The 138727-nt window shown below is 48.7% G+C and overlaps 1 protein-coding gene across 8 annotated transcripts; it reads right to left on the minus strand.

Annotated features, from left to right (window-relative positions):
• Positions 1–23005: 23005 nt before the first annotated feature.
• Positions 23006–83000, minus strand: SYT6 (synaptotagmin 6). Of its 8 annotated transcripts, none has more exons than XR_011494909.1 (8): positions 82569–83000; positions 71329–71677; positions 69325–69883; positions 36363–36483; positions 31730–31901; positions 30343–30493; positions 27351–27419; positions 24194–25763 (listed from the first exon to the last, which is right to left on the minus strand). XR_011494909.1 is itself a non-coding variant. In XM_070487066.1 (7 exons), exons 2-7 carry the CDS (start codon positions 71583–71585, stop codon positions 25692–25694), a joined length of 1332 nt encoding a protein of 443 aa, XP_070343167.1. In that variant the 5' UTR covers positions 71586–71594; positions 81736–81874; the 3' UTR covers positions 23006–25691. The 8 variants fall into 8 exon arrangements, 5 of the variants coding, with proteins under 5 accessions (XP_070343167.1, XP_070343169.1, XP_070343165.1 ...); XR_011494911.1 differs by lacking the exon at positions 82569–83000 and adding an exon at positions 81736–81874 and having other exon boundaries at positions 71329–71594; XR_011494910.1 differs by having other exon boundaries at positions 24199–25763; positions 30364–30493.
• Between the last annotated feature and the right edge of the window lie 55727 nt (positions 83001–138727).

The raw sequence follows: 138727 nt of genomic DNA on the forward strand, positions 1-138727 counted from the left end.
CACAAGGCTACTTCTGATGCCTTGAGAGGTCCTCAAGCTACTTAGCTGAGAGATATGTTCCGAGATGATGAGAGCTCCTAGGATTGCTAGGAGATTCACTGTTCACCGAGGGACTGTCTGGTCACGTGGCCTCTCAAGTTTCTTCCCTACAGAGAGAAGACGCACGGGTTAGGGGCACTCAAGTCTCCAGCCTGTTTCACAGTTTATTTTGTATGGTAACTAAGTAGATGGGTATCCTATCCTGGTGAGCTTGGGTAATATAAGCTGCCCCGGGGGAATTCCTCTATTCGGTTCTGAAAAAATCAAATTTCTCAACCAACAAGGCTGAGGACCAGACATGGAGAATGGTGAATTAACCAAGACCAATGGCCTCTCATGCGATCCACCTGGGCAGCCAAGCATTCCTAAGGGTCACGCTCTCTGTCTCTATCTGAGTCTGGGTTCCCCAAAAAGAAGAGCCTGAGACCAAGGCTGACATGTGAGATTTTACTGGAGAGTGGGAACCAGAGGGCATGCGTGAGAGTCAGGGAGAGAAACAGTGATGGAGAGAGCTAATTCAAAGATATGTTATCAGTTGAGCTACTTCCTGGTTGCCTGATTGTGTGGGACTGTCTGAGAAGCCATTTGACAGGCACCTCAGAACTGTCTATCTGGAGGAAAGGCAGAGAAAGCATTCATCCATTAGTTCCCATTCCTCTCTCATCAGAGGTCCATCCTTCCACCAACTGGCCAAAAGTTAACTCCTCAGCACTTTCAGGTTCCCCTCCATATAGGCAGAGAAGTCCTGGCTGGGAAGCAAGCAGAGCTGGGTGATGGCTCTCAGGTTTAACAGCATGAAGATGGTCTTAGCCCACTTCCCATGCCGTGGGACTGACTGCTGCATGAGGAGAGAGAGGTACAGCCAAGAGAGTCTGAAGAGGAGTGTATGCAGTACCTGCCTTCTTCAAACTGCCACAACAGCAGTGTGAGCTCAGGCAGGTCGTTTCAGGCCTCGGGGCTTTGGTTTCCTCATCCATAAAGGTGGGGGGAGGGCAGGGAGATGGGACAGTAATCTCAGCCATTAAGGCCCCTTTTGATTCCCACATTCTGCATAGAACAAAACTTCCAAATGTGATCTGAGGGGAAAGGGTGGGTAAGATCCCAGGGAGGAGCAGTCTTCCTGGGGAAGGGGTGCCTTGGGAGTCAAGTGGAAGATGTGCAGCTGAGGTAAAAGATGTAGAAAGGCTCCCGGGATATGGGGTCAAGGAAAACTTGTGTAGAACAGTAGGTGATTTGAGGATTGAGCGGAGATGACAGTCTTTAAAGGTAGAGGCTTTGAAGATGTGTGGTGTGATGGAAAGAGTAGACGGGAGTCCAGGCTTTGATTCCAGTTCTGCCACTGACCAGCTGTGTGACCTTGGGCAAGTCAAGTGCCAGGTCCCAGTTCTTCACCTGTAAAGTGAAGGAGGAATTTCAGGGCTCTTGGAGGCTCAGGTGTTTACTCACAGTAGTATGGGTCAGAGTGGAGGGGCCTGCCTAGGTGAAACTAGGGCTTGGCAGCTGACCCAGCTATGGGGATGGATGTGGCTTTTTTATTTCCTTTGCTGATGTAGCAGGCAGATATTCAGTTCTGAGACCCCTGATGAAATAGCAGGGTTCTTATGGATAGTAGAGAATCCTGAGGGGAAGCTGGACTAAGTAACAGCTGGTACCAGGGAGGCGAGTCTGGGATTTGTTGGGCCCAGATACCTGGTTGGGGTCATTGACTGGACTCCATTCTGCCAGAAGGAGGTCTCATTTATGCAAGTAAGACAGGCTTTAGTCAGTCCTTCCAGGTGGCTGGCTACTGTGACAGCAAAGATACCCGACCACCACAGATTCAAGTGCTCCTTCCACAGTGTAGAGATGTTGTTAGGATGCAGCTATGCAGCCAGACACCATGGTTCTCAGTCCGCTTGTCTCTAGCTGGGCCCACAGGACTAGCTCTGGCCAAAAGAATGTAAGCAGAAATGATGTGTGTCACTTCCGAGCTGAGACAATTGATTATTAGCTGTGCCTTCCCCCGACTCCCTTCACTTCCACAGCAGTCCTGGAGTCTGCATGTTAATGATGGCAGTGTGACAACAGGGAAGGGGCCTGGATCCCTGAGTCACTGCTTGGAGGAGAGCAGCCTAGGAACATTCTCATCAGACTTTTCATGAATAAGAAATAAACTTGTATTGTGTTAATCCAGTCATATTTGGTGGTTGTTGTTATGGCAGTCAGCGTATCCTACCTAGTATAGCTATCCTAGAAACTTCCTTTGTTCTGAGTAGATGCATCTTAATTGCTTTTCTTTTTTAGCCACTAGGAACTCGTCTTCTCTTTCAGTGTCTTGTTGCTGGGATTGCTGCATCCTCTAGAAGCCCCCATTGGGCAGAACTGAAGACAGCCTCTCTCTGATTTTTCTTGCATGGTTCACATTGGTCCATAGGAAATACTCAAGCATCTCTCATCCCAACAGGCTCTGGAAATGCAGACTGAACCCAACACAGCACCCTCTATCCTGTTTTCCTAGGCTAACCACTTAAGTTTTCTCAGGTGAGAGTCAGGCATAAGTCCAAGATCTAACACCCCTTCCCACTCTCACCAACCTAAGAGAAGACAGAGCAAGCTCTCTAAGTGGCCCTCTAAGACCCTCTCTCTCCAGGCTTGAAGGAGGTAGCACTCCCCGTCTTACCCCTTCCCCTTGGGCGGAAGGAGTTGTCTCTCGAAGGACAGCTCCTTCCAAAGAAATCCTCTATAAATCCCTCCTTCTTCATTTTCTTATCTCTTTTTTATGTACTTGATCTGGCTAAGGGGACCAACAATCATGGAGATGTTCTTGACCATTTCCTTTGTAGGTTTTATATGTGGTTATCTAGCTTTGAAACTTCACATCTACTGTCTCTTGGCGTTTTGGTGGAAACTTCTGCCTTAATGTCCTGTTACACAGGGAAACAAACAAATTAAAGAGAAGGTAATTCCAGACAGTAATAAGCTCCATGAAGAAATGAAACGGTGTCATGTGATGGAGAGTGGCCTGGAGAAAGAAGAGCTCATTCAGAAGTTGTGATCTGGGAAGGCCTCTGTCTCTGAGGAGCTCGCAATTTGAGCTGTGACATGAAGGACAAGGAGCCGGTTCTGCCAAAACCTGGGTGTGTGTGCTGGGGGAGGATGCAGCATTTCGGGCAGTGGCTGCAGAATCCCAGGTGGGAACAGGTTTGGCGTGTTCAAGGAAGGCCACTGGGGCTGGACTGAATTGAGCAAGTGATAAGAGAACATGGAGAGGTTGGCAGGGCCTTGGGCCTGGTAAGGGTTTGGACTTATTCTAACCGCAAGGTGAAGCTGTTGGAGGGTTTTGATCACGGAATGACCTGATCTGATTTATATTTTAAAGAGACCAGTCAATAGAGTGGAAAGAAAGGAGGAGGGGGACTATTATAGAATAAAAGAGCCTTAAAGGACGTAAAAAAACACAACCTATAGGCCTAGTTTGGACCCTTAGTCAAACAAACTAATTATGAAAAGAGATTTTTGAGACTACCCAGGAAATCTGAATATAGATTTGATATTAGATGCTACTAAATTATTATTGTTAATTTTGTCGTGTGATAATAGCACGATTCTTAGGTTAAAAGAAAGTCTGTATTAGTTTCAGATGCATAATGCACAAGTGTTTATAGGCGATATGCCATGACGTCTAATATTTGCTTTGACATATTCCACATACACACACACACACACAAACACACACATACACACACACCACACACAAATAACCAGGGATCCAATATGCTATGCTTTCTACTTAGGTTTCTTTTTTAAAATGCATATTAAAAGTTACAAAGAAAAGAATTTGGCTGTTGTGTGGAGAATGGATTGCAGGAGGCAAGAGTGGAAGCGAAGAGAGCGGCGAGGAGGTCTGGGCCGCAATCCGAGTAGAGGATTGGCGGTTTAGCATAGGGCAGTGGGGGTGCAGATGGAAAAGAAGGTAGAGAGATTTTAGAGATAGAGCCCACAGAGCTTGCAGACTGGAGGTAATGGATATGGTAGTAGCCCGGGTAAGACTAACATGAAAGTGACTTTGGGGACAAAGAGGGAGCCCGTTTTTCCACACCAGGGCCTATATTCTCAAATTAATCTCCACCAGATTGGGGTGGGAAAATGGGGAACTAAGCCTCTCAAACTGTTTATTTCTCAGGTCAAATTTATGTTCTTGGATTTGGGGCAGGGCTGAGCCCAAGTTAGCAACACTGTGGAGAGCTAGCAAAGAGGCAGGGGTACTGGAGGGCTGGCTTAGAAGTTTGGAATAGCTGGAATTTCTGTAATTCCATAAGGTGGGCAACTGGAAGAAATCATTTCCCATCAGGAGTTGTAGTTCTTAACTTTTAGGTAACACCCTTGGTTTATCAGCTCCCAGAATAAATTATTTTTCCCACACTAGGCCGTACCACAGTGCATTTTAGCAGTGGATCCCAGAAACACAGATGTTATATTTACTCTTGGTTAGATCAATTATGCAAACAGTGTTTAGCTGCTGGAACCACTATGTCAGCATTTAGGGAGCTTTAATTCAGCCACAAGTACTGGTCCCGGCAAAGGAGCTCCCGACTGCCTGCAATCTGCCCAGAGGCAAAGCTGTTTTTTAGTAGTTATTTGTTTTTGGTGTCACTCTTTTCTTTTCCTTTCTGTACAACTGGTAAGACAAATGGAGATGTGCATCTGTCACTGTGGATCTATCAATGGCTTGGGTTTTCTGGAGGTAATCTTGTTTAATGGAGCCAGATCTTTCTTGCCCGAGTTTTTTTCCCTATGTGTGAAGCACTTTTTCGGTTGCTAAAGTGCTCTGATGTCCTGACACTAAAATATGTTTTAGAAAAACACAAAGTGCTCATATTGATCATCAAGAGCAGAGGCTCTGAATGGTGCTTGGAATACAGCCGGGACGGTGCGATATGAGATGGGCAGACCTCATCCCTCACAGACAGCAGCTGCTTAGTCTGCTCTAGATTCTGCCATTCTCCCTGATCTTTGATTTCCTCCCTCCACTTGGCCTACCTAGTGGCGTTGTTCCCTAGAAAATCAGGTCACCCTGTGCCTAACTCTTCCCTGGCTAATGACTTTTAGCTGCTGATTGAGCTCGTTGTGTTGTATCTGATCCTTGCTCAGCCCAGCCATGTGTGCTTCCACTAGAGAACACCAGAACTCATCACTGAAGGACCATAATATCCACTCTAGTGGTTAGAACACAAAGTCATCCCCTCCCTTGTGTCCAAGTGGCAGTTGCGAGCTTCTGGAATAGATCCCCCATTGTCTTAACAACTTCAGTGTCTCCTGAGTTAGGGTCTCAAATCTCACTACTCATAGCATATTTTTCTTTGGAACTTGCTCATTCATTTGATTTCTCTGCTACCAGTGACCGGCACCTACTCCCCAGCCATCGCTTATGGATTTCCCCAACAGGAGGCAGCCTTAACTGCTTGCCATCAGTCAAGTCACTTCATATAATTGAATCATATTTCCTTTTTAGGCAAAGAAGAGGAACATTCCTCCTGTCCCTCTTTCTTGGCATCGTGCCAGGGCCGGGAAGCCTTTGTGGGGAATTTTCTGAGATGATCCAATGAGATATGATTTGTGAACATCCTTTGCAAAATATAAGACTCTGTACAAAATCTAGCAAACATTGTAATAACAAAGAAGTGTCTATAGGAGGTGGGAGGTATATATACAGCAACAGGTAAGTGTGTCTTTTTTATTCAACATACTTATATTATGTATGTGCCCAGCACAATGATCAATATGACACAGGCACTGACTTTAAGCAACTTAATGTCTTGTAGTGTATACAGATAAGAAGATAGATGTGTACAATACAGAGTGATAAGAACTTTGGTAATGCTAAATCCCTTATGAGAGTGCTCAGAAAACACATCTAATCTCTACTAAGAGAGGTCAGAGAAGGCCTTCTGGAAGAAGTGTTTGGCATGTGCAAAGCTGAGCCAAAAGAGAGACAGGAAAATAGTGGCTTCTGGGAACTGTGAATTTTTCAGTATGGCTCTAAGAGTGAAGTCAAGTGGCAAGGCTGGAGAGGTAGGCAGAAGCTAGATTATGGAGGTTTTGGAATATTGGGGCACTATTGAAAGATTTTAAGAGTAACAAGATCACATTGGTCTGGAAGCCATATGGGGAATTTTTAGAAGGAAGAAGGACTGAATGAGAAAAATCAGAAGGCTATTGGTAAGGGATAAGCTAGTTAAGAGATTATAATAGCATGATCTAACATAGTGCTAGAGAGTTGAAGAGAAGTGGATGGATACAAGAGATATTTGGGAGGTAAAATCAATAAAATTTGATGTTTAATTAGATATGGGGATTGAAATAGAAGAGACAGTGAAGGGTAACACCCCCATGTCTAACTTGGAGAACTTTATGGATGGTGGTGCCATTTGCTGAGATGAGCATCATGGAAGGAGGAGAAAGATTGGGGTATACAAAGATCATAATTTTAGTTTGGGCTGTGCCTCATTTTCAGCAGCTATGGATTCCGTGTAGAACTATACACAGTATTTGTATATTCTGCTATTTATGTTTTATGACACTTGGCTGCTCATAACTCCAGGAAGGGACAGAATTACAGACTATATGGTTCTCATATGACTGCTGATACTGACTAGACATGGATTAGATGTCAGACACAAAGTTGGCGAATTGAGGAGCAGAATGTGACTTCACGTTGTTTCTGGTGGGGAGATGTATGATTTGTAGTTGTAAATGTGATTAAGTTGGATGAGAGCATCTTTGGAAGTCTCTGAACAGGGAAAAGGTGATGTGTGCCAGGCAGCCAAGCAGAAGAATGAAATTGGCAGCCTTTAATATTTGTCCTGTCTGGTGATGCTTACTGGAAGGGGCAGCTCTATATACCACATGATCCCCTCCCTCTCTCGTGCCACAGCTCTTGGACGTGCAATGGCCACCTAAGCCACAGAAGCCAGTCCTATGACTTCTGTTGTCTAGGTTGAATGGAGAGACTCATCCAAGCAGAATTTTTCCCAAAACTTGAACAAGGAGACATGAAGCCTATTGCCATTGGGAGTGGGCTCTGGAGTTGGGTCCTATACACTTAGGGGATGATGAGTGGGCAGAGGAAGGTGGGGGGTCGGGGTGCGGGAGGAGAACAGGGCAGGCCCGGAGAGGGAGAGACAGTTGCTGCTTCTGTTCTTAAAGGATTTCCCCTGGTTTTAATTCCAGATCCTTGCAGATCTGGCAATATTTTATATTCTGCTCTTGGAGTTCATTGGATTTCTGCTTTCTTACAATGAATCCCAAACTGTAGCAGAAATCTAGAGTTCAGGAGAGCGATCTGAGTAGAAATATGGTTTTAGGTCCATCTACATTTCCGTAGAGTCAAGACCCTGGGAGTGGATGAAATCACCCAAGGAAGGTACAGAGGGAAGCAGAAAATGTTGCTCTTCTGATCATTATAAATACTTCACATTACATGCTTTAAGGGTACTAAGCGCTTGTGTATAGTATTTTACTTACCCTTCTAAACAACTCTGCGAGGTAGCTATTATTATTATTTTCCTAATTTTACAAATAAGGAAAAGTGATAAAAAGCCCTAAGTCACTTTCCCTGGGCCAAACAGCCTATAGCAACAGCAGTGATGGGCCCTGTCTTCTGACTGATCCATTTTTAAGCTCCCATTAGGAACAGATAGGGATTCACAGGGTCGAGCTATCTGCTCTGGACTGGAATCTGGAGGAACAGTTCTCCCTTTGAGGTGGGCACCACCGTGTAACTCTAAGAACCGGCATTGCCTGATATTTGCAGAGAGGTTGGCAAGAGATTAGATGAAATGAGGGCTGTTTACCCTCAGAGCCCCTGTTTCCCTCTGTGGGTCTCCTCCTCTCTGGCGCCCATGACCAGCTGCTGCTCTACAGCACCATTAGGGGAGACCGCTAATGCCCCATCATCAGAGCAGGGAGAGGCCTGGGCTCCAAAATTACCCCTCCCTAAGTCAATTCCCACTCCCTCGGGGCTGTATTTAATGTCCCCAAATTTTACTAGTTGGAGGTGGGTCATGGGGCAGGATGGTAAATGGTATTTTGTTGAGAAAGGGTTACACCATCAGATGGTTTGGGAAATGTTGAGTTAAACAGACACAAAGAGATTTCCTCACCGCAGTTCTTCTCAGAGCATTTAATGTGTTAATGTGCATCTCCCCGAGGGGCATATTATGGGAAGAATTTTCCAAACTTGCTTGACCACAGAATGGCTTCGAAAGTGGTAGTGTTTAAAGCAGTAGCCGGGAAGGGGAGAAAGATCTTGTGGAGGTGGGAGGCCGGAGGCTTGCAAGAACGTCTCAAATGCTGCTCAAGGGTTAGCAACCACCTACTCTCTATGTGCGAGCAACTGGCCTTGACTGGATATCTCGATGGATAAGTGGGGGTTTGTGTGTGTGTGTGGTCGGTGTGTGCTTGTGTCCATGCACCCACGCACGTAGGCACAATTCCCAGCTATCAGCTCAAAGGCAGGAACCAGATTGATTTTTATCACTTAGCTCTTAAGGTCTCTCATCCCCTAATATTTGCTCAGGTCTCCTTGGGGTCTCCCTGTTAAATAAGGCATTGCTTGCCCTGCAGGCTGTGGTTGGCTGGAGTGGGGTGGGGCAGGTGGGGGAGCTCATTATCGCTCTCAAAAGTCTGGGAAGGAGAAAAGGCAAGTCCAGAGACTCCTTGCTGCCCTGCCACAGGCCCTGACCCCCTCTGCCTGCCCTACCTACTGAGGCCGTGTTGGAGGAGTCTTTCCAGCTAACTTCACTCAAATTGACATCCTCTGTTTATTTTTGCACCGCTAATTACCCTTTCAACTTGCCTGGTTTATTTTTAGAGTTTCCCATCCACCTCATTAACAGCCCGTAAAAGCTCCCGTCTCATATTTCTACCATTTATACCCTTAATTAAACACAGCGGCCTTTGTTATCTCCCAATACCGGCCTTGTTAGAATTCAAATGGGAAGGCTCGCAGCTATTGCCTAACTGATTTTTAAGCATTCCTTCCCCTCCCTCCAGCCCTTTTGTCTGCCAGGGGGTTGTCTAGAGCGCTGTCTCCCCAAGGCTCTCTCTGTTCCTTCTTGGTTATTCTTTTCATAATCAAGGGCTGAGCATGTAGAAAAAGAATAGAAGAAGAAGGCTTGGCATTCTGGCTGCTCTGTTTTGTTTCGTTGATTTTCCCCGGCACCTTGGCCTCCTTCCTCTACCCCCACCTGGAGTTATGAGGGAAGAGGTTGGTTGGGATTTTTTCAAGCTTTGCCATCCAATGTGTGAACAGAACAGCGATACTTAATTAAATGCACACCAGGACTCAGATCCCTGATCTTACACCTGCTGATCCTCCCACCTCATCAGGAAAGCACTACCTAATTACCTCTTCCTGCCGGCCCAGTTTATTTTCAAACCTTCTTAGTGAGACTGGCCAAAATATTGAAAGCTTCCATCCTAGGAGGCACCCAATCCCAGGTACTGCCTTGCAGAGGGCAGAAGGCTGGCGTGGGGCAGAAGCAGCGCTGTCAGTCGGGTAACACTCAGCAGCATGGGCCCAGGTTTCCAGGGCAGAAAGGAAGATGTTTCCTGGGCAGTGTTTGGGGGCCTGTGGAAGAAGCTGTACTTTCCGCAGGGCAAGCAGCCAGAGGTCTGTCCTTCGTGGCCTGGGCCCAATCTGCCTTGTGGAACTCACAGTCTCCCTGGCAAGAGATAAACCTGTTGTCTGTGCTGATGGCTCAGGGAGAGCCAATGGGGTGCAGGCTGAGGGGCGCCGAGTCCTCCAGAGGCCTGATAGAGCAGTTAGGGTCAGACTCATCTATGTTTGAATCTCAGTTCCTGCTCTTGGCCTTGGGCAAGTCACTTTACTTCTCTTGTTTTCTCATCTATAATGAGACAATACTAACAGTACCTGCCTCATAGGAGTGATGTCAGAACTAATCAGGTAATGCATGTAAAGAAGCTGACATGGTGACTAGCACATCATAATTATTTAACAGATGATAGCTGCTATTATTAATGTTAGTATTATTGGAAGATAGTGGCCATTGTGGTCCTAAGTGGCCACAGTAGATCATGGGGGCAGTGGGAGCACTTAGAGAACCTTCCAACTGTGTGTTCTCTTTAGCCTATTTCTCCCAGAAATGACCCTGTATTCTGTGGAGGGTGTAGGATAATTCTGGGTCACTGTGGTGATGTTGATTTCAGCCTGTAGGAGAAGTCACCAATGCATTCATTCGCATTCCAATTTCTCCAACAAACATTTATCAAGCACCTACTTGATACTTTGCATGTGCCAGGCACTATGCAAAGTACAGAGGGGACATCAGCTCTCAAGCAGCCTCTACTCTGATGGGGAAGACCCAACTATAACGTACATCAGAATGAAATGTGTTCTAGAAAGGAGATACAAACATTGGACTTACAGGCACAGAGAAGAGGGAGCTGTTAATTTTGACCTGGGAGGTGTGGAATCCAGAGAAGATGGAAAAAGGACATTTGAGCAGGAACATGAAGAATGAGAAAGGTTTCAAGGGGCAAAGGAGGGATGGAATAACACTCTAGGGTTGAGGGAACAGTGTTAGCGGAGTCATGGAGAAGTGGAAATGCGTAGGTGTTTAGGAAATGCAGCCTGTGTGAGAGAGGAGGAGAACATGTAAGGCCAAATGGCACTGGCCTTAAATGCCACAGTGAGGAATGTGAAGGAGCGGGGACTGAGGGCCAAAGAGAAGTGACACCAGACCTTTGTTTCAGAGAGAAAGCAAACTGGGACTGTGTGAAGATAGCATGGGTCCCAACCTTTCACTACCAGGAAACCCCGTTCATTAATCTACCCCCAAAGATCTCAGTGTAATTTCAGCCATTTAACAAGCTACATTTATTAATAGTCCATGAGGCTTTATTGAGGTAATTGTACAGTTTCTAGTAATTCTTTTAAATATTGAAGATCTCTAGATAATCTGAAAGTGCCAGGTTGGAAACTGTGGGATGGGGAAAATTTCCCCTCCCTTTTCTTTTTCTTTTAGGAAGATTAGCCCTGAGCTAACTGCGGCCAATCCTCCTGTTTTTGCTGAGGAAGGTTGGCCCTGAGCTAACATCCATGCCCATCTTTCTCTACTTTATATGTGGGATACCTACCACAGCATGGCTTGTCAAGCGGTTCCATGTCTGTACCCGGGATCCGAACCGGTGAACCGCGGGCCACCGAAGCAGAAGGTGCACACTTGACCACTGCGCCACCAGGCTGGCCCTTCCCTTCCCTTTTCTCTTCTGGTTCTTATGGCTAGTCAAATAATTAAAATGACATAAGGCAAATTAACAGGAGAAAAGTCAAACAAAGTTTAACATGTGCACATAGGAATTCACATAAGCATGAAGAGTTCCAAAGACAGTCAGGCAAAATTAGGTACATATGTCTTTATGGAATAAGGAGGAGGAGATAGAGGTCTGAGACTTCAAAGGTGGAGAAGCCAATTTACAGGAAGATGAAAGGTAAACAATTGTTTGCTGGGTCGTCTATAGACAATGGGACCCAGCGAGAGCTTTGATCAAATGGCCTTGCTAGGTTCCTCCCTCTCTACCACACCTTGTTCATATTATACCAGAGTTATCTGTGGTGATAGTTTCTTCCTGGGACAGGCCCTTCTATCTTAAATTCTTCTAGGCAGTTTGGGGGAGGGTCAAAGGTTCTTCCTGAGTCTTCTGAGCCTTGATTTTTTTCAGCTCGAATAATCTGCATCCAAGAGTGGCACATCTTGGCCGCCTGCCCTGAATCCCATCAGAATCAAGGAGGTAGAGAAGACAAAGAACAGAAATCTGCAGACCCCTTAGTAAGTGCCCATAGTTGCCTGGGCCAGAAGTAAAGAGGCCTGAACTAAGGCAGGGGTATGGTTTCTGGAAGGTGGGGACAGGTGTGAGACAGTCTGTGGTTGGAATGGACAGAACTTGTTGAGTGACTGGGGCCAAGGAGAAGGAGGAATAGAAAGAAAATGATTCAGAGGCCCTGGGGCTGAGAATATTAATTGTGCCATAACCAAGAGAGGAGGCACAGGAGGACTGGTGATTGGGAGGGAGGAGAGTGTGGGATGCACTGAGTTTGAGGTCCCTATAGTCATCTACTTGGAGTTCTCCAGCAGGAAGTTGGGAGCTTGGGAGGCATCTCAAGACATTTTCTCATGGGCAGAAAAACTGAGGCTCAGTTCATCTCCCATCTTTGGACACAATGCCTAGGACTTGTGGGTGGGACTAGCACCCTCCTAGGCCTCCACCTTCTCTCTTACCCTCTGCCCCAGTCAGTCCCTGATCTTAGAGAGTCTACTTCCTAAAAGTCTCCTGTATCTGTTGCTTGGGGCCTGGGCAATGCTTTTTGACTATAAGAAGGAGAAGATTGGGTTAGGGAGACGAGTGTGTGGAGGGCCTCTGGGAAAGGTCTGCAGGCCAGGGCAGCACTCTGCCACTGCCTCCTGTCCCTGCCTGTGCCCTGCCTGTGGTCAGCCTGGTTAGAGCAGTTGCTCTCAGTGATGAGCAACCTGCATGCCTCTGCTTTTGCTCTGTGATGGCAGAAGTAAGGGTGTAGGAATGGGAAGCAGATGGCCTTCCGTGCTCTGGTGGGGACTGAATTGCAGTATCAGTGGTGGAGGGTGACCTTCAGGGCACTGGGCAGAGCTTCCAGAATGGGTGCCTTTGCTGCTAACACCCCCTCCTCTTCAGGTCAATAGTGTGCTGCTCATGGGGCTGCTACACACATACCCGGAGGGGACTAACCCCACCCCAAGACTGTCCACAAACACAGCCCTCTGTGGCCGCCTGCCATGTGGAATTCAGAACACAATCACCCTGTAAGCTGGGTCAGGGTCAGGGTCTTCTTGATTAGGAACAACTGTCACACTCCAGATAAAACTCTAATTCTAGGACTAAATGTTCCTCAGTGGGTGGTCCTGGACTTTACTGGCATCAGAATCATCAGCCAGCTTGTTGAAATACAGATTCGTAGGCTCCAACCCAGATCTAGTGCATCAGAATCTCTGTGGTAGCAATTTACATTCTTAACACGGTTTCCAGGTGGTTCAAACGCACAGTAAAGTTTGAGAGCCACTGCTGGAGACTGTCCTCAGTTACCATTATGCTTGGTTTCTAGAAACTGTTTTCTAACCACACACTTGGTACTTCGAATCTGGGTGCTTGACTCTGGTCTTGGCTCTTGTGTCCTCCCCTCCCTGGCCGTAGGTGCTTCCTCTCAGGCAGGCTCAGCACACTGGAGCACCTGGATATGCAGGGGGAAGGAACCAGACAAGAAAAGGCTCCAATCTTGGCCACTGCCAGAGGACAGGAGTGTCTGCATGAAAAGGAATGAATAACGAGACAAGGCAATACCTCCAGCTTCTAATAAGGAAGTGTGCTGTAGCAACTGCTTCGGGAGGTTGGGAGGGAGGGCCATTCTCCCCTCTAGGGATCTAGAAAGGCTTTTCCAGGAGGAGAGGCTTGAGTTAGGCCTTAAAGAATGAGTGGGTTTAGGTTTCCCAGGGGAGGGGAGGGCATCCTGACCATTGGGCATAAGTAAAGCGTGATGAGAAGAGGCATTGCATTTGCCTACGGAAATGGTGGTGGAGACCCAGGAAGCGTCCTGAATGCCAGGTTAATCCATTGCCAGTTTCAAGTAAGGCAAAGTCCTGGATAATTTTTAAAGCTTTATGGAAACGTTAATCATTCCTTTTCTTTCTGTGGACAAAAGGAGAGTCAGTAAAAGTTTTTGAGTAATGGTGGAATGCAGACCAAAGGTATTAGGTGATGAAACTACCAGGGAAGTGGGACCAGGGTTTTAAGGGTTGAGAAGTAGTTGCCCAGGGGCCAAGTCTGATTAGTTTGCCTAGCGTGTTGTTTTATTGTTTTTTTTTTTTTAATTTGAATTTGAAAGTCTTTAGATGGAGCTTGCACCTTTCAGTTCCCATATCCTGCCACTCTCCCTTTTTTTACAGCCTCACACATTTATGCCAGCTGCTTAGCCCTGAGGTCTTGGAGTTTTCAATCCCTGGATCAGCACAGAGAAGGGTGGAAGTAGAAATCCCAGGTAGAGGAGACTACAGCAGTAATCCAGGAGGGAAATAACGAGGGTCTAGAGAAAAGTGGGGCAGTGAGACAACACAGAAGAAGAATAAATAAATATGACTTATTGGCTGATGGAGGGAGAGAAAGGAGTCAAGGATTAAACCAATGGGATGATGCTACTGAAGTTCACAGGCAGCGAGGGAGCCGGCTCAGAGAGAAGTTTGCTTTTGGCAATACTGGGTTTAGGCTGCAGCAGGATGTCCAAGGACCTTGTCTGTGGCAGGTGGCAGTTTGGGCCTGGTGTTCGGGAAAGTCATGGCAGCTGGGGATGTGGATGAGCATCAGCATGGAAGCGGTAGGTGATGTGGAGGTGGTGGTGGGTGAAACTGTCCAGGGAGAGGGTAGACAGTCGTGGAGAGGCCAAGGACTGGGCCTGGGGGCCTTCTCACTTCTAGGGGTGTGTGTATAAGAGTTGGGGTGGCTGTGAAACTGGGTCCCATGATGGAAACCAGAGTGAGTAGAGAATCTCAAGGAAGGAGGGCTGATCATGCTGGAGGCACTCTGGGAGCCACAAAGAGATGGACTGGGAACACTTAACTTTAATAAGCCGTCGGCTTTGTGTACAGGTGAGAAGGCAGTGGGGGCATGTGTGCACGTGGTTGGGCTCTGCTCTAAGTGAGGGTACACTTACATGGTCGAGCTCCCACTGTGCATTTGGCTTCACCTGAGGGGCTGGCATCGCCTCCCTGCATAATTTGGCTATGAATTGGACAGAGCAGTGTGGTCTCTCCTCTGACATGTCACTGTGTACTCCTTGCACAGCTGGGCTTAGCCAAGGCTGAGCTGTTCCCATTTGTCCTGAGCTTGCTTACCCTGCCCTGCTCCCCAGGCAGCCTGGAATACCATAGCCCTTCTCTGCCCCTCAAGCCAGAAGCTGTACTCTGCTAAACAAGCTGGAGTTGCTGGAACTTTTAAGCCTGCCCAGGCCACTTAAACTTCCAGGTTGGTTGAACACCAGCCAGTTTTCTATTTGGGTCTTAGTTGCCCCTCCTCCTTGCACTCTGGGGCCCTGTAAGGTTGGAGAGACTGGCCGCTCAGCTGTGACTGAAAGTGGGGAAGATCACTTTTGGGGGTAGGGATGGAGTTGGGAAAACACTGCAAACTGTTCAGTGCTGCTTGGCTTCACGTTTTTCCCGAAAGTGAAAATTCAGCTAGTTTGCTCCCCCGGTTTGTCACTGAAGCAGTTTCTGGTATGTATTTATAGAGGACTGAACCAAGGGCCAATCAGCTCGGAATGGAAATTCCTGAGCCTGGAGTTCTCTGGAGCAACTGACTCTTGGCTTTCTCTCTCCCTGGCTTTCTCTCTCTTAGTTCAGCTAAGGTTTTCTCTTCAAAACTTTCAAGCTCTGAGAAGTTTGAAGAAACACAAATGGGGGGCTCTACTTGAAAACACACTGTCTTTCTCTTGGTGTGGACACTTGTGTGTTTTTTTATAGTCAATGGCAAGAAAGTGGGTGAAGGGCAAGGAGAACGGATCAGTGGGGGACCCCGAGGAGCAGCTGCAGTGCCTGGCTCTCTGGGGGTGATGGGCATTGTCTCCTGCAGCCTCTGGGACCTCCCGCTTCTGAAATTATGTGCCTGTGCTAACCTACTGGGCAGAAACCAGAACTGGCTATTGTTGTTGTTAGCACAAACCTTCCAGCTGCAAGAAAAGGAATTGTGAGATATCTGACATTTAAAAAGACAGCTGGAATGAGTGAGATATCGACTGACACATTCATTAAATGTCACCACTTTTGTTTCTCTTCAACGTTCGGTGCTTAAGTTATTCTAAATTAATTACACAGCCGCTTGATTTATTCCATGCGTTCCCCCTCCCATCTCCCTCCCACCCTCTTCAGGCTTAATAGCAGCACAGTGGCTTATTCCCTTTGTTCTCAAGTTACCCGGTTGTGAAAGGTGAACGGTCCTTCAAGGAAAGAGGAGATGGTCCAGGCAGCTATGCTGCAGTGTGATCTCAGGGTGCAAATCAGAAGCTGAGCCCGACCACTGCCATCAAAGCAACTACACCCCTGTTTTACAGATGAGGGGAATGATGCTTAGAGAGGTTACGTGACCTGCCCAGGGTAGACCGGGGAAGCTGGAGGACTGGGGACTTAACCCACATCTTCTGGTTCTAAGCTCTTGAGTTTTCCAAATTTATTGGTATAGAAGAGATGAATCCAACCTCACATAGCAAATCTGGAGGAAACAGCATTCCATGTGAAGTAGCCACTGGGATTAAAAGACTGGCGAATACAGTTCTGCTCCCAGCTTCACTGCCAGGACAGAGCGAGCCGGGAGCATCAGGGCAGCTGCAGGTTTGAGACCAGGAAGCACAGGAAGGGCCTCTCTGCATGTTAAGTCAGGCAGATTTGGACCATCTGGGAAAGAAAGTTACTGGTAATTTAAAGAAGACAGTGTCTGAAGCTTGTCTGGTTCTTTGATTTCACAATCTATTTTAACTGTGGTGTGTCATTGTCAGTAATTTCTCCAGGGAGATGAAAGACCGTGGTACAAAGGGCCATAGCCCTTTCAACTGTGATTAGCAAGACCTCTGTCATCTCAGGGACTCACATTTCCAAAACACTTAGAATTTCTAGCCTCGGGTTTTCATTCCTTATTGCCCCAGCCTGAAGGGTCCCCACAAATCTGGCTCAGGCACAGACTGCAAGGCGAAGCCACAGGGAAAAGAAGAAATGCTACATGTCTCAGGAAAGCCTGAGGCACCTGCCCACACCAGTGCTCTGTGTCTCTCTGGGTAATCCCGGATGTGTCACCAAACTTGCCCGATCTGTGTGGAAAAAAGAGTCACCTCAGGGAAAAGAGTCACATAACTCCCCACTCCTTCCCCAGCACTAATTTACTGCAAGTTAGTCGTCCTCAGCCGAGGTCCCTGCAGGAGGAGATTCACCACTCTGGTACTGAAAGGAGAGAGATGCAAGAAGGCAGGAGAGCTGAGCTGGCTTGTGTGAGCATCTGTTTGCAGGGTTCTTCTGAATCCTGTCTGCCCTCTCCGGTGGCCCCTCATCATCGAATTCCCTTTTCATCAAGTCTAATAGCACAGGCTTTGCTTGGAGCTGCCTTTTGCAGAGTGGTGAGCCCACCTGCCTTCTCTGAGCTCCACACTGCTTTCCAGTAGAGCCTCTAAGTTTCAGCAAGGCTTCACTCTTCTTTGAGTTGTCCAACATAGAACATGTTTATGGGCTGACTGGCTGCGGTTGGGAGCGATGAGCAGACTCCACAGCTCTGTAGCTGTTCCTGGAGGAGAAACTAATGTAGGGGATCAAATTAGTATGCATGACCGATGGGTCACAAAGAGGCCGTTGCAGAGCTCTCTGCAGAAAGGGATGAGGCTGGGGTCTCAGATGGTACCTTTAGGGCTGCGTCATGAAAAGTATATACATAGATGGCTGGGTTAGGCAATCCTTCTCCAAGATGCCTTAAATCTCAGGTATATCTCTAGCATTGTCCTTACGACACGATAGGATAATTTGCTGTTTGTACGTATAGCTCCTCCTCTGAATTTTGAACTCCTTGAAGAGTCAAGTTTTGTTAGAAAGCACTATGCTTAGTGTTTAAGCATGTGAGTTCCGGGATTTAATTATCTGGATTCAGTTGTGTGACCTCGGGCAAGTTTCTTAACCCCTTAGGGTTAGACTGAGAATTAAATGAGATAATGGATATAAAGCACTTAGAATAGTGCCCGGCACATAGGAAGTGCTTAGTCTATGTTAGTTATTTTTATTATTAATTTTTGTGCCCTCAGCCCTAGCATGTTACTTGATATACTCTAGGTGCTCAACACATGTTTGTTGAGTGAATGCCTATGCGCATGCAGAAAAAGACATCTGCATTCATGGGAGTAAGTCTAGCTGAAGTTCTTGAGTGTTCTGGGGCCAAGTAGGGCAGGGCAGGAAAGAGAAGTTGGGCTGTAAGGCTGAGTTTGGTCAGCAGGTTGGGAGTTGGGCCAGAACATTTGCAGTTGTGGGAGATGGCTTCCACAGGAAATTGCCAAGAGCTGAGTTTAGTGTAAAAGGTCTGGTTAGCTGGTTTGAGCTCCACGACTGTGCTTGGTTCTGCACCAAGGATCACAACACGTGTTTGTCAGTAAGAACACCAGAGATGAGGAGGGGTTGTGGACAGAATGTCAGCAAATGGCACTTTATGGATGATTATAGTGTCCTCAAGAATTGGATCCCTGGGGCCAGCCCTGTGGCCAAGTGGTTAAGTTCGCGCGCTCTGCTTTGGTGGTCAGAGTTTCGCCAATTCGGATCCTGGGCGCAGACATGGCACCGATCATCAAGCCATAATGAGGCGGCGTCCCACATGCCACAACTAGAAGGACCTACAACTAAAAATACACAACTATGTACTAGGGGGCTTTGGGGAGAAAAAGGAAAAATTTTTTAAATCTAAAAAAAACCAAAACTGACTTGCTCTTAAGAATGAAGTAATAAATGTATATAAAAAAAATAAAGAATTGGATCATTGTCAATACTACCCAAAGCGATCTACAGATTCAGTGCAATCCCTATCAAAATCTCAATGATTTTTTTTGTGTGCAGAAACAGATTCATCCTAATTCATACAGAATCTCAAGGGACCCCAAATAGCCAAAACAATTTTGAAAAAGAAGAAAGTTGGAGGATTCACACTTCCTGATTTCAAAACTTACTACAAATCTACTGTAATCAAAACAGTGTGGTACTGGCATAAAGACAGACATGTAGACAAATGGAACAGACTAGAGAGCCCAGAAATAAACCTTCACATATATGGTCAAATAATTTTCAACAAGGTGCCAAGATCATTCATTGAGGAAAAGACAGTCTTTGCAATAAATGATGTGGGAAAAACTAAATATCCAGATGTAAAAGAATGAAGTTGGACCCTTACCTTACAGTCTATGCAAAAATTAATTCAAAATAGATCAAAGACCTAAGTATAAGAGTTAAAACTATAAAACTCTTACAAGAAAACATAGGGGGAAAGTATCATGGCTTTGGTTTTGACAATGATTTCTTGGATATGACACCAAAAGCACAGGTGACAAAAAAAATAGACAAATTGGACTTAATCAAAATTAAAAACTTATGTACATCAAAGGACATGATCAACAGAGCAAAAAGGCAACCCACAGAATGGGAGATAATATTTGCAGATCATAATTCTGATAATGTATTAATATCTAGAATACATAGAGAACTCCTAAAACTCAACAACAACAGCAACAAAACCAATTCAAAAATGCGCTTGAACTGACATATTTCTAAATAAACTACACAAATGGCAAATAAGCACATGAAAAGATACTCAATTACTAATCATTAGGAAAATGCAAATCAAAACTACAATGAGATACCACTTCACACCCATTAGGATATCTACCATCAAAAAAATTAAAAATAAGTATTGGTGAAGATGTGGAGAAATTGGAACTGTGTACTTCTTGTGGGAATGTAAAATGCTGCAGCTGCTATAGAAAACAGTGTGGCAGTCCCTCAAAATATTAAAAATAGAATTACCGTAGGATCCAGCAATTCCACTTCTGGGTATATACCCAAAAGAATTGAAAGCAGGAACATGAAGAGATACCTCTACGTCCATGTTCACAGCACATTATTTACAACAGCCAAAAGGTGGAAGCAACCCAAATGTCCACTGATGGATGAATGGAAAACAAAATGTAGTATATACATACAATGGAATATCACTCAGCCTTAAAAAGGAAGGAAACTGACACATTATAACAGGGATGAACCTTGAGAACATTATGCTAAGTGAAATAAACCAGACACAAAAGGACAAATATCATATGATTTCGCTCATATGAGGTACCTAGCGTAGTCACATTCATAGCGACAGAAAGTGGAATGATGGTTGCCAGGGGTTGGGAGGAAGAGGGAATGGAGGGCTGCGGTTCAATGGGTATAGAATTTCAGTTTTGCAAGATGAAAAAAGTTCCATGGATGGATGGTGGTGGTGATTGCACAGCAATGTGAATATGTTTAAATCCATTCAACTGTACACTTAAAAATGGTTAAAACAGTAAATTTTATGATATGTATATCTTACCACAGTTTTTTAAAAAGGCAAGAACACAGCTGATTGAGAAAAAAAGAGGTGGGCCCTGCAAACGTGGGTGAAAATAGACTTGTGAATCAAGTTACGTTTAAGCACTTTGGATTAATTTATGAAGAATCATTTTATGAAGCCCTTGATTGATCTGTTTTTGTTCATCAGTGTTTTCATCGATCAGTTTCGCTTGAGCACACCTCCATTATTATTCACATCACTTTCTTTTCCCTTGACCTCTAGATGTTGATGGTTCCAAAGAACCTCTCTTTGAGACTCTCCTTGTCTACTTATACCCGAGTGGCAGTGTCAGCCTCCTGTCTTCACATCTCATTTCGGTGTGTAAGCCTTCTATAAATTAACATCTCACGCCTGACCTCTCTGCCGGGCTGCATCTTGAACTGCAGCTGTCTGCTAGACATCCCTTCAGCATCTCAGACTCAGTTTGGCCCAAACTAGACACATTTTTTTCCTTGTTCGGCTGAGTTTCTGCTTTCTATGGAAGGCACCATCATTTTTCTGGTGCCTCAAGTGTAAAAACATATAACACTTTTCAGTCTCTCTCCTCTCTCCCTGTCGTCCAGATCTGCTCAGCTGTCAGCCCTGTTGCATTTTCTGTCTGTGACAAGCACATCTTGCACAGGCACCCTTGTTTCCCCCTGCACGGCCCATACCTAGCCCAGCCCTTCGTCCCCTCTTGGGTTAACTACTGTGACTGCCTGCTGGTCTCTTCGCCTCCAGTTTCTCCTTGTGGGTTTGCCACAGCCTTACTGGGCTTGTAGCTATGAACTAGCAAGAGGAGAGCCAGGGAGAGGCCAGTCCTTTCCTTGTACCAGGGAGTCAGACATCCCGATAGGGCTCATCTCAAAGAAGAGCGGGACACAGCACAAATCATGAAGTCTCAAGTGGCTCTGGCTGAGAAAAAGCCCAAGAGGGTGGGGCTGGGTAAGCAGATGAAGTGTGGCGGCTAGACTGATTCTCAGAATCAGGCAAGTCTTGCAGTTCCAGGTGATCAGCCCATTTGGGAGCAGAAGCCAAGGTAGCAATGGAGGGAGGAGGAGCAGTGGGTCGAGTTCCCAGGGGAGGCCACTGCAAGGACTAGGCAGGGCCAGGTCTGTAGCCTGGTGGTGTGGGGCTCAGGGCAGGGGAAAGGAGGGCTCTTCAGGCAGAAGTCCAGCACTCTGCCTGTGCCGACCAAACAAGCAGGGTGGCTACTGGGCTCACAGGTTCATTGTCTCCCTGAATTCAGGGTGTTTGGCAGCCCTGGGAATTCCTCTGCTCTGGCCCTTCAGCTGTCTGGACCACTCAGCCTGGAATATGCCTCCTCCTCACAACTTCCATATCCCCAGGTCCTTCCCAACCTTAAAAGGTCTAGCTCAGATGCCCCTTCTTTTTTGAGGCTGTCACTCATTTTGCTGAGCTGGCATATTCTTTCTTGGATTTCTGTAGTCTTTTATTTCACCTCGGTTCCTGCACTTACTACTTTCTACCTTGGACTATAGTTACTTATGCTGCCAACTCACTAGACTAAAAGCTTTTTGTGGGCAAGATTCAAGTCTGAGGCTAGCACAGTTGGATGGCCCCATACATAGTTGTGTGGCTCAATAGATAGTCATTGATTTCATTCAACAATAAGTAGAACACAGTTTCCCCTTATTAGTTTCTCTGAATTAGCCATTCAGTATCTGTCACCCTCCACAGGTCTGCTAAGTTGCTGTGTTCTTCCCAAGTGCTGCTAACCAAGTATTTCCAGTTCTTCTTCCCATGGGCACCTGAACCCCTATGTTTTGGAGGCCACATGAGTAGTTCTGGGCAATGAACTGTGAAAGAAAGTAACATGTATTCCTTTCAGGCCAGAGCACTAGGGCCAGTATGCGACCTTTCTGAGTGCTCTTTTCCCTCGGGCATGGCAAGTGGCAACATTTGAGATATTGGCTGCTCTGCCATCTCGAGTCCCCCTGAATAAGTCCATGAGCAGCTCCCCCTTTCTGACCTGTGATGGACACCTAGCATGAATAAGGAATAAACCTTTGTTGTTTTCAGCCACTGAAATCTGAAGGTTGTTATTGCTGCATACCCCAGCCTAGCCAGCCAGACACATTTACCCCATTGGTTGATCAGCTCGAGATACAATGAGCATATCACCGAATCCTGCTGGCTGATGGGGGACCTAATGGGAAGACAGAAGCAAGCAGAAGCTGCATCTTTAGGCAGCAGAGTGCATTTCTCAGCAGTTCAGCTCCCTCAGTCGTGTCTCACTGTGGAGTCCAGCAATTTAGATGCAGATGTGCAAGAATGGATGCCGCCTTCCACTCTCCTCTCTATGGGCTGCCTTTGAAATTAATTAAACCTGGGGGTGAGCAGAGAGGGTATTCTATTAAGTTAGAATGTTCTTTTTAAGTTTTCGAGTCTGCAATGGGATCTTCTCATCTCTCGGCCAAAATGTGTTTTACAAGAGTTAGCAGGATTCCTCTCCTGGTGGGCGAAAGCATCACACTTTCCAGATCGGAGCATGTGACCTGCTTCCCTAGAGAAGCTTTGGCATCTGGAGGGGCTGCTTGTTGAACACAGCCAAGCCCTGTGCACCAACTGCTCTGTGAGCAAGAAGCCTGACAAAATACAGGTGAGGCGCAGCCTTAGAGGGTATGCAGGTATTCCTTGGGCAGAATAAAAAACCAACAAGTGCCTCTGATTGAAGGGAAGTGGTCATCTATATGAAACAAAGATTACAAATAGAAGCTTTGCAGTGTCCTGTGTGTGTGCTAACTGCGAAACCTCAGGAATATACAACGCCAAAAGAAATGGGCAAGAGACAGAGATTTAATTGAATAAAAACGCCAGTCTGTGACAGGGGGCGGAAGACACGAAGCAGAAATTAACAACATAATTTTTTAAATGACGATGCAATTAATTAACATCCTGAGTATGTGAGAGGTGGGGAGGGGAGAAGCATCTTTCAGAAACACTGCTAAATAAAGGAGAAGGGAATTGCATTAAAAAAAAAAAAAAGAAAATCTATGTGCAAAAGGCCCTGGTTATCGTGACCTCGGCAAAGCTCACAACAGCAACTGAAGAGGTTTCTCATGGCGGGGGAAGCTAACAAATGAATCAACCTTGTATTTCATTTTATTCTGAAACTTGTAATTCCTTTTATTCTCATCTGTAGGGGAGAGATATTGGGCTAGATAATGAAGTTGGCAGACATTTGGGTTTCATTCATGCTTCAGGTTGAGGACTAGTCTCCTCTGAGAATGCTGGGGGTGGGCTCCTGAACCTGCAGAAATTTACCGAGATTGCTGGAGGAGGAGTGATAGCAGTTGTTACGGTGGTGTCGGGTCTGACCATAATCTGCTCAGGAAATGATTTTCCGAAGCTAGTGGGAGGTTCCTATGAGAGATAGGTACTTGGACACAAGAGGAAAGTCTGAGAGCAATAACTTCCATCATTCACACCAATCACATTCCCTTCTCCAAAAGTTTAGAGTGGTCATCCTCCTCTGCCTACAGGTTTAAAGATGACAGCTGGACATGCATTTTGAGCTCACTTCTGGAAGGACCCCCTTACACTAATTTCTGGGCTCCTTATGACCCAGGAAACTCAATTGTCGCCTTCATCGTTGCAGGACCCGCAGTATCTGCCCAAGGAGTGAAATGGCCATCTAGATGGATCAATCTAGAATCAAGAGACAGAATGAAGTTCACAGTCGGCCAGAAGTCTTGTCGTGACCTTGGGATTTTTCTTACTCTAGAGAGAATCCCCAGCTGCAGGACTGCCTGACTTAGAAGGCCTTTCAATCACAAGACACTTGGGGAGAAAACTACATTAGCCCCTAGCCTGAGGCCCAGTATAGGGTAGAGTTTGCGTTTATCTACATTTACTTTTCCAAGATGAAAACTTCTTTTGTCCCAATATCCTGTTACCTCATGCCCCATCTGGTCATTTTTAGGACAAGGAGATACTACCCAAAGTTATATCAGCAGAGAAACCTGATAACTTGGCTTAAAATGAGGGTTACTTTATTGAGTTGCTGCTCCTAAAGCATGTGACATATACAAAGAATAAGACACGAGGTGTGTGAATAGCTTTTATGTTTTTGACCTTCCATTGTTGAAAGAAGGGTTCTTCAGCAGACTTACCTCTCGCAAGTCACACACACAGCTCTGGAAATTGACATTGTGTAAGTCACAAGTTGAAGTGGAAGTTCACCTCCACACATTTACCAGGGCAATACAGACCCATCTGAGCAAATCAACCTAGGTATAGGGGGTTGGTGGGGAGGCCGCTAGTAACTGAACAGAAATGTACTATTACAATACAGAATAGTTTAAACATGTTTTTTTTCCTAAACTGAATTGGGCCTAAGGTAGAGATCTAAAGCAAAAAAACTCTTCACTACCACTGAAACAAACGAACACTACAGTACTTAGTAATTTATAGAACTAAAGTGTAAGATGAATCTTGTCCCAGAGTCAAGGGGGCTGAAATAGGATTAAGCTGACTTGGTTGCAATCAAGAAGATGCTCTTCGTAGAAAGATGGACTCCGACTATTACTTGGATTTGAAAACTCCCCATTCAGAAAAAAAAAATTTATCTAGGCTTTTCTTTGATCTGTTTAGGCATTTTAAACAGCTGCTTGATATTTCATGGAATTATGAAGCTATGTATAATGCAAAAATCATTCTGGAACATATGGGCTTCCTTTTCTTTACAATGAAGATTATTTTCGAGAACAAAGATTCCATTTTCAAACAAATGTGGGCATTAACTGTGGTGTGCCAGAAAACGTGGCCTGTTTAGTTTCAGCAGAATCATTCCTAAAGAAAGTGACTAAGTTCCCATGAGGAATCAAGACATTTTCAATTCATGAAGAAAGCCAGTGAGAAAGGGGAGTGAGGAGCCCCGAACGACCAGCGGAAGTGTCACAGACACTGCAGGGCGCTCGGGATGTCAACACGGGATAGGAAGTCCATCTCAGCGTGTGTCCTATCCGCGAAGAGCTTCAAAGCATCATAATCAGTCTTGTAAAGGCTTTTTGACCAATGTGCACCGTTCCTGTGGGCCGCTGAGGACGCAGCCACGGCTCCATCCCACTTCCTTCTTCTCCAGGGTTATGGAGCTTGGTGGAGACAAAATTTCAGAAACTCAAACCACCTCCCCCCAAAAGACGACTATTTTACACTGTCTTTTATAGAACCAACTCCTGGGCTCTCTACTCTTGTTTTTTTTCCCTACTTTTTTTCCCTTCGTTTCTTGACAGCAGATCCATAAAAAGTGAAAACCACAAAAAACATCACCTTGGGAGACAGACAAGACTAAGACAGATCTGACCACATGACAAGTTGTCTCGGCCTTGCCCTACACAGGAGCAGTTAAGACTCTGGAGTGAGGGACCCGCTGTGGCTGCTACCACACAACACTGAGTTTAGACGGTTGAACAAGTGCAGAAAGAACATTGCTGAGTCCTGTTCGTGCCGCTGGGCCGCGCAGCTCACGGTGTTGGAGGTGGTTTCGGAGACGGGCAGGAGCTCTCGCTGTCGAAGCTGGCAGCTCGGCCCTGCCACTGCGGAGGGGAGAAAAAGCCGGTTATTGATTGCCGAGGGAATTCACTTCCAAAACTTATCTGGCCCATGCACTGAATTCACCTTTCCCGGCTTTTCGTAAGCTTTCTTGAATTTTGCTGTCAGCCATGCAAAAACAGAAGGAAAACAGCTTTACAGCTTCTAGTTTGGAATACCCGATTTTTAAAAAAGACCTATGGCAGAGATAATTAAAGCTTTCTTCACTGTGTGGACTGTGTGTGTATGTCTGTGCGTGCATGTCTGTGTTTTAATGAGGTGCTATGACTGGACCATTTCTGAGCGCTTCAGCCATTTTTCATAGCAGAAATCGGATTATGTTAGCAGCGAAAGAGGCAGTCTGCAGAGTATGCCCTTACTGCCAAGAACCCACAATCGTGAATTATTAGCAATTTGTCTAGGAGCTGTTAGTACAGCTAAAACCTGATATTGCTTTAGCTTTGGGCTCTTTTCTTCAGTCTTAATGCTTCCTATGGGCATTCACACCCGACTGTGAAGAGGTAGGAGGTGCTCGGAGGCAGCCACCACTTCCTTTGGGCACCTCCATCTTCGTTCTCCTCAGCGCTCTCCTCTCACAGGTTGCCTCCTCTCAACCCAGCTCTAACCCCTCTGTGGAGGTGGGTGATGTAATGAGGCACAATGGAGTGAGGAGAGGGCTGAGGATGCATGGACCCACGCTTGAGCCGTTCAACCCTTCTTTAAATTGAACAGCCAGTCATAGCTAGAGCAATGTTTGCTGGGCAAAGATCTGACCCTGTGAATATTCTTGCCCTGGCTGGAGCTGTAGGACTTCAAAGTGAGTCTGGGTCCAACACTCGTTCAATCCTTTTTGTGAGCTGAGGAGACCCAATACTCTCCTAGGTGCCCACAGAACAACACTCCAGAGAGATTTTACAGAGGGGTCAAGATGATCTTTCTGAACCTGAAGTGCAGCCCCTCTGCTTCTCAGGATCTTCAGGGGACTGATGGGGCTGTGGCGTGATGGGGCCGAGGAGAAGCTGCACTATGCATTTGTGCATGTGTGGGGGTGGGATGGGGAAGGACACAGTTCCCCCTCAACACAGCCATTCCTAGGCAGAGCCAAGCCACCTAAGGAACAGACCATTTGCCTATGGAATAAATGGGAAACCAGACCTACTGAACACCTTCATGCTCCTAGTCCAAAGGAAAGCCTCTGACATCCTCCGTCAGGCTCAGTTCTTCATGGCCCCTTAGTACTCCCTGTAAGGCCAACCTGCAGATCTTGACAACTAACCAAAGGCTGGACATTCAGGTATTGATGACCTATTGTGGGACTTAGACCTGAGCAATCTTAGCATGCCAGAGCTGGAGGCAGGCCTGGGAAAACATCCAGTCCAACTCTCTTGTTCTTGCAGATAAGAAAGACACAGAGAAGTTAACACAGTTGGCTAGGGGCACAGCTGGGATCCAAAACCAGGTCTCTTACTCCCAACTCAGTGCTCCTTCCACTCCATCCTGCTGCCATCTTAGTCTCTGGCCACACGAGGGGAAAAAGGAGACACAAATGTAATATGAAACCTAACCTCTTTGGGTCCACACCAGGTACTTACTCCTAACTCCAGGTGGCAGTCTCTCTGCTTGCAGCATCCACGTGAATGAAATCACAACCGAGGGTTTCCCTGGTGAAATATTGTAGATAAATAAATGCCTGGGTGTTGAGCCCATGGTGACTTCTGACTCAAGTGTTTCTTAACCAGAAGGTGACATAAGACGATTAATAACGCTTCCATTTAACAGACTTTTATTTTAGAAGTTCTACTTTTTCTGTTATAACCTTTAATGTTGGTAAAAGGTACATTGTAATTACTGGCTTCTCCCCTGGGTAAGCAAGCCACTTAATCTGATTGATGGGCCTGTTCAGAGGAGAAAAAACAAAATGGCTACACGGAGTACGATTTTTTCTTTATATAATTGCCCAAAGACAAGTCACACAGAGCATAATTGTTTATCCAGGACAAGTGAAGAAGGCACACTGGCTGCTCTGCTAGCCCCTGATTTTTCCTATGAAGACAAACAAAGGGAGGAGACAGGGTTCCTGGACAATGGGAAGGTGAATGATTCCAGGAAGCCTATCCTGGTGGCTCTGAAATAGTAGAGAACTGGTCCCCAGCACACAGGAAGATGATTGTTCCAGGGTGGCTGCGTTCCAGTAAGATCTTTTATTGTTCTGAAATGGGTCACATTCCAACAGAGATCTAAAACCTCTGGCAGATGATCTGAACTTGGCCCTTCAACATAAAACGCCTTGGAGAAGGTGGCTGGTGAACCTGGGCTCTGTGTGTGGCGACAGTGATGACAGGCAGCCCTGGGCGGGAGTGCTGACAGGGAAGGGGGCCGCAGCCACGGCCAGGGAAGGACACTTGCTATGGCTTAATCAATTTTTATTCATGAAAAAATCCCAGCAGGGAAAAATACCTTTTCGGTTAATTTGTTCCCCTCAACTTTATTTTAAAACCTCAAATAAGTGAGCAAGTATGGTGCCCTCTGTTCTCACTAATAAAAAAGAAATGATCACAGCACTTAAAACTCCTCTAAGAAAGGTGCAATATAAATGCAGAGTGCTTCACAGATGCGATGCCATTTATCTTCCCGGGAGCAGGAGAAGGAGATTTCCTTACGTATTGTACACACGGGAGAAGCAAGTTCCAGGAGCAAACGCTTGCTCCATGTCCAAAACAGGACCAGAAAGAAGGCAGGCTGTGAGCTCCAAGGATGACTGAGATGACAACTGTCCAAGCCCAGTGCCTCCCATGAACACAACGAGGGCTTGCTTAATATCAGCCTGGAGGGGTCTCAGAGGCATTTTTATAAAAGTCCTTAAACTGTGGGTGCTAAAAGTGTAGGTACAAATTTTTACAAATTTCTACTGATGAAATCCTAAGTGGCCAAGATGAATGTCATTTTCAGCTTCTTTGTACAAAGAAATGATCCGCTGAGCAGAAAACGGTAGGGTGGCGTGTGGGGGAGGGGACGGTCTCGGGAGCTTGGTGCACGAGGTCAAGAAAAAAGTAAACCCAAAGGATAGGAATCAATTTATTCTCTCTTCGTTTTCCATATACTGTTACTTTCCCTTTAGTGTCTCATCAAATATTCATTTTCAAGGGCTTGATTCTACTTTTTCTTTCTTTCTTTTGTAGTCTGGAGTAGTGAGTTGGAGTTCTCACAGAAATAGGACTTGAAATCAATTATTTGGCTTAATTAGGTTGTATTCATCATGGAGAGGGATTCTGGGGCTGAGTCCCAGCACCTCTGTGCTACTCTGCACCCCACCCCCAACTCCAGCCTAGGCTGGTCTGTTGCTTCCAGTTTTCGAGGACAGACCCAGCCCGGTAACAGCGACGGGCTATTGCAGCTCCAAGATTAGAAAGGTGATACAAGATGCAGGCTCATTGGCCCCATTGTCCATCATTTAGGGTCAGAGTTTCCAGAAAAGCAGACCTGGGAGGAGCCTACCCCCTCATTTTACCAACCAGGAAACTGAAGACCAGAGTGGAGCAGTGAGTTGCCTGAGGCGGCACAGCCCATCAGAAGCCTCTCAGCTCCCCTTCCAAGCCCCTGCCCCTAAACCATTCTGAACATTTTCACTTATATGTTCTATTCTTAAATATCTCCAAAGGATTTAAAAAACAGGAGGGGGCAACGGCACCCGCCCTGGGTTGAATCACCCCTGCATTCAGCGAGGCGCCAGATGTTGTCTTCAGGTCAGCTGCCGTTCTGCTCAGTAGCTGCCTCCTGTGTCGGTAGAGGCTGGTCATACCTCCTTGAAGCCCTGCAGAGAGGGCCTTCTGGAAAAGAGGGGGCAGAGGCTCCCCTGGGGGAGAGGAGCGCAGAGTTAAGGAACTAGCGTCCTTCATAAAAGCTCCACAGCTGTGGTCAAATCAAGGCCACCACGAGACAAACATGAGGTTTCAGATGGGCAGGAACTTTGTGTCTTTGCCTTACTCCTCTGTGCTGGCCTCAAGGACCGCAGGGCAGGGGCTTCACAAAGCACACGCCTGCTTGGGGAGGTATATCCACCAGGTTGGCTCCCCGGAGCCTCTGTCTCCCACAGGATTGCACAAATCCAATCCCCTCAGCTCTCAGTCTCTCTTGAGACCCCTCACACTGCTGGAAACAGGTGGAAACGGGCTTGTCTGCCCTGAGAAGGGAAGGAGCCGGCAGGTCCTCCGGGTTTGCAGCCCACACCTTTTCTGTGTTGCAGAGTGCGGGGAGGGGATTACACTGTTTTTAAGCTGAGGGGCTATGCGGTGTAAAGGTTAAAGCTGTATTTTTTTCATTAGTAGATTTCCCAGTTTTATCCAATTCTCTAGACGTACTGGGCTTGAAGCCTGTTAAGATGAGTGAATCATCACCTGGCTTTCTAGGACATGGATTGGGGTATGAGATACTCAAAATGAGTTACACACTGGAGGAGAAGCACGTGGCCCCCACACCCCCCAGGAAGGACCCACGAAGGCGAGGTCTTGCAGCAGCCGACTGCCATTCTCCAGCCTGAGCTGCCATGCAGCAAACATGCCAAGGGCCAAGCACGACCTCACCCACCTCTTTGAAGGATTTCTTTACCTCCACCAAGGAGTGCCAGTGTGCAATGGGCTTCCGTGGGTACGCCAGCATCTCGTTCCAGTGGTCCCTGCCCAGGCCCTCAGCGCTGATCCCCACACGACAGACTCCAATGATCTCATTGTGGCCCACTCTGAGGGAGAAACAAAGGGCCCGGCAGTGGTGACCAGACATGCTCTCAGAAAGGGAGTCCCCAGGGTCTGAGACTCTGCCTGGCAGGGCTAATGCAGAACGCTGAGCTCTGAAAATAGATGCTTGGCAGGGCCACAGGGCGCCAGCAGCAGTGACACTTTGCGTAGCCTCCTTGGGTGGACATTGGACACAGAATGGATGAGCAAAAAGTTATAAAGTTGTTTGGAACCTCAGGAAAGGGTGGGCAGATGGTGTGACTTTGGGGACTGGGAGAGTTTAAGTCTCTTCCCTTATTTGACTCGGCTAGTGCACCACTCTCTCCCTCGAGACATGAGCATTTGGAAATAAATCAACCTGCTCTGAGTACCACGTCTTCATACCCCCAGCAGATGGGATGTGATTTATTCACTCAGCAAGAACATCAGTAACCACTCAAATATGTTCACCAAGCACCTACTATGACCAAGAACTTGTGCTAAAAATCTTGGATTGAGGCTTTACTGCATGGCTTCTTTCTTCTTCAGCTAAACTGACAACTGGAGAGAGGAGTCATGTAGGTAAGTAGTTGGAAAATATTTTTGAGCCAGCCTTGATGGAGGAGCAGGGTTTGGATAAATGGGAGAGAAGAAATGTATCCAAGGAAGGAAGGAAGAAATGTATCCAAGGAAGGAAAAATCAAGTTGGATGGATACACTGGGTCCAGGTTATGGAAGGGCTTGAGAGTCCAGGGGAAGAGCCTGGACAATAGGAGCCATTGATGGTTCTTGAGAAGGGCAGGTCCACGAAGAAAGTGATCTTTTAGGAAGGTTTGCCTCTAGCATGTTGGCTGGATTGAGGTAGGGAGTGACGGCGGCAGGGGTCAGCTAGGAGGCTGCATAGCCATTCCCGAGCAGAAGTGGCAGCAGCGGCAGAGATGGAGAGGATAGAGAGGCATTTTAAAGGACGGATGATAGGATTCAGAGCCAGACAGAGGAACAGGAATAGTCAGGAGTGAATTCAGGAAGCTGATGGCTGGAGCTGCCCTGATGGAAATGGGGCAGTTGGGAAGCAAAGCTTGAGCTTCTGCTTAGGGGAATCCATGCTCTTCCTCAAACTCCATACTCTTCTTGGGTGGAGCCAGATTTGAGGCCACTGGGTGCCTGAGCCACGAACCACAAGTTCAAGATCAAGGAGCCCTGTGCTACATTGGAGTGGGGGTAGAGGCAGGGAATCACGTCCCTCTGGGACCCACACTTACCTATCATAATCCATAACCGAGATGAGCAAGCTGACTTGATCCATGTTCTCTGGGGGAATGTCAAAGATGATGGCTTCATTGTAGACAGGATTGAGAGTGTTCTTCTTTATGGTTGTTTTCTTCTTCTTTAATCTCCGCCCATCACAAAGTAGGGACACTTTGACATATGGGTCTGCGCCAATGGGGGCGGTGGGAAGGGAAAGGAACATGTTAAACAGATGTCCTCGAACATCATTTGCAGCAGAAGGATGGAAGTCCCAGACCTACTGTTGCTCATCAGATGGTATCAGTGGGTTGTTAAAATAATTAAACCACTTTGTATTTATGTAGCACACCTGTCTCTCAGGGCACTCCAAGCTTAATAAACACAGAGTCTTTAGTGACCTCAGGATTCTTGGGAGAGCACTAATGGACTTTCACTAATGGAGAAGCTGGCCCCAAATCAGCCAAGACACTTGCCCGTGAGTATGCAGTTCACAGCCCTAAATCTCAGTTCCATGATGGCCGGCTGGCTCCAGAGGGTGGTGAGGCTGAACAAAGGCACTCTAATTCTTTCACCTACTTGGAGTCCTTTTCTCTGGGGAGTTGTGACAGCATTATTAACCAAAAGATAAGGGAGGTAAAAATAGAACTCAATGACGCCTCAGGAGTAGCAACATGTCAGAGTAAATGAACAGCCACAATCACAATGCTATTCATGTCCTTCCCACCTGACAAAAGGATTATGGGTCCCATTGTCCCAACAAGCTCATTTGCAGCTGGCATTAAGAAGGGGAGTAGTAGCCCCGCTCCCTGCTTCCCTGGAAGCCATTTCCTGCCCACTTCTGGGAAGTGGAGGAAGAGAGGGAGCTGTGGCGGGGGGAGTGAACGAGGTGGCCTCCTGAGATTCAGGGCAGCAGGCTGGCATTTCATTTCTCAGTGGGATCTTGGATTCTTTCCATCCCACAAGGAGATGTCTTTTTACTGAATCTCCATGTGCCTCGCATCCTTGTCTCTTCTTCAGTTTTCTGAATGGGTATTTCATGGTCATCTTTCTACCCTGAAATTTTCTACTCTTCCAAGTGAAGTGACACCTATTGTATCTCATAGCACAGGTGTCTGGGTCACCATCATAATTGTTATTTATGCTGCACAGCTCAAGAAACAAGAGGGCGACTCATAGGTAATAACAGCTTTTGAGACACTGATGTGCTGAGACATTTTCTTGCCCAGAAGCCAGGGCTCACGTGAATCTGCCAGGAGGTCTGGGCCAAGCAGCTGCTCCTGGTTCCTTGATTCACAGGCCTATGGTTCTATCTCCAGGGCACCCGAGCACCCACTAGGCCCCCCGCTCCCTGGGCATCGGTCGGGGGACAGATGAGGCACACAGCTATAGGGAAGCTAGAAAGAACTGTGACACCTGATCTGAACTCCAAGCCTTAAAGGCATTTCTGTAGAAACCCAAATGGCCACTGACTAACCAATGTGACAGCAGCAGTTGTGCCTTGACCATGGGGACACTTGGCTTTAGGAAGGAACTGGGGACACCATGAGGTGTTTAATCACCCTGCGGTCTCTGACTACCCATTTGAAAGGGCCCTGTCTCAGGGAGATTCTCAACAAAAAGGAAGGAGGGGTTCTGAGAACTGCTATGAGACAGCTTTTTGTTTTCTGCAGGCTCCATTCTTTATGGATATGCTCAGGACAGTGTTCAGGTCCAAGCAGACAGGTGGGAAAGCTAGCTCCAAGACCTGTCAGTGACGTGGCAACTTCTAAACACCTTAAGGGTGTACATTGTTTGGAAAAGTGTCTTCAGGCTTGAGGCTGTTCATGTGCTGCCTCATCCCTAGATGCCCATTTCCACACCCTCCCACAGCAGACCAAATTTCCATGTCACCAGGCTTAGAAAAATATGGCGGAGCCACCTGTGCCAGGTACCACTAGATGAATGCCTTATGACTGACTGGGATTCTCAGCTTCCTTCCCCAGCTCTGTTCACTGCTATGAGGCACATCCAATTTATAAAATTCAGAGGCTGTGTTTCCCTTGAAAGAACCAACAATCTCATCAGCATTGAAGAGGCTAAACAGAGAGATGACTGTTCCCTAGGGCAAAAATTTGTGGCTTGTAGTGGAATCCTGGCTCCAGACGACCTTTGAGATCCTTTCTTCTCTAACAGCCTATGACGTTCCACGCAGCTGAAGAAGGGGGCACAAAGACCAGCAGCGTATTTCAGCTCCTCGTCATAAGAGCCATCGTAATTCAGCATCTGGTATGTGCCAGACACTGTGCTAAGAGATTTATATACATCATGTCATTTAAACTTCACATCAACCGAATAAAATATTTATCATCATCCCCATTTTATAGATAGGGAAATTGAGATTAAGAAACTTGCGTAAGATTTGAACTTAGGTCTGTCTGACTCCAAAGTTCACATTTTTAACCATTAGACTCAAAGCAGTACAGACCAGATATGCCAGAGGTGGGTGAGTTTATTCACTCATCACCCCTTTGTCGCATACTGATCCTTTTTATTATTCTGTATTACTTTTATTGTCATCATTCCAGTAGGTACGCTTAGAGAATTGATTCATGACTGGTTTAGATGAAGGAGAATAGGAAGATCCTTGGTTTTAGAGGTCAATGTCACATAAATCAAGAAGAGGCAATTAATAAGCTCCATTCACTCCCTAGTTTAGTCCAACATCAAAGCAGTCTGGGCAGAAGGCAACCTCAAATTCATCCTCAGAAACAGAAGATCTAGTTTGACAGGCCTCTGGCATGCACGTCCCCACTGCATCACCCTCCGACAAGGTTCCTCATGCTATAAATTCATTCATTCAACACATGTTAATTCAGTTCTTAGTGTGTTCCGTGCACTGTTCCAGACACTGGCTTACATCGGTGAACAAAAGAGACAAATCCCTGACAAAGGGAGGACCCCTGAATTTTTAGAATCAAGCTGAGATTTAATACCAGATTCCAAATCCAGGCAGAACAAAGGAACAATTTTGAGAGGGAGGTTAGGACCTAGCAAGAGAAAAATCTCTCACCCCCAACCCTCTGAAGTGAAATGGCCTGGATGATTACCTCAGTAGCTTCGCCATAAGCTCTCTCTCCAGCACATCAATTTAATTACACCAGAGAAGATAGTGTGGGGACTTGGGCAGCAAAATCCTATTTCCCTCAGCAGCCTTGAGAGTCCTCAGTGAATTTCTGTCCCTGGCATGCACTTATTTTGATATTACAATGAAATCTACATTGGCTATATTTTTGGAGGAAGCCGACTTGCGGCTGCCTGAGAACTTTGCACAGGTCGGAAGAGGTTCTTGAAGCTCTTCACACGTCCCCCTGTGTCGGGGGAGCTGCAGTGGGAGCAGAGGCATTAGGGTGGGCGCTCTCTGGGGGGGCTTTCAGCCTGGAAGTCATGAGCACTGCAGAGACAGCGGAGCCTGGGAGCAGGGGCTCCGAGGGATTCAGAACTGCAACAAACACACGTTACTTCAGCGCTTCCCGACCACCTTCTCCTGAAACCCCATTTTTCAAGGTCTAATACCCCATATTTCAACTGCACCAGGTTGCGCCTGGGTCAGATGTTTTCAGCTGGACCATCACCTCTTTAGAGCAACTGTGATTACACTAAGGAGTTTTCCAGGAAATAATTAATGAATGAAAGGAAAAATCTTCCATATATTCCCCTCCAAGTTCAGAGGTCCCTCTGGAGGGTTTTACACCAGTAATTTGAACCATCGGAAGAGCCTCCTGGGCGGGTGTCTAGAGAAAGAAACCGAGCCTTTTCCCCACGTGCTGCTCTGCGTGTGGCCGGGCGGCCTGTGCACTTGCTCGTTGGGAGGCTTCAGCCCATTTCACTTCTCAGGCTAATCTGAGGCAATGGGGGGGAAGGAGGCTCCAGCTACTCCTCTGTTACATCAAAACTCAAATACCTTCTCTGACAACGACTTGCGGAATCATAGACGAGGACTGAACCTCGGACACCATGTCCAGCCTGCAGCCTCTGCAGCGGCCCCCAAACCAGTGCTTCCTTGTCACTAGAATAGGACTTATTTCCCCTGCTGCACATGCAGCTCTCCCGGGGCTGGGGCTGAGGCGGGGGCCTTGCAAGAAAAACTCCAACACAAACGCACCGCGCTTTTCACGGACTCTGCCCCTTGGCCTCTGTCTGCAGGGCTGCCGCAGGGCCGTGCGGACCTACAAACACACGCTCAAACTCCACAGAACCCTTGGAAGTCCTGGGGCCTCCTAGAAACTGAAAGATTTTCCTTCATTTTTTTCCCTCCTATATATTTACTTCTTAATCTCTCCCTCCTCTAAGAGAAAGAATGACAGTAACAGCTAATATCTACTGAGTGCTTACTATGTGTCTGGCACAATTCTAAGCATTTACATGAATTAACTCATTTATCCTCAAAGCAACATGAGTAAGTCATTGCTTCAGATTAGGAAACCAAAGCGTTATACCGCCAGGAAGTGGCAGAACTGGAAACCGAATCCAGGCAGTTTGCCTCCAGGGCTGGGGCTCCTACTCCAAGAACACTGACAATCCTTCCCCCTTCTCTCTGTACACCTTTCCAAACCCCAGTGTCTGGGCTGCTGGGAGGCCACGTGGCAGGCCGCTTGGGTGGAGAGGTACCTGAATAGCCTGTGATGTCCATGGCCTTGAGGTTCCGACACTTGATCACCGTGAGGGTGAGCCGGCCTGCTGTGGGCAGGTAGCAGAGGGAGAACATGATCTCTCCCAAATCCACACTTTCCTGCAAAGAAGCAGACGAGAGGGCAGATGAGCGGCCTGCGGCTCCCTGTGCAGCGGCTGCAGGGCAGCGCCAGGGCCCAGGAGAATTCTCTTTGAGGCAGAGTGCCTTGTCTTTAAGACCTGATGGTCTGGCCTCCATGCTGGGACTAACTGGATATAAAAGGCAGTGATGACAATATTGCCTCTTCAGCAGAATTTGTCCCCTTCAGCATTCCCTCTCAGCTCCAAGCAGTCTTTGGTCCTGGTCCTGGCCCTCCTGCTGTGGTCTTGACCTGCCTCCGTGAGCCCCTGGGCTGCAGCCCTTTGGGGCCCTGCCCTGCTCTCCTCCAGCTCACCCTTCTCAGTCGCTGGTCCCCTGGGCCTCCCGCCCCACCTGGCCTGTGGTCATGACTGTGTCTTGTACAAGACACACTCTGGCCATCAGGTGTCCCCTCTCACAACAGATCTGCTTCTGGCCTCAGCTCAGTTGTTCTGCATCAGTCTCTCTGCCTCAGCAGCTTCCTTGCCTCTCCCGAAACACACCTAGCAGTCTCACTTCCAGGCCTTGCACGGGAGCAGAAGGCTCCGTGATCCCGCTCAGGACATGCTGCTGACCACGGCGACGCACACTCGCCATCCCATGTTCGTGCCAGGTCTTGGGTCCACTTTGTCCTTTTTCCCTAAGTGTGGTCATCCTTCAAAAATGGGCACAGCACAGAGCACGCTCTCTGCCGCCTCTCCTGCCTCCAGGAGCATCACAGCCAGGGGTCCCAGTCCCTGGAGGTTTCTGAGCCAGAGGGAACAGGAAAGCACCAGGGATGGTAAACACGTCTGTCTGTTGAATTAAACAGCACCTCCCAGACTGCATCCTCATCCTGCTCTCCACCTGAAGGAAGAGGGTGCTGTCACTGTACCACCTCCCCTCAGGCGCTGAGGCTGGCTCGGGGCTTCCCTTAGGGTTCCCAGATGCAGAGTGGAGGAGGAGGAGCTCAGGGGTTAGGGTGGCTCTGATTTCAGAAGGGGCCATTTGTTCATTCATTCAGTCGGTCAGTTAGTTAGTCAACAGATATTAGTTGAGCACCTGCCCTGTGGTAGGTGTTGCTCTGGGTGCTGGAGACACAGGAAAGAACAAAATAGACAAAAAGCCCACCTTCACGGAGCTTACATTTTACTAGGGCAAAGGACAAGGAAAAAAGTATCCAGGAGAACAAAGTAAGGCAGGGGAAGGGGATATGAAATGCTCATTGCGGAGGCCGTAGTGGTTGAAATTTTAGATAGGCTGGCCAGGGAAGACCCTCTGAGGAGGTTACCTCCGAGGAAGAGAGCAGTCAAGGGAGACACCAAGGTTTTTGTTCCTTCTCCTCACAAAGAACCACCCTCGACTGCGACTCCTAGGGAGCCTGATACTTGGCCCCACCTAGAGAATGATCCAAGGCCCCCTCACCCTCCCAGAGCATGTGGTCCCAATGCTCTCCTCTAGGTGGCGCTGACACCCACCCTTTCCCTAGCTCAAGACTCTTTTTTTTACACCCCCAATCAAATCCTGGGAGTAGCAGAAGGTGAATCCTCCCAGCTCCTCAGCAGAGGGTCTGGCTGGGGCTGGCGCTGGATACCCTGTGGAGGCAGCCATCCGCACCAGCACACAGAGCCCTGGGGCTCCACAGAGCCAGCGAGCTGAGACCAAACCCGTGAGGTGTGCTCCACGAAGCTCTTCCTCAAACAGCGGTTCCACCTTCGAGGCTCACAGCCGCTCTGTGAGGCAGCGATTATTGTCATTATTCCCTCCAACTCACAGAGGAAGAACTCGGTGTTTAAACTCAGTTTTAAAAGCCCTGCCCAGGCTTACACATCCGGCACAAGACACAGCTGGACTCCGACTCTTAGGAGAACAGCGTCCTTCCACTCACCTAGGGAGCATCTCAAGGTAACCTGGCTCCTCCAGACCTTAGACCACAACTTCCGTTTGCTGGCCCGTCCATATTTACTGAGCACCTGCTGGAGGCCCCGGGCTTTGTGGAGAGTGTACAGTCCCCCTTCAATTGCACACGGTCTAGTGTGGTGTGACCAGCTACAGGAAGGCACAAGGATCCCCATCTTCCTCAGGTGCATCTCCTGTCTCTCTAGTCCCCTAGTTCAGGGAGGGAGACCCAGGAAACAGCCCTGCGACACAGTGCTGAGGGAGCATGACTGTCCCCTCATGCGACAGCAGTCAGGTCAGCAGTGCGCCTGGCTGAGTGCTCCATCTCTGACAGTGGCTCCGAGATACAAGGAGGCCCCCAGCTCCCTTTATTTCCCATATAACCCCGCAAGGTTGGGTCCTGCCCAAAGTTAGAGAAACCCTGTCAGACTCAATAACAGCAATAAGAACTAACACTGTTGCACACTTACCATGTGCCAAGGCCTTAGCTAAATTATCTCAGCGAGTCTTACCATGGCCCTGCGAGGTAGGTGCTCTTATCATCCCCACTGCAAATGGGAGAAAATGACTGTTTCAGGAAGTCACGTAACTCGCCCAAGGTTGCATGACCAGTGAGCGCTCTAGGGCCAGACCTTCAGAGACCAGTGCTGCTGCTCAAACGCCCTCAGCGGCTCCCCTAGTTCGGCCCATCTTCTAGCTTGCACTCAGGACCCTCAACAGCTGGATCCTGTGTTACCTTTTCACCTGATTATTTCTCTCTGTTCCTCTGTGCCAACCCTCTGCTCCATGTGGCTGGTATATCTTTGGTCCCTTTTGCCAAAATGCCCCTTCCTCTTATCTTTTCTTGGACAATTCCATGTATCTTGTAGGGCCCAGGGCCACGTCCCTCACAGGGATCCTCGCCCAGGGTCCAGCCCACAGAGAGCATCTCTCCCCTATGTCCCTGCAGCCTTCCTGCCCCTGAGCTGCTCACAGGTGTTCCCAAGGCCCCCTTGTTGCCGCTGTGCCTCCCACTACCATCTGGTGACTGGAGGCCCCTTTGGGGCGGGGGCTTGCCTTACACCTACTTGTGCTTTGGACGTGCCCAATAGCGCAAGAGGAGCTACACAAATGCCCATAGAAACGGATGGTGACATTTTAGCCGGAAGAACCCTCAAAGAAGTGGTTCTTAATATCAACGTTATGACCAAGTCAGGGTCCTGGGAAGGAACCTGGAAGATCCTGTGGCCCCTCTGAGAGGGAATGAACAAAGGCTGCTGTCATGGTTTCTCCACCACTGCCACCCTACAGATGCAGAGTGGAGCTTTCAAAGTCTGTCTTGTCTAGGGGAGTCCAAGTTGATTTGTTTATGGCCTTGGGAGACTTGCCTGGGGATGTGGGGCTACCTCAGGGTAAAGAGAATCAGCTGGGACTCTGTGAACTGCTCTCAAGGATGGCTCCCTCCAGGGAGAGCCCTGACGCAGCAGGCCCCTCTGTTTTCTGCAGGGGTGCCCTTTCTTGATAGGACTGTGGCAGCTGGGGAGCATGCAGGGTGCTGAGTCTACAGCATGGTATGGAACCCCCTATTCCCACCCTGATTCTGCACCCAACACTGAACTCCACTTTCCGTCGTTGGGCCCAGACAGGCGAAGGGAGTGGGCCAAGATCCCACCATGGCTTGGAGACAGAGGGGAAACAAGAGCCAGGGAGCCCGAAGCCCGGTCCCAGGACCTTCTGCTGTGGGTGAGTGGGCCTCACTAGGCCTGACAGCAAGTTGGCTGCTTTTGGCTCAATGGATTGAGGGGGATATTGTTCCTCTGCACACAGAGGCAGCAGAGAACTGGGTGATTAGATAAAAGAAAATAAGTAGGTTACTTTTGAGTAAATAGAGAGAGAGGGACTAAGCAAAGAGAGAGTCAGCATCTCCTGGAAGCCACCTCCCTCTCTGGAAAGGCAGACCCCAGCCTGGCCCCATGGGTGGCCTTGCGAGGCCCTCTCTCTGCACCACCCCATTTCTCAAGAGGCTTCAGCCTCAGATCCTCTGTGCCTTGCCAGCCTTTATCCTCAGTGGGATGTTTGAGAGTCTGGCTTTAATAAAACCAGGGGTGACCAGGGGCTGCAGAACAAAACCAGTACATTATTGCTTTCATCTTCACTTGCTGTTGGAGGGGGCACTGCCTTAGGGCCTCTGACTAGTATTGAGCTCCCCGGTGCTGGAGAGGTCACTCCTGTCTAGAAAGCAGCAGAAACCAACCTGGCCCTCTTGACTGCTAACCTAGGGGCTGACAGGGTGGATCCGAGCCCAGTAGCAGCTAGCTAAAAGTCTTAGCTAGTGCTTGGAGGGGGTGGGCCTGCTGCCAGGGAGGGGGAACCAGGATGTTGGCTCCTGGAGAATTCTGTCCTTAAGTGCAACCTGGCTACCTGATGTCACTGCCCATTATAGTAGCACTCTCCCCTGGCTGCGGTGCCTTGGCATCTGGGCAGTAAGATTCCTAAAGGCCCATCCGTTGCACAGCATTGCTCTTGCTGGTTCCCAGCAGCCCATTTGCAACAGCTCATTAAAGCACTTCTCTCTCCTTGATGCACTCACATAGCCCCAGGCACAGAAAAAAATCTTATCTCTGGGCTGTCCAGGAAAGAGCAGTGAACCACAAGTCAGGCGACTTGGGCATTAGTCCTTCTGCCACCAACTAGCTGCGAGACCTCGGGCACATCATTTCACATCTCTGGGCTTCAGTTGGTAAAATGAGGGAGTTGAACTAGATGTTTTGGCCTTAAGGTCCCTGCCAGCCATAAACATCAAGGATCCAAACTGGAAAATCTACCATCAGCCATCACCAGTTGAGATGGCCCAAGGAGGCGTAACTGGCCTCAAGGAATCTACCAACTTTGTCTTGAATCCAAATGCTCTGATTCCTTCCGCTCGCACTGCCTCCAAGTGTTTTGGGCTTCTCTGGGCCTGGCCCTCTTTCTCCTAAACAGGCAATGAGTGGCGTCAATGCCTCTGCGTCTGTCTTGGGAATCCAGGCTGAGCGAAGCAAGAACGATGCTTCCTCATCTCTTAGAGAATACTTCTAGTCTCTTAATCATTAAGTGGCTTGTCTGAATCTCTCATCATCAGCAAAGAAACATCCGCTACACTTTCAAGAAAGCCACAGGAGACCTAAAAGGATCTCTGAAGCACTGGGCAGGAAGTGCTGTTAAGTTACCCTGGGGCAGAGGGGCCTGGAAGAGAGACGGGGTGGAAGCCAATTTGGCTCCAATGGGTAAAGAAGCATTCAGTGAGCAAGCCCTCTGTGCAGGCCTGGGGCTTGAGATTGGGGGCAGAGATGAGTCAGGTGTGGAGGCTGGCCTCCTCTGGCATCTGCCCCCACAGCACCACAGACCTCCTCTTCATAGCCCACGCACCACATTTCATGTTGACTGTGGGGATTATATGATGAATACTGTGTTCTCCCTAGATTACAGCTTTTTAAAGGCAGGGGTGGGGTCTGGTTTTACTCATCATTATTCCTCTCATGTCTAGTCCAGGGCCTGATGCTTAGTAAGTGCTCAGTAAATACTGGCTGATGAATGAATGGTTGAGAATACGCATTTGGGGTCAGGCAGCTCTGGGTCCAAGTGCCAGCTCTGATGTTTATGAGTAGCGCGACTTACTTAACCTTTCATAGTCTTGGTTTCCTAACCCATAAAATGGGGCTAGTAACAGTACCTGCCTCTTAGGGTTGTTGCAAAGATTAAAGGAAGTAATTTGTGCAAAGTGCTTGGCACAGAGTAAGCTCTCAGTAGGTATTATTACTACTATAATGACTACAGTTCTTAGGAGCTCACAGTCTTGGGGCAGGGGCAGCGGAGAGAAAGGCAGAGAAGGACCACCGTTTGGTTTGATGGGAGCTATGAGAGAGGTGTGGACCGACGTGGGAGAGGAGAGGAGGGAACAATAACTCTGCCAGGGACTTCTGGGTAGGCTCCCCAGAGGGGTGCTATGCAGTAGGATCTGGCAAGGTGAGTAAAGGAATTTGCTAGCAGAGGACATTCCAGGCAGAGGGATGCTTGGGCACATAAAGACACAGAGGGAGGGGACATGAGAGGTTCCATGTGGGGGTGGGGGGCCAGAGCACCCAGATGGCACTGGGAACGCTGCAGGGCCTGGCTGTGTCTGCCTCATGGCCCACACCGCGGGTGTGCCGTTGCCTCTGCAGGCCACGGCAGACGTCCTCTACACTGGCTCCTCCTCCCCTATTTCCCTCAGTCCACACTGTCACTTTCCTTCCCCCCAGACCCTCACAGCAGACTATTTCATGTGTGTCATTCATTCGTTACCCACCAACCAAATGTTCAGGAACATGGGAGACAGTCATGATAAGACAGACCAAGTCTCAGCCCTCCGAGCTTGTATTCTAGGAAAGGGAGACAGAAATCAACCAAGCAAGAGCGCATCCGTGGGCGACGAGTGAACCAGTGACAAGACAGAGGGTATAGGAGGGGTGGGCTTTAGACTGAGTGGTCGGGAAGGCCGGTCAGACCTGAAAGAGGGAGAAGGTGGCCAGCCAAGAGGAGAAGAGCACCGGGCAGAGGGACAGCGAGGAGCACGTGGGGCTGGCACACGCCCGGGGGTGGGAGGTGACTGCTGTGCTGGAGCACAGCGGGGAAAGGGGCGGAGGCGGGGGGTGGGATCTCAGGGGGAGGGCCAGACCTCAGGGGCCATGAAAGATGTTTGGATTCTGTTCCCTGTGAAAAGCAGAGCCGTGGGAAGCAGTTTGGAGACCTCGGCAGGCTTGTCCAGAATGGACGGCAGAGGAACAGCAGAAGCCAGAAGTATCCTGGATTCCCTGCGTTCCTGCAGCCTCACACCTAGCCACCTGCCCAGCCACGCAGTTCTGCCTTCTAAGTGTCCCCACGCTGAGCCCTCTCGTCCCCTCCCCTCAGCACTACGGTAGCTCTGACCCACACCCTCCCTCGCCAGGACATCCAAGCTTTCTAACCCCCTTCAACCTCTCCTCCTTGCTGGAACCAGTGGGTGCTTCTCCTGCTCAAAATTCTTCCATGGCTCCCCATTCCACACCTGCTTTGTAGTTGGTAAACCTCTTCTTCAAATGAAGTATTATCCAGAAGCCCAAATATATACAACAGATAAAAAGTGGCTCGAGACAGGGCACCCAGAACTCCTGCCTCCGAGCCCTCAGCCTCCCTCCTTGGAGCTTCCCAGAGTCAGCGTGACGTCACTTGTCCACAGAACCCAATGGCACTTGGGTTTCTTCAGGATGTGGCCTGCCACTCTTGCCAGCCATCCTGCTCCACTGCCCCACATCCTGTGCCCTAATCACCATTAACACTTACTGAGTGTTAACTATGAACCATCCCATCCCAAGTGCTGATGCATATTAAGCCGTATGATCTTCACAAAAGCCTTATCAGATGGGCACTATTATTATCCTCATTTTCTATATGGGGACACTGAAGTACAGAGACATTATGCAATTAGCCCAAGGACACACAGCTACTAAATGGCAGAGCTGGGATGTGAACCCGGACAGCCAGGCTCAAGAGACCACAGTTTTAGCTACTACACCATCTTGCCTCTCTGTGACTCCCCTCCAAACACTCCAGGTTCTTCTGTACCTCCATGCCTTTGCCCTGTTCTTTCCACTGCACGAAATAACCTCTGCTTACTTCTGGCTGTCCTGAACCACACTCATCTTTCCAGGCCTGCTGTCCTTCTCCCTCCTCATGGGTCATCTTCACTCCCCTGCTCTGACTTGGGGGTGTGCTCCCATTGATCCAGGGTCTAAAGGCCTAGGGACAAGTATTACAAATGCCATAAAGCAAAGGCAAGGCATATCTGAGACAAAATCTGCAGGATCTGGTGACCCACTGGATGAGGGGGCTGCCGTGGAGAAGAGCAGAGACTGACACTCTGCCCGCCCTGCGCCCCCACGGCTGGCTCAGCTGTCTGCTGGGAGAGGGGGGCCAAGGGGGTGGGCGCTCCTTCCTGGGGTGCTGAGACTGGGCTCCTGCTGTGAGCACTGGGCCTGGCTGCCGTGGGTTGGTTCCCTGCTCCTCCTAAGGTCTGGGCTTCCAGGCCTCCAGGGAGAAGGCTGGGGGTGGCCGAGGTGGAAGGGCGGATGCTCCTTCCGTGCTCCCTGCTGGGTGCTGGGGCAGGTTCTGTTTGTTCTGAGTTCCATGCCTGCTTTCTCTCTCAAGGACTTTCAGCCCAAGGGCTTTGCAGTGTTATGAATAAAGGATCCAGCAGAACTGAGGTGCCTTAAACAAACACCATACACTCCAACTGCAGCCTGTGGTGTGGGCACTGAGCACTTGAGACCAGCCATGGAGAAGAGAGAGACCCTCTGGCTCCCATGGAGCCAGGAGATGCGAGAGGAAGTGGGCGAGATCCTCAAGACTGGGTTTGGTCCTGGGGGATCTGTTGAGCAACTAAAGCACATCGGTGGGAGGCAAATGTTTCTGCATCTGAGCATCTTCAGGGAAACAGATGGTTTTATTTAGGAAACTTTCTCAGCCTCTCCTCCGTGAACCTGCCCTCGAAAAGAGGTTTGGTGTTTCACACGCACCATTACTTTTTGGGCAAATATCCGCGAGTGAGTCAGAATCACCCTGGGAGGTGCAGATCTCTTGCTAACAACTTTTAGAAAGGTGGGCGGAGAGGGAGAGGGGCTAGGAGGGTGGAAGGAGCTTGAGGCAAGTGGAGTTTGGAGAAGTTCTAGAAGAGATGGAGACAACATCTGGTCAAGCTGAAAATTCTGCACCTTGGGTGCTTGTCCATGAGAGGCCAGGGCCTTGGAGCTCACCTCCCCTCTGGTCCTTCCCCTGGCATCTTCATTAACGACAGAGAAGAAGTGGCGCGTTAATGAAGTTAACGATAAGAATCTGTCTTCATTTCTTGCCTCAAGTTGTCATGCTGTGTGGCTGTCAGACAGCCGTCAGTTTCCCCCAGGAAAGGGTGGGCGAGTCGGTGGTGAGTGATCTGATCTCTGCCCCGAGCAGGGCTGCGGCAGCAGGGGCTCTCAGCAGGAGGGAGGATGCCCTGGTCCCATTGGGGTGGTCTCCTGGGGCAGCTGCAAACAGGTGCCCTGGGGGATGCCAACAGGCGGGGCTTCGGTCTTAGCCAAGTGCACACAACTGAGCTGCCAGTGACAGGGGCTTTAGCTTCAGTGTTTCTTTGCTGACCTGAAGGGTTAGGTCCTTACCCGCCGCCTGCTCCAGACTCTTCAGAATCTCTTGGTCTTGCTGTGGTGAGGCTGCTCTGTGAAGAGCCTCTTTACAGCCCTTCATGGAGTTGACCATCCCGCTCTTGAAACATCTACTTCCTTCGGTTCTCCTCGCACCTCTCCGGCTACTCCTTCCCAGCCTCTGCTGGATCCTCTTCCCGTCCCTGCCTGTGCACAGCAGCACAGTTCTAAACACTCCTTCTCTCCTCGCTCATCCATAATGTTAATGCCCATCTCCATGCTCATGACTCCCAGATTTATGGCCCCTTCACAGACCTCTTTTCTAGACTCCAGACTCATATATCCAACACGACATCTCACTGTGGACGTCTCACAGAAATCTAAAACTTTTCAGATGCTCAAAGGTGAACTTTCATCTTCCATTTACATTCTCCTCTTGTTTTCCCCAACTTGGGAAATGGCCCCTTCATCCACCTAGTTGCTCAAGCCAGAAGCCAGACATCATCACCGATGCCTGCCTTCCTCCCTCCTTTGAATTTAGTTTATCACCAAGCCCTGTCAATCCTATCTCCAAATTCCATCTCGAGTGTACCCACTTCTCTCCAACTCCAGTGCCACCCAGAGGGCAAAATCATCCCTCACCAGCCTGCATGCAACCGCCTCCTCATGGACCCCCCTGCTTCTCTTTGTGCTTCTGCTGCATTTCCACACAGCAGCCAGAGAGCTCCTTCAAAATCGTAAGATGGATCACTCCACTCCTCTATTCAGAACCCTCCAATGGCTTCTCCTTGCAGTAGAATAAAAACTCAAACTCTTACCGAGACCTACAGGCCCTGCATGATTAGGGCCCAACTCCTTACCCTCGCCCCTACCACGGCCCTCCTTACCACACTTCAGACTCGCAGGCTTTCCTTCAGCTCCTCAAGTGTCCCAGGCTCTTCCTGCCCCCAGCACTTTGCACATTCTACTCCCTCTGTTTGATCATTCTTTCCCCAACTCTTCCCTTGGCAAGTGTCCACTGATCCTTCAGGCCACTTCCTCCAGAGTCACAGACGCTGCTCTAGACTGTGTGTTCCCGAAGCACAGGAACTGGAGCTGTTTTCTGAGGGCAAGGACTAAGGTGAAGCAACCAGGTGCCCAGGTGCAAAACGGAAGGATGCCCTCATTCTCAGGCTTGTACCTGCCTCCAAAGGTGGGCGCCTTCTTAAATCTTGCCTTGTTTTCATTACCCTAGTCCCAGCCCTATGTTTTACTCACTGCTGTGTTCTTAGGCCCGAGCACAGTGCCTGGTATATGACACATGCTCAACAAATATTTGTTGAATTAACGAGCAACTCAGCTTTGTGGGGCTTGTCTGATTGAGAAGGTAGTGAAAAGGATTGGTGACAAGAGTGGGCCCTTGCTTAACCTCAGCCCCTGGTCTGTCCAGGGCTGTTCCTGTGGGTGATGAGATGGCTTCAGGGTGGAGCCCCACAAAGTGTTCCTCAGCATGTGGTCTGCAGATCTCCTGCACTGGACTCACTTGGGGAGGGGGGGACTTGATTCCTGAGCTGCGCCCAAGATCTACGGAGTCAGAATCTCCGAAGGTGGTGCCTGGATGTGTGAACAATCAGTGAGCTTCCTGGGTGATTCTTATGTATCCTCAGTTTGTAACATAAGGAGAAGAAGAGGTTCTGAGGCCGCCCTGCATCAGACTCTATCAGAATCTCTGTGACATGGAACATGTCCTCATGAAGCATGACCAAAGTCATTCACCATCAGTGCTGCCAAGTAAAAGTCATGATCATAAAAGGGCCTCTTCTTTGTTAGGTGCAAAGGAGGGTTCCGACGGATCAAAGCCACGTGGGGTCCTCGTGGAGCAGCTTACTCTCACCCTTCACCTTTTCCCTATGCACCACAGGTACACTGGAGACCTAAATTTTTGCAAGAAGGTGACTCACCCAAATTTAGAGGGTTTAAGAAAATTGGATAGTGTTTTAAAGATGTCTGACGCCACTCTGTAAATATTCCTTATTGTAATGGTTCTCGGGTCCCTGATCAGCAGCATCAGCATCACTTGGAAACTACCAGAAACGTACCTTATTGGGTCCCACTGCCACTAGGGGTGGGCAGAGCAATCTGTGTTAACATGCCCTCCAGGGAAGTCTTAGGAACTGAGAACCATTGCCTTATTGAGTGAGAAGAACCAATTGAGCATGCACACTCCAGCCAGGACTTGGAATTTTCTTCCACTTCTTTTAACCTACTTATTTTGGCAAGAAAAGCCAAAGTCAAGAGAGGAGAAGGGGACTAAGAGTTATGGAACATCTATTAGTTTGTGGAGACCATGCTTAACATATATTTAATCCATCTCATTCTTCCAACATTCCTCGGAGGAACCCATAATTATTGCCATATTGAGGTTCATAGAGATCAAGTAACTTGCCTAAGGTCTCAGAGTGATCAACCAAGTCTGAGTTTGGACTCCTGTCTGTTGACTCTGAAGGCCTTGCTCTTCTCCACCATCCCACCCAGCCTCCCCTGGAAATGTGCATGCTCCACCCTCTCCACCCTACCTTCTGCCCCTGATTATTGAGGATCAGGTGGGCTAAGGACCCATGTGGGCTTTGAGGGAAAAATTTCTTGGTGCTCTGGAAGTGAGAAGCACTAGAGAGGAACTCTCTGAGACTTAGAGCATTCATCTCTCTCTGCCTGCCCCAGCCTGCTTCCTCTTGAAAGGAGACAAATGGGTGGTGTCAGCCCGCATTACAGATTGCGAGGGGAACCAACTCCTGCTTACTTAACCCAGCTAGTGCTGGCACCCTGGCCTCAGCCTGTCATTCCTCACAAAAAGAACCTGTATGTCATCATCTCATGAAGTACTCAGTTGCTCCAGTGGACACTGCCTTGTGGGAGAGGTTGGAAGAGGAGGAGGCTGGGCCAGCGGTGGGCAGAATCCCTGGGACAGAAGCTCTCGTCCCTATGCAGCCACTCAGCAGAAGGAACCTGGGCTCTTTCCGTACAGATCTTCCCACCTGAGCTTCTCTGGGGTGCAGCCCCTAGGACTGGGAGGAGGAAACCCATATGGGAAGAAGCTGGGCCAGGCGAAGCATTTCCCTTTGTCTCCTGCAGAGTTGGAGTTATTTTCCTCACTTCTATTTTCTTGCTTCCTTAGGTCGTGAGGGAGGTGAAGGGATGATTTGCAGTCCCTGTGGGCTTCCTGGGAGTTTGCAGGTGTCATATGTCAGGATTCATTCCCTTGGTGTAGGATGTTTGTGGATCAGAGCAAGGTGACGGCAATCACATGTCACCAGGGAGCAAGAGACCACAAGTGATTGGTCCATCATCCAGTCCTAGCTCCCAAGCAGCACCACACTAAAACAAACAACAGAGGCCTCTTTTTAAAACATCTCACTCACACATTTTCCAGCGTTTCATCATCCTGGGACTCAGGAAGTTCTCCCTGATGTCTAACCCCAGGCTTTTCAGGGCACATATGCCCTTCCCTCCTAGTTCCCACCTACTGTTTCAGTCGTCAAAGACTTGAAGACTGTATCAGTTTTTAGTGTCTTCCCTTCTCCAAAGCTGAGAAAGTCAGTTTCCTTGGCCTTCTAAAATGTCCAGGCATTTTGGCCTCATCTAGGCCCATGATAGTCATCAAGAAAGAACTCTCAATTGGGGGTCTGGTGAGAAGCTAGGGTCTTGGATTTTCATCCCACCAGGGGAAAGAGATCATGAATCAGCCACAAGGGAATTAGTACAAACAGCCCCAGTAGGGATGCAGAGGGTTTGGGGCAGGACCCGGGGTTCAAATCCTTGCTCTATTGCTGTCCAGCTGTGTGACTATGAAAGTCATTGAACTTCTCTGAGCCTCTCTGACAATGAGCATCAGCCCCCTTGAGCTCGTTCCCCATTGGGCAGCTGCTCTAAGCCCCTGATTTGGAGGCATGTAAGGAAACCACAAGGAAGACTTTGCCAGCTGTGAGTAGAAAAATCAAGATTCATATGCAGCAAGCATACAATCTGTTTGTAAACCTCTTATTCTCCTGGCATGTTGGGGCAGGTGGTAGCCCTGTACCCACCGGGTGTGCTGTCCAGAGCCCATCTGGTGGGCTGAGTGATCAGGTGTGCCTGTAGACATCTGCGTTAGCTAGAGGAAAAGGAAAGGGCAGCTGCCTTGGGTATGCCCCTGTGTGTTGGGTGGGAATGAGGACTTTATCTTTTAGCCTGGGTTTCAGAGGCCAAGCTCCTGGCTTCAGGGCCCATGGCAAGCTGTGCTGTGGAATTAGGGAGGGCAACTTGTGAGTCTTCTCAGGCTTCAGCTCAGGTGTCCCCAGCAGCAGGATAAACTTAGGGGTAACATCGAACATCGAGCCAAGAGGCCAGGGTTCAAATCCCAGCTCTGCTGCTAACTAGTGAATGATCTAGGGCAAGCCACTGTGCCTCCCTGAGCTGCGGTTTCCTCAGCTGTAAAATGAAAGCCTTGTACCAGACGACCTGCCCTTCTGAGGGGTTACCCGTGAGGATGAATGATGTGTGCATTTAAACAGCTTGTGTGGTGTCCAGTGCAGAGCAGACTTTTCATACATTTCCTCAAATTTTCAGGTCCCTTCCTGCTTTGTCCTGCTGTGGAGCTGCATCTGGTGGCTGACTGGGGGTGGCTTCAGCCATCTCTAAGCTGCATTCTGACAATGCATCACCGGAAGAAGAAGCCAGTGGTGGCAGAGGAGGATAAGGAAGGAGGGAACATGGTTCCACAACCCCTAAAGACGCCTGAGGAAGTGCAGAGCTCTGTGCCGGGAGGCTGTTCTGAACCAGGCCCCAGGCCTCCCTTCCCCTTCTGCTCACCCAGGAGCACGATGATGAAACACCAAATTAGCTTCATTATTGTAACTCCTCCAAAAATTATAGGCCGCATGTTCTGCCAGAGCCAGCTAATGTCTCCTACTGGTGAGCAGGTGACACTAATGGTTATTTCCTCCCTTCCAGGCACCAAGTGCAGAATGGCAGAAACAAAGTGTGAGGCTCAGGCTGGCAGGCAGCGTTGGGGTAGGGAGGAGAGAGACCCATGGAGCCAAAGCTCCTGGCCGCCCCTGTACCAGAGCCACGGCCAGTGGGTGCCTGGGCTCCAGAGCAGGACTTCTTTCAGATCCTCCCCTCCTAAAGAGACTGCCTCATGGTGCTGAATGGGCCTGGAACAGCTCCCAGGAAGAGGCCAGCCTGCTATCAAGGAAAGGCCATTCCCCAGGGCCACACCCCTGGCCCAGCCTCAGCCCCTCTGCCTGGGCATCCACAGGGCTCCTGCTACCGCTGATGTTGCTGCTGCTGAGGAGGGGCCTGCTGCTCCCTGGATCTCCCCGTCTCTCAGGCTCCTTCCCCAAGTCGCTGCCCAGCTTTTCCTGTGCTCCCACGCAGCAGCAGTATTTTCTCTCTCACCTCTGCCTGCCTCCCTCCCCACATCTGCCTCTCCTCTCACACCAGACAGAGCCATCTCCTGTCTGTGTCAGCTGAGGTCACTCTTCCTCAATGGGGTAGGCCCCAAACTGGAGTGGAAACAGCCCATTCTCAGGTAGACCCAGGACCCTTCCTGCCAGGCTGGGCAATGGGAAATCAGATTCCAGGACCTGGGCTGGCTCCTGGAAACCTGTGTTCACTGCCGTCCACACACCCCAGAGCTCTGCCAAGCACCTAGAGACTCTGTTCTAGCCCACCCTCTTTTTAGAGACTAGGGTGGGAACGGGGTCTCTTAAAGAATTCCTAAACTGAGCACTTTCTGCAGTTAGTAGTTTCAGAGTAAAGACGTCTCTGTGATCCTCAGTGTAAGAGCCCAAGAGTCCTTAGATATTACAAAGATCCCTTCCCATATTGACAGATCAGAAAACCAAGGCTTTGAAAGGCTGTGTGGCCCAGTTAGCGGGGTTTTCCAATTCCCAAACCACTTTGGAATCCCTTTCTCTAACTTTCAAATTTCATTCCACATGTATAAACTGAATACCTACTAGATGAAGGCCAGGGTTACGGGCTACAGGGGACAAACAAATAAACAAGACCAACGGGTGGCAGTGGAAAGTCGAGAGCCCTGGATTCCAGGGACTGCCTGCTTCTACCATGGTGAGGATGATGACAAGAAAGAACCTTCAAGATACTGCTCATAGCTGGCATGAATAGAGCACTCGCCGTGTGCGGGGCCCTTGGCTGGGAGCTCTGTGTGTTTACGGAGTAGGCATTATGCCTACTCACATTTTACAGATGAGGAACGAGGCCCAGAGACATTCACAGATATTAACCAGGCCACTTTGCTAAAGGGGAGGGGGTGTGGCTCGAACACACACAGCCAGACCCAGGGGCCACCCTCTGACCACCATGCTGAACCAGCTTGGTCTTCTGAAAGGTTGTCATGGGGAACCATATTCGTTATACTCAGTACCCAGTGTCTTGGTTTCCCCTGAAGCTTCTGCAGCCCTGATTGTGTGTGACAGTGCTTTGCATATGTTACCCGTTTTTATAAATCTTTTTAAAAGAATCTCATTTGTCACAACAAATTTATGAACTAGATCTTATGAGTACCCTTCTTTGTAGATGAAGAAACTGAGGCTCAGTGGTGTTAATAAGGTTTCAGAATTCAAAGACCACGCTCTGAACTGGGTGTTCCTTATTCGCTCCTGTCCTAGGACCAGGAATACCTTTGTTTTTCCTAAGCATCTGGTTTGTGTTTACTTCAGGGACACAGAATAATTGTGTGACCGTTTCTCCTCCTGTGTAGCAGCCAGAATGCGTAAAATCGACTGTGTGCCGCTCCAGGCAGTGTGTGGACGGCAGGGCACGCACCTTGTGCTGTGGCCTCTCTGGACTCCACTTGACTTTCTTTCATTTATGCTTTTGCTATATTTATATGATGTTTTAAGCTTATTTTTAATCATGTTATGGGTCTTGTGAGCTAGCTAAATCCTGTTTGGAGCAACACAAAGTGACAGACAAAAATAAATCAAAGTTTTTATTACATGCTGTGCAAGCTTCAGACAATTCACTTGGTCTGTTTTAGCTTAAATTTTCTCTATCTGTAGAATTAGGATAAGGCCTCTACAAATACTTGCTGAGGATTAAATGAGACAATGTGTGCAAAAAGGCTCTGTAAACTCAAAATGCTATATACAAGGCCAGGTGGACTTGTTATTAATAACAAGATGGGGGTCCCTGCCCCTGGGGTACCTGTACCCTGAGTGGTCTGGACCCAGGGATTGGTGAGCAGGGCCTGGCTGGCTGGGACTCAGTCCCACATATTGGGAAGACAACCAGAGCTGCTGGTGGGTTTCTCAGAGTCACTCAGTGCTGCCCCAGCGCGGGAACAGAGCCGTGCCAGACCTCACACTTCCCATACCTGGAGGCAGGACCTAGATTGAAGCTGTTCCTGTCGCTCTGCCACTGGCGAGCTGACTGGCTGAGGAGGGGCAGGTGATATCCCCAGGGCCACCCCAGACCCAAGGGGAAGGTCAACAGTTCATTGTGAGGTTGTAGGGCTCCCCAAAGAGTCTTCCAGGATGTCTCAACCTCATTGCCTGGGAAGAGGAGACCAGCAGCCCCTCCCACTCCTTATATCTCAGAGAACTCAGGGATTCACAGACAATAGATAAGCTGTGGCCATGGTGTATGGCGAGAAAGCAGGCCTGGGGCCCCCCAGATCCATAAGCCTGTCTTCACTACCCCACCTCTAAGCCTTGGCCTTGCACACCTAACAGCTGCCTTCCTCGTGTTCTCCACACCACATCCTCCCTTTCTTTCCACCATTCTTCCAGAATCACTTAATCCCGAAAGTTCCAGCCCTAACCTAGCCAGTGCATCCCTCTTTCTCTGTCTCCAGCACATCCCTGGCCCTCTCTGCATTCATGTGATTTTTCTAAGCAATAGGAAGACTTCATCAAAATGTTAATGGTGGTTATCTCGGAATAATGGGTTTATGGTGAATTGTATTTTTTTTGTGTGGCTTTCTATATTTTCCAAAATATTTAGAACAAGAATATAACGCTTTGCCTTGAGGCAAAGAAGGGTAAAATATATTAGAGTCATATAGCTTTTAAAGAAAATGATCTCAATTTTGATTCTCTGTTCTATCACTTTAAAACTGACTCTGGGGAATTTCCTCAGTTTGCCTCATCTATAAAATTGAAATACTGATTTCTTACTGCGTTGAGAGGGTTAAATTAGATAATGTGCTTGGAAAGTGGTATTACTGTTGTTAGAATCAGGAGCAATAAACTGTGGCAAGAACCTCTGAAGGCCCTTTCTCACTGACAGTTTATTACATCCTCACTGCAACCTTGTGAGATAAGGGTTATTTTCCACGTTTTACTAAGGAGGAAACAGAGAGTGTTTGTCTGAGGTGTGATTTGTCTGAGGCCACACAGTAGAGGAAGGATTCAAGGCCTGGTCTCCTGCTCCAACTCCTGCTTACCTGTGATTCTTGAGGGCTGGCACCGTGTTGGCCTAATGCCTTGCAGAGGCCTCATGGATGCCGCCTGACAGACCAGAGCTGACCATGTGGTCTGGAACAGTTTGCCCCCTTATCAGTGCCTCAGCTTTGTGTGTGGGTCTGGCCCAGGGAGGCCCAGGCTGGCTCCAGCTGGCCAGACTCGAGGTGGCAGGGAACTCTGGTGGGATTCTCCCTTCCTATCTGATAGAGGAGGAAACAATCACTCAGCCAGGGTTCTCTGGTAAACATGGCCCAGATAGGGTTGGGGGATAGTTTTCCTTAGAGAACACTCACTGCCTAAAGAGAGCTGGGTGTCTGCCCAGTCTTGGATAGGATTTACTAATACAAAAAAAAAAAAAGCCCTGTCAGCAGGAATTGGAATTATAAGGGCACTCGCTGCCTGCCTTTTTCTCTGACCCTGGCCTCTTTTTCTCCCTAACTGTGCCAAGAAAGTCCAGAAGCAAGAAGGAAGTTTGGTCCTCATGTTTCCCCCCTTAAAAGCCACCTCAGGGCCCCAACCCCCGCCTTCAAAATGCCTGTGTAGGGTCTCCCACCCAGGACAGCTTGTCTGCTCCAGAATTCTCCTGAGTTACACTTCCGTCTCCCCACCGCCCTCAGGCCCTCGAGACTTAGCTGTTCTGTGTGTCTTGTTTTCTGCCTTCTTGCTTCCAGCGGACTCTGTTCATCGACACACCGAGCTTGGGGGATGGTGGGGAGGGCTCCTCAGTACCACTCTGGCAGGGCCCTCGGGAGTGACTCAGCTGGAGATGGTTTCTGACAACATGGAGGAGGCATTTTAAATGAGCAGGTGCCTCAAGTCACCAAGCCAGCCTGTCCCCAACTTCTCAAGACGAGAAATGTTTATCATGTTTTCATGACACACCACCAGAGCTGTTTTTCTTTCTGGGAGTTGGACTGTCCCCAGCACATGGTCCAATGTGTCACTACAGAGATGTGTCACGCCGCCCCTGGGGAAGGAGCCCCACACCAGCACTGTTCTGGGGGTGTGGGAACAACCCCTCCCGCCCCTCCCCTCAAAGACGCGGCCCCCTTATTCCAAGACGCTGCCTTCCTGGGGGCAGCAAAGCAGCTCTGGGGAGGGCTCGCTAGGTGGGGAGGGGGCTGAGGCAGTGGCTCCGTCCTGTCCCCCCTGAGTTTCTCCTTTGTTTCTTCTGAGTTTTCTCTTTGGTTCTAGCTGCCCCATCGTGTTCTGCACCTGAACTCTCTTTAAAGCTCCAACCCAAGTGTAGACACAAATCTGGTCTCATGGCTCCCACAGCATCCCTGAAATAGCCTGGCAATGTGAACAAGATCCTTGTGAAGAGATAGCTTGGTATCTCTAAATACCAAGGTAAACAAAAGGAAGTCATCACAGACAATGCCATGGCCCACAGGTGGAATGCCTTCAGAGTCCTCAGTCACTGGGCTCCACCCTGCAGGGCTGGGACAACTTCACAGGCCCCTCCCAGCATTTTTTCCCTGGCAGCTTTCTGCCCATTTCTAGGAGTGGCATCCTCTCTTTTCTCCACATCCATCTGTGGTCTCCTAACAGCCTGCATCCTTCCTGGCTGAGACCCCATCCAATCCTTCTACCAGTCTGGGACTCCCTCTTAGGCCTCATTTTGGTGAGAAGGGCTGTTTCATTCTCAGCCCACTGGCAGAACTGGGAGGGCTGAGATGGAAAGTGGCTTCCCCTTTCCTATCTCCGGTGGCAACTCCACCTATCCCCCCTAAGGAGAGGGTTCTCTCCACACACACAGGGCCAGCCCAACACGCCCCTTTATGGGCTCACAGAAGGCCAATGGCCATAGTAGTTCTTAATTAACAAGAGAAAAGGAACGCTATTTAAAACCACAGTTGCCTTCTACAGAGGGTGGAGCCTGGGAAAGGCAGTATACCACTCCCAGGGTCCCACTGCTCCCAGAGAAGATGGCCCTGTTATTCAATTGAACTTTTTGGGTTCTGAATGTTCAAAGATGTAGCTGGAACTAAGCCTGGGTACAGCGGCTGGAGAGAACTAAATTGCCCAGGGCAATTTAAAGAGGGGCATTGTTTGTTTATTTGCTTGTGTTTTGAGGCCTGGAGCCTTGGGGAAGGTAGAGAGGAGCCAGTAGGATGACAGGAGCCAGCACCCTATGGGAGGCAAGACAGGAGAACCTTTCCGGGCAGGTGCCCACCAGCAGTCTACTGTGCCATGTGAGGCTGTTCACTGGGCGGTGAGGGGATAAATACCCAATTCCTATGACAACAAACCTCCAGTTGAAGCACTGCTACTCACTGTGTGCTGCTTGGGGTGAGGTGGAGCTGGGCTTGTGTCCCATGACTGGATCAATGAAGGAAGAGCCACCAGAGGTGGAGAGGAGGACATTTCAGAAGAGGCAGAAAATTAGAGCCCGAAGCTATCAGGGGAACATCTGCTTTTCCCATCCCAGGAGGAGGCAGGATCTTGGGGAAAGCTGCTCTTAGCCAGCTCTGGGAGGCAGCAGAGAGGAGAGTTAGGCGCACAGACAGCAGAGCCAACTCGCCTGGGTTTGACTCCTGGCTCTGCCTCTCATTGGCTTTGTGACCTTGAGCAGGTTGCCTGAGTTTCTTCTTCTGGAAACTGGGGATAATAACAGTACCCACCCTGCAGGGTGGTGGTAAGGATTAAATGTAAGCTATAGCACTCAGAGCCTGGCACGAGGAGGCAGGGAAGCCCAGCCGACACTCTGGGTACACCTGCAGATGGATTCCGCACATAGACAGTAATCTGAGTCCTGTTCTGTCATCCATTCCCCATCTCACCTCAACTCCCTCCCACCCCATATACACGCAGAAACATGATTTCTGATCATAGTATAAAATAGCTCCTGGGGAAACCAGTCTCATAGTCAAGGATGTTGGTACCCTCCCTGGATTCCAAGCTGTGCCAAGTCCAGATCAGCAGGGTAGAACTCAAAAATGACAGACATGGAAGTCTTCTGATGTAGTCATTGGTGTTTCTCAGGCCATCAAGAGAGCAATGCCAGCCTGCGCTGGCCAGAGAGGAGTGAACGTTTAAACACCTTGCGCCACCCCTCCCATCCCAGGGGCTGTCTCCCTACTCTAATTCCCTCATCCCAAGGCCAAGTGGACTCCATGGAAAACCCTCCATCCCAAGTTTCGTGGCAGCCCTAGAGAGACCCTCAAGGTCTCAGAGACTTTGTCTAGGAAGGAAGGTATTAAGTATTCACGGAGAATGGGTAGGTGTCAATTCAGACAGGAGAGAAAAATGTGGCTACAGGGGACGACTGATGAGGATGAATGAGGGCCAGATGTTGCACAGGGTTGGCGGGGGAGTGGGGTGGGAGGAGGCTGACTGCTGGAGAGGGAACACTTCTCTACATTGTTGCCAACACTGAAACACGATAAAAATATGCTAGCAATTGGACAAGGTTGACCTAAACTCTACAGCTCGCCTTGTCTCCTCCCTCCTCCAAGGCATAAACATTGATGCGCAGTGGGAGGCTTTAAGGTTGGGGGTGAGTTGGTTTAGGGTCCAAGGCACTTTGATAAACGGTCTCTCTTTCCTCTTTGGCTTTCTTGCTGATGTTGCTTATAGGTTTGCCTATTTCTAGTCTCAGGAGAGACTGTAAGTCTCTTGCATGGAAGAGACCAACTGTTGACAGAGAGAACGCCATCTTTGCTCTGCTCCCTCTGACACTGCATGCACGGGCTCCTGGTCTTTCCTTGGCCCTCCTTCCTGCAGGATAGAGAGCTCACAGGCACAGAATGATGACAGTGAGTGGGCAATGGCCTAGGAAGGGAAGGGGGAATAGTGAATTAAAAAAAAAAACAGGGTAAGAGAATTCCCTATAAAAACCTAAAGACAAGGAAGGCAGTGGGCAGAGCATAGGACTGAGTTTCATGAGCCCTGGGTTCTGGGTCTAGATTTGTCTGGACTCACTGAGCCACCCCAGACAAGTTGTATGACTTCTCTGGTCTTAACTTGCTCACCCGTGGCAGGAGGACATTGGGCCAGATCATCTCCAGGGCCCTTTCCTGCTCTGACCTTCCCCAGGTCCATGAGCATATGCAGTCATGACACAATAGTCCACAGGAAATTAGAACACCCTCAGGGGCCGCCCCAATTCTCCCAAGTTGGTTGCTATTCTGGTCATAGTCCCATGCTGTGACCCCAGTCTCTTTGGATTATGGCTGATCTAGGGGACCCACTGCAGTCCCTTCCTCCTGAATGAATCCTGGAGTTCGAGCATCCTTGACAGTGTCTAGAGGGGATGTTTGGCTGTTGTTTTCCTTGTGACCAAATAATCTCTCTGCAGGAGAAAATGTCACTGTGGGTTATCAGGTGATAGAAGCAACAAGACAAGCACATACGCTCTGCGCAGCAAGGTGGGGGGAAGTGCATAAAGGCACCAGTGTTAGAGGAATAGATTTTTGTTGATGCATGAGCTTTTTGCTTAATGATTTCCCATTCATTCTCATGTAAGGGAAAGATTAGATATTTATACCATTGAGATGCACAGCTTACCAATGAGGTGCACGTGGGGCCGGGGCAGGGCAGGGTTGGCTGGCCCAGCCAGCTCGGAGTTGTAGCAGCTGCAAGTGGAGAAGGGAGGCCGAGCAGGGCTGTAGTCTGGTTGCCAGTGGGAGCTGGGTTCTGCAGGAAGCTGGCCAGAGTGGGCAGTGGGGCTGTCTGGATGCTAGGAATTTATCAAGGGTGAGATTAGAACTGTCTCCACTGTTCTAAGCCTCTGGCAGCCTCTTAAGGCCATTTCCTCTGAGTCTGCAGGGAAGGACCTATTGTGAAAGGCTGAGTTTAGAAACAACTTAAACAAGAATACCCAAGGCCAGTCAAACGGCTATTGAGCAGCTCTGCTTACAGGCAGGTCAGAGCCCTGTCTGGACCAATTTTCTTTGTTTTCCAGCACCACATGGGAAACCTTTAACTCGTGTACCCAAGAACTGCTACTGGTCCCAGTCGACCTCAGTGAGAGGGCGGGGAAGTGCCAGTGCACATCCATCACCCTGCTGGAGGGAGGACACGTAGACCAGGAGCTCTCAGCTTGGTGCAGGGCCTGGTGGCTCTCTGGAAGTGTGAGCCCTGTCTCCTGAAAGGACATGCCACCTGTGGGATGGAGCGCAGAGCCCACACCCCGCCTCTCCCCCTTTCTTGATGGCTATTCAGCACTCCTTTTCTATAGGACCTTTGGCCTCCTGGACAGTTCCAGAAAAGCCGTCCTATTGGCTTCAGAACCTGGGACCCGACAGGGTGAGCCACATTCTCAGGCCCTGAGCTTCGAGCATGGAGGGACTCCTTGGTATACCCCCTCCCAGTTTCCTCCCAGTCCTTATAGGATATAGGCTCTGAGGGTAGAGCTGCTGTTCTTGTTACCTGGAGCAGGAAAAGCTGCTCCTGGCTTTGATGTTCCCATCTGACCAAGACATCCTTCCAGAGAGGCTACTGGGCCCCTCCTCTCCTCCCTCTTCAGGAAAGAGAGCAAAAGAAAGATCCCACCCAGCTGCCCTCTGCATTGGCAGGGGCTGGAGGAATAAACTGGGTGGGGGCTTGGTCTGGATATTTCCCCCCATTGGCCTGAGGGCACGGGTGCAGGGGGAGAGCTCAGCAATCCAGCGGATAATGAGGATAATGAGGCCAGGCCCGAGGGGGTGCAGGGGTAAATGAACATTAGCGAAGACAAGCAGGCAGTGAGGCAGCTCCCGCTGAGCAGCAAGTAAACAAGGGAGCCTTGCAGCCCCGCAGCAGCTCAGGCGGCTTCGGGGTCAGGCAGGGTCAGGCAGCCGCTGAGGGCACAGCCAGGGCTCACTGAGGCAGCTCGCAGAGCAGGCAGGGCTGGCCGGTTTCATACATTATTCACAGCAGCCCTGGCTGAGGGCTTGGGGAGCAGTCTTCTTGACTTTGGGCAGCAGCCCAGGCCCAGCCTTGCTCCCTTCACACCTCCTGGGGCTTCCATGTGACCCTGATCTGCCTGCAGGCCTCTTTTGGAAAGCTCTCCCTCTCTGCTTCTATGCTGGCTTGATCCTACCTGCTAAAGTTCAGACACCAGGGAATTTAAGGCAGAATTCTAGAGACACTGAGCCTTGCTGCAGATTCCTGACGGAATGTGTTGTCTTGGTCTGAGTTGCTCTGTGTGGCTGGGGCTGCTCACCCACTCCCCCATCCCCACCTACTCTTTCTCCCAAGGGATGGCCCATCCATGGAACCCGCCTGCCGGCACACTGCAAAACCAGCCTTCCTAGGCCTTGAAATGACTACCCACTCAAGAAAGGTTCCCTAAAATGATACAGTCTGTATCCCAATCTTCCACAAATGATCTCTTTCCCAGTCGGGCTCCACCAAAACAGCTCTTGTTAAGGCCAATGCTGAACAAAATGGTCAAGTCTCAGTCTGCATCGTACGTGACCAATCACAGCATCTGATACAGTTGATCTTTCCCTCTCTCGTCCTGGAAGCACTGTCTTTGTTTCCACTGCACTTTCCTGGTTTTCCGCCTGTTTCACTGGCTGCTGGTTGTCAGTCTCCTTTGCTGCTTTTTCCACATAGTCCCCACGTCTAAGCGTTAGAGTGTCCCAAGGCTCAGGCTTGGGTCCTTCCTCTTGTCTTCTCTAAACTTAGGATCTGAACTAGTCTCATGGCTTTTTTTTTTCCTGCTTTTTCTCCCCAAATTCCCCCAGTACATAGTTGTATATCTTAGTTGTGGGTCCTTCTGGTTGTGGCATGTGGGACACCGCCTCACATTGCCTGACGAGCGGTGCCATGTCCACGCTCAGGATCTGAACCAGTGAAACCCTGGGCTGCCAAAGAGGAGCGCACAAACTTAACCACTCAGCCACGGGGCCAGCCCCTCTCACGGCTTTTAGTACTATTTATACGTTGACATCTCCTAAATGTATTTCTTTAGCCAAGGCCTCTCTCCTGGACTCTAGACTCTACATCCAAGTTCCTACCCAGCATCTCCACTTGGATGTCCCAGAGGCATCTCCAGTATACCAGGTCTGAATCCGAGTTCCTGATCTTCCTCCCCAGATGGGTTCTTCCTCCAGGATTCCCCAACTCAGTGAATGGCAATTCCCTCCTGAGTTCTCAGGCTGAAAACCTTGATTCTTCTCTTTCTCTATACCCTAGACCCTATACCCAATCTGTCAGCAAATACTACTAGGTCTACTTTCAAAATATTTCCAGAGTCAAGCCACATCTTACATCTCCATCACCATCCTTGTCCAAGGCACTGTTGTCTCTTTTTATGGCAATAGCCTCCCAACTGATTCGCCTGCCTTTGCCCTGATTGTATGGTCTATTCCCAACCTGTCAGCTACAGCAATCCTTTAAACTTTTGACGGTAGAACCCATTAACCTTTCCTGCCCCTTTACCTCTCTCACTTCATCTCTTACTGTCTCCCTCCCAGCTCCATTTCTGCTTCAGACACACTGGCCCCCTTACTGTTCTTTGAATAAGCCAGGCATCCTCCCACTTCAGGAAGTCTGCATTTACCTTTCTCTCTGCCTGAGCCTTTCTTCTTCCAGATATCTGCCTAGCTCTCTCCCTCTCATCTGTTGGGTCTATCAAATCACTCCCTCTGGGGGACATCTCCCCTGACCACCCTGTTTTATCCTGCAATCCTCTCTTCAAGCCATCCTCCCTAGCCCAAAACTCCCCACCACGCTCCCCTTCTTTAGTTTCTCCATACCACTAACCACTCTCAGACACACTATTTATCTCACTTATTCATTCGTCTCCCCCTACTAGAGTGGAAGCCCCACAAGAGCAGGACTTCCTTTAGTCCTGCATCCCCAGTGCCAGGACTGTGCTTGGTACCTCACAGATGCTCAGACAGATCACTGCTGAATGCACAGTTCCCGAACTCTCCCTCCTTTAACTTCCTCGGCTCTCTTCTCTCTTGGCTCTCCTCCTGCTTGGTATGCTTGGCTGGCCCCTTGACCTCCTTCTTCTTGACTGTGGGTGTTTCCCAAAGCTCAGTTTTTATTCCCAAATTCTCCTTCCATCAGCAGCATCCCCCATCCCACTCACTCACTCTCCCAGCTTCTATTATCACCTCTGTCTGCCCCTTTTTCCTTTTAATGTAACTTAAATAATTACATTCCTTTGATTACGTTTTACTGGCTCTGAAACCTCCATTCAACTCTAAGCTCCTTGAAAGCAAGGACTATGTTCGTCCCTTCAATATCCAGTTGTTCTTGAACCCAAATAAGTTCTTTGAGGAGTAATCGAAGACATTGCGTGGGTGAAGATTCATCCTGCTTCCCCCTTCTCCTGCCCGCCTCCCAGTCAGGATAGAACAACTGGGAGCCTGAGATCCAAGGGGGGCACTTAGGAGGCGTTGCATCAAGCTGTTGGTCAACGAGCCTTTTGAAGGCTTCATCCCGGGTTGATTTAATGAGTCACAGTGGAGCAATTTAGTCAGTTCTTTGGCTCTACTTGAAAAGGCCTTTTGAAGCTCATTTGCCTTGAGTATGTAGGTGTGAGAAGAGGAGGCAACTTAACTTTTTTCTGGCAAGGAAGGCAATTTTGCATTTTGGGAGGCCAGCCTTCCCTCAACACGCTGGGCTGGTGAGGACCTGCGTGTCCCCCAGGACAGCAGAGCTGCCTCCCTGCCTTCCTGCCTCACCCCCTCCCACCCCCCATAAGACTGTGAGGCTTTGAGGACAGGCCTGGAGTTGAATCATTGTATTCCCAAGGCGAGCCTGGTGCCTGGCACATAGTAATTACACCTCAAGTAGCTATTGCACAGAGAAAAGAAACCCAATCTTACGTGAGAGAAGTTCTTTCTAGATCTTTCCCCCAATCCAAAGAAAATAGAGAAACACTCTCCCCTACCTCCGCCCCTCGCCCCTCGCCCCCCTCTAAGCACTCTCTACCTTCACTACCATCAAAACCTGGCCTAAAACTTTCCTTTCCTAGAAACTTTCTCAGATCAATCTCATCTGACTCTGACTCCTTTTCTCCATCGCTCCTCAGCACTTCTGCACATGGCTTGTTGTAAGCATCCTGAACCAGTCTGCCCCCAGTGTATGCCCTGTGTGAGGGGGTCAGGGGGTTTGGGGGACACCGAACATACTCTCCAGTTCCCACTAGCCTGGCACTCTGAGCGGGAGGGCTCGCTCTTTGCCATCCTTTCCACAGCCCAGCTCAAGGTTCTGTATCCAACAAGCGCTCAGTGGCACAACTGACCAGACGTAGTTGCACTCAATGAATGTTTGTTGAATGAAAAAGGACTGAATGTCAAACTCAATGCCCACAGGAAGAATACTGGGGAAATGGTAAAGGAATCTAAGTGTCAGCACAAAAGCTGACCCTTGAAATGAGAGGAATAAGAGAAGCTAACCCGGCCACAAAGGAAAAACAAAACCAAACCAAACACTCTTCTGGATCCCCTGGTGAGCTGCACGCTTTCAGGGTCCGTCTTCTGTCCCAAGGAGCAATGTGATCACACTCCCTCTAGCCGTGCAAGGACCATGGGCTCTGTTGAAGACCTGGATTTGAATCTTGGCTCTCAACCACCTTCTCTGTGGGTGACACTGGGTGAGTCACTTAACCTGGAATCTTCATTTCTTTATTTACATATAGGGGACGATAATCAGGCTTGTGGTGCTGGCATGTGATCAAGTTAGCTGTGCTCTTGGTTCCTGGTAGGAGTTCAAGTAATAACCCACATATCCCAGTAAGTGGGGGATCTGAAGGGAGCTAGACAGGCGAGGAGGGAGCTGAGACCCGGTGTGGGACTGTGCCTTGGGGGAAAAGAAGGAAGACAGCTAGTTGTGGGAACTTCCCCGTGGCAGGAACCCCCTAGAGGGCATTTCTCAGGGGCTTGAAGAGAGAACTGATTCAGAGTGACCTTTGAGGGAGGAAGGTATATCTGGAAATTCTGCCTGTCAAGCTGGGGTTTTGGCCTCTCCTGTGCAGACCACACTCCCTGGAACTGGGTGGCTCTGCTCTGTAACGAAGAGAGCCAAGCACTCCTCTATAGGAAAAGCCGAGAATCCCAGAACCGCAGAACTTTGAAGCTGGTTTAATACTGAGGAAACCACAGCCCAGAGAAGGCAATCACTTTTCCAGGTCACACAGAGGACACATGGCATAGCTATGACAAGAAATAAAATAGGAATAATAATAACCAACAACCTGTCAGAATGGATGGTCAGGACCAAAGTAGGGGGTCAGGCCCGGGAGTGGTACAAATAGCGACCCGCTGGCTGAGCTAGAAGGAAAGACACACGGGAATGGGGCTCAGGAGGCTGCTCTGTGGCAGTGCTGTCCTAGGCATCTGGAGTATTTTATTTAATTTACTACACGTAACGCCAGCCACTATGAGCTATATACTGTTGTTATCCCTATTTTGCTGAGGTGGAAACTGAGGCATGATTTACATAACGTCCTCAAGGTCTCAAAGCTAGAAAGTGCGGAAGCTGGGGTGTAACACAGGTGTGTTTGGCACCAAAGCCTGAGCTTTTTCTGTACAGCTCTGCTCATCCCCAGGCTGGAGACCCTTCCACCTCACAGGCCTCTCTCCCTCCCTGCAGACTCTGAGGCTGGGCTCCCTGGACCTACACCGAGCACCCCTTCACCCCCAAACACACGCATGCATGCATGCTCTCGCACGCTCACTCTGACCTGGCGGGGACCTGGTAAGGCAGGGCGATGGCTGAGTCCATTAACACCACCAAGCACAACACATATTTATGGCCCCAATTACAGCCTTCACCTCCCGCCGCCATGAAGGTACGGGAAGAGCGACAGGAAAAGTTGTGTGCGCTGGGGTCTAAGGCCTCTGCAGCAATAACTAGAAGATTACAGAGATGTTGGCAAACCCTGGTGACGGCGGCTCTATGATAATGATAAATCTACAGCTTTATGCAGAAATAATGAGGCTGAGGGCAGCCAAGGGGGAAGGGAGGAGCAGGGTGATCCCTGCCAATCGAAGTCCTGGGTAGAGAGAAAATGGCGAGCTGCTGGGAACGCCCAGGAGACCAACAGGGACCCTCGTCAAGCCAGGCAGGGGTGGGGCAGCAGGAGCACCAGGGGCAGCCCTGCCCAGGGCTGGAGTGGATTTGATCAACTGCCTCCATTCCTTCCCACGCCTGACCTTCTTGATTCGGTGAACAGCAGAAGCCTCCGACCGACGCCTTCGCACGGCCGGCTATGGCCGGCTTGCCTGCTCCGCGCCCTCCAGGCCAGGGGGGAGTATATAGCTCCCTCTCCACCTAGGCTTCCCTCCAGAACAGCCTGGGGGTGGCGAGGTGAGTGTCCCTTGCAGCTTAAGATTTGCAATTAACAAAGAGCTAGACGCCCCCCACCACCATCCTGTACACCTCCCCTTCACTAGCCTTGAAGCTCCATGTTCAGTGGTTGTGAGAAAAAAACACACATGACCCAGGCTTTGCTAGTGTAAACCAACTTGAGTGCTGGGGCAGGGCCAAAACAAGGGACACCCCTGGTTCCACCTGCAAGGCTGAATCTGATTCCTCGATACAAGCGCGGGAACCACAAGGGGAGCAGCCTCCTGTGGCCCCATTCTCATGGTGTCTCTCCTTCTACCCAGCCTGTATGCCACCGACCCTCTACTTCAGTCCAGACTACCTGATCTGACTGGTTAATTTCTTTGCCACTCCAGACACAAACCACCTATCTGAACCATACCTCTGAAGTACCTCTGAAGCACAGGCTGGGTCTCTCTCCACCAAGCCTGGCTCTATCTACTTTCAAAGGACTACTTGACCTTCTCCTCCAGGAAGCCTTCCTAGGTTAACTGCACCCAACTTCCATGACTTCTTTAACAGTCATTTCCTTGTGCACCAACGTACAGTTTTAATGAAATTAACTAAGCCATTGGTCATTCACCAAGAATGTACTGAGTTCTTACGTTTGCACAATGCGATATGCTTAGCCCTGAAGGAAAATACAAGAGAAAGTCAAACATGGACCACAAGCCGTTTCTGAACTATTGGGAGAACTTTACAAGACAGAATATGATTCGGGATGTAACTAAGGGACACAGAGAACAAATCAGGAGGAGTGATTGCTGTGAGAGTGGAAGGACTTCGGGGAAGCTTTGAAAGGCGGAATGATTTGGACCAGGCCAAGAGGTGGGGGAAAGGCCGCCTGACCCAGGGAAGCTTGAGAGCCAAGGCAAGAGGCAGGAATGTGGGGCATGTTCAGGGACCCGCCTGCCGGGCAGAGGAGCGAGCTTGAGGCCAAAATGCAGCTTTAGGAAGGGAATCCTGCCTGCTGGAGAGATGGGGGCCAGCTAGCTGTGTTCCTCTGTACCGCCCCTGCCACGCTGGCTGCAGGATTTCATATACGCCAAGTGCTCACTCATTCCCGGTGACCATGACTTGGGCCTCTCTTGCCCCAAATAATTACAATTTTAGAGTCAGCACCAAAAAACAGGTGAAAGCACCAGCCTTATTTCCCTTTCCCTTCCTTTGCCTGATTCTTGGAGTGCCAGGATGAGGAGCCTGCTCCTGAGACCCAGCCCACTGGAGAGGCTGCGGATGGGAGGGCCCCAGGGGCCTCCCCTGGGGAGAACATGCAGCTCAGACAGACTGCAAACAAGACAGGACGTGTGAGCACGATCGCCGCTCTTCAGCTTCAGACATTCCTGGGCCCGGACTCCCTCGGCTCCTGGCTAGAATGCTCCCGCTTCCTCTTTGCCTATCAATCCTACCAGTCCTTCCCTGCCTCGCTTAATTCCTCCACATCCAGGAAAACTTCTCTGGCTGTCCTAACTCTCAGGTCTTGCAACCTCATACAGGATACAGGATTTGCTACTTAGCATTGCTGGCTACTGCACAGACACTTCTTGTCTCTGTAATTAGATTATGAATTTCTGTGGGTTGAAGAGCCGGTCTTCCGTCCCAACCCCCCACACCTCCCAGTGCCTGGCACAGTGCTCTGCTTAGGAGGAGATGGAGGAGGACTACAATGTACTGACTGAGGATGATGAGGATTGCGGCAATGTGCGCAGCACCTTCTGGATGATCCGCCTTTTTCTGCAGCTGGGCTGGGCAAGGGTGGGGTGGGATGAGGGCAGGGACAGCTAGAGTTCTAAGATCTAGGAAGTCAGCATCCAGGTGAGGGGTGTGCCTGGGCAGCGACTGCCTACTCCAGGACTGGGGCTTCCACAATGCCCAGGGCTAAAGTCACAGGAGAGGGAGGGGAGGACCCTGGTGAGGAGAAGGGAGTCTCCTCAGAGGGCTGAGTTGAGCTCTGCTTCCTGTAGCCCCTGGCCCTCATCTCTCCCTCTCTCTGAGCCCCTGGGCCTCAACCTCAGTGTTGGGAGGACCAAGCTGCTTTTCTTTACCTGTGCAGTCACTGTAATGAAGCTGCTGCCTTACGAGACCACAGAGGAAGAGCTGCACCAGATGTAAACTTCAGAGTGATTTATAGAACAGAGCTCCTGGGCTTGGGGCTGGCACACAGCTGCTGTTCCAGCCCGCCCCGTCTGCCCGCCCCGTCTGCCGGCCCTGCTGCTTGTGCTGCTCTTGGGGATGACATTTCAGGAAAGCAAAGCTGGGGGAGGCACTGGGACAGTGGAGTGGACTGATCAAAGTCAGAAACAGTGATGAGAATGGGGTGTCCCAGAGACCCTCCCTGGGGCAGAAATGGAGCCCAGCGAGCCTCCTCTCTTTGAGCAAATCAAGTTTCTTACCCTTTTCCCACCAGAGTGGGGCTGATTTTCCCAGCCTCTCTCCCCACAAAGTCAACACAGAGATATTGAGTCTTGACTGTCCAAAGGGAGGGTCTGCAGACTAAGTGGGGTCACCCCTGCCCCAGAGAAATGGTGCAAGCATTTCCAGGGAGACACACAACCAGTGAGCACGCAAGACACCCGATGCAAGGCTGTTGGTGTGTGGTGGAAACGGCCCTGCTGGGCTCTCAGCTGCCCGCGTCGGCTTACAGCGAGGCACACCACCTATAGCTGCGGGACGCAGGTACGCAGCTTCCTCAACACCCACCCACTAGACTGGAGAATAGCGTCTACACTGGACTGAAGGGCTCTGGATAGGCCCTCTCAATTCTCTGTGCCAAACCTGTCCTCCCCCTTAAAAGCCAATCTGAGCCTCAGCTCCTTGAACCTTCCCTGGTTAATTGCAGCTGATTCTGAAAAGCCAGCCACCTCTTTTCCCAGATCTCCTTTCAGGCCTGCCTCCCCCATCTCCCAGACTGGCCTGGGCAGGCAATGCGTAAGAGAAGAGGCTCTGCTCTGTGGTTCTCACTAGTGTTGGTCATTAAGTACTTCTACTTCTCCTTCTGGGTATGTGCTAGGATTGCTTTGTCCTGTCCCCTTGATATTAGGAGTTTCCATGTGTCTTGCTTTGGCTAATGAAATGTGAGTGGAAGTGACATGTGTCACTTCTGTGTGGAAGCTTTAAGAAACAGTGCATGGGGGCTGGCCCAGTGGCGCAGTGGTTAAGTGTGCACGTTTCGCTTCTCGGTGGCCCAGCGTTCACTGGTTTGGATCCCAGGTGCGGACATGGCACTGCTTGGCACTGCTTGGCACACCATGCTGTGGCAGGCATCCCACATGTAAAGTAGAGGAAGATGAGCACGGATGTTAGCTCAGAGACAGTCTTCCTCAGCAAAAAGAGGAGGATTGGCAGCAGATGTTAGCTCAGGGCTAATCTTCCTCAAAAAATAAAAAAGAAGAAACAGTGCATGATTTGCCACATCCCCTTCCTCCTGAGGGGGTAACTGTGAGAGCCCATGTTGAAATGGAGCCTCTGTTGGCTTGGATCCCTGGATAACAAGGTAGAGGAGAACCCTAGCCAGGCTGCAAAGCACGTGTAACATGAACAAGAACTAAACCTTGGCTGCTTTAAGCTACCAAATCCTAGCATTGCCTATTGCTGCATCATAACCTGGTTCATCCTGATTAATACAGTCTGTTCTTGATGGTCTTTTCCAGGCTTCTAGTACACATCAACGTCCTTGACAGATGCTGCTGTGTGATTCAGTCTAGGGACCTGCCCATCCTTACCCATGATCAAAGAGATGTATAAGACTTAGGTGGTAGACCTAAGGCCTAGCAGATAGAGAGAACCACCTCAGAACATGTGATCAGAAGCAACAAGCAAAAATTCCCTTCCCTTCCCGCCCACGTGGGGGCTCTGCTGCCCCCACCTCAACCTGGGGCAGAGTGCAAGGACTTCCCCAGGGTGGGCTGGGCCATTGTTTCTAGTTTCCAGAGTCCCTCTTCACATCCTGAAGGGCAAAGGCCCACTTATCTCTAGGGGTCAGGGTGATGGGGACACATCCCACTCAACCCAGAACTAGAAATCCTCAAGAAGCCCAGGTGCAGGGCTGTACTCACACTTGTGGCGTACTGGATATCCTTCCAGATGGAGGTTTCCCGGGACAAGTCAGAGGCCTCAAAGAGGTTGTCCAGGATGACCTCTCCAATCATGTCATGGCGGGAGAAACGGTCAAAGTCAAAAACACTGAGATGCAGCTTGCGGTCAGCCAGCTCCTCATAGGGCACAGGGAAGTGGAAATTCTCGTCAAATGTTGGGTTCAGGGTCTTGCGGTGCACCCGCGTCTGCAGCTTGCATTTGCGGTCAGGCAGGAGGTAGATCTTGACGTACGGGTCAGAGCTGCCACAAAAGTCCTTGGCAGGGAGGTCAAAGGCCTTCAGGATGCGCACGATCAGGGTCTCACTCTCGTAGTCATAGCGCAGGCTGAAGTTGATCTTCCCACAGCTCTTGGCTGCCTCGGATTTGGCCTCATCCCCATCCACCGACTTCTGCTTATAGAGCTCCGGCTTGATGCGGCCGATGCTGGTGGGCTGCTCTGCCGCCGGGGGCAGCTCATTACCATAGTCCACGCTGGAGACGTGCATCTGCCTTGGCAGGTGGCGCTTGAAGGACGTGTGCCTGGAAGAGGGCAGGAGGGGGCCAGAGAGTGTGGTCAGGGCTCAGGGAGGGGATGCAAGCAGACACAACCCCGCCACCCTGGTTCATCCTACCCCTACCCCTTTCTCCTCCCACTTGTCCACCACCTGTCCCTCTGCACGCAGTTTGTGCACAGGTTGTTGTGCGCATTACACGTCTTAACAAAGGTAAAGTCATTGGAATGGGGCCTGGTGTATAGCTCAAAGCATGGTAGCCATTGCCATCATCATCTTCTTCCGTGCTTTTCTGTTATCTGCTTTCTAGGTTTCTTTCCCAGTAGACGTGATTCTGGTTCCCCTACTAAACCACGAGCTCCTTTGGGAGAGGGGCCATCCATTCCTACCCTTGATGTAGCATTCCCTTCATCATCGCCACCACCATAGTCAACATTTATTGGGCTTTGGAGCCAGATTGCAGAGGTTAATTTTGGCTCTGCCACTTTCTAGCTATGTGACTTTGGGCAAATTATTTAACCTCTCTTTGCCCTAAAATGAAAACAATAAAAGTAGCAACTGCATAGGATTGCTGAGGGTGAAGTGAATTGATGCATATAAAGTGCTTAGAACAGGGCCAGGTGTGTAAGAAGCGTATCATTAGCTCTCATCATCACACGGATTCTTTCGTTGCAATCTTATGAGCATCATTAGCCCTGTTTTACACTTCGGGAAAGTGAAGCTAAGGAAAGGTGAGCAACTTGCCTGTGGCCATACAATAAACTCCGTACATACCCCAGCACTTTCATTCCTGGCCTCCAATCTGAAGACCAGGCCTCTTTCCCTTCAGCCGGTCCCCTGGGAGCCTGGGGAGACATTGCAGGGACCCAAGAATCCACAGGCTCCCTAAGGTTTGGATAAGACAATGCCTCATACCTGCATGCACCACTTCTTTCGAAAGTGTTTCCGAATTTAGAGCAGGTTTTTGTCATTAAGTGGCAGTAGTTGTTTTTGTTGTCATTTTGTTTTTTCAGTTAAAGAATGCCGTGAATGCAATTCCTGTCATGCAGGTAGCTCTGCCAAGGTTACAAAGGAATTCTCATTCTCAAAATGTTAGGCATCTCTTGCCTTATCTCCCAGGCACCACAGACTCTACCCGCAAGGCTTTACTGACATATCCCTAGATACTCCATGAGATTTTATGCTTTGGGCCTTTGCATATTTTCTTCCCTCTGCCTGAAGTCTTTCCTTCCCTCCAAACACCCAACACACACATCTCAGGGCACACCACGTGCCTCATGTCTTTCCTGGTCTTTCCTGGTGCCCGTCTCCTAGCTGATCCCCCACCATGGAACATATCATCTGACATATTCTCCAAAGCACATGTGCTATTACTCCTGCTCTCTGATCCTCACAGGCTGGAATCTCACTAACGTATCAAATACAGGAACGTGGACGTGGCCAAGTTAGGGAAAGGAGGAGTCCACCCCTCACCTGGTGGATGATGCTGGCTCTGTGGTCTGTCGCTGCAGCCTCGTGTGACGCATGATGTGCTCCTTGACTGACATCTGCACCTCAGCAGGGATATCTGGGGACGTGTGGCTGATTTTCACAGCCGCCTCTAGGAAGCCCAGAGTGTTGGGGTCCTTCAGCTTGTCTGCCATGTTGCTTCTGGAGCTGGGGCTCTGGAGGGCCTCCAGGGGGAGGTTAGCAGAAGAGGGACTAGAGGCCTCCTTGTTTCTCCAGGGCATCCAGCACAGCTTCCAAAAGAGAAAGAAAAAAACTGCCACCAGGGCCACGCCACACACAATAACTACCACTGCGAGGAGGCTGACAGAGGTGCCTGCCCTCGGCGTGAGCCAGGCAGGGAGGGACAGAGACAGACAGAGGCGGGGAGAAGCGGGTAAGGGTGTTGGAAGAGGGGCCACACAGAAGGGACGAAGACGGAAGAAGAGAAAAGAATGGTCATGAGAACGCTGCCCAGGCAGAGGAGAGATGGTTTCAGGGGTGACGCTCCGTAGTCCACTTTGTGAAATATTGGCAGCCTCCCATTCACCTCAATCTGATTTCTCCAGCTTTACCCCCGCACCTCCTCTGCCAGCTTGGGGAGCACCTGGGCTGCCTCCCCTACTGCCTATTGGCATGTGCACGGGGAAGGGAAAGTAATTTAAATAGCAGCCTAAGCAAATGTGCAAATTTGTGAAGCATTCACATTTGGATGCTGTTTGAATTGCTATTAGAGCTGTTACTATGGCCAGACTTCTCGCAGAGTCATTTTTGTGTACAGCTCTCTTCCTCAACAGGCTGGGAGGCCTTGGGGAACAGAGGCCGGGCCAACTCATTGTCCTCCCTTACCCAACCCTGCCGCACCCAAAGCAGGAGCCCGATAAGTAGTTACTGAGTTGACTTGAAGTGAATGAGATGGAGCACATTCTCCCTGCAGACAGGGATTAGGTCTAATGCTTCTTCTGTCCTCCCAGAACTCTGCACATAGTAGGCTCAGTAAATACTGTGTTAAGTTGGAATCCAATCCACACAGTTTATCTCAAAGCTAAATACAATGGATTCCTATAGCTGTCTTTTTCCATTCCTGTGGCTATTTGACAGCTTTGCTGTAAAACTGGTATTTGTGAATGTGGTTGGTTCAGAGGTGGCCTCTCACTGTGCCACCCCAGCCCACTGTGCCCCTGTAGGATGCCCATTATCCCAGGAGAGCTGTAAGGAATGCCTCCCTTTGGGGGAGATTATTAAGCAGACCTCCCATCCCATCTTTAGGAAGAAAGCTTTGAGCCCAAGGCCTCTTCCTTTTCTGAGTAGTCAGAAGGCTCTGAATGAATGGTACTCTTGGCAGGGTTTGCACAAAGTTTCATTTGTGGACAAGCCAGCAGGGGAGTCTTATTTGGCTTACAAGATGATTGAAAAATTGAGGAATTCCATCATCATCATCATCACCACACTAGATTTCTGGTTCTCTGGAAAAGGCCCGTGGACTCGGTAACTGCACCTGTGCCCCTGCACAGTGGGAAGTGGCCACTCCCTTTGGAGGGGTGTGTCCTCACCAGCTCCACTCCCTGTTGCCTGCCTGCCCCTGCAGGACTGTGAGTTTCCAGCCTCTATATTATTCTGTCCCAGTGCCTTAAGAATCTTAGAATTTAAGGTGAGAAATGACCCTAACAAGCACCGAGGATAGGCTGTGATTTTGCAGATGGGAGCAGTAGTCCAGAGAAGAGACTTGCCTGGGATCACAGGTCGGTCAGAAGCAGAGCGTGGACCAGGGTCCAGATGTTCACTGCCAGTGGGGCTCTTCCCACTACCCCAGCCTGTTTGTCCCTGACTAAGCTGTAAGCTACTGTAACTCTGTGTTTTTTATATTTGTCTGACTCAGGGCCTAGCATAGAAACTGGCACATGAGAATGAAGGAGTGAATGAATGAATGGCACATAAAAGAGCTGTAATTATCCTTCAATCAACATTTACTGAGCACTTGCCATGTGCCAGGTTCTAAGCTAGGCTTAGAGTAGAGATGCCAGGTCCCTCCTGGGGGGATCCAGAGCACTCTCAGCCCCCAGGCCCCAGGGAACGCTGTCCCCTATCCAGAGGGATCTGAGGAGGAGGTGAGAACATCAGCCGCCCTCTCTCCGGAGCTAGCAGTGCCTTCTGACTCCCTGGCTGTAGGGTACTGGCCTTGATCGCTATCACCTCCATTAATAAGGAATAACAGCAGAGAATCCTCAAGTCCTTAGCCACCTACTCCAACCCCCAGCCCCACACAGAGACAGTGGAGTCTTTCCCAGCCAAAGCAGCTGGAGCTAGTCCTTCACCCAGAGTCCACCAGGGACCAGGAAGGCTGATTCTAAGTTAACTTCTAGCCTAAAGGTCTCCAGTGGGTGTGCATGCACCCCAGGGGCACAAGAGAAAAAATATCAGATTGTTTCAATACTAATTTATTATCTTAAAAATAAGAAATCAAAACGTTAATATACAGGTTGATAGTACTAGAAATGATAGCATTTTATTATTGGACTTAATCAAGTTATGGAACATTATCATGTCCAAGGTACAAAGTGCTTTTTATGTATTCACTCATTTAATACTCTCCAATGAAACAGGATGATTATTACCCTCATTTTGCAGATGAGGAAACTGAGGCACAGAGGGTTACATGGACTGCCCAGGGTCACACAGCTAGTAAGTGATGGGACCGGGATACAACCCTGGCAGTTCAGCTCTGCAATGCCCCCTCTGCAGACATGTGTATAATGTGGGAATAAATAAATGTATATTGGAGGTACGAAATCAAAATCATTTTTGCTGTTATGAGTTCACAATCTAAGCGGTTTGGTTTAGGCCTTATCCCCCTGGGTTTCACTGTGAGAGCCACCACAGATAGACGTATCCTTATTCTAAGTATCTGGCCATCTCCAGACCCTTCACATCTGTTCTCTGTTACAGCTGTTCTGGATGCATTCTCTGTAATATGAGTCACCTTAAAACAAAAGGTATTTCTAGGGCTTTGCTTTCCTTTGATCATACCTTTTACTTGCTCTGGTAATAATTAGAATTTTAACGAGAAAGGGGGAGCACTGGGGGGAATCCAGAGAGCATAGAGTGCATTTAAATGTTCAGCCTGACAAAAAACTGACTTCATAAATGAAAAGAGAGGTGGGGGAAGGGGGTGGGCCGAGGGAATCAATTTTTACTTGGTGTGGTAGCTATTTTGAATGCTTCTCCACGTGACCCCCGGCTGTTGCTCCCTGGGAGCTGTGATTAGGGAAGGAGAGGTATGGATTATCGAGAATCAGCACCCAGTGCTCAATACTGGTTATGTAAGACCAGGAGGCCCTTCCTCTGTCTGGAGAATCTTCTTCCGGGACATCTCCAGGCAGGCAACCCAGGGGGAATTGGGTCTCGGACGCCGACTGTGTTCCCACCCACAGAGGATCCGAGGCAGTGAACAAGCCTGGTAAGAGCAGATTAGGCCAGGGCAGGGGTGATTGTACAGGATTTAGCCCCTTTAAAATCACTATATGTGGCCTTGAACTCAGCCAGCCCGCAGAGTCTGGTTAAAAGTGCATTGAGGCTGGGAAGTTAGGCTCCTATATGGCCTCAAGGCTGTGCAAAGGCCCAGATAGCCTAAGATATGTGCCTTCCCACCCTGAGCCTGCTGGGACCAACCCACCAGGACATGTTGCCCTCTAGAAATCATAGGTACCCAAGTTGCATTCAAAGCCTTTTTCCACTCATGTCTTGTTTGAACCTTGTGAGGCAAATGGAATTTTGATGGGCAACTCTGCCATCTTTCGAGTCCTGATCCAGAGCTCTCCACATTTATACCATGCACTAGCTCCATGACGAGAAAGAGGTAACGCTTCAGTAAGGGAGAAAGCCCCTACCACAGCGCTGAGAAAGAGAAAGTACTTCCTCAGTATTTGCGTTCTGCCTCCCTCTCTTCTTCCTTCTTTACTTCCCCTTCAGCCTGGAGAGAAAGAAACGTTGCCCTGGAGTCAGACTGGGCTCATTCAATGTCCGTCTCCACTGGCTTTAAACTGTGTGACTTTGGTCAACTATTTAATCTCTCTCAGCCTCAGTTTCCTCATCCATAAAATGAGTATAATAACAGTATCTACCTCATAGGGTCATTGTGAGGTTTAAACAAGATCAAAAGTGTATCAAAAGTACTGAGGACGGTGCCTAGAAGGTAGTAAGCAATATAATAAATATTGGCTATTTTTATTAGAATTGCCCAGTCTGGTTCTGCACACTCCCTAGTTTTAAAATTTGTTTGGTTGGCAGAACACCTATAGGCCATGAATACTAACAGAGATAGCTTTAACTTTATCATTACAAACCAGGAGCAATCTTACTAGCAGAAATAATATTTCATTTATAGCTAGGTCTCTCCCTCAGGACATAATATGTACTATATTAAAGTTCTCACATCTCCAAGTTTTTCTGTCAATACTCATTTACTTGCTACTTGTCCATTTGTTTTGTTGTTACTATCACCAGCTGGTGAACAAGTGTGAGCTCCAAAGGAGTAAGAAGAGGGGCTGGCCCCGTGGCTATGTGGTTAAGTTCGCGCACTGTGCTCCGGCGGCCCAGGGCTTCGCCAGTTCAAATCCTGGGTGTGGACATGGCACTGCTCACAGGGCCAGGCTGAGGCAGCGTCCCACATGCCTCAACTAGAAGGACCTACAACTAAAGATATACAACTACATACTGGGGGGCTTTGGGAAGAAAAAAGAAAAATAATAAAAAAATTAAAATTAAAAAGAATCTTTAAAAAAAAGGAGTAAGAAGAAAATCATGGAAGAAAAATCAACAATTGAGAACATGCTATGCTTTTGCCAAGTTTTCTTAAAAATTGGGGGAAAGAAGTCTATGACTCAATATTAGCTGTGAAATATCTTCATTCAGATGTCAGAATTCAGTATTCCATAGACACCTGGTTTGGGAAACCATATTGGCCATTACCCAGCAAGCTCTGGGAAAGCAAAGAGCTATGGAACTAGACTTTGGAAACACACCCAGTGACCTGGCATCATGCAGGGGCACAGGGCTTCTAGCCCTGGCTGGGAAAGTGGACTTCACCAGGTACTGAGACACCAGGCGGACATCTCAGGTGAGCAATTGCACCAGAATGACCACAGAACACGTGTCCGCATTTCTAATTGTGTGACCTTGAGCGAGTTACTTAACTTCTCCCCACCTTGGTTTCTTCTTTTATCTAATGGGGATTCTAATTATGCCTACTTCACAGAATCGTTATGAATATTAAATAAACTAAGACTTTGAGCCTCGTGCCTGGTGTGCGGTGAATGCTCCCCACATGTAAGCCGCTGTTATTCTTCATGTTTTGCTTTTTTGGTGGAGATAATAGTTTACTGCATACAGAGTAGACCCAAAGCCAGGTCCTCTGAGGCACGGAAGCGGGACGCCAGACCAGGGGGCAAAGCATCATAGAGACCTCAGGCCCTTCTTCTCTCCTGGGAAGTTAAGAGCTCTCTGAAGGCCATCAGGGCAGGACCTGCTTGTCACCCTAAGTGAGACTGTCAGCAGAGATGATGGCTCATGGCCTCCCTCTCTCCCTGGAAAATGCTGGGTTGTTAATTAGTAACCCAGGGCTTTCTTATCTCCCCCACTGACATTTCTTTCTCCAAAGACAGAGCCCTGGTGTCCCCTCCCCTTCTCTCCACCCAGAGGGTTAGGATTCATCAGCAGTTCTTATCGCTTGCTATTGTTGCCATTTTTCTAATGGACTTCCAAGTCAGGAAAATCCATTTTCTAACAGTAACAGGCATTCTCACTAACAGAGTGTAATTGAAAAGATAAAGTGGGGAGAGGAAGTGACAAGAAAGGACCATTTCCCCTGCTACCCCCAAAGCTGGAGAAGGTAGGCTTTAGGGCCTGGGGTTGCTGGTGGACCCTCAGAAATGGTAAGGGCAGGAGCTGCCTTGGCCGAAGCTCCTTTGGACACAGACAAGTACAACCCAGAGGCCAGACAGCAGGAAATGCAGAGGCCGAAGAGACAGGAAGGAACAGTGCCCAGCCTGCAAAGGGAAAAGACTCTGGGCAGAGCAATTAATACTAATACTAGTAATATTACTTGTTATTTATTTCTACATGGTCAGCACTGTGCCCCTTACATTATCTCATCTAATCTTTACAGCCTCCGTAAGAAATCAGTACTCACTTCTCGAAGATACGTTAACTAAGGTTAGAAGTATTAACTAAGTAACCCGTTTGAGGGTACATCGCATTGAGCCCAAGAGGTGGGTTTTGAACCTGAGACTTTCTGATGCTCAAGTCCAGGCTCTTGAGCCAGGCCTCTGAGGGGACTGGAGCCTGAGCAGAAGAACTGGCTGGGCAGAGAAGCTGGGGAGGAATTTCTTCGTTATAATCAGGAGTGGGTGGGGGCATCCTCTACTCTTTGGCCTGACCCTCTGAACCTGGGAAGAACTCTGGAGACCAGGATTATGACCAACCTCCTCATGCCCCGTCTCTTTCTTCTTCCTTGGAAGGTGCAGACACTGCAGATTACCCACTAGCCACCAGGCAAATAACCAATGGCCCTGACAACATCTCCTTCAGAGATGTGGCTAAGAAATACCTGAGTGTGTGTGTGTGTTGGGGCAACAGGGGCTATTCTGTTCTGAGGTTCACAGACATGGCCCACTAATAAAAAGCTCTGCTGTGGCTTGTAAATTTATTAGGAGAACCTGGTATAATTAATATTAGGGTGGGGGGAAGGGGAGCAGAGAGTCTTTGCTTCCTTTCCTTCTTTCAGAGATCCAGGCCGAACTACCGATGGGGATAATTAGCGCAGTCCAAACAGAGAAGGAATTAATGCTCCTGAAAAAGCTGTGATGAGGAGAGACAATGCTGGGCTAATTAGGGCCGCACCAAGCTTTATGACTGGGCTCCTGCTTCCACCATCATTAGGGGATTCAGAGATAAATTGGAGACTAATGTGGAGTGTTATAGCTAACAGAGCATTGACATTAATTTAGCAATTATTAGTATTATTATTTTGCCAGATGGTAACTGTACCTTTCTGCCTGATTGGTCAGGGCATGTGGCCCCTCTGAATGTGGAGATCAAGGCTGGGCTGATGGGGGGAGGGACAGACAGAGCAGAAAGATTCTTTTCCCTCTACACCCTCTTCCTGTTTGTACCTGCAATTAGTGAGAGGAGAGGTGTGCCTGGGTCCACACGGAGCAAGAAAAACAGATCAGCAATAGAGAGAAGGGCGAGATGAGGTGGCGTCATATACCCGGAGCGTCCAGAGCTGAATGCTCAGCTCACCTCTACTTTCAAAGGCCCCTCTGATTTCAGTTCCTAAGTGTTGCCCCGTCCTATAGTCCCTAGAGACCTCTTTTCCTAAGCAGGACCAGCAGGGCTGCCACCCAGCTCCTTCAGGACATTTTTTACCCTGCTTTCCGCCACTCCAGACAGCCCTACACAGACCCTAAAGAAACCTGGCTTGATGCAGATGCCTATGTCTTAGTCCTAGTTATTTGCAGCCAAACGTTATACCCCCAACTCTGTGGACAGTGTGTGGACTAAGTAGCATTAGAACAGTTAGAAGAGAACACATCTTTTGTACACAGCTTGGAGGGATGGAGCATTCTGGATCTACCATCCCCACTCTTGAAGTTCCCACAATCAGAGGGAGAAGGAACTTCTAGAACTGTAAATCCAAGGGCTCTACAACTCCTAGATACTGAACCCTGGTTCTAGAATCCTAAAGCTCTAGACACACCCTAGAGTCAGAATATCATCACCATCGGTTCTAAAGGATCGTGCCCTCAAAGAAGGCAAAGTCTACAGAACTCCTTCCCTCCAGCAAGGAGTGAGGGAGTAACTGATTATTCAGTTATAGAAACAGGATTTTTGTGTTTTGATGAAATGCTGTGCATTTAATTGACCATCACAAGCCAGAAAAATCTCTCTGCTGCAAAAGGCCAACTTCAAAGCCAGGGGACTGCATCACAGATCATCTTCAGAGTCATTAGAGAAGTGAGCAACTATCACACACATCTCATGGCCATCTGGAAGCCAGAGAATAACCATTCCTGGCGGCCAGCCTGGGAGGGGCAAGGCAGCTCAGGTCTCCCATCAGTTTTCTGCATTGTCTGGAACACCTCTGAACCTCTGCTTACTACCTCAAATCCAGGACCCATGCTACCCACACCCAACACTCTGCAGCTTGGCTTATGGAAAAAGTTCATTCACCTCCACAAGGCAAATGACACAAAGAAAGGTAGAGATCTGCCTGTCAGCATCCTCTGGCAGGGGTGGGGGGAGTGTATTAAGGAGGAAAACAGACCTTTCCCTTTAGAGTTTTTAAAGAAAAGGGGGAACTTGCTTTTAGCTGGGACAGTTTGTGTAGAGGTGTTTCTAAGTCAGTGTCTGATGGACTGAGATTTCCTGTGCAATTCCTAGCACAGACCCCGGCATATCAGAGGATCCCAGTAAAAGATAGTAGAGTCTGAATCTCAATTGTTGAATCTCAGGGTATTACTAGAAATCCCATGAGCTGGCAACTTAAAGCAGGAGGAAGGCAGGAGAAAACATACAATGGTAAAGGGAACTGGGCATGCTCTAGCCACTTGCATTTTTCATGAAACTGCAAATGAAAAGATCCAGCATTTCTCTGACTGGAGAATCTGGAGCCAGGCAATGGCTCTGGGATGCAGGGAGTAGGCTGAGAGGTGGCATACCTGGCAGCCTGGTCCTAACTCCACAGCATCTCCCCAGACCCCGTGCTCACCTGAACCCCAAGATCCCGAAGCCACTCTCAACCACTGTCTTTCTTTTGCTATGATCAAGGGTCTCCTTATGCCTCCCCATCCCTTTCAGCCCCCCAGCTTCATGCTCCCCACCGGCCCCCTCCCCCCCGCTTCCTGAGGCTTGTGACTCAGCAGCCCAAGTTAAAGTTCCCCAGGGCTGACAACTCAAACTCTCTGAAGCAGCCTGCAGGGAAGGCATACTGATTCATCTGGGCCCACAGGCTCTCACTCCTCAGCCTTCTCTCACCCTTGGCCTGGCTGTCCAGGTACCTGTCATTTCAGACTACAGGGTGTCCCTTTGGAGTCAGAACACCAGCGCCTTCCAGTATCAAGATGAGCTATATACATACACTGCCCCCAGTCCCCCCGGCCCTCGCCCCCCCACCCCCAATTATTTCTGCCTTGGACAGACAGAGGGGCAGCCTCTATCCCAGGTGGAACTCGACAGGTGTGTTCTCACCTTGAATTATCCCCTTTAGGGTTTGAAGGCTCAGGACCAACATTAAGGGCCCCACTGGAGATGGACATTGGAGGAGAGGATGGAAAGGAGCTGAGGAGGCAGGCAGGAAGAAACTCCTTGTCTCGGGCAAAATTGTGTGTCTGGTGGATATGGGGAGTTGGGTGGTGTTGCAGGTGAGGGCACTAGAGAACCAAAGTCTAACAATACTTGCTGGGCCTAATCTATCCTGAGATTCTTCAAGAGGAAGAAATCAGCCTCTCCAACCTCCCTCACTGTACCACCCTCTCAAAGTTCTTTATGTTTAACCCCAGTGCCTTCTGCTGCAGTAATCAACCCATTGATTAAACATTGCCAGGGCGAGAGAGAGCCAGCGAGTAGCGTCAGCCCCCTACAACCCACGGAGGGCTGAGGTGGGCTCCATTCCCCCAAGGATGGACACAACCCCCTGGCACACACAAACCTCCCCTTGGCCCGCTACCCTCCTCCTTCTCGTCTACGCCTCAGCGGCCCTGTTCCTAACCCAGGACTTACCTATATCTCTGACCTTTAACCTCAACTGAAAACAGAACCTTGGAACCTGCGGCCTCTGGGGAGTTTACCCCACCTGTACCCGCTCCCAGAACCGCTGCGCCAGTCCCCGGCTTCTGGTCCAAGGAGAAGAACGTGGAGACAAAATTCCCGCCTCTCGCGGCCCCTTCCTCCCCTCCCGCGGGCTCACCTCCGCGTACCCCTAGGCCCAGCCCCACTGGAGTCAGGGTCGGGGGACAAGGAGGGGTGGAGTCTGAGGAGCCAAAGGAACCCCGGCGCCTGGGTCCCTGCAGGACCTCCCCACCCCCACTCCGCGTTCTCCCAAGGCCTCGCACTGCCCCCTGGCCCTCCCCGCCGAGGGAACGCGACCCGGTACTCCCTCCCGCCCAGGACCCTCCAGACGGCGGGATCCGGACAAAGAGCCCGGCTGCAGCGGGAGAGCGGGGCCGCACGGCGCCGGTGCGGCAGGTAAATACCCGGGGCTGGCGGCCCCCACGCTGCCCACCCTCCTCGGCTCCGGCCGCCAGGGCGCGACACGCCATTCCCGCTGTCGCGATTCCCGGGAGACGCCGCCCCTGCGCGCCGGGCCCGGGCCCCGCCGGGCTTGGGCTCCGGACTCACCGGCTCCGGCGAGCTCGACTCGGCTCGGGCTCCCGCCTGGACTCGGCGGCCGCCCGGGGCTGCGTCCGGCGCAGCGTCCGCGCCGCGCGGGCAGGAGGCGCCCGCTTGGCAAAGTCGGCGAGAGGCACCTGCTCAGTCGCGCACTGGCCTGGAGTCTGAGTGAGTCAGAGAGACCGAGGGAGCGACTTATAGGGGCGGGGGTGGCGGGAGGATGCCGTGACACCCTCCCCCACCCCGCCCCCCGCCCCCGCCCCCCAGCCGAGACGCAGAAAGCCACTCGCAGCCGGAAAGACACCCGGACACAAAGACCTCATGTCAGCTGCAGACGCAAGTTTCTCCCTGAGAGACCAGGGGGCTCGGGCCGCGTTCCCCGAGAGAACAGACAAACGGACGAACAGACCAACGGATGAATCCCGAGATCTCGACACCCCCGAGGAGATGAGTTTCTTCCTGAGCCTGGATGTCCCCAGTCTCCTGCTCACTCCACGGCCCCTTCCCCTGGCAGATCGCCTGCAGGGCGAGCGGAGAGACGCGAGGGAAACTAAGGACCCCAGAGGCGCCGCGTCCCGGGAGCCCGGCTGTCCACGGGGTCCCTGCAGAGTCACACGGGAGGGTGCAGGGGGATGCTGTCCCTCCTGGGTCCCCCTCGCGTCTCTCCGCTTGTCTTGGGGGCGATGGGCCAGGGCACTGGCTGAAGCTGGTTCCCAATCCAGAATCCTGAGCCGGAGTTCTCTCTCTAGGCTCTGGGGCTCCCGAGGCCAGGGCTTTGGCGGGGAGGGGAGACAGCCAGGGCGAGAATCCAGAAAGGGAGGGGGCCTCGGGTTTCCCGTTACCTGCGTCGGCAGCGCTCGGACTCCGCTCTAGGGGCTGTAGCTCGAAGCTCCGACAAGTCTCCACGTCCAGCCCGAGAGGGGGCGGCCGGGCCCGGCACAGCGAGGCCAGGACCGCAAGCGCCGCCTGGCACTGAGGCCCCCCGGTCCCCCACACCCCGCTCATGCCCCAGACACCCCGGTCCTCTGAGCAGACGCCAGAACTCGCGCCGCGGCCGGACCCGGAGGGGGTGGGGGGGGCAAGGCGGCCCCAAGAAGACCCTACCGGCAGCGGCCCCTGCGGCTCCGTTCGGCTTTTAATCACTTCCCGGCAGGGTCTCCGCCCCTCACGTGGCATCCCGCGGCAGCTGGCAAGTCTGGCGCCTCACGGCCGCCCCCTCTACAATCAGGGACCGATCTGAGTCCCGGCGGGCTCGAGGCAGGGAGCTCTGTTGTCCCGCATCCTGAAGGGTGCAAGGCCAGTGAAAGAGCCTGGGATCTAGCTGCGCATTCACTCCTGGTGTGAGCTTGGGCCTCTCTGAGCCTCAATTTCCCTCTCTGTAAAAGGGGTATAATGACTACGAGTGCTTCACGGGCTGCCTGGGGATATAAGATAGTGTCTGTGAAAACACTGGGTAAATTGCCACACGCCAAATACGTGGCAACAAAATAAATAAACCCATTAAAGAAAGAAGGATGACCCATCTGGGGTGGGAGAACCTTGGCCAAGGTTCCTGATGGGAGAAGTTAGTCAGACTTGCCCCAAGTCCCAGCTTCGGAGGCTGAAGACCCTAAGACTGCGGGGCTATGCGAACTGCAAAAAGACTTTCTGAGCCCCGCAATCCTGCGGTCCGATGTACCCGCACGTTGCTATGGCGACGGGAGGCAGCGGCCGTCTCTCTCCATGGCAACGGGAGGGGAAAGTTTCTAGCGAATAGGAATGGGGGCATTTCAAGAGGGCGCTCCGTTCCCGCCAGACCCACCTCCCTGCATCAGTGCAACACCACTGGAGAGAATGTGTCTTGCTATTAAGCGTAACAAGGGCCAGAGAGACCGAAAACTAAACGGGAGGATTGAGGCTAGACTTAAGGCAGAACTCCCCTCCAGGAACTGTGGCGTGAGGTCCAGGAGCCGATTGGCTGAACGGCTCAGAGGAGCCTCACTCAGCCCCGGAGATCTGTGGGCCGCCACCAGGCGCGGCCCTGCGGGGGCCCTGTCACGGAAGTCTTGCATCCTCGGCTTGTCTGCAGGTGGGCCCCTGTCGGCGGGTGGGGCTCACCCAAAGCTCCAGGCACGGCTCGGTTCCCTTTGCCTTCCCGGAGCTGGGAAGGAAACTTTAGCAGGAGCCTTCGGAAGCCGCGGTGCTAATGTGTACCCGGGTTGCGGTCGGGGAGAAGGGTCCTTCCTCCTAATTAACATGCTAATTGGAAGTGGCCTGGGCGGTGACTCACGTTCCGTAGGGAAGAGATTTGAAGACTCCTAGCGGTCGCCACCAAGCGCCAACTGCCCCAGCCGCGCTAGCTGGCCCTTGGACTTGAATCCCCGGGCAGCTAAAGCCCAGGTTATAGACGGCCAAGCCGAGGCAGGAGAGGACCCTGGCCTAACGAGGCGCGTTTTCCCGTTTGCACACGCTCCCTGGATCTGTCCACGGTGCTGAAGGCCCAGTTGACGCAACTGTCGCGTGCGCGCAAGGCTAGCGAAAGGGGAGACGGGGGCAATTGCAGCTTCCACCCTGACCTCTGGAGCCTGAGAGAGGAGAGGGCTAGGAACTCAGGCGCGAGAGACTGAGCAGGAGTGATCCTGGAGACACTATGCAATCCCGGCTGCCTTCCTGATGGAGGTGCTCAGTTGCTGTTCCAAGAACAGATGAGGCTGTGGAGTCCCCATTCGCCTCCCAGTGCTTCTAGAACCCACCTGAGGAGCCTGGAGGTCCCGTGACCTTCCCCTCCACCACCCGATGAAGAAATCAGCACCTGGAAGAGACAGGTGCTCAGAGGCTTCTTGTTACACGCTCATTAGCAGTTTCCCAGGCGGCAGGTTTGTGTTTACATAAAATACAATGGAGAAGAGATGCTCTCTGCCCATGTTTACGGCAACTCTGTCACTCCGCGGCGATTTCTCCCTCCCCCTCTTGAGTTCCCGGGGAAATTCGCAGAACAAAGCGCCTTGTTTTGCCTTTGCAGAGAATGAAAAAACACAGGACTGTTCCAAGGGCCCAGGCTAGTGATGCAGGGAAATCAATATTTCGCTTACAACGAGTCGGGGACTTTGCATCTAAACTGAAGGCAAAGGAGCCTGTTCGGAGCACAGCAGGTGGCAGAAGCCGAGAATTAACAGATAATTTCTCATTGTTCCCGGATTCAGCCTCCACATGCAGCAGGCGGTTCTGCAGCGTCTCTGGCGCCCCAGCAAAGGCTCCGGACCTGGCATTTCTCAACCGAACAGGGAGAGGGAGGTTCTGCTCTGTCAGGGCTGCAAGAAGGGGCTGGGGCTCCGGGGTTAGTCAATAACTATTGAATTTGGAGTGTGCGAGTGAGTGTGTGTGAGAGAAACAGAAAGAAACAGAGATAGAGACAAGAGAAAGACAGAAGCACAGAGACAGAGAGGCAGAGGATGAGACACAGATAGATACACAGATATAGGAGATACAGAGAGAGAACAGAGAGACAGAGGGACTGACACATATAAAGGGACACTCATTGCGAAAGAGAGATAAAAGAGAAATGTATTGTTTGCTTACATTAAGAAAAAGCTCCACCCTAGTTGTCATCTCCATGCCCTCTCCCCAGATTAATTGCTGATACCTGGGGTCACATAACCAGCCACAAAGTAGAAAAAAAAACCTTCATATAAAGATGGGAAGTTTTCCTCTCTAGAACTCCTTTCTCCCACAAGCCCACTCTGAAAACATGTCTATGCTTCTTTCCATATGAAGAGATGAAATTCAGACTCCCAGGGTCCCACTCAGACCCAGGGAGGGAAGGAGAGAAAAGAAGTGGAATTGTTGCCCCTCACTCTGTCTCTTAGAGAAAGACTATTCTGAGTTTCAGTTTAGGGGTGGGGAGGAGAAAAGGAGGAGGGGAGACGGTCAGCGGGACATAGTGACAAACAAGGGTACTGGGCTGGCACCTGGAGGCTAGATCCAGAACTGGTGCACCAAACCAGCCGTGGGGCAGTCACATATCATGTCAGGACATCACTTTCCTTATCTGCAAGAAGATGAAGTTGGATGAGGAGCTCTTTGAGGCTCCTTCCAGCAACAACAGTCTAGGATTTTATATGAGAGGAAAGGAGGAGGCTGTTTCAGGAAAGGAAGGAAGGAGGCAATTGAAGAGCAGGTTTTCCTGGGTTTGAAGACCAGGGTGGTGTTACAGATGTCCAGGCTCACTTTGGGCCTCCCCTCCCCCATTGCTCTCATCTCATCTACAGCCACGGTTGGAGCATCCTAAGTCTGGGGCCCCCCAGGCCAGATAGAAGCAGCGAGGTGGGAGGACGGCTCGGTGGTGCAGCGGTTAAGTTCGCATGTTCCATTTCGGTGGCCCAGGGTTCCCTGATTCGGGTGCTGGGTGCGGACATGGCACCGCTTGGCAAGCCATGCTGTGGTAGGTGTCCCACACATAAAGTAGAGGAAGATGGGCATGCATGTTTGCTCAGGGCCAGTCTTCCTCAGCAAAAAAAGAGAAGGATTGACTGCAGATGTTAGCTCAGGGCTAATCTTCCTCAAAATAAAAAAAAATGAAGCAGAGACGGGGATTGGAGGTGGAGTGGGAAGCAGAATGAGAGGAGGTTTGAGGCAGAAACCAGCAGCCTCCCACTCCTTTGCCCTCCTTTCCTCAGAAATAGCCAAAGTGCACATCCCCTTCCCCCACCCCAAATCTCCAAGGCAGTGGCCTGACTGCCCTTGGACAGATTCCCACCCTGCTCTGAGCAGCAATGTCCTATTGAGTTATGCTACAAATAAAATAAATTAAAACAAAATAATAATTTCTAAAAAATTAAACCTCAGTAGGAAATTGCTAATGCTGTAGGCGGGAAGAATGAGCTCCTTTGACATGAGCCAATGTGTCATATTGTCTTTCCATCTCAATGCAATTTCTAAATAGGGAGCCCTTTCCCTATTCCCTCCTCCCCTCCAAGCCCCCAGCAGAGATGTAAAGGGAGCAGTCTGACGTTCATAGCTGAATTGTCTGACTTGCAGGGAAAGACACAGAGCAATAGACACAAGGGGACCCACTGCTTTGCCAAGAGAACTGGAGCCAAGAGGGCTCTGATCCAACCTTGAGGGCTCCTGATCTCCTCTCCCCACTACCCCCATCTCCTGCTTACTGAGGCATGTGGCCACTTTCCGCAAGAGTTTTAAATTTACTCTAAGAAAACAGACATCTATTGAACCTGTTCTGCTTCTGGTGGAGAATGAAGGTGATGTCCTACATTGGGGAGTGGGAGTCACTTTACACCATTATTTGGAACAAACTATGCTATGGAATCCCCATGGGATTTCTGACAGAACAGCTTTATCAGTATTTCCAGTGTACGTCACCATCAGCTCCCCATCCCCCACACCAACATAGCAACTCTAGCCAAAGCTGAGTAACTTCTGCAAATCAGGCCATTCCAAGTCATCATAAGAGTTTTCAAGAATCTCTCCTTACCTGAAAAGATGCAGAAAACATGGCAGAGCCCTAAGTCAATTCCCAAGTATTTGGGGGAGTCCAGTCTTGCTTTTATTTTAGAAAAGATTCTCGGCAATCCAAACCTCCTGAGCCAGGTGTATACTTACCTCTTTCTCATTTCTTCCCTATTTCAGAGGTCTCATCTCTGTTCTGTGCTCTCTGCTCAAGCCTACAATCTTCCAGATCAGACTTGGGAAGACCAGGCAGGGTTTGCTACTTCCAGCAGGCTGGGGACTTGGGAAGCAGAGACAGGTTCAAGGTCGGAAGGCAATATCATCCCTGAAACAATTTTAGAGCTTGACCTGACCGTGGTGGATCCAGGGCTCTCTCTGCGTTCTTTGAGATGTGAGAATGATAGTGGAGGGGAAGCGCTAGGAAACAAGCCAAGTGTGCTCCTCTTAATACCAACCTTGTGCAGAAGAAAGAGCGCAGGTTTTGGAGTGGACAGACCTGTGTTCAAATCCTAACCCTATCACTTACCAACTGTATCACTTTAGGCACTGCACTTTAGCTCTCTGAACCTCATCTTCCTCATCTGTAAGATGAGACATATAAGAACTGCTTTGTAGTGCACAAGGATTATATGAGTTAGGTTACATGCCTAATATAGTGTGACTGATTCGTGGCACATGTTTAAACAAATGGCAGTTCCTTCCCTCTTCCATCTCTCAGAGCGTAGCGGGACATCTAGCAGGCACACCATTCAGAGGCTAACCCATACTCTTCTATCAGGTAAGTCCTTGAAGACCACCGAGAGGGAACGTCTCTCATTTAGTCCTATAACAACCCCAAGAAGCAGAATGGGTGAATGCTAATAGTCCTTTTGGTAAATGAGGAAATTAAGGGACTATTCTCTGGTCACACTAGCTAGGAGGTGGCAGAGAACTGGAATCCAGGCCTTCTAATCCCTAGTTAGTGCCCCTTCCTTCTACTGGGGAGGATGGTGAAGGTGTGAATAATTTTTCCTCTTTTACAAAAAAGGTTATAATATTTTTTAATTGACTTTATAATAAATAAAAAATATTTGGAAATAGATTACAGAGCAGTGTTTACTCCTATGTCTCTTTGCAAAGCTCTTGGCCCTCTGACCTGAACCATTCTGATTGCCTCTTAGATCCAATTGCTGGTTAGAGGAAAGATAGTGTCACTGATAAAACACAGGGCTGGGGCCTGGGAGCTTCATGGCTCAGGACATGTTGGCTGCTTCATTCTTGACAGAGATAGGATTCCTCAGAGGACAGCTTGGGGAGTCTCTGCTGCATCTGAGTGGTGTCCTGTGGTCAGAGCCCACCTTCCAGGAAAGGGCTAAGCCAAGATTCTTGTAAGACCAGGACCCAAAAGGCTGGAATTCTCCCCAAGGAGCCCAGAGAGAGTTTGCAGTCTCAAGACTCTGACTGTTCCACTAATGAAAAGAAACCAGATAAAATGCCAAAACTAATTAAAGTGACAAATCCAAAAAGGTCCTGTCAAAACTAGGAGGTCTTAATCCTTGATTTCAGCAGAACCCAAACAGGGAGAATCAACAGAGCATGCTTTGGGTCAGGGGCCTGCAGCCGCTATGAAAGTGGGGAGCTGGAGACCCTGGAGAGAACAAATCTGTTCCCCAAATTTCAGCCTCCCTCCACTGTGTAGAATAAAAACCCTTCTCCATCCCAGCCCCGATGCCTTAGCTATGTTTCTGTGGTCAACTAGAGGTACAGTAAATGGTTTTAGTCAGTCAGCCCCCAACCTTTATTAATACTCTCGTACATTTGTAAAGCCTGGTAGAGTTTACACAACACTCTCACTTATGTTATCTCATTTCACACTCACAACAGCCCTGAGAAGTCGATATTATTATCCTCATTTCACTGGTGAGTTCTCAGAGGGGCTAAAAATAACTGACTTGGAATTATAGCTAGAAAATGGCAGAGCCCGAACTTGAGTCTGTCTTTTCATGTCGCTCTTTCATTCATTCATTTATCCAGCACTTATTGAGGTCCTATTAAGGCCCAGTTCTGTCCTAAGCACGTGAGACACAGTGCTGTGTCATTTCCCACACACACTGGCCTTCAATCACACACATGTGCAGAGCACAAAGCATGTGGGCTCCGTCCCGGGGGAGTGCACATAATCGACATAATCGGTTGTGGAGAGAGGCCACATGTGAAATTGGTTTAAAATGAGTTCTTTGACCTCTTTGCTGCAGAGTTGCCCACGGCCACATCGACTGTGAAATTCTCTTCTCTTCAACATGATTCTCTCTGGATTTCCCACCCTTCCTGATTCTCTCACTCTCTCCTCTGCCTTGTCCCAGCCCTTCCATTTCTCCAGGGTTCAGCGCTCATCCCTCCTTCCTTCTGTCTCTGCACATTCTCTCTGAGTGATCTCATCCACTCCTAGGGCATCAAATACTAAACAATACTGACATCAATAGCAATACCACTAAACATTCACTGAGCACTTACTCTCTTGCAGGATCCATGCTGCTTGCTTAATGTAGATTATATCATTATGTTCTCAGACAACCCTATCATTGTCCAGTTCACAGGTATCAGGTGATCGAGCCAGAATGTGAAAAAATCTCAGAGCCCTCCTTGATTCTTCCCTCTCCCTTATCTACCCACATTCAGTCTGTCACTGAATCTTCTTGTTTTTATTTCTAAAATGTTTGAACCCCTGTCCTCCTCACCACTGTCACTGCCCTGGCTCAGGCACCCCACATCCCTCTTCTGGACCATGGCAGTCGCCTTATGGGATAATGTGATTGTCATCCTCTTGTTTAGAATCCTTCATAGACTTCCTGGGACCTTCGGGATGAGATTGACACTCTCTGGCTGGGCATAGAAAGCCCTTCTAGACCTGGCCTCTGTCCACCCATCTAGCCTCCTCTCCAGACACTCCTGGGATCTCTGTATGCTGCCTGTGCTGAGGTCATAGAGTGATAATTCCAGTCTCTCATCTTTACACCCCACCTACCATTCTGTGCCTTTGCTGTTTCCTGCAAAAGTTTGCAGTTTCTCTTCTTCACCTGTGCTCTCTCTAGATTCCAGAACTTTGCAATTGCTTGTCCCTCCGCCCTGAACACCTTTCCTCTTTTCTTCATCATCCAGCTGGTTCCTACAGGACATCGTGGGGCATAAAGGTTAAGAATGTGAGCTTTGGAGCCAGGCTGCCTGGGCTCAAATCTTAGATCTGCCGTGTAGTAGCTGTGTGACCTCAGGCAAGTTACTAAACCTCTCTGTGACTAGTTTTCTTGTCCATAAAATGGAGATGATAATAGTAGTACCTCTCTCATCAGTTTACTGAGAGGTTTAAATGAGTTGATACACATGAAGCGCTCAGAACAGCTCCTTCCTGGACTGCCACAGCTGTCTCAGATGTCCCCTTCCTTGTCTGCCCATTGCACCCACTGCTTATTTTTGTCACAGAGTTTAGCAACAGCACACTGTTAACTGTTGCTAGACTGTGAGCTCCTTGAGCTGGGTCTGTATCTCCTGCATCTTTACGTCCTCAGTGACTCGCACCTAATCCGCATTCAGTGAGTGTCTCTCGCTTTGAAGAGAGGTAGATGTGTGGAGGTGATGTGGAGCAGTGAGTGTGCGAGAGCTGGAAGATCCCAGAGTAGAGTCAAATGGGCCACATTAAGGAAGGCTCCTGGGGAGTAGCATTGAGTTTTTTGACAGGTGAGGCTGGAAGGAATGGGGGAACATGTTCATTCCGGGCTGCAGGAACAGCCCGTGGCAAGGCTTTCAGGCAAAACTAAGCAGGAGGAGTGAGCACTTTCTCGGCTGGAGCACAGAGGAGGGACAAGGTGAGGGAGGACAATGGGCCTCAGCATCCCCACGCCCAGGCTCCATGCTCAGTCTTACTCAGCTGGGTTTGTGTGGAGAGCCCACATTGTTCCAGCTGGTCAGAAGGCGAGCAGAGGAAGACCCAACCGCTGCCCTCGAGGAGGTTATGACAAAGTTACAGGAAACTGGAGGGATCAGCTCCAAACTCCTCTGTGAGCCCACCAGAGTTTGGGCCATGAAAGGTTTCCTTATGAGAAGGAATTGCTCATTTTTCTCAAGTGTCAAGCTATCGCTGTGAAGCAAGTATGTGTCTGCTGGAGCAGCTGACTGTTTTCCAGTATAAATTTCTGATAATAACACAAAGTCATTACTGTGCAATTAGTGCTGCTAATGGGGAATGCAAAGTTCCCTTCCCACTCTTTCCCTCTTTCTCCACCTCTCTCTCTTTACCTCTCTCGGCTCTTTCCTACCCCTGCACACATTCTTTTTTTTTTTTTTTTGAGGAAGTTAGCCCTGAGCTAACTATTGCCAGTCCTCCTCTTTTTTGCTGATGAAGCCTGGCCCTGAGCTAACATCTTCCTCTACTTTATACGCGGGACACCTACCACAGCATGGCATGCCAAGCGGTGCCGTGTCCACACTCGGGATCTGAACCAGCGAATCCTGGGCCTCCGAGAAGCGGAATGTGCGAACTTAACTGCTGCACCACCGGGCTGGCCCCTCTTTCTTTTTCTTTCTTTTTTTTTTTTTTTTTTTTGAGGAAGATTAGCCCTGAGCTAACATCTGCCACCAATCCCCCTATTTTTGCAGGGAAGATTGGCCCTGAGCTAACATTCGTGCTCATGTTCCTCTACTTTATATGTGGGACACCTACCACAGGATAGCTTGACAAGTGTTGCCACATCCACACCGGGGATCCAAACCGGCAAACCCCAGGCGACCAAAGCAGAATGTACGACTTAACTGATGTGCCACCAGGCTGACCCAGCACACACATTCTTCTCCGGCCTCTCCCTCCCAACCAGCGAGCTGGCTGTGGGAGAAGAGAGGGCCCAGGGTGGGGCTGTCAGAGATTGGATTTTTACTCTCAGGCCTCCCAAATGAGCAAAGAGCCTGTGGAGCTGGGAGGGGCAGAGAACAAAGGGGCGAGGATGAAGGGGAAGGAGAGGTTGGCCTCAGAAGAGAGCATCTGTAAAGTTAAAAGTGAGGCACCAGCGAGCCTGTGGGGGCAATTTGCCCTTCAGGGTATGTGGCAGCGATCTGCCACCCTAGGGACCCTGTCTAACGCCCTGGTAATAGGGGGATTGGCCCTAGCAGTGGGGAGATGGCCCAATGCCGAAGCCAGGTAATGGAGCTGTGCGTGGGTGATGCTGTGTTTGTTTAGGCTGCTGGTAAGAACAGCAGCTAAGCTTGAGGAGAGCATATTTTGCTTCATTCTGAGTAATTATTTCCCCTACACACACATGCATGCACATGCACACACACACACACTCAGACACATAGACACATTCAGACACATGCCCCCAGGGGGATTTTTCAGCCATGCTCCTGAATGCACCTGACAGATTCTCTGACAGGCTCTCCCCCCAGGAGGCTATTGAACTTCAGGAAATCTCAGCAATCTTTGTAGGATGGAGATGGGCAAGATTTGAAACTTGAGAAAATCATGGAGGGGAGACCCAGAGTTCATTGAGGCCTCTGTTCCTGAGTGGGCTTCTTCACAGTGGGCTGGAGAGTCACCCACCGACCTGACTAGCAGACGCCAATGGTGGCTGATGGAGTCTAACCCCACTGCCCAGGGGAAGAGGGTGGGCAGAAGAGGAAAGGAGGAGAACCAGGGGGCAGAGGAAAATGGTTAAGCCTATGGTTTCAGGAGGAGGAATCAGGGGCAGGAGGTTGCTGAAGTGGGGCCTGGATGCAAAGGAAACTTTAAGATAGAGCAGGTGTGGGGGGCGGCAGCCCGGCCACAGCTCCACAGCTTGGGGAACTGCAGAGAGTGAGTGCAAGTTCCTCCAGCCCCAGCAGGAGGTGGATTGGATGGCCTGGCTTGTCTTACATCCAATGCTTTATGATTCTTGCGTGTGAAAATTGCCAAAAACCAAATGCTTCCCTCACAGCTGTGCTCACCTGGGGTGGTGGTGGGGGATAGGGAGAGTGGCGGGGGATTTTCATTATTCAGTGGATTAAATTGTTAGAGCTAAACAGACAACAAAGGCAATCAGTTGCTTTCTCTCAAAGCCATTCTGATTGTCAGCTGAGCTGGTGAGCGAGATGTCCCAGAGGCACCCAGTGACTTCACGCTGCCTTCAGGTTTGTGAGCAGAACTTAGGCAATGCTTTCCTCAGTCCCCTCTGGCTCCCTGAAACCCTGCTCAGACCCATCCTTGGCCAAGAAGGCATCTCCTATGTGCCTCCCTCAATCCAACTGCCCTCTCATTCCCCCATAAGGCCCAGAGACTCAAACACTGAGGCTGTCCTCACTTTGAGCATCTTCTTTGGAGAGAGGGTCCCATCTTCCTCCTCTGAGTTAGGTCCCATAAAGCCCTTTAAGTCTGCTGTCCTAACCTCCCTCAGACTTACGGTCGTTACTCTTCTAATGACCTGTCTCCTAGACCAGGTAGGACTAGTGGGACTAGACCACAGGCAGTGGGAGGACAAGTTGTCTCTCTGTTCACTCGCTATTCTCAGCCCTTGATTACTCTCTGTTACCTAGTAGGTGCTAATCAGTTTTAATTGGACGAATTAACTGAGATAGGAGTTTTAAAATTGGTGATGGGGAGGTTGTTTTTAATTTGATCAATTCCTCCTTGCCAGGGAGGGAAGAAAAAACCAGGAAGTACCTAAAGGCAAAGGGAAGATTTGTGGACCACAGAATGGGAGAAGGGCGTGTCCTCAACCTGAAATTCCTACAATCGGCGGAATGGTGAGAACAACTGCTTTGAAGATTTACCAGGTGAAGCTTTGAGATCTTCCCAGAGGCCCAGTTGCCTGGACCAGGACCCTGGGGTGACCCTCCAAGGAGGCTTCAGTCTCCCTCCTCTGATCTCCCTGGTACTGATGCTCGGGCCGTCCAGAGATGAAGCTCAGGGAAGGTGCTGCCTGATTGGCTCCACACCCTGGAAATCCTCTTCCTTGAACCAGTCATCTCATTTCTTTCCCTCAGTTTCTGTAGGAGCTGTTGCTGATTCCTGCTGCCACCTCCACGTTCTGTTTCCAGGGGGAGCTGCTCCATTCCTTAATGCTCCCTCTCAAGTGAAGACCAAAATCCTCTTCCTTGGTTCTCTTTAGCATGCAATGACAGGCTGGCAATTTGAAAAAGAACCTCAAGAACTGCTAAGGAGGGGCCAGCCCTGTGGCCGAGTGGTTAAGTTCATGCGCTCTGCTTCAGCGGCCCAGGGTTTTGCCAGTTCTGATCTTGGGCGTGGAAGTGGCACCACTCATTAGGCCATGCTGAGGTGGTGTCCCACATGCCACAACTAGAAGGACCCACAACTAAAAATATACAACTACGTACTGGGGGGATTTGGGGAGAAAAGGCAAAAAAAGAACTGCTAAGGAAGGAATTATAGATCACATTAAAAAAATTTGCATAGTCAAATTCCCAAAGTACAGCCTCTGATCAGAGAGTCACCACACTCAAGCCAGAAGGAACAGGCACATTTCACAGGCATCTGCCTGGAGTCCTGGCCTGGTATGGTTGAGCCAGTAGGGTGGGGCTGGAGCTAGGTTCTCAAAGGTCACCAACTAAATGATAGGAATGAGAGGCTCCTGACATTCACCATAAGCTCTATGGTGGCAGCCATTGGTAGCTTGTACAACCTCAGAGAGACCAAAACTAAAGGCCTCCAGGACCAGAGGTGGGAGAATGAGGTCCCAGCTGCAGACCCAGAATGTCAGAGGCCAGCAGGGATGGGGTCAACACTAAGCAGGCCAGGTCCCAGGGCAAGTGCCACAAACACTTGTGAATGTTCACAACTTGCCTTTATGGGGTGGCATGCTGCGTGGCTAAGTGGCTTGAACAAGATTAAAGAATTTGGGGCAGAGCAGAACGCTTCCTTTCCTTCTAGCCACTGCCAGTCTTCAGATGAGCTGGTCCAGCTATGCTGATCTCTCTGATCAAAACATGAAATAAGACCACAGTAAACTGTCACCGAGAGTTGGATGACCTTAACTTTCAGCCCAAGACAATTGTCAATGGGTAGGTTCCAGCAGAGGTGAAGAGCACGAGCCTTGGAGTTGACAGAGATGGGTATAAATCCTGAGAGTCTGACCAGTCCAATGTATGTAACCCCCGAACTCCATTTCTTCATCTATAAAAGGGCATAATACTGTCACCTGTTCGAGTTGTCAGGAGGATTAAATGTGGTAATACCTGAAAAAGATCTAGTATACAGTAAGTGCCTAATAAATGGTAACTCTGTTATTATTATTTGGACTTGGTAGGTGATTACTGAGTGACCTCAAATACAAGGAATTGGTCTTGATAAAGTCCCCTATTACAGGCCCCCAACTGAACACCTTAACTACAAGACAACAGTCACATCCCCACAACAGAAATTGTCCTCACCCCAGCAGGAGTGATCTGCCCCCAGGTGAGGTAGGCAGGTTTCTTTGCTGGCCTGGAAACCCTCGCATGGCCCCTTCCCCTCACTGCTGAGGTGGGCACTAGTGGAGGAGGGGTCTGCCCGTTAAACTGAGCCATTTAGACATAAATTATGAATCAATGACCTTTCCCAGCTTAATTACTCCCACAGCTGGGTGGTCTGGCCTCTGGCACTGGGCCCCGGGGGGCAAATTCCGCTCACAGTCAGCAAAGCCAGGGCCTGGAGCTTTTGCTTTCATCCACCCTGGTTTATGTGGCTATTTCTGTGGCAGGAAAATTCTCTTACCCTGATGAAGGTCACGCCCTAGACCAGGGGCTGGCCCCCTTTGGGCTCTCCTAATCCCTTTGACCTTTGCAGAATCATCTTATTCTTCTTTTAAGCTTGAAATCATTGACAGCTCATTTTTTTAAAAAAAAATTGAACCTGAGGGTTATTAATAAAGTTGTCATACTTTAGTAGATTTGTGGGCTCTTGAACTGATACGTAGAAACAAATACATTCAGACAAAAAGTGCACAGGACGCTCCAGGAAGTGGTGACGCTCTGGAGCCTGAGGGGGATTCTGTTAGTCTGCAGCCTTGAGAGGGCAGAAACCAGGAGGTCGACTTTTTTTAATAGAAATTTTCAAATAGATACAAAAGTAGAGAAAGTAAAATGAAATCCCATGTACCCATCACCTAGCTTCAAAAATTGCCAGTGTTCTCCCAATCTTATTTCATCTCTTCTTCGACCCTTTACTTTCGTAAAGTATTTTACAGCAAATTCCAGATATTATATCATTTCACCTGTCAATTCTTCTGCATGCACTCCCAACAGATAAAAACTTTAAATACATATGTGTGTGTGTATATATATATGACCTTGCATATATAAGTATCACCCCTAATAAAACTAAGAAAATAGTAACTCTCTAATATTATCCAGTCCATATTCAAATTACCTAGTTGTCTGAAAAACGTCTTTTTACAGTCGGATTATTTCAATTAGGATCCGAAGTGATTGATTTTTAATAGTAATATCTAGCTTTCTCCAACCAAATTTGGTGGCCCAATGGAATGACCTGGAGAGCAGCCAGCCAGACATGGGCAATGGTTAGTGTAGGATGGAGATGGGGACGTGGAAAAAAAATCTACATTTTTCTAAAGATAAGGCGTGAGCTGCAGGAAATCATTTTAAGCTTGGGCTTTTGGGGACTGCGCCTGGAACCCGGGGAACAGAGAGCTCCTTTGGCGGACTGTAACAGCCGTCCTCTGGGACAGGTCTCGTATGATCGCTACAAAACCGGGCTTGCGGCTTTGCCAGAGCCTTTAGGCTGCTCCTGTCTCCAAAGTTGTGGCTGTCTCTTCCATTCATCGATTTAAGGAATGTTACCGGGTACCTGTTCTGAGCTAAGAATTCAGGGAACAGAGACAAGAAGCAGACACAGGCGTGCTACAGAAGCTTGCCACAAGACAGCTTTTTAAGCCCCTTGTCGAGTCAGTGCAAAGAGCTGCAGAAGCCAGAGGAGGGAGCCACTGAGTCTGCTGAGAGTCGGGAAAGCCTTCCAGAAGAGGTCACATTTTGAACTGATTCTGGAGGTGTTGGAGTTTCTGAGGCGGCCAATGAATCAATTCTCCAGATTTTAAACCAGAAACAGACACAGAAAGCAGAGAGAAATCAAATATCTGCTTTATTACAGGTGAAGCTGAACTGGAGTAAACAGCTTAGATCCCAGGCCCAAAGGGGCTCCCTGCTCTTCATCCTGAGAGGTTTTAAATTAAATGCAATGGAGAAGCATAGAGGATGCAGGCAACAGAATGCAACATTAAACAAATACCAGAGAGGGGCCGGCCCGGTGACACAGCAGTTAAGTTCGCACATTCTGCTTCTCGGCAGCCCGGGGTTCGTTTGTTTGGATCCCGGGTGCGGACATGACACCGCTTGGCATGCCATGCTGTGGTAGGCGTCCCACATATAAAGTAGAGACAGATGGGCACGGATTTTAGCTCAGGGCCAGGCTTCCTCAGCAAAAAAGAGGAGGACTGGCAGTAGTTAGCTCAGGGCTAATCTTCCTCAAAAAAAAAAAGAAAAGAAAAGAAATACCAGAAAGCTTGTAAAATGTTATTGTGAACAGGTCAGAGCTTCTTTAGAGTGGACCCTGGAGAGCGACACTGAGGAGTTTGTCTTACATAGCGTGGGCCAGGAGAGCTGTGGATCAGTTCTGGGCGATCCGAGGAAGACTTCCTGTGCAGTCTGTAGCCTCCTGGCCTAGGGACTCTGCCCAAATATTTCAGCCTTTTTGTGTCTCTCACATGCTCTTCTTCAGGAAACCTCTTCCATCAGTTCTTCTTCTCCATGTCAACCTCTACAGACAGGCCCACCCACATCACACTCACAGACCCGCAACAGAGCCCCCAGCACTTCACACAGGCGCTTCCACCTTATATAAACACTTGTTGCCACGGCTAAGTTATCTCTTGTGGAGTTCTGGATGGCTGTCTCTGCCTTGGGTTTCTTTTGTCTTCCCGCAATACTTGGCATAAATGCTTACTCTTGGTAACAGCCTATTTCATAAATAAATTCATTCAACTAATAATCAAACCACCAACTAAGCACAGGAGACGCAGTGGTGAGCAGAAACAAACTCCCTGCCCTCTGGAGCTTAGAAGCAACTGGGGGAGGTGGATGATGCACAAATAAACAAGTGTATAAAGTCATGTCAGGTAGCAAAGTGCCAAGAAGGAAAACGAAGAGAGAGACAGAAGATGGAAAGTAACATGTGATGTCTTTAACGGTAGGGTGTTCAGAAAAACTTCTCTGAGGAGATGAAATTTGACCAGAGTAAAGTAAGGAAGTGAGACATTTGAATTACCCAGGGGAAGTAAATTCCAGAAAGAGAGAAGAGCAAGTGCAAAGACCACGAGGTGAAAACACGCTTAACACGTTCACGCAGCATCAGGAAGGCCAACGTGAGCGTGAATGAGAGAAGGGAAGAGGGGTAGGAGGAAACGCCAGAAAGGATGTATAGGTTGTGCTGTCCAATATGGTAGGCACTAGCCACATGTGGCTATTTAAATGTAAATCAATTAAAATAGAATAAAATTTAAAATTCAGTTTTTCAGCTGCTGAAGCCACATTTCAAATGCCCAGAAGCCACATGTGGCTTCCGGCTGCCATTTTGGACAGCACACATCTAGAATATTTCATCATCGCAGGAAGCTCCATTGGACAGAGCTGATGTAGAGCCTTGTAGACCTCAGTGAGGATTTAGCATTTTATTCTAAGAATGATGGGAAGCTCTGGGAGGTTTTGGGCAAGAGTATTCATGATCTGATTTACATTTTTTTTTTTTAAAGATTGGCACCTGAGCTAACAACTGTTGCCAATCTTTTTTTTTTTTTTCTGCTTTGTCTCCTCAAACCCCCCCGTACACAGTTGTATATCTTAGTTGCAGGTCCTTCTAGTTGTGGGATGTGGGACGCCACCTCAACGTGGTCTGATGAGCGGTGCCATGTCTGCACCCAGGATCCAAACCCTGGGCCGCCGCAGCAGAGCACGAGAACTTAACCACTTGGCCACGGAGCCAGCCCCTGATTTACATTTTAAAGGATCATTCTGGCTGTGTGGAGAATATGATGTAAGGGGCAAGGGTGGAAGAGGAGAGACCAGTTAGGAGACTGCTGCAATAATCCAAGAAAGACTTCATGGGGCTATGGACCAGGATGGTGCTGGTGGAGGGGGTGAGACTTAGTTGGATTTTGGATACGTTTTAAAGGTAGAATTGAATGAATTTGCTGATTGATTAGATGTGAGATGTGTGTGAAAGAGAGAAGTGAACAACTCTCAGGTTTTTGATCTGAGAAACTGGGTGAATTGTGGTACGACTTACTGAGCTAGAGATTCCTGGAGAAGAGCGGTTTCAGTGGGGGTGAGGGTGGTACGGAGATCATACATTCAGTTTGCATGTGTCAGGTGTGAGATACCCATTAGGCATCCATGTGGAGATAGAAGGGAGCAGTTGGATATTCAGGTTTGGAGTACAGGGGAAAGGTTGGGTTGGAGATAAAAATCTGAGAGATAATCTTTAACGCTGTAAAACTGGTTAAGGTCATCCAGGGAGAGAGTGAAGTAGAGAAAAGAGGTCCAAGAACTGAGTCCTGGGCTGTACCATTTAGATGCTGGGAAGAGGAAGATCCACAAAGATAACTGGGAAGGAGCAGCCAGTGAGGTGGGAGCACAGGAGAAGGTGGTGCCTGGAAGCCAAGTGAAAAAATTGTTTCAAGAAGAATCACCCGTGCCAAACGCAACTAAGATGTCTGGTAACATGGGACCTGAGAGCTAACTGCTGGATTTGGCAACTTGGAGATCACTGGTTTTATGGGCCGAATGTTTGTTTCCTCCCCAAAATTCATATGTTGAAGTCCTAACCCCCCAATGTGATGGTATTTGGTGATGAGGTCTTTGGGAGATGATTGGTTACGATGAGGTCATAGAGGTGGAGACGGACTTAGTGCCCTCATAAGAAGAGGGAGAGACCAGAGCTCTTTCTCTGCCATGTGAGGATACAGGAAGAAGACTGCTGTCTGCAAGTCAGGAAGAGAGCCCTTACTAGGAACTGAATCGGCTAGCACCTCAGTGTTGGACTTCCCAGCCTCCAGAATTATGAGAAATAAACGTTTGTTGTTTAAGCCATCCAGTCTACAATATTTTGTCATAGCATCCTGAGCTGACTAAGACAATTGGGGACCTTGACAATGGCTCTATCAGTGGAAGGCTTGGGAGAAAAACATGATTGGAGAGCAGGCAAGAGAGAGCAGTAGGTGAGGTTGTGTAGATTACGAGTCTGGCCAAGTTTTTCAAGGAGTTTTCCTATAAAGGGGCACAGAAAAATGAGGTACCTGCTGGAGAAGATTGTGCTGTCAAAGGATATCTTTATTTTTAAGCCGAGAGCTATTACAGCATGTTTGTGTGCTGATAAGGATGACCCAGCAGGGAGGGAAAGTGTGATGCAGAAGAAAGAGGAGTTAGTACAGGAGCAATGAGCTTAGGGAGGCGAGGGGGAGATCCAGTGCTGAGGCCGAGGGTTTGACCATGATGGTGGCATGGACTCTTCACTCCTTTAACAGCAGGGAGGTGGACTCTAGATTCAGTGTGCAGGCAGGTTGATGGGTACGGCAGTAGGAATTCTTATTTTCTCAGTGAAATAACATCGTAGGTCATCAGCTGAGAGTGAGGAGGGGATCATGGGTGTAGGAGGGTTTGAGGAGAGAGGAGAAAGTATGAAAAAGTGCTCTTGGAGAGCAGGAGAGCGAATTAACCAGGCGAGTACAGGAGCACTGCCTGGCAGCACTGAGGGCTCACTTGAGGTTTGTGGTCATGAATTTCAAACGAGACAAATCAATATGGGTGTGTATGGGTTTTTTTGAGCCATGATTGCAGGTGAGGAGTAGACAGAGAGTTGGGTTTAATCAGGATTGGAATTTTGCCAGGCAAATACCGAGAATGAGGCAGGGGCAAGAACGTTTATTATAACCATGCAAGGCGACAATTCTGTGGATGGATGTAGGAATCTAAACTGGGTAAGGAGGGAGACAGGGCACCAGCAGGAGAATGGAGAGTGAGCAGTGATGGAGTCAAAGGTTTGGAGGTCCTGGTTATGTACAGATGACATTATAGGAAAAGACCAATGGACAGGAAGCAGGTGGCTAATGAGAAGGAAGACAGGATTGGGACAGGGAGCAAGTCAAGGAAGTGAAAGGCCAGGGATGTTTGTATGGTTGTGGAAGTCACCGAGAATCATGACAGGTCGAGAGAAAAACAATAAAGCAGGTGATGAAGTGGTCAGTGAACGGGGGAGTCTTTAGCAGGACTGTGGATAACTGCAAAAAGAAAGGACACTGGATGGTATCATCTGACAGCCTGTGCTTCAAAGCAGCTGAGGAGTTCTAGGGAGGAAGGAGAGAAAATCGTCCAAAAGGGGCAAAGAAGACTGAAGGCACTGACCCCAAGTCCAGCTAGGGAGGGGGACGTGGCGTAGGACTCCCGGTGTTGGGAATGGACTGTGAACCAGACAGACGAGAACTCTGATTTTATGGAGATTATACTTCAGTTGAGGAAGACAGATAATATACAAGTAAATAAATACGTATACAAGATACAATCAGATAATGAGAAATGTTATAACGAAAATGAAAAGGGTGATGGTAGTCGTAGTGTCTGGTGGTGGGAGTGGGGATGGAGGTGTTTTAATTCAAGTGCTCTCAAGGAGTTGGCCGCCGGGATGGGTCATCCCAGGCAGAGGGAAAAGCAAATGCAAAGACAAGTTCAAAAGCCTGGTATGCTTGAGGCAAGCTCAGGAAAGATCAGGATTCCTCCAGACTTAGGGGAATGGGTTCTGAAGTCTACAAGAGGAACTGAGCTGAACAAAGCCCCCAGGAAACAAGGCTCTGAACTGGAAGTGTTTGTCCACAATGCCTAAGGATGCATTAGAACTGAAAATAACAGTCTAGATGAATCTCTCTTTGGCTCAGAAAAGTTACAGTATTCCCAATACCTGCTTTTTATCAAGCTCCACATTTTTTTTTACCCTTAACCAAATTCTTCTCCCTTTGTCTAAAATCGAAGAACATTTTTATTCTGTTTGCATTGTTGGCTGAACATTACATTGCTGGTTTTCCCTTTCACTTGTTCTCATTTTTTATTTTATTGTTATTCAGTGCAAAACAAAAAGCTGTGATCAGGAAAAGACAATAGACGGACGGCTGGAGAAAGCTTGTCAAAAAAACCTCCTCGTTAGTAGTTCCGCTTCTGCTCATCTCTAAGACTTTCATATGCATAAAAAGGCCAGAAATTTATCACAAATGGCAGAAAATTGCATTCCATTAATTTCAGAGCCTTTGGCTGCGACAGCTCAATCTTTAAGAGTGGTTGCTTCTAGGACACTTAAGAAAACAGAGCACATTGGAATAAGAGCTATTTTGTTTATCTGTTTCATATTTTAGAAGAATATCTTTCAGCACATTATCCAGAGAGATTTTGCTCAGAATCTCATCAGTTTGTGTAGAGTCAGCTTGCCTGCACAAGCCCTTGACTTCAACTTGAAGACAAAAGCTTAGAAACTAGGTGAGGTTGGTGTAAGACTCTTTTACAGGGACAAATTAAGGAAAGTGCAATGCCTTTCAAAATGAACAGAATTACTTGAGAAGTGAAGACTGAAAAGTCAGAACTTTAGAATTATTACCCCACTGTATCCCTGATATTTGTTCACTCAGTCTTTGGTTGAATTTCTCTAGTGACTAGGAACTCACTAACTACAAAGACAGACCTTTCCATTGTTAAGCATTTTAACTGGGAGAAAGTTCCTTGTAAGAGCAGAAATGGACTGTCTGTAATATTCACCTGCTGATCCCAGTTCTACCCTCCAGAGCTGCCTTTACACAGCAAATCTCCACGTAGCCCAAGGCAACCCTCGCACCTCCCTTGAGGTCAACATCTCTGATTATTTCTCTTTGGGACTGCCGCTTTCCAAGGTCTCTTCTGCTGCCCATGGGACCTGGCTCATGGCCTTCTAAGGTCCAAAATAGCAAAACTCCAAGACTGCAATTCAAATTCAGACACAGGTTTATCTCATTGTGTTTAGGAAACATTGGGCAGAGGGACACATGATCTGCAGAGGCTAAGGGCCTGGAAGCAACTGTCTATCACTCAGTATCTCCAAAAGATGGCCGGTGCTGGTCTGCAAAACCAGAACTCATTCCCATCCCTCTTCCTCCTCTAGGGCCAAGGCCAAATATTACACAAGCACATGAATTTCTTATGCTTCGTGGGGGTCATGGATCATTTTAAAAAGCTGATAAAAAGCTACGGGCATTCTTTCCAGGAAAATGAACATGCACAAAAAATATTGCATTCAATTTCATCAAACTTACCCACCCCACCCTGAATCCATGCACGAACCATACCCCCTCCCCGGGATACATAGACTCCAGGTAAAGGAGCTCTGCTGTAAACAAAGGCGACACAGCACAGCACTAGGTCCTCCACAGGATTTCAAAAGGGTTTTCAATTGAGGGCTTTATCAGATGAGTCACCCCATCCACCCATTCTTTCAATTAAATATACCAAGTATATATTACATATCCCACACCAGGGGATGGCACTGAACACAGGGCAGTCTCCATTTTCAGGGAGCTCATAGACAAGGGGGCAGAGAGCCAGTAAGCAATTTCACTTACACAATTATGCTAGTTAATGACACCACTATAAATAGGTACAAGGACATGGCATGCCCAAGGTGAGGCACACAACCTGATCCAGAGTGTTTCCAGGAGGACTTTTCAGAAGAGACTGCTAAGTCCCCCAAAACTTTCATATTTAGGTAACTTTTTAAAAATCCTAACTGTGGTCCTAATTCGATAGGCCAAACTGGTCACATTCTCAGCACAGCGCAACTCCTCACAGCAAAGACTCCCTTGGTCATTGGCTCTGGAGGCCGCCAGCCCCGAGCCTCCCAGTAAATACTCCAAGAACCACTTCTCCCTGCCCGTCGTGCTGATTCCTCCCTGGGCACATGGTGGTGACTTCCCACAGCTGCTGCTCCTTCCAAACGTCACTGGCCTCCAGGCAGGTAAAATTGGGACCCAACTCCAGTTGCTAATGCAGAGATGATGTTCCTCTAATGAAAACAGGACATGGTGCTAGGAGCCCACTATGGATGAATAATTACATCCTAATTAAACACTGCCTTTTGTTTCTCACTCATTTATTCAGTATTAAATGTGAATGAAGTTTGCTTTTTGCAAGACTCAGCTCTGACACAAATGGAGTCAGTGAGAAGTTATTTCTTTCCTGATGCTTACACAACTTGGTGCTGTTTTAAAAAGTTGAGATGTATATACAACCTTTGTAGGTGGAAAACACTCCCTGTAACTCTGGATTCTCTTCAGACAGATGATCTGCACTGGGATTTTTTCTGAATGAACCTTGCTTCCAGGTTCTCCTTGGCATGATCCTCTCCACTGATTAAACCCATTCTTCAATGCGATAACGACCAACTTCGTTTACTCTTCATGCCACTGCAGCCAGGAAGGGAATGGGGAGGGAGAGATCTCCTTAGCCAGTTCTCGGCATAAGGCTAAGAGGGAGTACAGTCATCTCCGAGCCAGAATAGGGCTGACTTGGGAGAGCTAGGCAAGTTTTTCAAGGCTTTGTAGGTTATTTCTTCATGGTTTGACTTTATCATCTGTTCAGAAGCTTTGCAATTTCTCCAAATGTTAGACCTCTTCACATTCAAATACATTTCAAAGCCCAGACAGGATTTTTTCTGGGCTAGACAGGCTTATCTGGGCAACTTCCTATGGCATAGAGCATCAAGAGCTATCTGTATTTTGCAATGATCATGACCCCAGATGGGCAGGAGACAGCACAACTGGTGCAGAAGAAGGAATCAGGAGTGGTGGCCATCGTTAGTCCTTGCCGAGATGGCAGTTTTGGGTCTCTCTATGTTTGGGCCCACATGGTTGGTTTGGGCCAATGAACTGTAAACAAAAGAAACATGTGACTCTTTCAGATGGGAGCATTTAATTGCTAGTGTGAGAGCCTCCAGAGCATTTGAGCTGGTGGCAGCTCCGTCAGCAGCTCCCCAGGCACCCCCTAAGTATGTGTGAATCACACACACGTCCTACCATAATCAACTAATACCTCAAGGTCCCCAGGGTGACGTTCATTTCTAATAATGAATATAAACCCACATTTCAAGAAGTGCTTCTGATAATCTCTCCTCTTTTTGCCAATGTCTTGTGAGATCTGATTAGATCATCGTTGTTTTCCTGTATTACGCGGCAGATGCAGGACTCATATAGGGAGCAGAAATGTCAGCTCTGCCTCTTTCTTATTGCTCACTCAGGCTTATATTATTTGTGTTAACTTCAAACCACAGGAATCCTTTTAAACCATTTGTCTATTTTATGAGGGCTAATTTAGTTAAAACTGGTAACATAATCCCTAACTTAATAAAAGCTAAAAATTATGGGAAAACAAAAAAAGTGCTCTGACAAGCAAGGGATCCTCACCTTTGCCTCTGGGTCTCTCTGGACCATACACAGTTCAGAACCATCCAACATTTGGGCCAAGTAGGGGCTCCGGTGTCATTACAGTATTAAATAATGCTAAGTGTAATTTCTTTTTTATTTTTTAAATTATAAAATACAAATATTGCATTTTATTGATTCAAAGACATGCATTTTTTCACACTTTAATATCTCTGAAATTAAAATGGCTCTTACAATCGATAGTATGTCATAGTTTAATTGGTAGCTTTTAAAAACTTTTTGTAATATACATAAGATGATGGTAATCAGTGGCATGTTTGGTACATAAAATACGGCAAATAGAAATTCCAAAATCATCTTCTCTTAACCTGAATGGATTGTTTTGTGATCACTTTTAGAGATCACTGTTCTAGAATCTTGCTACTCAAAGTGTGTTTTTTAGACCAGCATCACAAGCATCACCTGGGAGTCTGTTAGAAAAACAGACTCCCTGCCCCCAACACCCCCCACCCCAGACCTCCTCAGTCAGATCTGCACTTTAACAAGACCCCCAGGAATCCGTGTACAGATTAAGGTTTGAGAAGCCCTGCTCTAAGGGCATTGAAATTTGGGACTTGTCCAGTGGGAGCTTATACTGTATGTGATGAGAGCAGACATACTTCCAAGGCAAGCGCCTTATCTACCTGGCTAACGTCTACTCTTTTAAGACACAGCTCTGGGGCACCTCCTCAGCGGTGTGCTGGTAAATGTTTAACAACTGGCTCTCTGGGAAAGAAAAAAACTGATTCGTAGCATTTGCCAGTTTCCATAGTGTAAATATTCCTCCTGTGACTGTTTTCAAGCTACCAATGGTTGTTCTGGGCTGTGCTCCTGGGAATTTGACAATCGGCTCTCTAGAGTCAGTACAGACCAGCTGCAGCACCTTCCTCCAGAAGGTCCATCCTGACCACTCCTCCTCTCCCCTTTCCCAGGCTGGGTGAGAACCGCCCCACCCATGCAGCTCTCCAAGGCACAACCGCATTGTGCTACTTAATCTTATTCAGTGTCTCTGTGGTAGGCCGAATAATGGCTCACCAAAGACGTCCACGTCCTAATCCCCAGAATTCATAAATTTGTTATGCTATTTTACCACTCAGCTGACCTTGAGATAGAAAGATTATCCTGGATTATCTGGGTGGGTTGAATATGATCACAAGGGTCCTTGTAAATCAAAGAGAGAGGCAGGAGGGGCCGGCCCAGCGGTGCAGCGGTTAAGTTCGCACATTCCCTTGCACATTCCGCTTCTCAGCGGCCCGGGGTTCGCCGCTTTGGATCCCGGGTGCGGACATGGCACTGTTTGGCACGCCATGCTGTGGCAGGCATCCCACATAGAAAGTAGAGGAAGATGGGCACACATGCTAGCTCAGGGCCAGTCTTCCTCAGTACAAAGAGGAGGTTTGGCAGCAGATGTTAGCTCAGGGCTAATCTTCCTCAAAAAAAAAAAAAAAAAAGAAGCAGGAGAGTCAGAGAGGTGCAGTGTGAGAGAGACCCGATCAAAGCCAACAGAAGGGATTATGAGCCAAAGCCTCCGTCAGGGTCTCCAGAAAGGAAGGTGGCCCTGCCAACACCTTGGTTTTGGTGTGATTGATTTAGTGAGATTTGTTTTGAATGTCTCACCTCCAGAACTATAAGATAATAAATGTGTGTTGTTTTAAATAACTAAGTTTGTAGCAATTTGTTACAGAAGCCGTAGAAAACTAAGACAATCTGACTCTCCCTGTACATCAGTGGTTCTTAGCCTCGCCTACACATTGGAGTCACTAAGAGTGTTTAAAAATTACAGATGCTGATTTCATCACGGCCTATGCATTAGGATTTTTAGAAGCATCCCAGAGGGCATGAGGGAGCACTGGGCTCCTGATTCCACCATCTGAGAACTTGTTAGAAATGTGGACTTTCAGGCCCTAACTCAGAGCTACAGAATCGAAGTCCGCATTTTTACAAGATCCCCAGGTGACGTGTGAACATTAAATTTCAGGGCACTGCTCTAGCTCATGAGCTTTTGGAGGACAGAGGCTGTGTCTCCTGACCTGGGATCCCCAGCATCCCGCACAGTGCCTGGTACGGAGTAGGCACTAAGTAAATGTTGAATGAGTGGATAACTGAGTTCTGAACAAACAGGAGCTTGAATGCTAGAGCGATACAGCAATAAGTTGATGCTTTCAGAAAGACCTAAGATGATGGTTTTCAAGCTTTTTTTAAAAGTAAAAGAGCTTTTTTCTCTTAACTGAAATCTTATGTATAAATTGAATATATAAGACAGATGAAAGTGACACCAACAGATTCCCCTGCTCAGCCTCTCCCCTGGCCTCTGGACCCCCTCCATGGGTGGTCCGCTGGAGCTCAGAGAACACAGCAGGACACTGGCTAGAGGAGAGGACAAAAGGGGCCTAAACAGGACGCTGGGTACAGAAGGAGAAGAGCAGTATAAACCAGCTGCAGCAACAGTCACTTCTGAGGGGTAGTCGTGCAGATAAAAAGCAGGGCTGGTCCACTGCAGGCCAAGGTGTCAGGCCTAACAGACCAAAGAGGCCCACTGCAAAGTAAGCTAAGGTCAAGGTGCAGAGGCGCCGACCGGGCAGGCGGAGGAAGGCAGACTCAGAGTCCCAGCGTCCAGACAGGGCTCAGACAAGGCAGAGGGAACAGGCAGGCCTGTGTGCCTGCCATCCAGTGGTGTTTCCATTCGTGCGTCATGCTATTCCAAATTCAAAGTCCAGGAAAAGAGAGTCCGTTTGGGCTCGCATGGGGTCATGTCCTCCTTGGCAAGACCTCTATTTACAATCCCATCAAAACTGTACCCAGTAGGAAATAGTTAATTCCCTCAAAGGAAACCAAAGTGCTGATAGGAATGAACAGTCAAAACCAGCACAGATGAGTAGTGTTATCTCCATTTTTCAGATAAGAAATTGAGATTCAGCTTGGTTAGAAAACTTGCCCCACGTTGGCACAGAAAGTAAATGCTGGCTCTGGGGTTTGAACCCAGAGTGGTCTCATGCTGGTACTCTTTGCAGGACAGCATGTTTTCTGGTAAGAGTCCAGTTCCTGGGGGCTGAGGCACTTGGACAGGGCACGACCAGCAGCAGGACTGACGATGGGGGTAACCAGGAGTCCCCGTGTTCTCTCTGCCTGAACAGGGTCCAGGCTGAGCCTCACGAGTGGGGGAAGCACAAGACAGGGAGGACAGTCGCCCCGCCAGGTCACCCTGCTGATTCTGGGGGCTGTTGCCCTCCACTCCCGTTTGAAGCGCCCGTGTTAGCTTGCCAGGCTGCCATAACAAACCATCACAGACTGGGTGGCTGAAACAATGGAATTTATTACCTTACAGTTCTGGAGGCTGGAAGTCCCAAATCCAGTGTCTGTAGGTTGGTTCCCTCTAGGGGCTGTGAGGGCGTGAGCTGTCCCAGGCCTCTCCTCTCGGCCTGTAAAGGGCTGTCTTCTCTCTCTGTCTCTTCACATCGTCTTCCCTCTGAGTGTCTCTGTGTCCTTTGTATAAGGACGCCAGTCACGTTGGATTAGAGCCCACCCTAGTGACCTCATTTTAACCCGATTACCTCTATAAAGGGCTATTTTCAAATAAAGTCACATTCTGAGGTACCGGGAGTTAGGACTCCAGCGTATGAACTTGGGGGCGCAGGGACACAATGCAAGCCGTGACAGCCCCCTTCTTGGCACCAGAAGAAAACTCCTGGCTGTTGTATTCTCCTCCTTGACCCAAGGCAGGACTGCTCACAGGGCATGTTATTCCCAGAAGCTTTTGGACTGTCGACTGTGTGCCTGGCAATAATTCCAGCCCTCACAGAACTCACAGGCTGCTGAGGGAAAAGGGCTTGTAAGTAAATAGACTATTCTTTTTTTTTTTGAGGGAGATCAGCCCTGAGCTAACTGCTGCCAAATCTCCTCTTTTGACTGAGGAAGACTAACCCTGAGCTAACATCCGTGCCCATCTTCCTCTACTTTACATGTGGGACGTCTGCCACAGCATGGCTTGCCAAGCGGTGCCATGTCTGCACCCGGGATCCGAACCAGCGAACCCCGGGCCTCCGAGAAGCAGAATGTGCGAACTTAACTGCTGTGCCACCAGGCTGGCCCCTAAATAGACTATTCAACAAAGCATTTGGAGGCACGGTAGATAGAGTTTAACAGAGTGGTGAAGAGCCCAGAATCTGCAACCAGATTACATTTGAATTCTAGCCCTGCCACTTACATGCTGTGTGACTTTTAGCAAGTTGCCCAGCCTTTCTCTGCTTTTGTTTTCTCATCTATAAAATAGGCATACAATAGTAATTACCTTATTGGTAATTATATGGGTTATGAGGATTCAGTGAGTATTCCTAAAAGTGCTAGCAAGCACTATATGAGTGTTTGTTAAATAAAACCATTGAGAGTGAACCCAGGGTGCCAAGGAAACACAGAGGAGAGATACCTAACCCGCTTAGAAGCTTAAGGGGCAGTCAGGTTGTCCTGGGGTCCTGTGGTTGTAACCTGAGGGAGGCTGCTGAGAGGACAAAATGCCAGCGTCTCCAGAGGGCATTTGTGGCACGTTAGAGGAGGTATAGGGGTGATGGGATGGGGGCTGCGGCTCCCCTGGAAGGTGTCCCCCACTCTTCCTCCAGGCACAGCAGGAGAAGGCTGGGCCAGCTCAGCCACAGTCAGTTCTTGGAAGAGGAAATGTCAACAGAGAAAGCACAGCCCAATCTGAGCCCCGTGTGAAGCTCTCACCGCCTGGAAGGGGATGGGACTCTCTCCTGTTCACGCACAGGTCAGGTCAAGATTTCAGTCTGAGTCCAGCTACCTGTGGTTACCAAGTGTGCATCTGAGTTGCCTCTACGTAGAAGTCTGTGTCCATCCAAGGGATTAAAAAAAGTTAACAAGCTAAGACTGATTAGAAACTCAACACTTCTTTAACCCCATCCCAACCACCACCCCCTCCCACAAAATTGTTTTTAATCATCTCACAGGCCTTCGGCAGACATCCAGTCATCTCTGCATAAACTGCGGTTTAAAAGATTGTCCATGCCCCCAGGACCCCATCCCCAAGGGTTGGATAATTAAAGGCAACCTGATTCCTACAGATTGCAACTAGAGCCGCCTTTGCTGTGAGCCTCGCAAGCACTAACGCGCCTTTGCTGACAGGTGGAGAGAGGGCCACAGTCCCCGGAGTCAGAGGCACCGTCTGCAAACCAGAGGGAGCAGACACCATTTAAAAGCCTTCGCTCTGGGGTCTGCAATCAGAAACCAATGCCAGGAGCTCACATATGACCAGCCGCTCCTGAATCTCTTGGTCCCTGCAGAGCCATTGTCCCCTCTCTTGTCCCAGGTGCTCTGAGGAGGATCGATCGGAGACTGACATCTCTCATTATTTCCGTTTCTTGGCTTGTTTAGAATTTGTTTCTTCATTGTGCATTGAGTGAAATTGGGAAGTGGGTTACCAGGGAGAGTGAGCCCCACTGGGCCTCCACCCATTATTTACGAGGAGGTGACACGCTGGGAAAGGCCTCCCAGCCTGGAGGTTGTTTCCTCTCGAGATGTCACATGTATTACAGGCCTTAATGAGGCCGATGTGCAGTGAGTCAGAAAATTAGCTTCTTGCTGCATGTCTTATTGGTGAATGCTTGCCTATTGATACATTGAAACTGCAACAGAGCAGCCCATTAAGTGGCTTAGATTGGGAGGTCACCACACTGTGAGTAAGGTGAGGGAGAAGCGTTTGTGTGGGAATCAAATTTGCCAGCCCACTGGAATCCTCAAATAAGCCACTCCTTGCTGTCTCCTTGCCCTCCATCCCAGACAGGAGAGGGTAACGTATCAGAGAGGGAAGTGGAATTGCATTAAAGCAATCATGCACCAAATGATTGGGCTTAACATTCCTTCTCTCTTTTGCTGGAAGCGTCTCAAGAGCCAGGAGAGTGTCTTGTTTTTCCAAAGCTAACTGATGTCCTGCTCTACTTCTGTTCACGCTAAAGTGGATTCAGGGCTGGGATAGAAGCTCTGTGATCGAAGAGGGGAGGAGAAAAGAAGATTCCAGCTTCAGCCACAGTCCCAAAAGGCCACGGAGAGAAGGCGAGAGGTAGTAAAGATGGCAGTTGCTGAGAACAACATGGTTGCTTCTGTTTATTGAGGCCTCACTCAGGAGGAGGCACAGTGTTAAGCACAGTCCCCTGGGGAGTGCAGCTCTTCAAGAATCCAACCGTGGGGGTCCTTTCACCCCTGTGTGGGGAAGGGGAATGCGCCAGGAGGCAATGCCCAGATGCCCTACTGCAGGCTGCGGGGAGCTGTGGCCCTCCGTGCATTCATTTTGTTCCAATGCACATACATCAGGATGCTTTAATTTAATCTTCACAGCCACCTTCAGGGGTAGGAACTATTATTCCCAATTTACACATGAGGACACTGAAACCCAGAGAAGTCAAGGGGTTTGAGGAACAGCGGGTGAACGGTGGCACTTGGATTCAAAGCCAGCTCTGCCTGTCTCCAAGGCTGGCACGCTCGAGTCTCTCCCCACAGATATCCATTTAGGGGAGGCCCAAACACCAATAAAGGGTCTGGTTGCTAACGCTCAGAAAAATGCCAGCTCAAGGGCACATGCTCCCGTGAAGTTTAGCTGGAACTCCGGAACCTTCTCTGCTGGTCCCAGAAGCTAATCATCATGCAAGGGTGTGAGAGCCATGCTATTGTATCTGTTCTATTCAAAAAGTACATAATTCCCCAAATTGGGTGCTTTAAGTATTATTAGTAACAAATTATTTATAACACCCTTCACAACTGATTGTAGCATAAGTCTCAGTGGTCCTCAAAGGAAGTGGTGCCTCAGAAGCAGACTCCTGGCCCGCACAATGATTCTGATCTAGTCTGTCGGGGGCAGGCCTCAGAAACCTCCGTGTTAGTTTCCCAGGAGATTCTGAAGCCAATTGGTACATAGGCCCCACTCAGAGGGCCCCAGCTAGAGTGTGCTGGGTCTTCATTCTCAAGTCCTGGGATGGGGACCGAAGGACCTGAAGACCAGGGGCCAGAGTGCTGGGTTCTCATCTCAGCCAGCTGCTCCCCAACTGTGTGGCCTTAGACTGGTCTCTCTGGCCTCAGTTTCCTCCATGGACACTGGACTGGATGATTTCTGAGGCTCCTTCCAGCTCTAAGAGTGGAGACTTCTGAGACAGGGCCCCAGTCCAGTCCAGCAGGAGTGGAGCTGCATGCTTTCTTAAAGGTAAAGATGAGGGAAGGGAGCTGGAGGTGCAGGGGAGGAGGGTTAGTGGGCAGACATGGTCCTGCCATCCAGTGAGCAAGGCCCTGTGGACAGAGCTGCACCAAGATGCTTCAGAGCACCAGGAGGCTTGAGTCACCAGAACCTCGATTCCTGGAAGTTCCGTGCTGCCCAGACAGAGGAGAGGCTGACTCCCTGGGGCCTCGTCACTTCTGCAGACAGAGTTCAGGTAAAAAGATTCTAGACCACACAGGTCCCTGCAGGGGGAAAGCACTTAGGTGGGAGTCAGAAGGTCTGGGTTCTCCTTGCTCTGGCACCAACCCCGGGTGCTTTCCTGAGTTCATTCACTTCTCTGGGTCTCAGGGCAGGATTCCCTTCATGCTGCCCTTAACCTTGGCTGTGAAGAAACCAAGGGGACAGAGCTAGTGCCGGGGAGGTGGGGGTGGGAAGAGGGCAGGAGTGACACTCTCGCCTTGGTTCACCGGTCTTGCCTCTTCCCAGGCCCCTTAGCCAGCTGTGGAGAGGGTAGGGGGGACAGTGGGAGCCGTGAGGCCCCAAGCGTGCACAACCTTTCCTGTCCTGTGCCCTTGGGTCAAGAGCCGTGAAGAAACAGGGAATCTGCTGTTCATTTAGCACCCAATTACTGAGGAGCTACAGAAGCGCCAAGCCCTGTGCTAGGAGTAAAGGATACAGCAATGAATGAGATCCCCATCCCTGCGGACACCAGCCTTGAACCATGTCTCAGTTCAGTTCCCACCGCCAGGAGCTACCTGCGAGGCCCAGGGGGAGGAAGCCTAGCCCGATGGATGCCTCTACGCCCTGGATAACGAGGAGCCGCGCAGGCCAGCAGGCAGGGCAAGGTGATGGGGAGGCTCTCATTCCATGGTATCAGGGACATTTCTCCCTGCTCTCCTGTTTCTCCTGACACTGTCCTAATTCGAGTCCTTGTAGGGGGCTTCAATGGCCTCCTCACAGTGGTGAAGCCACGTTCCAACAGCAGAACAAAAAAGATGGCGATTGGGTCCTGGGCTATAAGTTGATGGGTCAGTGTCTCAAGTCTTGCATTCACTCCAAGATCTCTAAGGCTCCTTTTCTTTTAATCACAGTCTTAGGAGCAGCCTTGTTAACACACTACTTCAAATTGTGGAGAAGGCGCCACATAGAGGAGCTATGCTGGAAAGGGTCTCACTCCGCCTGCTCCCTCATTCTCCCTCCAACTGGTCTGACTTCTAGGCCCTGGTCCCTTTTTGTACGTCTCAGCTCTGCCAGGTAAACCTCTCCAAAGTCCACTTAGATGGGACACTCTGCTGCTCACAGGCACCTCAGGTTCAGGCTGGCCCTCAATGATGCTTACAAGGACGCTGCCACTACCACTATTGTCTATCTGCGACATTCTAGAAGTGGTTCCAGATGCTTCGTGTGCTTTACCTCATATAATCTTCACCCTGTCCTATTAGGTAAGTATTATTACTAGCTCCATTTTGCAGATGAGAAAACTGAGCTTTGGAGAAGCTAAGTTGCCCTAGATAATAGTGTGAAAGTGGCAGAGCCAGGATTTGAACCCTCAGCCCACACCTTCCCACTACACTTCGGTGACTTTCTGTGATAATGTCACAGACTGGTCCGCACTGAATGTCAAAGGCCAGAGTTAGGAACCCTTAACTGCTACTTTCTAATGCTATCCAAAGGTATGTTGCGTGGAACCAGTCCCTGAGACACCTGGCAGAGAGGGTTTCTAGGTGAAATACGCATAGGAGAGGCTTTGCTTTCTGTCTGCCTCCTGAGGCCCACAATGCACAGCAGCCCTGAGAAGTTCTCCGAGAAGGGACCACTCTCTCCTTGCATGACAGCACAATGTATTGAAATAATGTTTTGCATTTTGTTTCCACTCCATTTTTCTTGCCCCAACCCCATCTCCCTGAGAAAGTAACCAGCCTTTTGTGTCCTCTTGACTGAGGGGAGATGTGCTCTGTATACTCAGTAGCCTCTTGTTGATACATGCTTTCCTGCCTGTGATTGGGAGAAATTCTGCTGGACCCTCCCAGAGGTGGGGGAAAAGGCAAGTGCTTGTGCCTGGTGGAGAGAGGGGTGGGAGACAAGGCAGAGAGAGGAGCTAGAAATTCTTGAAGACAGAAAGGGAATACAGGTTGGGGCTGGTGTGGTTCTGGGAGAAATAGGCCCCAAGGCCCGATGGGAGCTGTGAGGACCTGATAGGGGCTTGTGGGGAATCCGGCACCAGGCACTGAGGCTCTGGCCTCAGTTAAGTGCCCCATGCCCAAGCCTGGCACAGGTACAGCAGAACAAGTGTCCCTCACATGGCCATGGACACCTGCACCAACAGCCCATCTTGAGGCCAGAGAGTCCTGCTCTGTGTCATATCTCATACCTCAGGACATTGCCATAACCCTGAGGGGGGAGAGCAGTGTGGGGGACTGGCATTGGCCACCCCAAAATATGCCTTTGACGTGGGGATTATTTGGGGCTAGTTGCTTTGATAAACTGGGACAGGGAGGGAGGCTCTGAGGAGTGGAACTTGCTTGCCTTTTGTTAAGAAACATTTACATTGTAAAGGAGATCTCCATCTGCAAAGACATCTCCCTCTCTGTACCAGGAAGAAGGGGAGATGACCTTATCTCTAGAAACTCTTAATCAATGGGGAAGGCAAGGACTTAAATCTGTATTTGTTTATTGTGCTAGTCTGGTAACCTCCTGTAACTGACTCCGCCCACCCCCAACATCCTCCTTTGTCTTCAGCTGGATATGATACTTAATGTGGTGGTTTCAGCCATTTTGGCCAGTTGCTCAGCTTGCCTGAGCCTCTCCATGTATACATTGACAAATAGAAATGGCAAGCAATAGTATATATTGGAGTACGTGAGGAAGCCCTTTGGTGTAAACCTAACTCAGCCTGACTTTGCTTTTTTCCAGAAGGGCCTGACTGTGGCCATTGAGCACACACTGTATATCTGCTTTAAACATTTACTATGGCAAGAACAAATGCCCTTAAGATAAAGGTGCAACTCCCCGCCCCCCCCCATTGACATTTCCTTAGGGATGAGCATCTTTCCTTGGGCTAGGAACTGATTGCTGCGCTCACCTTTGACCACCCAGCTCACCTGTGACCACCCAGCTTGAGACAACAGACCTGCCACCCTGCTGTATTCATTGAGACAGCAGACCTAACTGCTGTTTCCATCAATCGCTGTGCCGACAGAGCAGTCTCGCGACTATTGTAAAAGGGACATTTCAATCCTATGTGAAACATCCTGTTTGGGGGTACATAACCACTCTGCGCACCCCACTTCTTCGGTGCCCTTTCTTCCTTCAGGAAGAAAGGCCCCGGACCATGGTCCTCAGATTTTAGATAAAGCTTTGTTTAATTTTCTCCTGTTATTCTGTCTCATGTGAATTTAATTTGTTCTCCGGCCAGATGAACCCAGAGAGGGTAGAGGAAATGTCTTCCTCCCCTACAGCAGGATCAGGAGGAACTCTCACTGACCATAGGGTGAATTTTCCATTAGCTTTGTGGGTTGGAGGCTTAGGTTCAGAGTCATTTGATTTTAAGAAAAAAGGTAACTCGACAGTTCTTGCACATCCAATGGGTAATTCTTACCCATTAAACTTGATTAACTCTTGATTGGTCCACAGAAATCTTCTTAAACACATAAAATCTATATTAACAACTGTTGGAATTGCTGGTTATTGGATCATGTTTTGGGAAATTCTGACTTCAGAACATTAGCCTCCACATCTAGGACTCAACTTCCGAGGAAAAATGGGCCAACTGGACCAGGTAAGAAGGATGAGATGGGTAGAGAGGAGGGGAGAGTGGGAGAGGGAGAAAGGGAAAGCCAAGGAGTGGGGGCAGGTGGAGAGGGATTGAGCTAGAGAATGATGGAGAGAGAAGGACAGAGAAGAAAGGAAGGGGAGAGACTGGGGAGAGGGAAGGAAGGGGAGTCCACTGTGGGAGCAGGTTGCACTTGGCCATGCTGCTCAGAATACCTGGGCCCAGGTAGCACTCAACCTCACCCAGGAGTGAAGCAGACCCTAGGGGGTTGCAATACCAGCTGGGCACTCTGTGAGAGGGAAGGGGGCTGGATGTGTGTCTGAGAAGAGGCCCGGCTCAGTTTTGAGGGCAGAATCCTTTCAGAGAGGTGCCTTGGAGCTGATAAGAGTGCACTGTGGAACTGAGGATTTCCTCTAGCTAGAGAGAGAGGCTCCACTGGAGGCTCGGCTGGTGCCAAATCCTTATGTTACTGCCCAAGGAGGGCTGTCTGCTCACCACAAGATATGCCAATAGTCAAGAGGTAAGGTGGTAGGAGAGAAAGGACTTTATTAAAGCTTGGTAGCAAGAGGGAAGATGGCCAACTCATGTCCAAAAGAACCATCTCACAGAACAAAGACTACAGGCCAGTTATATATGGGGCTATTCTCCAGGTGGGGGAGGCAGCTGGTCTCTGGGTGGAGGCAGACATCTGGTCCCAGTTCCTTTATAGTCCTTTGTTTTACTGGATATGCATCAGAGAATGGAGCAACTGCCCTATACCTTGATCTTTCAGCTGTCATTGATGATGGTCATCAGCATAGGCTCTCTGCCCAGGGTCATCACATTCCTAAGGAACACAAAAGAACAAAGTTATCATTTTAAAGCAGCTGAGAGGGGCCACAAAATCTATAGAGCCTGTCTGGGCTAGTTAGTCAGAGATCATTTAAAGCTACAATATGGTTTCCTTTCTACAGTATGGCTTCCCTTATGTCAACCTCATGTTGAACTGGTATCACTTAAGAGCATGAGAGGCAGTGCCTGGCTTCTCTCTGCTGGCCCAAAGACAGAGCTGACAATGCCTGCCTTCCGTGAGCTCCCCTCCTTCTCTGCCCATTTCCTTCTTCAGAATCACTCCTCCCATCCCCCTCCAGGCAACTTCAGAGAAGATGTCTAATAAACCTATCCTCACTAAGTGTCCACTCTGTTACCTCTCCAAAAAGTGTGAGAATGTGGGGAAAGAGCAAGGAAACTATCTCTGATTGTGGAATATTCATTTACATTGCCTAGACAATGGGAGAGATGCTTAGGAAGGAAGGGAATTGAGGATTTGGGCCAAATTTTTTGTTTGTGCTTAGGGCAAAACAGATGACTAAGCTAAAAATGCAAACTCTGACTGTGGAGCTGAATGGCAAAGTGAATTGGGAATCAGGAGACTAGATATAGACCTGCCTTGGCCAGTTGGCTGTGGGCCCTGAGGCTGGTCATTGACCCAGTGCTCCTTCTGTCCCCAGAGGATGAGACTGAAGGGCTCAATCCAGACATTTCCTTATGTAGGGTACCTCCCAGCTCTAATGTTCTACAGTTTCACAAATGGGGTTTAATATAAAAATCACGTAAAACTTATAAACAAATCAACCCAGAACAGATGTGGGATGCCCGTAGTTGTTACTGAGCTATATAAATAAATGGTCAGCAATTCATTCAAAGAGCTATACTTAGTTGTACTTTTCCCTCCAGAACAAGTATTTCTGGGGTCACATGCTCATTGATGGAGCAAGGAAAGAGAGGAAAGCGTCGTCTGTGGGCTCTGCCCCTACCCGCCCACCCCCTACCCCCAACACACACACACAGGAGGGGAAGTTCTCTGGCTTCTACGTGCCTTAGGGCTGATGACTGAGGCCCAGCCTGCCCCAACCTTGTCGTAGAGGAGGAGGATGGGACACCATGACCCAGCCGTAAATCCCTTTACAGGCATTATTCCCTCAACAACCTTGAAGTAACATACTAGTCAAGAATTCTGGTTACAACTGTCAGAAACCCAACTTAGACTAGTTTAAACAAGGGAATTTATTGGTTCAGATAACTGGAAAATCCAGGGGTGCATCTGTTTTCAGACACAGCTTGATACCAGCTCAACATAAGGTTGACATAAGAGAAGCCATGTTGTAGAAAGGAAATCATATTGTAACTTTAAGTGATCTCTGGCTAACTAGCCCAGACAGGCTCTGTAGATTTTGTGGCCCCTCCCAGCTGCTTTAGGATGACAACTTCGTTCTTTTGAGTCCCTTAGGAATGTGATCACCCCGGGCAGAGAGCCTATGCTGATGACCATCACAATGACAGCTGAAAGATCAAGGTATAGGGCAGTTGTTCCATTCTCTGATGCATATCCAGTAAAACAAAGGACTATAAAGGAACTGGGACCAGATGTCTGCCTCCACCCAGAGACCAGCCGGCCTCCCCCACCTGGAGAATAATCCTATATATAACTGGCCTGTAGTCTTTGTTCTGTGAGGGGGTTCTTTTGGACATGAGTCAGCCATCTTCCCTCTTGCTTGCAAGCTGTAATAAAGTCCTTTCTCTCCTACTATGAGGAGAGAAGTCCAAGGTGTCCTACCCTACACACTGATCTATATCATCCTCCATGAAGCATAAGACATCCTGACCCGATCCAACCTGATTTGTATCCAAAGTTATAGGACCACCCAATGACCAGACCCCGCCTACACTCCTACCATTTTATCTTTTTTCATGATCTTTCCTTTGTCTTGTAAAGAAATAATTCACATACCTATGCCTTTATAAATTTAGCTCTAACCCTCAACACACTGCAGCTCTCACTGCCCATGGGTCCTGTCCCCATGCTACTCCATGCTATTCTCTGAATAAAAGGGCACTACTGCCAGACCTTGAGAGTCCAAGAAATCTTTTTTTTCGACGACTCAGCTCGCCGAACCCATGTCACTACCACCTTGCTTCCTTGACTATTGGCATGTCTCACAGTGAGCAGAGGACCCCCCTTGGGCGGTAACAAACTGAAACCAGAAATCAAGTAATTTCATTAGGGCTCTCTCTTTTTTAACCTCTGCTTATTCCTTCTCTGCTTCATTCTTTGGACAGCACATACCCACATGGTAGGATAGATGGCTACCACAACCCCATACTCCTATCCTCCCAGTTAGCAGCTCCAGCAGAAAATCTGTCTTTCTCAATAGCCTAGCCAGAAAGATCTGATTGGCCAGTTTGAGTCATATGCTCCTCCTTAAATTAAACTCTGTGGCCAGAGGGATGAAATTTTCTGAGTGGACAGACCTGGGTCACATGCCTTTCCTGTGACTGGGAGGATGGACTTGAGGTCAGCCCCACTTGAACCCATGGAATAGGTTACCTATGACAAATAGAAATGGCAAGCAATAGGATATATTGGAGTATATGAGGAAGCCATTTGGTGTAAATCTAATTTGGCCTGACTTTGGTATTCCAAAAGGGCTTGACATGGCCATTGAGCATGCATTGTGTATCTGCTTTAAACATTTGCTATGTTCCAAAGACAAGAACAAAGGCCCTTAAGATAAAGGTGCAACTTCCCCCCACATTGGCATTTCCTCAAGGATAAGCATCTTTCCTTAGGCTAGGAACTGATTGCTGCACTCACCTTTGACCACCCAGCTCACCTGTGACCACCCAGCTTGAGACAACAGACCTGCCACCCTGCTGTGTCCACCGAGACAGCAGACCTACCTGCTGTGTCCATCAATCGCTGTGCCGACAGAGCAGTCCCAGGACTATTGTAAAAGGGACATTTCAATCCTATACGAAACATCCTGTTTGGGGGTATATAACCTTTCTGTACACCCCACTTCTTTGGCACCCTTTCTTCCTTCAGGAAGAAAGGCCCCGGGCCATGGTCCTCACATTTTAGCTCAGAATAAACTCACCCAAATTTTCATTTATAGATTGGTTATGGATTATTTTTGTCAACCTCTGCAGGAAAAAAGAGTAAAGAAGGAATTCTAGACAGGTGGAAATATCATATTTCCTCAAATACATTGTTTTTAAGACCATTTTACAGAAGAGAAAATAGAGGATCAGATTGGTTAACTAACTCGCCTAAGTTCACAAAACCAGGAAGTCACAGAGCTTGGACTTGAAGCCACATTGTCTGCCTTCAACATGCATATTTTAATCCCTAAACTCTACTAACTAATCTGTCCCAGCATCACTGGGAGCTCCATTATCCCAACTGCAAATACTCGGACCTAACATCTAGAACCTCCAAAATAGGGGAGGTTGCAGGGAGCCTGACAGTAAGTTCAAGACCCCTGGAATCTCAAGGAACTTGCTGCATTCTCCATTCCTCTTCCTCTGCCTTTCCCCACTTGGAAGGAAGGAACTGGGGAACCACAAACATGCCTCTGGTTACCCCTCCCAAGGCTGAATACACAATATGTGGAATGAGCCGAGCATCACCATTTAAGACAAAAGTTCTCAACCACAGTATGTTCACACTGGTGTGGTAAATCATTTGCAAAGTGTCTTGCAAGTGATTTGTTTTATCAATAGTTAAAATACTGGAGTTTGCAAATGATTTACCTTTTTCAAAACATAAAGCAGAGAAAATTCAAGGTTATCCCTGTAATGACACCCATGGCATTTGCCTGTATTTCTTGCTTCCTTGAGTGGGAGAGAGGTGAAGCTGAAGCCAGCAGGCATGGTTTTGTCCTTACCCTGTGTTGGCCGTGGGAGAGCTTCTTGCTTGTGTGGCCTACTGGGGAAAGGGTTGGGAATTATTGATTTAAGGGATGACTTCTTCCCACAAATACCTTCTCAATACCTACTTTCAATTCCACCAAGGAAAGCTATATTGGTTTTAAAAGCTAAAGCTGGTAGGGAGAGTGTTCAATGGTAGCTCGCATATTAGTGTGAATTATGGGATATCCTTGTTCAAGAATAAAGTATTCTAGAGATCCTACATGAATGGAGATATTTCTGAGTGCTTTCAGATAATAAAATCTTCTGAAGGACTAAAAAAAAAGCCAAACTTTAAAGTGGATCTTTAAATAGAGTTGAAAGCTTTGAGTTAATAGATAATTTTATGCAAAATAACTTTCACACTAGCAAGCAGCTCCAGAGTGAGTGACAAAGTAGCCAGCAGATTTTTTTGCCATTGTGGCAAAGTGGAGCTTTTTCCTTTCAGTTCTTTTTTGCTTTCTGGATATTTTTAATGTACTTGTAGTGTAAGAAAGTGTCAGATTGCACACCCATGTTCACAGCAGCATTATTCACAACACCCAACAGGTAGAAGCACCCCAAGTGTCCACTGACGGATGACTGGATAAAGAAAATGTGGTATATACACATAATGGAATATTATTCAGCCATAAAAAGGAAAGAAATCCTGTCCCATGCTATAACACAAATGAATCTTGCAGATATTATACTAAGTAAAATAAGCCAGTCACAGAAAGGCAAATACTGTATGAGCCCACTTATATGAGATATCTAAAGTAGTCGAACTCATATGAACAGAAAGTAGAATGGTGGTTGTAGGGGCTGAAGTGAGGGGAAGATGGCAGAGTTGTTGTTTAATGGGTATAGATTTTCAGTGTTGCAAGATGAAGAAGCTCTAGGGAGCTGTCGCACAACATGAGAATACAGCTGACACTACTGACCTGTACACTTAAAAATAGTTAAGATGTAAATTTTATGGTATGCATTTTCTGCACATTTTTTAAACATTAAAAGAAGAAAAAGAAGAAGCCAGAAAACTAGGGCTAAGCCATTCAATCATTTGAAACAAACAAAAAAGGACGGAGGTAGAGGCAGTAATTGGTCCAAGCACCTAATTCTAGGAAACTTTGGAAGTCAAAAATGACAGTGATCCCTCTCTAGTAGAATAAATGTCAAAAGAAAAATCTATATGGAGTAATTTATTTCAGAAAAGGAACACTCAGAGGTAGGAAGAAGAGGGGAGAAGAAGGGAAGAAGAAGTAGTGAGAAGCAAGACTACAAGTCTAGTGTAAAAAAAGAATTATTTTTGACAACATACACAAAAAATAACACAGTAATGCCATGCCTAGCATTGTACAAAGTGCAAAAGTGTTGCCACAGCCATCACAAAAGCCCTTCATGCTCCTGGCAGAGAAGGAGGGCTTATGACTAGTTGAAATACAATCTCTCCAATCACAACGGTGAGAGTTTTAGAGTTTAATCAGATTGCTTTCCCCACACCTAGCATAAGAAAATGGAATGGAGATAAAGAATAATTCAAAGACATGGAACCCTACGAATATAAACCAGCCAAAACCAGGGGTTCTGGGTAGTCATGAGTGGTTTGTGGAGATGAGCATGAAAGGGAGTGTGTATTGGCAGGCTGGAGGAAGCAGGGCATTGAAAGAACGGTGAGAAGTAGACAGCTGAAGACAAATTTTATCAGTAGGAAAAAAAAAATTGCGGAAAGTTGGTTTTGCCTTCTCCCTTCCTAGAATCGAAATCGTTTTTACTTAGAATTTTTGAGTCCCTGCCTTCTTCCCACCCTAACCCCACGTAGACAGTAGAGCGTGGAGACAAGGCAGACAAACCTGCCCTGGCGAACTGGCTCAGTGGCAGCGCTGGGGCTCTCAGGGGTGCCCGAGGCCAGCTGCAAGGCACAGGAAGGACTGGGTTAGGTTATTGACGCCATGAGGTGGTGGACACAAGGCAACTTGGTGGCAACTCTGTCACACAGATGGCTAAAAGAAAGCCAGGCTGGCCAGCAGCCATACATCATGTCATTTTAATGTGCAGCCCTTGTGGACTGGGAGAAGGCTGGCTGAGGCAGCATTCCCTGAGGGAGGCTGGGTTACTTGCCCTGCCCCCTCTGGACACCAGGATCCTGTCAGCAGTGGTTAAGTGTGGCTCTTCTCCCAGTCAGATTCTGCTTATGAAGATCCTTGGAGTTGTTCTTTTGTTTAGACTTCAATAAAGGTAAGACCGAGGTTAATTGAGAATGGCTGAGTCTCACGTTATGAACTACGTCAAATTTACTGTACTGTGAACTTGGGAAAATTGCACCTTGGTTCTGCCGTTGACTTCCACTCCTTCCACAGTAAGGGACTGATGAGTTGGTTGATTTTATGTTATGCTAGCTGATCTGCTTCTTCTCTTCCACCTAATTCTTGGCTCCTACTGCTCTGGGTTCCAGTATTGTTTCTTGTATTGAGGCTTTTGTTGCTAATGGCAGAGAATTCTCAACCTCTATATCTGTAATCTCTCAAAGTCCTGATTTTAAATAACATAGGCCATATTAATCAATATCTAGGGAAGTTGGGTTTTCCAACGTGTCCTGCAAAATGCCTACTGTCAGTTATTTATAACCTACAAATGGCTCCTTTCTCTACTGGCAATGTGTTCTTCTGCTCCATCATTAGCATCTGCTTGCCTCTGCTCAGCTGCCTCTATGGTGGGCTGGGTTGGAACTGGCTCCTTTTGGTAGCAAGAATTACTTCCAGACTGAATCTGATCTTCCCCCTCTGGCAAGAAATACAGATTGTAGGAAACTTTTTGAACAACCCCATTCAATATCCCCCCTTCGCATCAGATGGTTTAGAGTTTTCCTCTTTAAGTACTTCAAATGTGTAGATGAAGGCAAGAAAGAACTTCAAGACTGGGTCACCGTATATGGCCCCCTGTACGGCCTAGTGTGGATATGAGTTTATATACTGAGCAAAGGTGCCCAGCCAAGGAGGCGGGTAGGGCAGAATTCCAGTCCTGCAGGAAGGATGTCTTTTCTTTGTATGAACTCAATAGATTCCCACCAAGCCATATGCTGGTGGAGTGTGTCCACATGGAAGGGGTATCCTTTTAGAATATACACACTTTATAAGCTGGCAGCAGCCTTCCTTGAAACAGATGCTGTGGGATGGGGAAAATTGGGTTTTTAAGGAGCCTAAAGAAAAGTTTACCAGGACTGTGAATAGAGGAAAAGTCAGCAGGATCATCCCCCAAATGCAAGCCAGTGATGTTCAGTCAGAAGACCAAAGTCTAAGAGTCTAAAGCTCTGTTGCCTAGACGACTCTTCACTGGGATGTGCATCACTTTCCCAGTCTAACTCCTTTTTCCTCTCTCTCTACACTATTTCAAAAAAGTGAGAGCTAACTTTTCTATGTGAAACTGGGAGGAAGAAGGCTGAGATAATGCGACAAATACCACAGAGCAAAGTAGCCACTTCAAAGACACATTAGATGCCATAACCACAGATAACACCGACCTAGCCAGTGAGGTAACTCTCAGAACTGACTACATTCAGCCACAGTGCAGGTGGCTGGGGGCCCAGTGCTCTAGGCTGACATGAAGCAAAGAGAGCTTTGTTCAGTATGGTGATGTCTGCCCTCAGATCTTGCTTCTCCAGGCTTCTCTTTCATTCTCTCCTCTTTTGCTGCTTATGTTCTATGCTCTGGAACTCTCACCAGCTCCCAGACACTGTGGTTTGCTTTGACTGATGCTCTTTGTTCTCTCTGTAAGTGGAGTACTGCTGAACAGAATAACATAGTCTCCAGCCAACTCTAGTCCCTCCTTTTGTTCCTACCTTCACTGCTCAGGCACAGAAGAAAATGTGGGAACAAATATTTCTGAGCACCTACTACATTTTGGGCATGATAGATGCTTCTAGGCACTGGGAATACGGTGGTGATCAAAACAGCCCAAAATCCCTGCCCACATGGGACCTACCTTCTAGAGCTGATGGGGTAGGGGAGAGAGGGGTAATAAACAAAACAAGTAAGTACAATGTGTAGTACATCAGATGGTGACACGTGTTAAAGAGAAAAATAAAGGAGGAGAATGTGGAGGTGGGGGTAGTTTGCCATCTTCTAAAGGGTGGCCAAGAAGGCCCTCAACGAGAAGATGGCACGTAACTAAAGATCTGCAGGAGGTGAGTGAGCTTGACTTATCTGAGGGAAGAACTCACAGTGATTCTTTTGTAATTCTCACACTTCTGACTGGCTACACCAGGTTTGTATTTTACTAACTCATACAAAGTGTATTAGTTACCAGTTGCTTTATAACAAATCCCCCCCAAACTTAGTGACTTGAAACAAATTTTTATTATCTCACAGTTGCTGTAGGTCAGGAATCCGAGTGTGGCTTGACTGGGTCTCCCCTGGCTTAGGGTCCCTCTCAAGGCTTCAGTGAAGGTGTCGGCCAAGGCTGCAGTCATCCCCGGGCTCAGCTGAAAAAGGACACACTTTCAAGTTCACTGAGGTGACTATTGGCAGTTGCCAGGTCCTCACCAGCTGATAGCTGGAGAGACCAGCTCCTTCCCACTTGAAGCTCACAATAGAGCAAGTCAGCAAGAGCATGAGCAAGACAGAAGTCATAGTCTTTTTATAATGTAATCTTAGAAGTGATATTCCATCATCTTTGCCTTGCTTCCGATGGAAATGAGTCATTAGGTCCAGCCCACATTCAAGGAGAGAGGATTACAAGAGGGTAAAAATACCAGGAGGCGGGGCTCATTGAGGGCATCTTAAAGGTTGCCTACTACCCCAAGAGTAGAACACAGGCATACACATTCTTTAAGAGTCACCGGGACAATCTTCCCATCAATTTTCTCTGTAGCAGCCAGAGTGGTCCTTATAAAATGTAGGTGAGATCACATGACTTACCTCTGCAAACCCTCCATCACGTCTTACAGCAGCGCCCGCAGTTCATGTCCTGGCCTCTGCCTAGTTCTCCCACCCGACCCCTTCCCCACGTGATAATGCTGCTCTGGCCACAGGAGCCTTTTTGCTCTTGCTTGAATATGCCCAACCCATTCCCCCTCTTTGCATTAGCTGTTCTTCCTGCCTCAAACCCTTCCCACATGGTCCTCTTCCTTCCTATCACTCTGGTCTCTGCTCAGCTGCCACCTCCTCAGTGGGCCCTTTTCTGACCACCCCCATCTAAAACGTCCTCCATACCTTCACTTCTCCTTGTTCTTCAGCTTGTGTTCCTCAGACCATGTATCACTCTCTGAAATTGCAGTATAGTGTTTGTTTGTTTGTCTGTTGTCCATCTCTCAACTGGAAGGTAAGATCTGTGAGGGCAGAGAGCGTTGTCTGTTTTGTTCACTGCTGTAGTTGCAATCCCTGGGGTTTAGGAGAGTCTCAGTAAACGCTGCCGGAGTAAACGAATCAATGAGTGACATTTGAATGTATTTAAAGATGAAATCATCTCTAACACAGTAATAATAGTTTCCATTTGGGGGGCTTATTATATCCTAGGCAAGTTACAAACATAATTTCACTTAATCCTTGTGAAGATCCCCTGGGGTAGGTACTATCGTTATCCTCATTTTATAGAGGAGGAAACCGAGGCTTGGTAAGACCAGGAAACTTACCAGAGGTCACCCAGGAAATGGAAGAGCTTGGATCTAAACTGAGGGCTGTCTTACCCCACAGCCCACACTCTCACCACGGAGGTAGACTGTCTCCCCAGCAACGGGCCACCTGCAGGTCGTTGGCCCCACCACCCCCGATGACAGTCACTATGATACTACTTCTAAAACTGCTCCCTGGGAAGTCCTGATGTACAGTGTTTTCTCTAAAGAATCCTGTGTCAGAATTCAAGATCCTGTGAAAAATATTAATGCAGTGCCTACCTCAGTCTATAATTTAACAGGATACTTATTTAATCTCAAGTCAGCTTCAGGCAAAATTGTGATATTTTGCTTGGGATTACCTAGAGAGCCCTCTGGGACTTGGGCAGCCCCAGGTCTCTGTCCTCCTCACCCACAGTTCCCCACACTATGGCCTCCTCCCTCAGAATTCTGTGGTGCCCCTCAGGGATGGTGAGAGGATAGTCCAGGGCTGCCCCCCGATGCAGAGAGTACTTCGCCTCCACTGCTGCTGCTGGCTACAGCCTCAGGAACAAACGAGGCCCCAACCCCTTGACTTATCCTCACCTCCCTTCTTGGTACAATCAACGGCAACATCATTGCCTTGTGGCCCACCCTGCCTCCCAGCATCCCCTGCTCCTGCCACGCTGAACTTCTTTCAGGCCCTGAAGTTGTCAAGCTCTCTCACCTACTGGAATGGCTCATACTTGTCCTCCACCTGTAAGTGAACATGAGTGAGGCCATGTTGTTTCACTAAATGACCCCTTCCTAGTTAAAACCCTTCTAGCATGTAATCACTATAAATTACTACATGCTTTCATGATTTTCTGGCCCTGATGCTGTGAGTCTATCCCTGCTGAGGTATCCTGATAGCTTTGTTCTTAACAATCTTAACAAATTTTCCCAAGGAATAGGAGGGCCTCCAGAAAGAAGCAACACCTGTAGGATATTCATCATCACTGACAGAAGAAAAGAGCAATGAGGGACCCTGCAGTCCATCCAGCCTGAAGGCCGACATTTCTAAATCCCTTCCTTACCACCCATTTTCCCTATGTAACTGCCTCAATATTCTGTAATTCTTTAACATGGTTTTTTTTTTGAGACATTAGTCTCCCATCTTCTGAATATGCTGGCTAATTGATTAAAAGTGTCCTTTCTCGATTTCTAACTCATTGTGATTAATTGGTTCAGATCACGGTGAGCAGAACAAGCCCATTGCTCGGTAACTTACCTAGAACAATCTTTCCCTCTTATCACCGGGTTAAAGCCTATTCATGTTTCTGGTCTCAGTGTAAATGCCACTTCCTCCAGGAAGACTTCCCTAACCACCTCACTCCTGGCCTGGGTTAGGTATTTCTTTTTTTTTTTTTTTGAGGAAGATTAGCCCTGAGCTAACATCTGCTGCCAATCCTCCTCTTTTTGCAGAGGAAGACTGGCCCTGAGCTAACATCCATGCCCATCTTCCTCTACTTTATATGTGGGACGCCTGCCACAGCATGGCTTGCCAAGTGGTGCCGTGTCTGCTCCTGGGATCTGAACCTGCGAACCCTGGACCGCCAAAGTGGAACGTGCGCACTTAACTGCTGCACCACCAGCCCAGCCCCTGGGTTGGGTATCTCTCTGCTCCACTGGCACCCAGGATTTCCTCTCTAATAGAGGAACTCCATTTTGGATTCACAATTACCTGCTACTTCTATAGAGGCTCTCTGAGATGCAGGACCTTGCCTGTTGGGCATCTGTTGTTCATAGCCCGGCATTTACTCCCCCTCCTCTGAGAAACAGTTTATCACATTTCTTTTAGGAAACCTCCCTCCTCCCCATTTCAGCCATGTGAGCTGTGTGGGATGACACCAATGCCCAGCTCCAGGAACCAGTATCCCTTGTCTTCATTCTCCCTGTCACGGTGATTGGCGCTCAGAGTTGACATGTGACTCAGGCTGGTCCAGTCAAACTGAACCTCAGGCCCCTGCCTCAGGCACCCCTGCCTCAGGCACCTTGGCCTTTCTCCCCTACTGGACATGCAGCCTCCTGGGATATTGGGGCCACCAAGGACCAGTGGGGGTGAAGCTAAGGGTGGGAGAGTCTGACCAGCAGTGGAGCCAAGCAGAACTGAGAAATGCAGTCCCGTCACATTATTTGAGGCCCTGGGTCAAGCATTGCCTGAAACTAGAGCTACCTCTAGACTTGCCAGTTACATGGACCAATAAATTCCCTATATATTTAAACCAGCTTGAGGGTTTGTTTTGTTGTTGTTGTTACTTGAAACTAAGAAACATCTTAATTTCAAATTCTGCCTTATCACCACTGTATCCTCAGCCCTCATCACAGTGCCTTACACTTCACTGCAGGTGAATGAAGAAGTTTCTTTGTTCTGGGTAAGAAATCTGGGACTGGTAACCACGAGGGCTGGCACAGGGCAGGCACAGGAAGCACTCAGCTCTCTCTAGTCTGGTCCCTGAGAAGGCTGGTTCTTCTTTCTCCCCTATTCCTACTCAAGGGCCGCTCAAACCTCCCCTCATCAGCTCCCCTGGTCCCTGCAGACCCAGGAGATCTTCCGTCTGACTGGGACACAATCCCCAACTCCTGGCCCCACTTACGGAATCATCTCTGACCAGCTTCATTCAAGGCCCCAGCCTGCCTTAGTTACTGCCTAGTAACTCACTCAAAGCACAGATTTAGGGCACTGTCCACTTGCCTTTATAAAAAAATCCAGGCTGTGATTCGTTCTTCTACTCATACTGTGAACAAATTCTGTGCCCTGTCTTGTGTCAGCAATCTGCTTCTATTCCTGTTGTTGGAACCACAGAATTTGAGAAAGAAACATAGAGGTCATCTAGTTCAATCCAACTCCCAGAGCAGGTGCTGCCACTACTGCATCTCTGACTGAGGTCTAGCCTGCCTTGGCTTAAACACGACCAGAGACCGGCTGCTCCATCCTTTGCAAAGCAGGCATATTGTCAGGCAGCTCAGATTGTTAGAAAGTTCTTCTTGAAATTGAGCTGGAATCTGCTTCCTTGTCATTCCACCTAGTCCTGGATCTGCCATCTGGAGTCCCTGGCATCAGCCTGATCCCTCCCCCACATGGCAGCCATTGGGATATGTGAGGACAGCTCACACGTCCCTAAAGTCTGCTTGACTCCAGGCAAAGCATCTCTTGTGCCCTCACCCGTCCTCAGATGATTTAGTCTCCTGGTATTGCCCTAGCACCTCATCCTCTGGATGTGCTCCAATCTGTGGTTGTCCCTCTGAAAATACGATTCCTTGAAGAGATCTCAATAGTCTAGATGCGGCCTGCCCAGCAGCAAGTACAATAGAACCATCCCACACTTTGTTCTGGACTCACCACACCTATTAATGATGGCATGTAAGTTTCCAGTACCATTTTTACAGCCTCATCACACTACCGGCTCAATGTAATATAATCAAGAAAAAAATGCATTGAATTTTCCGTATTTGAACTTGTGATGTATGGAGCTCTACATTGATTTCCTCTAAATCTTATCTTGTCAGTTTCAGACTCTGCAGAATCACTAAGGTGACCATATAATTTATCATCCAAATGAGAGCCCTTTTGAGAGTGAAAAGGATGCTATTACTGCTATTTATAATCACACTCAGACAACAAGCATAACCAGGACTGTCCCAGACAAACCTGGACACAAGGCCACCCTCAGCATGGTAGTCAGGACCACAGAGTCCAGGTTCAAATCCCAGTGCTATCGTTCACCATCTCTGTACCTAATCTCTCCAAGTTTGTTTTCCCATCTTGGAAAGGGAGATAACATTCCCACGTCGTAGGATTATCATAAGCTTTAAACGAGATCATGTATGAAAAGCGTTTAACCCAGAGCCTGGCTTACATTAAGTACTTAGAAAATATCACTTGTTATTTTTAGCTTCTCAAGAACGTTTTGGATTTGACCAAAACTGTCCATCTCAGTATCGTGTCATCTTTAAATCTGATAAGTATGGCTTCCACAGCTTTGTCTGAATTATTGCTTAAAATAACCTGCATTAGCGTCCAAGACAGGGCCCTGTGGTGTCACTGGTGTTCTCCTTCCAGGTTGATGTTGATGCATTGGTCTCTAGTTTTTGGGTACGGCTGTTAACCCAGTTAACCCGATGCATTAGAGAAAAGTGAGTTCAGTATTAAGAGACCTCACAACAACTCAGAGGCTTAAAGATATTTGAATTTATTTCTCTCTAAACCGTCTAGAGAGGCCCTTCTTCGGCAGGAGGCCATCCTCCCACCGACAGTCAGGGACCCAGACTAAGGGCAGCCCTTCCATCTTCAGCATGAGGCTTCCTAAGGTGTTCTCCTGGTCACCATTCCAGCCAGCAGGAAGGGGGAGAAGAGCTTGGAGGAGCGAGCAGGGGAGGTTTATGGGCCAGAAGTGGCAGATTTGTGCCTGGAAGTGGCAGGCATCACTTCCGCTCACATGCCAGTGGAGAGACCTTGGACATAAGGTGCACCTCACAGCACAGAAGGCAGGAAATGCGGTGCAGCTGGGCGGGCAGGGGCCAGCTCTGCTCCTGTCCCTCTGAAGAAGGAGAGAGGGGAATTTGTGGACAGCTAGCAATTGCCACCTCAATCACACACGTGATGCATTATCATTCAACCCACATTTTCTATCTTGTCCTCAAGGAAACAAAATGAGACTCTACCAAATGCCTCATGAAATCAAAGACCTCCAGTATTCTGCTCTGCTACCAGCCTGGGACCCCTACCACAGAAGGACATCATTTCCAGGCCTCGTAAGAAGATGGCACACAGGCAGCCCGCACTGTCTCTGAAAAATGGTTTCACATTTTGGATAGTGAAATTCATTTAGTTCTCCCATTAATCTGTGTATGGAAGAAACAAAGAGGAGAGGCAGGAACACGCTGGAGTCCAAAAAATGAAATCAAATGAAATTCCAAGACCTGGAGCTTTACAGAAGAGTCGAGAAAAAACAAATTCTACATAAAAATTAAAGTAATCTTGTGGATTGTTCAACATTCCTCTTTGAGCAGTCCTGAACCCCTTGAAATGGGTTGTAGCACCCAGATTTCTGAGGCAAGTAACGTAAGTATTATATTCAGCTCTGAAACTCCAGCCTGTAGCTGTTAAAATCGAGCACTGAGGGGCCCCATGGCCGAGTGGCTAAGTTCGCGCGTTCCGCTTTGGCGGCTCAGGGTTTCACTGGTTCGGATCCTGGGCGTGGACATGGCACCGTGCATCAGGCCATGCTGAGGCAGCATCCCACATGCCACAACTAGAAGGACCCACAACTACAATGTACAAGTATGTGCTGGGGGGATTTGGGGAGAAAAAGCAGAAGGAAAAAAAAACCAAGCACTGAGGATAAGCAACCTCCTCTGAGAGAACTCATTTGTTCATTCAACAAACATGTATCAGAGGCCACTTGGTGCCAGGCACTATGCGAGGAATAAAGAAATAAACAAGCAGTGGTCCCTGCCCTTAAAGGTTTTTCAGACTAAAGGGCAAGGTTCCTAGCTGCAAAATTTAGAAACCAACACTGGCTACTTTAAGCAGAAAATGAATTTATTAAAGAATATTAGTTATATCACAAAATCTCTGGGAAGCGATGCAGCTAGGAATCACACCCCGAAACACTTTGCAGCACTAGTCTAGAGGAGACACCACTGGTCCCGCTGTTGGCACAGACACACAGCTAGAACTGGTGACACTGCCAATGCAGAGCCTCAGATGCTGTCATCAGAATCTTCTACCACCTTTGCCTCTGAGAGCATGGTAGATACAGCCACCTTTGCCAGAAGGTATTCCTCCCAGTGCGCTCTGCTTTGCATCACTAACTTCTGATTCAGAGTCCTGAAGGGGGATACGTGGTTGGTGGTCTGCATCACGTGCTGTGCCCCAGATGCAAGGGACGCTGGGAAAATGAGTATGTGCCTTCTAAGGTGGCATGTGGGGATTCATAAAACAGAATTCTCCAAACATAGAAAGGATGTGAAAGGTCCTGGGTGGCCAAAAAATTGATAACTGCCCACTATGAGATGAAAGAGAATGCATGTGAATGCATACATTAAAATGGAGTAAGCTCTTTATGAACTTTAAGAACAAAGGGTTGTGGAAACACAGAGGACAGAGAATAAAATCTGACCAGGAGGTCAGCGAGGACTCCACCAAGGCAGTCTCCACCTCTCCCATCCACTAATGCATTATCATTCAGCCCACATTTTCTATCTTGTCCTCTGGGTCATAAAGGACGAGTAAGAACTCTCTGAAGAAAGATTCTAGAGAGGCATTGCACACAGAGGAACAGCGCGAGAACTGGCACAGGAGTGAAAAGGCCTGGTATGTCTGCTGAGAGGTTCCGTGTGGTGAAGGAGAAGGCTGCATGCCAGCCACGAGGGGTACATGGGCTGAGAGGAACAGGCTAAGACCAGGTCACGAAAATCCTTGTATGGCATGTAGGGAGCGTGGACCTTATTTTGAGGGAAAAAGGAAGTCATTGGATTTCATTTAAGGACAGGAGTGATAAGATCTGTTTGTTTTTAAGAGGTAAACTGTTGCAACATAAGAGAGTAGATTGGATAAGACAGAAAATGAGGTTGGAGAAAGAGACCAGAGGCTGGTGCAGAAGACAAGTGAGAATGACACAAACTTGAATCAAGGCAGTGGCAGCAGGAATGAAGGGAAAGTTGGATCTGAAAACTGCTTCCAAAGTGGGTGTGTTCAATGGGACACCCAAACTGTGGGTCTGGTACATCTACTTGGGAAGGATTAGCATTTAGATGGTAGCTAAAACAGTAAGAGAGGGCACAGGGGGTGAACAGAAGATGACTGGGAAATCTCACATTTAAGCATTAGAATGCTCAAGTCAGGTTTCACAACCCTACACCAAGGTAAAGGCAGGATGTGCCCAGGGCATGTGACACTGCACTGGGTATCAGCGGGAAGCCTGATCCAAGCTTCTTGGAGTTCATTGTCATGTTGAAGTATGTACAGGGTATTGTGGTATCCAGTAGAGGGTTCTGTGGTATCCAGCAACAGTTTCCTCTTCTTATTGTGATAGTGGCTGATTTCTTTTGCGGGAATATCTCTCACCCATTGTGTTCAGTCTTGAGAGTGTCAACCAAAGTGCCCAGTCCAGCCCTGGATAAGAGGCGGGCATGGGGCCCAAAGGCAATCAGATTCTCTTCCACGACTTTGTACTGTGAGTCAAGTGAAGGTAGGCTGAAAGGAAGAGTTTGGAGTTGGTTCCACCCAGCAACATCTCTCTCAAGAGACCAATCATCAGTCTCTGCTCTATGGAATCCTGAGCTGCCCTCGCTCAGTCCTTCTCCAAGCCTGCCTTCCCCAGGCTTCCTTTCAATTCTGTGAACTCAATAAGACTCTTCAATTGGATTTCTCTTCTGCTTAGAGGAGCTAGAATCTGCAGCTTGCAATGAAAGGAGCCCAACCAACTCAAGGAGTGATAAACACTCATGGAAACTCTGTGTAGGAATCCTTGCAAACCAATTTCCCAACAGAGGCAAAGTCATTATGGCAAAGGAATGGGGCTCTCATGCATACCGGAACAGGGACCAGGAGACTTAGATTCTAGCTGTGAGTCCATCCTCACTGTGACAAGACCTTGGACAGGTCCCTCCACCTCTCTGAGCCTTAGTGCTCTTATCTGCAAATCACACTTCTGGGCTGGATGATACTTGGTTCCAGTGGTGTGCTGGTAAACTGGTCCTCAAAAAGCAAAAGGCCTTGAAACCTAGTGTTTGATGATTTCTGTGGTGTAAACACTCGCCCCATGGCCAATTTCAAACTACCAATGGTTTGACAACCAGCTTGCAAATTTCCTTAAAATGTCACTCTTGCCATCAGTTACAGGCCAGCTCTGGCACATCACTGTTGGTGTCCCTTCTAGAACTGGTTTCTGGTCTGTACCCTTCTAAATTGGGAGGCTGAAAGATTAAGTATTTGGCTTTTGTTGGAAGAAGAGTATGTAGGGCAGCATTTCTCAAATTCTGTGGCATATGAGAATCACCTGTGAACTTGTTAAAACGTAAATGACATGGACCACCATCAGACGCTCTGAATTAGCATGGGGGGCAGGGAGGCTCTGGGAAGTCTGCACCATTAACAAACTCCCCAGATGATTGTGGTGCAGGAGGTATGAGGTCCGTAGTGTAAGAGACACTGGCTTGGAAAGTAGAAGGGAATGTGATGAAGAAACAGGGTGAGAGTGGCAGTGGGAAATGGAGAGGCAAGAGGAGAGAAGAGGATTGTGGAAGAAATGGTAACTCAGACCACAACACCGCTGGGTTGTGGAGGCCGAGGGAGGGAATTGGGGGTGGAGACAGGAAACATTCTCAACTAAACAACCAGACTCAAGCCCTCTGCAGAACACCACGTACCAGAGGGCTTTTAATAAAATGTAATGATGATGATGATGGTGATGGTGATGATGGTGATGCTGCTAATGACGGAGGGCAGTAGGCTTTGTCAACCAGCCTTCCAGGGCTGGAAGGAAGCAGAGCCATCTGGTGCATATTCGGCACATTGCAGAATCTATTTTGCTTTTGCTAGTGCTGCTCAGCCAAATTTATATCTGTTTCTGGCTGCAAAACTTGCCTGCTATTGGACTAAGCCCTGAGCTCCGAGCAGGAAGGATCCCATGCCAAGGACGTGATCAGTTTTTCCCGAGCTCAGGGCAAGTCTACACTTCTGAGCCTTCCTAGAATCTGAGCCCTTGTTCTAGAGGGTGAAAATCCAGGACGGTCTCCAAATGAATGATTGAAAGCCCCAAAGGAATCTGTGCTCACATCACCAACCCTCTGTCCTCTCCCACAGGAGAGGGTAGCTTTGGCCCCAACCTCACTGCTTTTTCACATCCTCATTCCTGTTCATCTGTGGCTTCTAGGGGGCAGGGATAGGTTCTTCTCTATCTTTTCAGACAAGGGCCTGTTCCATGGAAGCTACTCAATGAGCCTGTGCTAGGTGGATGGAAGGATGACGCAGGCAGGTGATGATAACACAAAGGGACGGGGAGATCCCATTAGGGCTGGCCTGAGAGAAGAGTGATTGACCAGTGGGAGCCGGTGGCTGAAAATAGGGGTCTAAATACCTGGAAATTTCCCTTCTTGAGGAGGAAAATGAATGCACTTAAAGTTACACAGTGAATTAATAATAATATGGTTTGTAAAAGTTGACCAGTGCTCCTCCCCACCATGATCACTCCCCAAAACAAAACAGAAGAAAACAAGACAACGTGCAGGAGGGTTGGGACAGGGAGATGCAGGCTGGTATCAGAGGCTCTTGGGACTGACAGAACATGCGTCTCTTCTTAGCCTTTCGATTTATTCCTTCCCCAACTGTTCCAAGGCACACGGGCAGAATTTCTCTTCCCTGGGCTGGAGCACAGGACGTCGCCAAACCTCTCCTGGATCCTGGAGTGATCCTTCAAGTTTCATGCACTTGACTATCCCCATTTAAAATTCCTCGTCAGAAAGCCTTCCTTCCACCCTGACACCCCAGACACCACTTCCGGCTCTGCAGCCCTGCTTGCTTTGCGTCCCCGCAGCTCAGCTCAGACAGATGAAATGCTGGATAAAACCTCTCAGTGCACAGGGCAGAGACCTTGTCTTTGTGTCTCATAAAATACCATGTACGCCTGCCGTGCTTTGTAAATAATAAATGGCCATAATAAAGACGCTGCCTCTTTGGGGTCAGGGGCGCATGTTTGCGGAAAAACACCCCCCACCAGGTCTGGCTCCATCTGGTGTGGCTGTCACCAGAGCCTGAAGATGTACTGCATGGAGATTTCCAAAGGGACATGTGACCCAAAAACTTAGGGTTCCAAACAAAATAAAAGGCAAGACGCCAGGATTTCTTGGCCAAGGGAGGTCAGAGAGCAGCCTGCTGACATACTATGTATTTGAAAAATAAGTGCAAGGTAGAAATGCAAGATGTCAGTATTATTACTTCAAGTTTTAGTGTTCTGCTTAATCTGGCCTTTACAAATTACAACCGCGCAGGCCTTTTTAGCCAAGCACGTAATAATAATGTACTATTGAAAGAGAGATTGACTGGTAAAAACAGGTATTATTGCTACAATAATGACTTGCCAGTCTGGTATAAAGGAGAAGGGAGACCTCTTTCCACAGGGGAGAACAAGCTGAAATAGAGGGTCTCAGTAGGGGAACTGTGGGAAGAGCAGGGACACAATTACCACACGGTCACTCGCTCCAATGACCCCAACCACTAACACTGGGACCAGGTAGAATAAAGCACTGGTACCTCCCCCTCGTCTCTCACTACAACTAAGAAATGACAGTTCATCTCTTTGAAAACACGAAACTAAAATCTCCCCTCCTTGTTTCCTGTTGCAGGGCATTATCAGGGCAAAAAAGCTCTATCACGATGTGCCCATCTGTTAGATATTCTGGTTGCAGAAACTTAGAGCACATTCAGCGGAGCAGTAGCTGCTATTTATCGCAGCCTTGCTGCGTGCCAGGCTCTGTGCAGCCCTCATTGAAGCCTCGCCACCTGCTCTAGGAAGGAAGTCCCATTATTACCTGTTAGGGTCATGGTCCGTGAGAAAGACCTAAGGCTCAAGGTCTAGAGTCCAGAGTGGTTAGGATTCAAGTCATCTTTTTTTAAAAAAAATTACATTAAATTTTATTTATTTATTTTATTATTTTATTATTTTTTTGAGGAAGATTAGCTCTGAGTAACATCCTCCACCAATCCTCCTTTTTTTGCTAAGGAAGAGTGGCCCTGAGCTAACATCTGTGCCCACTTCCTCTATTTTATATGTGGGACTCCTGCCACAGCATGGATCAATAAAGCAGTGCATAGGCCTACACCCGGAATCCGAGCCAGCGAACCCCTGGCTGCCGAAGCAGAGCGCACAGACTTAACCACTCCGCCACAGGGTGGGCCCACATTAAATTTGTTTATTGAATCATCTTCATTTTTCCTTAGGACTCTTTAGTCAAGTGAAAAATCACTCAGTTCAAGACAGATTGATTATAAATAGTCTTATATTGGAATCCAGAGCCCATAATGTACTAAGATCACCTCTACCGCCATTCGGAAAATTCAATGGTTGAAATAATTTGCTCAGCATAAGTGACTCAATCTTGACATCTCCAGACAGGAGGGAATAACTTCCAATCGTCCAAACCAATGGAAAGGACAGTGGTGGCGTGGGTAATCCCAACACACGGACACCCGGGAAGTTGTTTGGATTTGGCTCTGGACTGCCCGGCTGGGATGGGGTGTCACAGATTAGCTTTCTGAATGATGTTTTTCTAAGGCAGTTATTAAAAATGGCCTATGGTCTCTGAGAAGACTCTGACTGAGGAGAAGAGAGGAGTGACTCTGAGGTGTGCGGGGAGGGGGGGTCGGGATGAGGAACTGCCACGGCAGGAAAATTTTACCTCAGATGATCCGTAAAGCTGATCACCAAAGTTGATTAGATTTACTCTTTCTAATTAGCTGAGCTAAATGGCTATAGCTCCTCCATACCTCTGAGACGTTATTTTTTAAAATTTCTCTATCTTTAAATGAAGAAAGTGGAGGAAAATTAGAAGGGTGGATGCTTCAAGGTTCTTAAAGATAGGCCTGACCATCTGCCCTAGACTCAATTTATTCCAGATTGCAAATTCCATGAGCCATATTAATGAGCAAGCAGGGAGAAGGTCTCAGTCCAAGGCTTGCTCTGGACTAGAGTTATTGCCTCACAAACGACTCACTAATTTCTAATTAATCCTCTGATCCATCCCAG

This window comes from Equus asinus, chromosome 16, assembly GCF_041296235.1.
Source record: "Equus asinus isolate D_3611 breed Donkey chromosome 16, EquAss-T2T_v2, whole genome shotgun sequence".
NCBI classification, from domain to species: Eukaryota; Metazoa; Chordata; class Mammalia; order Perissodactyla; family Equidae; genus Equus; species Equus asinus.

Excerpts from the sequence above, each read along its gene's own strand:
- SYT6 (XM_070487064.1), bottom strand. The coding sequence starts at position 82,902 with ATGCCACGTGAGGGGCGGAGACCCTGCCGGGAAGTGATTAAAAGCCGA. Across the intron at positions 31,902-36,362 it reads GGACATCACAGGCTATTCAG|ACCCATATGTCAAAGTGTCC; the intron begins GTACCTCTCCAC and ends CCATTGGCGCAG. Across the intron at positions 30,494-31,729 it reads TCGGTTATGGATTATGATAG|AGTGGGCCACAATGAGATCA; the intron begins GTAAGTGTGGGT and ends TTTCTCCCTCAG.